The 118,824-nt window shown below is 43.4% G+C and overlaps 4 protein-coding genes across 5 annotated transcripts; all 4 read left to right on the top strand.

Moving 5' to 3' along the window:
• Positions 1 to 6,785: 6,785 nt before the first annotated feature.
• On the top strand, positions 6,786 to 10,665 carry LOC112251748 (tyrosine-protein phosphatase vhp-1). 2 transcript variants are annotated; one of them, XM_024422702.2, is made up of 5 exons: positions 6,786 to 7,469; positions 7,801 to 7,917; positions 8,098 to 8,257; positions 8,800 to 8,923; positions 9,015 to 10,665. In XM_024422702.2, exons 2-5 carry the CDS (start codon positions 7,816 to 7,818, stop codon positions 10,264 to 10,266), a joined length of 1,638 nt encoding a protein of 545 aa, XP_024278470.1. In that variant the 5' UTR covers positions 6,786 to 7,469; positions 7,801 to 7,815; the 3' UTR covers positions 10,267 to 10,665. The 2 variants fall into 2 exon arrangements, with proteins under 2 accessions (XP_024278470.1, XP_042178024.1); XM_042322090.1 differs by having other exon boundaries at positions 6,786 to 7,917.
• Positions 10,666 to 11,867: 1,202 nt separating this feature from the next.
• Positions 11,868 to 28,744, top strand: LOC112261648 (ras-related protein R-Ras). The gene is made up of 6 exons (XM_024437139.2): positions 11,868 to 12,779; positions 12,957 to 13,044; positions 23,216 to 23,318; positions 25,804 to 25,912; positions 26,173 to 26,291; positions 26,542 to 28,744. The coding sequence occupies exons 1-6, from the start codon at positions 12,693 to 12,695 to the stop codon at positions 26,627 to 26,629; spliced, it is 594 nt and encodes a 197-aa protein (XP_024292907.1). The 5' UTR covers positions 11,868 to 12,692; the 3' UTR covers positions 26,630 to 28,744.
• A 5,545-nt stretch (positions 28,745 to 34,289) lies between these two features.
• On the top strand, positions 34,290 to 41,348 carry LOC112261623 (transmembrane gamma-carboxyglutamic acid protein 2). Its single transcript, XM_024437096.2, has 7 exons — positions 34,290 to 34,475; positions 34,941 to 35,045; positions 37,279 to 37,442; positions 37,601 to 37,634; positions 37,819 to 37,945; positions 38,343 to 38,486; positions 40,830 to 41,348. Exons 2-7 carry the CDS (start codon positions 34,961 to 34,963, stop codon positions 40,900 to 40,902), a joined length of 627 nt encoding a protein of 208 aa, XP_024292864.1. The 5' UTR covers positions 34,290 to 34,475; positions 34,941 to 34,960; the 3' UTR covers positions 40,903 to 41,348.
• Positions 41,349 to 48,872: 7,524 nt separating this feature from the next.
• LOC112260614 (proline rich 12b) lies at positions 48,873 to 103,687 on the top strand. Its single transcript, XM_042328068.1, is given in 18 exon segments — positions 48,873 to 49,168; positions 56,907 to 57,061; positions 57,292 to 57,453; positions 57,594 to 58,703; positions 58,706 to 61,938; positions 63,179 to 63,379; positions 70,893 to 70,967; positions 76,118 to 76,907; positions 76,998 to 77,527; positions 81,353 to 81,469; positions 81,680 to 81,813; positions 81,972 to 82,194; positions 82,537 to 82,780; positions 83,038 to 83,157; positions 85,219 to 85,316; positions 85,536 to 85,670; positions 89,129 to 89,224; positions 102,377 to 103,687. Coding segments are annotated over 18 exon segments (7,641 nt in total). The 5' UTR covers positions 48,873 to 49,085; the 3' UTR covers positions 102,512 to 103,687.
• Positions 103,688 to 118,824: the final 15,137 nt, after the last annotated feature.

Genomic DNA, 118,824 nt, shown 5'->3' with positions numbered 1-118,824 from the left:
AGTAGTAGATGTAATGTGATTTTGCTCATTGAATTAAGATTTTTTTGCCATGTAGCAGTGTAACTACTGTAACTAGACACTACTGATTTTGCTAAAATAAAATGTGGGTGAAGTAGGCAATAAGTTCCTTTTTCTGCATCATTCTTGCCTAACTCTCACTTGAAATGGTGTTTAATAGGCTAAATTCCACATTATGTTAACATATGACCCCGAAGTGATTTTTTCTTGAGATTTGTAGTCTGACATATCGGATTTACATATGATGCTTTTTCATGAACTAGTTTGGATGTAGTGAACTACTACTTCAAAGTAACTTTAGTCAAGTGAACTATATTTTCTTGAGGGTAGAATTAGTGTAGCTTAACTTCCAGTGTGAATTAATTGGTAGCTTGGTTAACTATATTTTCAGAGTAGCTTCTCAAACACTGCATGTTACCAACCTGTACCTCTAACCTAATGGCTGAGGATGAAAGGGGTGATAGGATATGGAGTGTCACAGTGGGCCTTTACAGATCATTTAGGCAGTGTTTACACAGGCAGTCCAATTCTGATGTTTTGTCCAATTCTTGGTATTTTGACCAATCTGATCAGATCTTTTGCCCAATTCACAATTGGGCTGCCTGTGTAAATGCAGCTCAAGTGTGCAAAGATAACAGATTCCATCCTCACTGTTATATTGACATAATATAGCCTTTTTAATGGACTAAAAAGCATGATCAATGGAGATGTTTGGGAAACCGACCCTCAATCCACATATAAATTAAATGCATGTCTTCTGGTGTGAGATTAGATTTTTCCTGATTAATCAGAAAGGAACTCCTGATTTGGTATTACATCCTCTATGAACAGGTGAGAGGGGGAGTGAAAGTGACCCAAACCCATTATTCACCCGGTGTCCTTTGTTGTGCTGATCACATCTATTACGAGCTTCCACTGAAGAAAGCGGCACCTGCATGTGTTTTTATCCCTCAATAATCAAAACAACAACAGACAAGTTCTAGAGTCATATTTCTATTTTCCTAATTCAACACCAGGTTAAAATGGCCCTCAAGCACAGGTTTCGGCTCAGCAAATCTTCCCCCAGTCATAAACCTGAACTGTTAACAGGGGTAAACGCAGAACTGGATTGAGATCAGATTAGATTAATTATTTCTTATTCTTAATTTGACCCAATGGGAATATAGGGCTTCAGCAAGAGGAGTAACTCGTCATGATGCACCAATGGGACGAACTAGGCCGTCTCCTAGGCTACAGTGAACATGCAAACGTGTGCCCCGTGCAAAGCAAAGATCAGCCTTGATGCAGAAATAAAACATGAATTTAATATAAATTATCTATGTACTTCTCATGTTAACCCATTTTTATCTTGATTTGTGCAATGTTATGTGAGTTTTCTCCCCCTCTTGCATCTGTGGGTCACTATATATAGGCTATGATTGAATGATTACATTATTTGTATTTATTAGGATCCAATGCAGGTGCTGTTCTTCTGGGGTACAGCAACATTAAGGCAGTTATATACAATTTAAAATATTACATTACATTAAGTGTGTACATTCAGGCAACTACTCTACCACATATCTACAATGCAAAATCTATGTGTTTGTAGAATGTGTGTCTTATTGTGTAAGTTTTTGTCTGTGCATGTGTGTGTGTGTCTCTTCACAATCCCCGCTGTTCCATAAGGTGTATTTGTATCTGTTTTTTAAACTGGAGCTCTGTCAGACTGACCATCACGTTCTTGGTCACCTCCTTGACCAAGGCCCTTCTCCCCCGATTGCTCAGTTTGGCCGTGCGGCCAGCTCTAGGAAGAGTCTTGGTGGTTCAAACTTCTTCCATTTTAGAATGAGCGAGGCCACTGTGTTCTTGGGGACCTTCAATGCTGCAGAAATGTTATGGTACATTTCCCCAGATCTGTGCCTTGACACAATTCTGTCTCTGTTGATATCACAAACATTATCAAGCATTTCAGTTCTGTGACCTTGAGCTTGTGTGGCCTACCACTTCGCAGCTGAGATGTTGTTGCTCCTAGGATGTTTCCACTTCACAATAACAGCGCTTACAGTTGACCAGGGCAGCTCTAGCAGCAGTGGCGATTTTAGCATGTAAATCTTGGTGGGGCAACAAATAAAAATACCAAGTGGGATGCATGCCAGCAAAGCCACGACACAACATTAAACAATACATTAATTGCACTATAACCGTATCAAATGGTGCCTACAAACTGTCAGATAATAAACAGCAAGTAGCAGCAGTGTACAAAACAAAAGGGGGGCTCAATGTAAATAGTCCGGTGGCCATTTGATTCATTGTTCAGCAGTCTTATGGCTTGGGGGTAGAAGCTGTTAAGGAGCCTTTTGGTCTTAGACTTGGAGCTTCAGTACCACTTGCCGTGCGATAGCAGAGAAAATAGTCTATGACTTGAGTGACTGGAATCTCTGACAGTTTTATGGGCTTTCCTCTCACACCGCCTATTATATAGGTTCTGGATGGCAGGAAGCTTGGCCCCAGTGATGTACTGGGATTTACGCAATATACTGGGCAGTACGACCCATGCCAAATCTTTTCAGTCTCCTGAGGGGGAAAGGTTTTGTCGTGCCCTCTTCATGACTGTCTTGGTGTGTTTAGACCATAATAGTTTGTTGGTGATGTGGATACCAAGGAACTTGAAACTCTCGACCCGCTCAACTACAGCCCCGTCAATGGTAATGGGGGCCTGTTTCGCACGCCTTTTCCTGTAGTCCACGATCAGCTGTCCTGGCACCACACTGCCAGTTCTCTGACCTCCACCCTATAGGCTGTCTCGTTGTCGGTGATCAGGCCTACCACTGCTGTGTCGTCAGCAAACTTAATGATGGTGTTGGAGTCGTGTTTGGCTACGCAGTTGTGGGTGAACAGGGAGTACAGGAGGGGACTAAGTACACACCCCTGAGGGGCCCCAGTGTTGAGGATCAGGAAGTCCAGGATCCAGTTGCAGAGGGAGGTGTTTAGTTACAAGGGTCCTTAGCTTAGTGATGAGCTTTGTGGGCACTATGGTGTTGAACACTGAGCTGTAGTCAATGAACAGCATTTTCACATAGATGTTTCTTTTGCCCAGGTTGGAAAGGGCCGTGTGGAGTGCGATTGAGATTGTGTCATCTGTGGATCTGTTGGAGCAGTATGCGAATTGGTCTAGGGTATCTGGGAGGATGCTGTTGATGTGAGCCATGACCAGCCTTTCAAAGCACTTCATGGCTACCGACGTCAGTGCTACGGACGGTAATAATTTAGGCAGATTACCTTTGCTTACTTGGGCACAGGGACTATGGTGGTCTGCTTGACACATGTAGATATTACAGACTCGGTCAGGGAGAGGTTGAAAATGTCAGTGAAGACACTTGCCACTTGCCAGTGAAGACACTTGCCATGCTTTGAGTACATGCCCCGCGGCTTTGTGAATGTTGACCTGTTTAAAGGTCTTGCTCACATCGGCTACTGAGAGCGTTATCACACAGTCATCCAGAACAGCTGGTGCTCTCATGCATGCTTCAGTGTTGTGTTACGTTCCCCAGATTATGTGTTGTAGTTTGTGTGTTTGCATGTGTTTATTTCATGAAATGGCTTCCTGAAATCCCTCAAGCAGCTGATTGGTCGACTCCAGGGCTAATTGGAGAGCTGACCCCGCCCCCTCGTCAAGACACAGCTGTCTCCAATTACCCATTCCTTCTGAAGCTATATAAAAGCCAGTGTTCTGTTCAGGAGGGAGATTTTTTTTTTTTTTTTGAAGGTAGAGATTTTGCTGGAGGTAGGGATTGCTGAGATTGATTGTGATAGAGGTTGATTTTGCTGGGAGTACATTGCTGGAAAGTGGTATGTTCTGTGAGTTTGTTGCTCAGATAGAGCTTATTTGACATCCTTTGTTTCTTAGTTTGTTTGAAATTGTTTAATATTCTGTTTCATTTGTTCCCAGGGGGGAAGGGGAAGGCACCTAGGGAGTGCTTAGGCAAGAGGCCCGCGGGCATACATATACCCGTAGCATATTCGCTGTCTAGACACACTAGGTAAGACCTGGGCGGACCACCCCTTGTATTTTGGTTAGGGCACCAGGTGGTGCTAAATTAGGTAAGTAGTGGGTAGGCAGGTAAGATAGGAGAGGGGGGGGCTTTGAGATTTACTTTCTTTGCTTTGGTTCCGTCCAGCCCCTTTTCCCCATATTACCGTGTAAAGGAATAAAGTCCTTGTAAACGGTACCACATTCTGCCTGTTGTCATTTTTACTTGCACCTACAGTCCATACCTTTTTCGCTTCACGGAGAGTTTAGTTGTAGCAGGGTGTTGCGTTCCCTCTTCATAGAGGCGTGCGTAACAGTTGCTTGCCTTGAAAAAAGCATAAAAGGCATTTAGCTCGTCTGGTAGGCTCGCGTCACTGGGTTTCCATTTGTAGTCCGTTATAGTTTTCAAGCCCTGCCACATCCAATGAGCATCAGAGACGGTGTAGTAGGATTCAGTCTTAATCCTGTATTGACGCTTTGCTTGTTTGATGGTTCATCTGAGGGCATAAGCGGGATTTATTATAAGCATCCGTATTAGTGTCCCGCTCCTTGAAAGCTGCAGCTCTAGCTTTTAGCTCGATACGGATGTTGCCTGTAATCCATGGCTTCTGATTGGGATATGTTCGTACGGTCACTGTGGAGATGAAGTCGTCAATGCACTTATTGATGAAGCTGAGGACTGAGGTCGTATACTCAATGCCATTGGATGAATCCCGGAACATTTTCCAGTCTGTGCAAGCAAAACAGTCCTGTAGCATAGCATCCGTGTCATCTGACCACTTCCTTATTGAGGGAGTCACTGGTACTTCCTGCTTTAGTTTTTGCTTGTAAGCAGGAATCAGAAGGATATAATTATGGTCAGATTTACCAAATGGGGGGTGAGGTAGAGCTTTGTATGCATCTCTGTGTGTGGAATAAAGGTGGTCTAGAGTTTTTTTTTTTCTCCCTCTAGTTTCCTCTGGTGACACATACTGGTAAATATTTGGTTTAACTAATTTAAGTTTGCCTGCAAGTCCCTGGCAACTAGGAGCGTCGCTTCTGCATGAGCATTTTCTTGTTTGCTTATGGCCTTATAGAGTTGTTTGAATGCGGTCTTAGTGCCAGAATCGGTCTGTGGTGGTAAATAGATGGCTACGAATAATATAGATGAGAACTCTCTTGGTAGATAGTGTGGTCTGCAGCTTATCATAAGGTACTCTACCTCAGGAGAGCAATACCTCGAGACTTCTTTAATATTAGACATCGCACACCAGCTGTTATTGACAAATAGACACACACCCCCACCCCTCGTCTTACCAGACGTAGCTTCTTCACTGTTCTGCCAGGGCATGGAAAATCTCGCCAGGTCTATATTATCCGTGTCGTCGTTCAGCCATGACTCGGTGAAACATGAGATATTACAACTTTTAATGTCCTGTTGGTAGGATAATCGTAATCGTAGGTCATCCATTTTATTTTCCAATGATTGCACGTTAGCCAGTAGAACGGATGGCGGTGGGGGTTTACTCACTCGCCTAATGATTCTCAGAAGGCAGCCCCCTTTTCCTCCATCTTTTCTGAGTTAATTTCGGTGATAAGAGACAGTAGCAGCAACATTATGCACAAAATAAGTAAAAAAATAAGTTAACAATGCAAAAAAAATTAACAAAATAGCACAGTTGGGCATGTAAAACGTCAGCCATCCTATTCAGCGCCATCTTTAACATCCCTTTCTGGCATTCCAGTCTTGCATTCTCTGGATTTATCGTGCTTTCAAAACAACTGGGAACTCTGAAAAAAGCAAGGTCGAATCATAATGATGTCGTTGATCTTCAGGTCGTAGCTCTGGAAAGAGGTCGGATTTACAATTTCAAGTTGGATGACGGTTCAAAAGGGTTTTTACCCAGTCGGAGCTCATTTATTCTCGACTTCCCAGTTGTCTTGAACTCACTGAAGTCAAGTTTTCGCAGTTCCGAGTTAACAGTTGTTTTGAGCGCAGCACAAATCATGCATCATTGACAGCAAGGCCAATGTTGAATGTTTATCATTTTAAACTCTGAATTTTTCCATTTTCTCAAGTGGTTGTTTCCTAGTTTTCCCAGTTCTGACCATTCTGCCTGTCCTGACCCCGAGCCTGCCTGCCGTCCTGTATTTGCCTGACTCTGACCTGATTACAAACCTCTGCCTGCCCTGACTCCGAGCCTGCCTGCAGTCCTGTACCTGCCTGACTCTTACCTGATTACGAACCTATGCCTTTCCTCGACCTGCCCAGTGTTATAATAAATGATTGAGAACTGTACTATCCGGGTCCTCTGTCTGCATCTGGGTCATATCCTGAGTCGTTATAAATGTAATCATCAAATATTGTAAGAGCTTTCCTTGTCTGCTTATATGCCTCCTTTATTTATCCTACAGTTCTGACTTGGTGTACAGGGAGAACACTGTAAGAACGGACCATGTTTTGGATTCTGTTGCTGTACATTTAAAAAACACTGAACAAATAGTTATATTGACTGCGTCCATCCTAGCTCGCTCATTAATTTCTTAATCGGAATTACGGATAGCCTCTTATCCGCTTGTCGTCCCCTTATGCCGTAGTTTGTACATCACAATTGTCATCAGAAACCACATTTGTTTAAGGAAGTCAGCCATATCAGTTATGGGTTTTTTAATGGCAGTAAATGAGGCTGAATGAACTGTTTCGCTGCCAGACCAGGCTCCACTGACAGCCAGGTGTAGCAGTGGTAAAGTGTTGGGACTCTGCTGTTGGGACAGGTTTATGTAGGCCCTAACAGTTTATGGGCACCGTTTGTCACCGTTATGGTACAATTAATGTATTGTTTAGCGTTGTATTGTTTAGCGTTGTGTTGTGGCTTTTCTGGCATGCATCCCACTCTTTTTTTTGCCCCGCCAAGATTTACATGCTAAAATCGCCACTGGAAGAGATTATAGGGTTTTTCACAAATACATGCTTTTCGCCACGACGTATTGCAGCTGAATGTTTTTTAAAAACGCCTCTGCAACAATAGCGTCAGAAAAGGTACGATTCGTCACAATAAAAAGCAAAGGGTCTTCAGGCGAATTGATGATGATTAACAAATGAGTCCGGCATGGGCGGCGGATTGGTTGAAAATGACATCACATACAATTATACCATTCTTAGCATGTAGAAACAGCATTACCTCATCCTTTCCCTCTCGCGCAGTTATAGCCATACAACAACAAATAATGTTACAGTCGCAGACAGGACAAGGAACAGGACGAGAGTAGAAGTCAAGAAAGAAAGAAAGAGAGAGCGAGCTCTATACTCTACTTATTATTAATTAAGCATAACATATATTTTTGCATTCTTAATCCATTTTCTTTGAGACCATTCGGGTTGATTAGATCGAGTTATTTGGTGTGCAAGTTGATTTGTGCGATATTTCCAGTATCTTCGTTTGGAGTGAAAATCGTCGCTGTAAGTACAATGTAATATTTCTTGCATTTTGCTTGCATCATTTATGTCTGGTTTTATATTCTCCTATGATCATCTAATGAATGCAAACTTGCAAAATCCATGACGTAATGCAAAGAGAACGTCATTCTCTAGCAGCAATAGAACAAATTAATGTTTTCTTAATTCACATTCATAGCAATAATAATGCTAATATATTTCATGCAACTGTTAAAATGATTGTCAAAGTTCCATGCAGTCTTTTTTCGATGCCTATGTATATTGTAGCCTAATACATAATTGTAATCCCTTGATATTGAAATGAACACCGTTTTCTCTCATGTTTCGGTTCCAGACACAAAGGACAGAGATGGTGTTCTACAGGGAGAGAGAAAACGGGACACGCGAGCGTCCACCGCTGTCTCTCATCCTACCGCATCTTTACCTGGGTGCAGAGACGGACGTTACGCAGGTAATAATGTTTTCATTCAGTAGGTCAGTCTATAGAATGGATAGCCTAGCTCTCCTCACTGGCCAAAGTTTTGTATTTTCACAATGCACCGAAAATGTACCTCTTCCAGAAGACTAGAATGTATTCATATTTCGTGTTCCCTGTCTCGCTTTTCCCCGTGCACTCCCTACTCGGCTGCAGGATTGCCTCGACGCCAGCGGGATCTCATACGTGCTAAGCGTGAGCCGCTTCAGCCCGCAGCCTACTTTCCTTCCCCGTTCCCAGTACCTTCGCATCCCAATCGAGGACTCTCTCCGAGACGACCTGCTGCCCCATATCCCGGAGGCACTGCGTTTTATCGGTGAGAATAATGATGAGATTGGGTTAGTTTGGTGTCAAATGGATGGCAACCCTATTCCCCATATAGTGCAAATGCACTATTTTCGACAAGACACAGCTAGTGCACGATAGAGCTAGTTCAGTATAAGGGGAATATAGGCATCATTGGAGATTTGACGAGCAAATCCTGCAGATTAGGTAATAGGATATTTCTGCATGTCATCATTATGCTATAGTCTGCATCATCATGTATGCATTACACACCTGCGACTGTCTGTCTGGAAGAAACACAGATGACTCAGTTCAAGTGATGAGCAGTTATTGATCAGGGTTTCATGTAGGTCAGTTATGCTCCTATGGTTTCAGAAATATTGAATGTTGTTACATCCCATTCAGTACCACGGACAATTGATACAAGCCTACTGTTGCAGGAAGCCCATTCATGACAGTTGACATAAACTGTGTGCTTTGCACAGTTTGCAGTCTGGCTGAAGTGATGTCATGCAATACAGTATGGATGATTTCAAATAAAAGAAAATGTCTTATCTCTTCTCTCTCTCTCAGATGGGGCTATGTCATCAGGTGGATCTGTGGTAGTTCATTGTGCTGCAGGAATCTCTCGCTCCCCTGCCCTGGCTGTGGCCTACATTATGTACAACCTGGGGATGGACCTTGACCATGCCTACAGGTGTGTTTGTCTGTGCTGTATGTGTATTATAATGTGTGTGCGTGTGTGTGTAAACTATCCACATCTGATCTTATCTGTTCCTCACTTTCAGGTTTGTGAAAGAGCGCAGGCCTTCAATCTCCCCAAACTTCAATTTTCTGGGTCAGCTACAACACTTCCAAGGAACCCTCACTCAGAAAAGCTCTAATGGCAACCCCACTATCCAGCCAATCAGATCACTGGACACATGTCTGCAGCCAAGCAATGAAAACATTAGCGGCGGTTCCTCTTTTCCCCTGTCAGCCAATCAGATCATGAATATTCAGGTCAATGGCTATGTTGCTAAGGACTTTTTAGAGGTTGCTAAAGTGCATAATATGTACAATGAGAATTCCACTTGTAACACAGAGAATATAGAGCAAAGGTCCTCATATTCAGGTGAAACTCAGAGTCTATCAGAGAAGCCACAGCAAGACCAGAGGAGCGTGCCATCACAACTGACGCTGTCTCTCGCCAGAAAACACAAAACGCTCACTCTCAACCTGAACCATAACCGGAACCAGAGGGAGGCCCAGAGCCCATGTGGAGCAATGACTCCAAGCCCCAACGAACCAGCGACACGGACACCAAAGTCCAACACACCACAAATCCCAACAGGCATTGCATCTCACTCTGAGAAGCGCAAGAGCCTCACCCTCTCCCTGTCTCTCGTTGGTGCAATTCCCCCAACTCCCCACCAGAATGAGCCAGAAAGCAGCAACAGGCACAGCATTAGCCACAAGCCAACGCAGTCCAGTGCTTCTAACACCATCCACAAGAGGGAGTCAGAAGGCACCAGTGGTTCAAAAAGGCACGGCAGAAAGCCTTCAACGATGGCCCTTTCCTCCTCACAGACAGATGTACAACATAGAGAGAGGAGCACATCCTGTGTCAAAGCAGCAGGTTGGCCCAATCGCTACTCCTCCCAAACCCAGGCAAAGGTAGAGAGAGAGGGAAGAGGCCAGCCTAAAAGAGAGCCCAGCTGCTGTCAGAGCATGAAGAAGGGGAGGCCTAAATTGACTCCAAAGACAGGGAAGGACCACAGCGAAGGAAGAGCAGAGAGGGAGACACTAACAGGGAGCCTGAGCAGCAGTTCTGTTTTGAGCCAGGACAGTATCGTAGTTCACCAGCAGGTGTCGCCAGCAGCTAAGCTGTCTGCATCTGCAGTGAGGGCTGAGGAAAGAGTGGATGCAGAACAGGGCTTCCTGTTTCCTCTCAACCTGACTGTCAACAAGCTGCTGGGCTGGGGGGAGAAGATGCTGCTGGGGGTACTGTTTGGACCCCGGATCAAAGTGGAACCGGCTATTCTGCCCTATAGGTGCTGATGCAGTAAGAGACCGTTGGCGAGGACAGAGAGAGGGCTGATAAATGCCAGGAGATTGATTTGTGTGTGTGTGTGTGTGTGTGTGTGTGTGTGTGTGTGTGTGTGTGTGTGTGTGTGTGTGTGTGTGTGTGAGAGAACAGAGAACTGAACTCCATGTATAATATTTGTCTGCCCATACCAAGTTCACAGTCCTCTGAGTGAATGCTTTGTCCTATAAATGCTAATTTATTGTTGACTTCCTTCAAAAGCACTATGTATATTACAAATAGGGCAGTTTATGCCTCCAACACAATGCTCATGGATTAAGGCTTGATTATGTTGATTTTTATTTATTGATTGATGTGAATTAAGTGATCAGTTTATTGTTGTTATTTATAAAATGAATATTTTGAGGATGGTATTTTGGCACTGTTGTTTGTAATGGGATCACAGTGTTCATTAGAGATGACATATTTTACTCCTGTTCTCTCCTGGTTCTTCAATTCTGACTCATCTCCCATGTATTTCACCATAAATGTACAATTATTTAGGCCTATGAGGAAAAAATCTGATATGGTTATTCACTTATTTTATAAAATATTACAAGAATACAAAATAAAGTTTGGATAATTTTCACTTTTAGACAAATCCACCCTTAAACATCAACAAATTACTTGGGTTAATAAGGAGGAGTTGAGGGTGAAATCTAGTCAGTTGTTCATCTGAATGCCTTCAACTGAAATGTGTCTCCTGCATTTAACCCAACCCCTCTGAATCAAAGAGGTGTGGGGGCTGCCTTAATCGACATCCACCGCGCCCAGGGAACAGTGGGTTAACTGCCTTGCTCAGGGGCAGAACAACAGATTTTTACCTTGTCAGCTCAGGGATTTGATCCAGCAACCTTGTGGTTACAGGCCCAATGCTCTAACCACTAGGCTGAATGTGGGTGTGGTAAAAAATGAGCAACATGCCCATGTAAATGAGTCACATCCGGTTGAGGGGATGGGCAAATCAGGGAGGGAAAGGAAGACAAGAATGCTTTACTTGGCAAAAACTATTAGTATAAAATACTGTATGCTACGAGTTTTCCCTCCCATATCTCCTCATATTCTCAACAGGTTGGCCTTAGTCGTTTGATGGTAATCATACAATACTCTGAAAAGCATTGGCTAAAGTACTAAACCCAAACAAATAAATAAATAAAGGGGTTATAAAACATTCCATGTGCCAGGGATCAATACACCCCCCCCCATATGTTGCAAAAGCAGCTTTATAGGTATACTCCCCTGCCCTAGATATATGTACACTCTGCTGTAAAATTCCTCATTAAACAAATGAATGACTAGACCTTCATACAACTGAGCTCAACGGCCAAATAAGGTAGTAAACGTAATGTAGTACACATAATGTGTGAATACTATAGTTAACTCATTTAAAATCTGGTTTAACCGTATTGTTTCAGTTTCACGAATAAACGGTCAGTGTTAATTAAATAAACATTTTTAGAATGTATCTCATTCTAATAGAGCCTTTGCTGATTCATGAAAAGAGGGAGAGGCGTGAGAATTTATACAATGATGAGGAAACAATGTCGGTAAGACACGCCTGGTTTTACATATGCATGAGATTTCGAGGAACCCTTCTTGGTTGAGAAACAAAAGTTGCCTTGGAGCGATGAAAAAATAAGTCCGTGAAGACGAGGGAAAAATGAACACATCGCCAAGAAAAACCCTGTAACTTAGACATCACAAACGTTTGTATATAATGCGTCTGCAGAGATATGTAGACGGATCAATCTCGAGATAATGCAAGTTAGGCAAGTGCGTTGAAGTTTGACGGGGTAGTTGATAATCAAGCTCATATTTTTCTTTCTTCTGGAGTCACAAAGTTGGCATCGGTAGCCTAATTTACTTAAGGCGGGTGCGGAAGGCTTTTCACCTGACAAAAATGATGTGAGAGAGGCCGATAAACCGTTAGATTTTAACAATAATACTTGATTTGTTTTTTTTTTACCGGGTTATGTAGCGACCTATGAATTTTAGGAGCAGTAATACGAAACTATTGGGGTTAGAGGCGACTTTTGTGGATCGTTTACAACACTGGGCCAGACTAAAACTAAACTTTTCAATGTTATGAAATAGTATCAGAAAACGAACTATACATTTTATATTTGAGATATTGATAACCTATCGTAGGTAATTCAAGTTAAATATATTGGCCTAATACCGAGGTAAAAACCCAACTCTGCTACCTTCTCGGATTTTTCTATGAGCTAACTTTACCTTGATAAAAGTAGTTCGCTCAATCGTGGGAGAAGTGGACTTTCATTTTTCCCCCTCATCTACCCTGCGGATTACTAAATTACACTTAGTCAATAGATCCTATCAGCTAGTCAGTTTTATCATTTCGTTTTTAGACAATTGTTGAAAGTATTTTACGAAACTAATCATGTCTGCTGAGGAGGAGAGATTCAAGCTGGTCGTCGTGGGCGGGGGCGGTGTGGGGAAAAGTGCCTTGACCATACAATTCATTCAGGTGAGAGAATCCCCCAACTGTTTGGACATTGTCAACTGTGTGTTGTTTTGTTTGTCTTGAATTTGTCACATCTTCTGATGTGACTAGTATGTTGCAGTGGTCATTGAACTTTTGCATATTAACCCATATAGGCCAACCCACACAGTCTTGACCCATGCTCTCCTATCTTTTTCGCAGTCATACTTTGTATCGGATTATGACCCAACCATCGAGGACTCCTACACCAAAATATGCACAGTGGATGGGAAAGAGACACGATTAGACAGTAAGTCATACTGTAAGTTTACTGACGTTCTTTGCTCCAAGAATAGAGGGAAAGCGTAAACTACTTGAGTCGGTGAGTGAGCAAGGCCAAATCTGTCTGTATGATTCACCAACATCTGCTCTGTTATGACTTGCAGTTGGCAGATGTTGATGCTCTAAGCCAAGGTGTAGTCTTTTCACTATGCCATAACAAAAGTGTTTCTGTCTGTCTGTTCATATTCAAGGAAGATAACAATATGGCCTGTTGGCCCCTGTCGAGTCGGTTAACCCTGGGCATTTACATCTAAAAGGACCCATGAGGACCAACGTGAAGTTCATAGGAGCATGTCAATTTGAGTGTCAAATGAAAGCGAAGTCTATATTATTATTTTTTAAATTAAGACATATGTTTTTAACCATTTCCATCCTAAAAATGAGGAATAATCAAAGGCTTCGATTTCTGGTTGTACAGATGGAAAAGGGGTCTTAGACAATCTACCAGATAATTTTTTAAGGTATTATAAATACATCAAAACACAATGTTGAAGTAAAGACCCCTCCCAACTAATATGAACACTTATATTTAGTTACAGATAAATTATTTGCCTTCTGTAAGTTTAAGAAACATTGCCTTGTCTTGTAATTCTGTTACCAGAAACACACACATCTAAAATATTTTCTAAGGAGGATAATGAAAGTTCACATAAGTAACAAGCAAAGGTCGACCTAATAATTCGTTATAGGGGTTTTACTGATATCAAGTTTGTTTATGAATTATTAAGTGATTAAAACTTGTAATTCTGTTACCAAATCCGTAATGGAATTACCGAACAATTAGTAACGGAATTACTGCGATTGAATTGGTTAAAATGGGAAGTCATAGTAGTCACAAACCATTTACATTTGAGTCATTTAGCAGACACTCTTACCCAGATTGACTTACAGTAGTGAGTGAATACAATTTTGTACTTTTTCCCCATACTGGTATATTATATTTTGAAACCCTCAACCCTGGCATTGCAAGTGCCATGCTCTACCAACTGCGCTACACGGAACATTTGGGTCCAATGTGGGTCACCTGCTACTGTCCTTTCAACTGGCATACTGTTATCTTCTGCTCATAACTGTTTTTTCTCTTTCTGTCGTCTGGTGGTCAAAGCAAGACTGTGAAAACGGTCTCGACAACCGCTCTCTTTTTCTCTCGCTCTCTTTTTCTCTCGCTCTCTTTTTCTCGCTCGCTCTTTTTCTCTTTCTCTTTTTTCTCTCTCTCTCTCCTTTCTGCCGCTCTCTTCTTTTAATCTCTCTCCAGTTAATGTCACCTCTCCCAACTCTTACTGATACCTACCATGACACCTAACCACCTACCCGCTTTCCATTTACTATAACAAGCATCCTCAACCACTGAGCATCAACCGACAACGGACCTCCATGGATGTTGAAAAGTAATTGAAATTTGGTCAATCCGCCCAATATCTACTGTACTGAACTGTACTCTACTGTGCTGTATTGTAATGTCCAAACTTGAGAAACACAGACATCTATGATTGGTTCAGATTTGGTCTGGTCCGGACCAACCAAAACTGGTCTTGTTTGGAGGCAGAGCTCATTAGAATAATACCCAAATATGCAAAAGAAGGATATTGCATATTTCTAGCTTTTGTGTACTGGGATCGGTCCAGAGGGGTTCCAATCTATGCGGTAGCGAGGAGTGGTGTAAACAGATGACGAGTTGGCTTTGTAAGTTGCAAAAATCGAAACAATATATTTAATGTTCATCGAATTGCACTCGGCCGGTTCAAGAAGGGGAAACAAAATTCAGTGCGTCGCAGCGGGATAGTGCGTCTGTATTTCCGTGATGGACCCCGGATCTGTGGATGATGAAGTTTTTTATTTATTTTTATTTCACCTTTATTTAACCAGGTAGGCAAGTTGAGAACAAGTTCTCATTTACAATTGCGACCTGGCCAAGATAAAGCAAAGCAGTTCGCCACATACAACAACACAGAGTTACACATGGAGTAAAAAAAAAAACTGTCAATAATACAGTAGAAAAATAAGTCTATATACAATGTGAGCAAGTGAGGTGAGATAAGGGAGGTAAAGGCAAAAAAAAAGCCATGGTGGTGAAGTAAATACAATATAGCAAGTAAAACACTGGAAGTGGAAGAATGTGCAAAGTAGAGAGAAATAATGGGGTGCAAAGGAGCAAAATAAATACAGTATGGAAAGAGGTAGTTGTTTAGGGTAAATTATAGATGGGCTATGTACAGGTGCAGTAATCTGTGAGCTGCTCTGACAGCTGGTGCTTAAAGCTAGTGAGAGAGATCAGTGTTTCCAGTTTGAGATTTTTGTAGTTCGTTCCAGTCATTGGCAGCAGAGAACTGGAAGGAGAGGTGGCCAAAGGAAGAATTGGGTTTGATGATGTATATGTAGCAAGGGACAGCCAACGAGAGCGTACAGGTTGCAGTGGTGGGTAGTATATGGGGCTTTGGTGACAAAATGGATGGCACTGTGATAGACTGCATCCAATTTATTGAGTAGGGTATTGGAGGCTATTTTGGAAATGACATTGCCGAAGTCGAGGATTGGTAGGATAGTACATTTTACAAGGGTGTGTTTGGCAGCATGAGTGAAGGATGCTTTGTTGCGAAATAGGAAGCCAATTCTAGATGTAACTTTGGATTGGAGATGTTTGATGTGAGTCAGGAAGGAGAGTTTACAGTCTAACCAGACACCTAGGTATTTGTAGTTGTCCACGTATTCTAAGTCAGAACCGTCCAGAGTAGTGATGTTGGACAGGCGGGCAGGTGCAGGCAGCAATCGGTTGAAGAGCATGCATTTAGTTTTACTTATATTCAAGAGCAATTGGAGGCCACGGAAGGAGAGTTGTATGGCATTGAAGCTCGCCTGGAGGGTTGTTAAGTGTCCAAAGAAGGGCCAGAAGTATACAGAATGGTATCGTCTGCGTAGAGGTGGATCAGAGACTCACCAGCAGCAAGAGCGACATCATTGATGTATACAGAGAAGAGAGTCGGTCCAAGAATTGAACCCTGTGGCACCCCCATAGAGATTGCCAGAGGCCCGGACAACAGACCCTCCGATTTGACACACTGAACTCTATCAGAGAAGTAGTTGGTGAACCAGGTGAGGCAATCATTTGAGAAACCAAGGCTGTCGAGTCTGCCGATGAGGATGTGGTGATTGACAGAGTCGAAAGCCTTGGCCAGGTCAATGAATACGGCTGCACAGTGTTGTTTCTTGTTGATGGTGGTTAAGATATCGTTTAGGTCCTTGAGCGTGACTGAGGTGCACCCTGAAACCAGATTGCATGGCGGAGATGATATGGTGGGATTCGAAATGGTCGGTAATCTGTTTGTTGACTTGGCTTTCGAAGACCTTAGAAAGGCAGGGTAGGATAGATATACAGTGGGGCAAAAAAGTATTTAGTCAGCCACCAATTGTGCAAGTTCTCCCACTTAAAAAGATGAGAGGCCTGTAATTTTCATCATAGGTACACTTCAACTATGACAGACAAAATGAGGGGGGGAAAAATCCAGAAAATCACATTGTAGGATTTTTAATGAATTTATTTGCAAATTATGGTGGAAAATAAGTATTTGGTCAATAACAAAAGTTTATCTCAATACTTTGTTATATACCCTTTGTTGGCAATGACAAAGGTCAAACGTTTTCTGTAAGTCTTCACAAGGTTTTCACACACTGTTGCTGGTATTTTGGCCCATTCCTCCATGCAGATCTCCTCTAGAGCAGTGACGTTTTGGGGCTGTTGCTGGGCAACATGGACTTTCAACTCCCTCCAAAGATTTTCTATGGGGTTGAGATCTGGAGGCTGGCTAGGCCACTCCAGGACCTTCTTACGAAGCCACTCCTTTGTTGCCCGGGTGGTGTGTTTGGGATCATTGTCATGCTGAAAGACCCAGCCACGTTTCATCTTCAATGCCCTTGCTGATGGTAGGCTTTGTTACTTTGGTCCCAGCTCTCTGCAGGTCATTCACTAGGCCCCCCCTCATTCACTAGGATTTTTGCTCACCGTTCTTGTGATCATTTTGACCCCACGGGGTGAGATCTTGCGTGGAGCCCCAGATCGAGGGAGATTATCAGTGGTCTTGTATGTCTTCCATTTCCTAATAATTGCTCACACAGTTTATTTCTTCAAACCAAGCTGCTTACCTATTGCAGATTCAGTCTTCCCTGCCTGGTGCAGGTCTACAATTTTGTTTCTGGTGTCCTTTGACAGCTCTGTGTCAGTGAGACAGTGTGACTGTTTGAGGTTGTGGACAGGTGTCTTTTATACTGATAACAAGTTCAAACAGGTGCCATTAATACAGGTAATGAGTGGAGGACAGAGGAGCCTCTTAAAGAAGAAGTTACAGGTCTGTGAGAGCCAGAAATCTTGCTTGTTTGTAGGTGACCAAATACTTATTTTCCACCATAATTTGCAAATAAATTCATAAAAAATCCTACAATGTGATTTTTCTGGATTTTTTTTCTCATTTTGTCTGTCATAGTTGAAGTGTACCTATGATGAAAATTACAGGCCTCTCTCATATTTTTAAGTGGAAGAACATGCACAATTGGTGGCTGACTAAATACTTTTTTGCCCCACTGTAGGTCTGTAGCGGTTTGGGTTAAGAGTGTCCCCCCCTTTGAAGAGGGGTTGACCGCAGCTGCTTTCCAATCTTTGGGAATCTCAGACGACACAAGAGATTGAACAGGCTAGTAATAGGGGTGGCAACAATTTCGGCAGATAATTTTAGAAAGGAATGGTCCAGATTGTCTAGCCCGGCTGATTTGTAGGTGTCCAGATTTTGCAGCTCTTTCAAGTTAGAGTTGCAAGCACAATAACCATCTACATACCCTCCTGTTATTCTCTTTTTTTACCAAAATGTGAGCATCTGCATATTGCCTTTCGTGAGATCTAGCGTAGTTATGTAGCTCGCCTTTCCCAATCGCTCTATCAGCTCATCTACACTGGGCATTGGGTTCAAATTTGGAGATGTCGTTCAGGCTTCAGAAGTCATTACAGAATATCACCGTTACGTCTGGCTTCGGAACGAGAACTAACAGACTTGACCATGCACTGAGACGCTTCTAACTCCCCAACCCAGCATCTCTCTGACTATTTCTTTGTCCCGCAGCATGGATTCTGTAAGGCCTTAAGTTCACTCTTTTGCCTGGCTCTGTGTATATATGATGCTGGATGAGATTTATATTCCCTTTGAGGGAAGAGAATACCTCCTGGCGTCGGACCACTAGGGCATGTAGGTCCTGCTCTTGCTGGTGTGTCAGTGACTTCACGACCTGCACCTCAAGTTGGGGTTGATCTTGTTGGACTGCGGGTTGGGAGCAGAACCTAATATCTTAATTTCTCTCATGGTACTCCTTCATAAGGTTGATGTGGTATAGCTGTTCAGGTTTTCTCCTACCTGGCTGCCTAACTCTGTAGTGGGATACTCTTGCCATTACTTCCATTGCGCTAAGATCCAATGTACCTTATCTCCTACATAAGTCCAGGATCCCTCGGCACGGCCTCCCATTTAACAGTTAAAACAGGGAGAAGTCCATTGGCAACTGGGGTATCTCCCTAAGAGCAAACAATAAGTGAGGTAATACCATGTCCCAGTTCCTCCTGTCCCGTTCCACAACCACCTTTTATCATCGACTTTACAGTTTTATTCAAGCGTTCTCATAAACCATCTGAGGATGAAATATGCTTGAGTGTATCTGTTTAACCTGTTACAAGGCACACAGTCTTTCATTATGCGGGACATAAACGGGGTCCCTGGTCGGTCAAAATAGAGGAGGGTATGCCGACTCGGGAGAATATCTGAAACAACTCTTTAGCAATACCTTTTAGTGGACATATTACGCAGTGGTATGGCTTTGGGGTAGCATGTGGAAAAATCAATTACCACCGGTATACAGTGGCTTGCTAAAGTATTCACCCCCCTTGGCATTTTTCCTATTTTGTTGCCTTACAACCTGGAATTAAAATAGATTTTTGGGTGGTTTGCATCATTTTATTTACACAAAATGCCTACCACTTTGAAGATGCAAAATATTTTTTATTGTGTAACAAACAAGACATAAGACCAAAAACAATTTGAAAACTTGAACGTACATAACTATCCCCCCCCCCCCACCTTTTGCAACAATTACAGCTGCAAGTCTCTTGGGGTATGTCTCTATAAGCTTGGCACATCTAGCCACTGGGATTTTTTTGCCCATTCTTCAAGGCAAAACTGCTCCAGCTCCTTCAAGTTGGGTGGGTTCCAATAGTGTACAGCAATCTTTGTCATACCACAGATTCTCAATTGGATTGAGGTCTGGGCTTTGACTAGGCCATTCCAAGACATTTAAATGTTTCCCCTTAAACCACTCGAGTGTTGCTTTAGCGGTATGCTTAGGGTCATTGTCCAGCTGGAAGATGAACCTCCGTCCCAGTCTCAAATCTTTGGAAGACAAACAGGTTCTCTCAATAATTACCCTGTATTTAGCGCCATTCTTCAATTCTGACCAGTTTCCCAGTCCCTGCCGATGGAAAAACATCCCCACAGCATGATGCTGCCACCACCATGCTTCACTGTGGGAATGGTGTTCTCGGGGTGATGAGGTGTTAGGTTTGCGCCAGACTTAGGGTTTTCCTTGATGGCCAGAAAGCTACATTTTAGTCTCATCTGACCAGAGTACCATCTTCCATATGTTTGGGGAGTCTCCCACATGCCTTTTGGCGAACACCAAACGTCTTTGCTTGTTTTTTTCTTTAAGCAATGGCTTTTTTCTGGTCATTTTTGGTCTCTTTGTTGCCTCTGATTAATGGCCTCCTTGCCTGGTCTGTGAGTTTTAGCGGGCGGCCCTCTCTTGGCAGGTTTGTTGTGGTGCCATATTCTTTCAATTTAAAATAATGGATTTAATGGTGCTCCGTGGGATGTTCAACGTTTCTGATATAGTTTTACAACCCAACCCTGATCTGTACTTCTCCAACTTTGTCCCTGACCTGTTTGGAGAGCTCATTGGTCTTCATGGTGCCCCTTGCTTAGTGGTGTTGCAGACTCTGGGGCCTTTCAGAACAGGTGTGTATATATAACTAAGATCATGTGACACTTAGATTGCACACAGGTTCATTTTATTTAACTAATTATGTGACTTCTGAAGGTAATTGGTTGCACCAGATCTTATTTAGGGGCTTCATAGTAAAGGGGGTGAATACATATGCACCCACCACTTAAAACATTTTTTAAATTTTTTTAAACATTTTTAATTCTTGGAAACATGTATTTTTTTTTTCATTTCACTTCAACAATTTGGAATATTTTGTATGTCCATTACATGAAATCTAAATAAATTTAAATTACAGGTTGTAATGCAACAAAATAGGAAAACCACCAAGGGGGGTGGTGGTGCAAGGCACTATATATTCGTGCTCCTGGGCTGATTTGGGAATAGGACCTACCAGATCCATGGCTATCTATTCAAAGTGTGTTTCAATGATGGGGAGGGGGATGAGTTGGTTTCTGTAATTTGCTGCGGAGGCATTATTTTTGTCACTTGTCACTTGACTTGCAGTACTTCTCTACTATCACTTGTAATGTGGGGCCAGTAGAATCTACTCATGATGTGCTCTTTAGTTTTGTCTACTGCCAAGTGGCCTCTCAACACATGCGCCAGGCACCGTACCATGTCTCTATATGCTCTAGGCCCCTTCTCTTAACCACCAGTACTGTAAGCCCTTTATGCAGTAATAAGTGGGGTTTAATAAGGGGAATTTGACGTTCTCCATGTGCTTCCCATCCATCACCTTCACTCTGTGTTGCGCCGAGACCAGGTCTGGGTCCTGCAGCTGTGTGGTGCTAAACTGTCCTGTCAACTCATCAGATAAATTAACATCTTGGCTGTATGTTCTCACCGGGGCCCGTGCGGGCCCTTGGTCTCCTCCGCTCTCCGTTGTGAGACCTGAGCATGTATCCTCCGGTCTTTTCTTGAAACAGCTGCCTATGCCTCAGATCTTGGAATTTCATTTTCTTCCTCCCCTGCTCTTGATCTGGGTGACTTCTCCCTGGAGTGCTAGTGGGGCATATCGGTTGCGTGCCTTTTGGGGATGTGTTTTCTCTGAGTGTGCCAGTGACTGCTTTTGCATTGCTTACACGCACTGGTGCGGTCTTGTGGCTGCTCTGTTTAATCCGCCACAAACTCTCAAACAAATTAGTCTCTCCCTAGCAGTACTGATAATTGGTTCACCACACCCACCTTCATAGTGCACTTGCCTCGTGGAGTAACTAACGTAACCTGCACCACTGTGTCCCCATGGATACAGGAGACTGACATCTGTTCCTGACATAAATCTCCCTCCTGTACTAGGTGTGACCGAACTAGGGTAATCTTACATCGCTTCTGCATCCTCTCCTTGGACTTTTTAATACCGGGGCTCCCTCTGCGGTCCAACACTACGGGGATAGATTACATGGATGTGCACCCCTTGAACCGGAGGAAGGCTCAGTGGGCACCAGAAACACCGTCTCTCTCCAACCCCTGGTCAGCCATATTAGTTGATACATTTGCTGACATCCCTGACTCGTTGCTATCGAAGGTCAACTCGTGGAAACGCTTGGCCTGTGGATTCAGACAGCACCGGGATAAGATTTTGGCTTTTAGTTTCTTAGTTCCCTGCCTCTGCAGGATCCAGGTTGAAATACGCAGCCTGCACACTCCCAGAAAGAAAGGGGGCCAGCATCCCTGCCCACCGCTCTGGGGCCCAAAGTTCTCTTACTGCTGACCTCTTGAATGATAGCAGATAGGCCTCTATTATTTGAATCACTTACGCAAGCAGTAGTGTAATGTACTTCTTATGGGCAGGTGGGACGGTAGCGTCCCACCTGGCCAACATCCGGTGAAATTGCAGAGAGCAAAATTCAAACTACAGTTTTTTATAAATATTTAACTTTCATAAAATCACAAGTGTAATACATCAAAATAAAGCTTAACTTCTTGTTAATCCAGCCGTTGTCAGATTTCAAAAACGCTTTACGGTGAAAGCAAACCATGTGATTATCTGAGGACAGCTCCCTGCATACAAACACATGAAAAACATATTTCAACCAGGCAGGTGTGACACAAAAGACAGAAATAGTGATATAAAAAATGCCTTACCTTTTGATCTTCTTCTGTTGGCACACCAAAAGGTCCCAGTTACATCACAAATGGTCTTTTTGTTCAATAATGTCCTTCTTTATATCCATAAAAACTCAGTTTAGCTGGCGCGCTTCAGTCAATAATCCACCCAGTTTCCCTCCATCAAAATGCATACAAAATTAATCCAAAACGTTACTAATAAACTTTTCCAAACAAATCAACATTTATAATCAAACCTTAGGTACCCTAATACGTAAATAAACAATAAAATTTAAGACAGAGAATCGATATAGTCTTTCCCGGAGAATAATACCAAAGAACGCACTCTCTTCCACGCGCTTGGAAACACTACAGCCAGAATGGGAGCCACTTAGAAAAACTACAATTTCTGGCTCATTCTTCCAAAAACCAGCCTGAAACTTTCTAAAGACTGTTGACATCTAGTGTAAGCCCTTGGAACTGCAATCTGGGAAGACTTGGCCTTATAAAAAAAGTGATAGCCATTGAAAATAGTGTGGGGGGGGGGTGTCCTCTGAGTTTCGCCTGCCATATCAGTTCTGTTACACTCACAGACATAATTTTAACGGTTTTAGAAACTTTAGAGTGTTTTCTAACCAAATCTGGCAGATTCACAAAACATGAATGCCTTGTTTGTAAATTATCTCCAACCCTCAGACATAATTTACAAACGAGGCATTCATGTGGGGGGGGGGGGCAGCAGCATTATGCTGTGGGGATGTTTTTCAGCGGTAGAGACTGGGAGACTAGTCGGGATCGAGGGGAGTATGAATGGAGCAAAGTACAGAGATCCTTGATTGAAACCGACTCAGGACTTCTGACTGGGGTATAATGCTTTGTCATTATGGGGTATTGTTTGTAGATTGATGGGGGGGTTTAATTTTTGAATACAGCTGTACCATAACAAAATGTGGAAAAGGTCAAGGGTCTGAATACTGTCCGAATGCACTGTATGTCACTGTACATATTTATCCCTGTGTATGTACATCTGAATCTCTCTCTGTGTGTGTGTGTGTGTCTGTCAGTCTTGGACACAGCAGGTCAAGAGGAGTTTGGGGCAATGAGGGAGCAGTACATGCGCTCAGGAGAAGGCTTCTTGCTGGTGTTCGCTCTGAATGACACTGGCAGGTAAGAATCGTCTGTCTGGGTGGATGCATTCACCCAATCTCGAGTCATAGGCAAGCTATAGATTCAAAACAGTATTCCCAACTACACAACATACTATGAAGTCCTCAGAGCTAAAGCATTTGTCAGGGATACAGTACTCAAGGTTTCAGGAAGGCAACGTCACTGTATGCAATTAGGGATGCACATTTTGGTAAATTTAGCTGCCAACTAACTGACCCTCATTAACCAGTCCAATGAAGGGTAAAAAAAATTCGGAACATTAAAATGACCAACAGAAAATACTATCAGAGATATGTATATAATGATGAGATGCTTATGTTTCCGCTCTAAAAATGGGAGTCGTCCCAAGGCAGGAAAGCAGGCGACAATCATAGGTCCAAAATAAGCCCATAGAAACACATTGGACAGATTTTGGCGCCTTGCATCTTCCTCTCTGATACTATGCATGCATATGCATACAAGGACCGGACATTTTTCATTAATAGCTTATGGCAAATGGGAGGCTCGCTTTACGAGTTGAGTTTGAGAAATAAAAATAGCTCCTTTTTAGTCATGGCCACAAGGTTTTAACACGCGGTTGCATTTAGAATTGTTGTTTGTTGTGCAATGACTGGGCTTACAAAAGCAGGTTTCACTCCAGTAGCCTACAGGCTTTTTGAGGAGCTACTCTCGCGCTGTCTGGTAGGCTATTCCTCTCCGCAAACTAGGCTCTCTGTATGCTGTGCACATGTGATACATTTTATTTATGACGACTATTGAAAATACACATGCGGCAATTTTAATGTAAAAAAATTATGCAAAGTAACCTATAGACCCAGGTTCCCCAAAACTTGCAAATCTGGCCTGTGGGTGGTTTTATTTGCCCCCTCCCCCACTCCCCCAGTTTTCTGAGCAATAAATACATTTGAATTTTCATTGTTGGACTTAAGACTATATAAACACCAGGAACTCGCCTCCAAGTGAGTTTTTTTATTTTGGAAATATATTCCCATGCATTATAGAGATGTGATCATATTCAAATAATAATCATTACAAATAATTGATTGGATTTATATTGCACTTTTCTACCAGCTGAGGTACTCAAAGCACTTTTATATAGTCAGGGGAAGACTCCCCTCACACACCTCAGAGATGCACAGCGACCACTACACATCAGGTAGAGAGGTGAGGAGTGATGTATGCGATTAGGAATGAAGGGGATTATTAAGTGGCCATGATGGAATGTGGCCAGGTAGAACATTTTGCCATGACAACGGGGTGAACACCCCTACTCTTACAATAAGCGCCAAGGGATTTTGAATAACCACAGAGTCAGGACACGCGTTTAACGTCCCATCCAAAAGACAGCACCCTACGCAGGGCAATGTTCCCAAATGTAATCAAGGTTTGAAATTATTATTTTAGTCAACATTTATATCGGTTTTTGTCGTACAATTTACAGTCTAACTTTTTAAAATTATGTTCTGTCCCCCCGACCGTCTGTTCAAGAAAAATTGGCCAGCGGCTGAATCTAGTTGATGATCCCTGTAGAGACCAATAAGCATGACTGGTCAAATCCATTTTTGGCTGCCAACCGATTTTAACGGTTAACCGTTAACATCCCTATTTGCGACGCAAACGCAGCACACTCATGATAATTTATTAATTCCTTGAGGTGTTGAGGCATTCAAGTCATGGTCAGTATTACACTTAGTCTATACTGTGTTTTCTGGTTTCGGCCGTGCAACACTAATCAAATAATGCTACAGTAACTAGGGGAAGTGAGACTTGTTATAGGCGTTCACCTCTCATAAGTGTCGCATTCATGACATGGTGTCAAATACAGGCAGCGTAATGAGCTGCTGTAGTAGTTCTCTCTGAATTGAAAGGTGGATGGGTGCAATTGCACCTTAACAGAGTTCATGTGTGCCGTTAGTTTAGATTAGTTGTGAAGCTCCTATGAATTGCAACGCACCCTTGCCCTCTTATGGGCTGTAGAATGGGTCTTAAAGGTGCACTGCAGAAGTTCTGTCCCCATGCGGCGACGAGTCTAAGTACAAACACAACATTCTAAGAACATATGTAGAGCTTAGCCTAATATAACAATTGTCTGTATTTATTTATGAACTGTACCTTTCCCCCCAGACTTGACTCCTGCCAGGTCACACAGGATGCCTGGCTTGATTTGTCAGGGTTCGATAGATGTCCTTTGTGTCCTGGTAGGGCACAGGCTACCCCTCCCACTTCTAGTGTTTGTTGTCATGTTTGAATGTTTGTTGTCACTGTGCTGTCATCTTTGTACATTTTTAAATAAGAGTATACAATTCAACAACCAAAAAGGAAGTTGGATTTATGCAAATGAATATGCCTCTGTTTTAGGTGGTATATACACTTGTTGTTTTTTACAGTAAATTGAATGAATGGATTGCACCTTTAAGGACATAAAGCACTTGTGATCAGTTCCTAATGTGTTCTCATTTTGACCACTTTCCTTCCCTTTTTTCAGTTACAATGAGATCCACAAGTTCCACACCCAGATACTGAGAGTGAAGGACCGGGATGACTTCCCCATGGTGCTGGTGGGGAACAAGGCTGACCTGGACCAGTCGAGAGTGGTACTGGTCTTCATTGTTAAAAGAGATCTTCTGCTAGCTTTAATGCCAATTTAGATCCTACTGGTTCAAAATCTCAGGCCTTGAAAATACGTTTGAGTTGCCAACAGGTGGCGAGTGGCTACAAGTGTTTCTTTGGCTAGATCTAATAGCAACTTCCTAATCTTACACAGTTTAATGGAATGAGGAAATGAAACTCGCCTGGCGAGCAGCTCGCTTTTAACCTGAGTGCATGTACCTCTCTCTCTCTGTACTGCCCGTAGATCTCCAGAGAGGAGGCCCAGGGCTTTGCCAGAGAGAACAGGATCCATTACATGGAGGCCTCGGCTAAGAACCGCTACAACGTAGACGAAGCCTTCCTGGAGGTGGTGCGAGCTATAAGGTAATGTCACAACGTTAACAGCTAGCTGCAAGGTAGGCTGTTTTAAATATTTTATTATGTTGCAGAAAGCTGTAAGGTACTTTTTAATAGGTGTTTAATGTTTATAGCTAGATGATTAGAAGAGTTGGTGACTAGAGGCAAAGTTGAGGGACAGATGTGGTGTCCATTATAGCCTGCTCCTGAGTCGAAGCATCCAATGCTCTTTCCCTCACTCTCTCTCTCTTTCATTCTCTTTTTTTTTTAAACACAGAAAGTTTCAGGAGACTGAGAGTCCCCCTCTACCTGCAAACCACACAGGAAAACGGAAGAGCGATGGCTGCCCCTGCACCCTCCTTTAACTGTCCCCTCCCCTGGCATAGCACTGTTGTCACAGAGACCAAAACCTCCTCACCTCACCACTGATGCAAGTCTTATCTGACTTACCTGGAGGGAAATGGGAAAATTGGGCAAGGGGGGGGAGAGATATACACTTGGAAATGCAAAAGAAACTGTTTGGTGAATGGGGCAGGGATGTGTGTGTGTGGGAGAGCTTGCTTACGTCAATGGTGGGCAAAGTGGTGTTACACATTTTTATGGTTTCATTCACATATAGAAATTAGCATCTTCAAACTTTTTTTTCTATACTTTTTGTATTCACGGTTTTGTTATTTCATTATTGAGTAAGGATGTAAAGGGAGGCCTTGAGCTAGATGAGAAGAGAGCAAGAGATGAGTCCACAGCCTGAAGAAAGAGAGAGAGGAGGGATGGTAAGGGGGAGATCTCACCGATACTGTGTTTTAGGTGGCCTCCTACATTGGCTCAACCTGATGTAAGTCACTGGTTTGACATTGCTGGAAGGAATGGGATCATTTAGAAACTAGAGGGTGCTGTTATTAATACCTACAACAGAAAAGGAAGGGAGCCCAGTTAAACTGACTAGACAAATTGGATTTTTGAAAAACCGCATGGAAACGAGTGAGATAAAGAATAAGCAGAATGAGAGGGGAAACAAATGTTTGAAACACTGGTATTTTTTCACGGTGTAGTATCCATGACCACATAATATATATTTTTTGCACAACTTCAATTTACGGACTGGTAGGCAAAAGTAGTTTGACACTAAAGTACTATTGTTTATTTTAAAATGATTGGGTGGAAGTTTAGGCGTGTCCAGGTACTTTTTGTCTGTGCATACAGGTGTAGGCCTGCTTTTTAAGTCATTTTTATTGTAATGCTGTTTGCAATTTTTTTTGTCACACTGCTTACCAGCCATGTACATCAAGGAGTTCGTTTTTGAACTGTATTAAATGAATGAGTCAAAGCTAATGAAGATCCGTTGAAAAGCTGCAGACAAGGCATCATTCCTATCAACCAAAATACTTGTGGGTCCAACAATGACAACAAATGCAGTGTATTTATAATGTTGGTGTTATGTAAAGTTCAATAGTATACAGGGTTAACTGAATTAACAACAGAGACAGAATGTAGTATGGAATTTTCTTAAATTTGCGGTATGGCCTCGTCTCTGGGCAGCTGGCATCGGAAACCAACCCCGCTGCCCGTTATGATAACTGGGGGAGGGGATGGTTGTCGACAACTGTTGATGAGAAAGTGAGAGAACATGGGTAAGTTGACATATAAATACATCGTAAGATTGCCCATTGGTTGCGAGAGAGGACGGTGCTAATTATAAGTGTGAGCTCATAAGCTGAACAGCAGGCATGAGGAATGTGCATTATTGTGCCGTGCTTATAAGGTAAATAATGAATTACATTCCGGACGTGGCTAATAGAAAAGAGAAGGCCGCTATGCTGATGATAATATGTTCGTATTCATTCCCACTATGCCCATATAATTATGTTATGCTTCAAGTTAACCAAGCATTCAGACCAGCCTTCCTGATTGAACTTCCGTAAACTACATTTGTCATGGAGTAACTTGTTTGTTTAGAGAGGATGTGTAGCACTAGTCCTGCAAACCTTCATATAGATGTAATTAACAGTTAGCCTACTTTTCCCCTGGGTGATATTTCACACAAAGCAGGATAGCCATCTACATTTCTGAAAGATTCTGAATATGTTCCATATTTGTGAGTTGATTCAGACTCAATTCTGTGACCCTAAAAATATTTTAGATGTTTTGATGAATAATTTGACTTCTCAAAACTGGCAATCTTATTTTATTTGTGAAATAGAACCCTGTTGATGATGTAGGATCAACGTTTGTCCCCCATTTGTTCTTTACCTAATTCTAGAATAATGCATTGACTCTGTGTTTATTACTGTAGTGTAATAAGCCACAACATATAATTGTACTTAAGTCTGTTCTTTGTAATATTTTTTAACAGCAAAGAGCCGTTTGTATTCGTATACCAATGAATCTCAAACTATATCTAACTTGCACCCTGTAATCTGCCGGTATCTGCCATGTGTATTTTGTACTGAAATAAACCAAATACTTTTTTTTACACATTACACTTTTTATGTTATTACCTAAATCTAGATATTTTGCTCAGAATGTGTCAGAATGAAATAGGGCAGCTGGTTTATCTGGACAACCCCAACTTTTTTTTCTACTTTACTATTTCTCTTCAACTGCAGTGGTGAACACTTAGTGATAGGAAAGAAGTAGCAAATCTCAGTTTGGCCAAGGCCTGTGTGGTTATAGCCGGCATGGGTTCGAATCCGTCTCACTGCCCTTTGATTCGCCCTCCCCATCTTTCCAACAGTGTTCTATCGCTTCAATAAGAGCTCAAAATATATAAAGTTTTAAAAAATACCTTTAACCTAGTGTAGTGTTCAGGTCTGTGGAACCCATTTTCAATGTTTACTAAAAGACAAATTATACAATTAATCATTTTTTCAACCTGAGACTCATTGGACTTGGCTCATTTTCTGTGAAGAACATGTAAAAGATCACATTTTCATTGAGTCTGTCATGCACTGCTGTTTCAACATAGCACCAAGAACCTGTCTCCTGCTGTCTTGCACTCTTTACCCTTTGTAGTGTGTAAAACTACACAATGTCTTGCGGGAACCTGAACAATGTTATGACATTACATTATTTTGATACATTGTAAAACAATTAAGTATTTCCCACACTCTACCCCAGCCAGGTGCAAATTGGAGGGTAGCTCCTTGTCACAATCGATCAGTATGGCAAGAATGATCTCTGCTCAGAGGGCCCTTAAAATTGTTTTCGCAGAGAGAGAAGCTAGTGTGGAAGGAGTTTTCCGAAATATGAGGATCATGTCTCTGTCTATTCGGAGTCTGACAGTGAGTTGGAAGGAGAGGATGAGATTGACCCTCAGCATTCCCCAGGACCAGCCCATCAGCAACCAGCTCATCAGCCTGCAGGAGGAGAAATATGTATGTTAAATAATTGTGAAATTGAATGGTCTTCTTGCCCAAGGAATGAGCCACCCGCATGGCTGCCAATGTGATAATGATGCAACCAGGGCCGACGCGGATGGCGGATACTCATGTGCAGGACATGTTTAACTGTTCATTCCAGACTCCATCCAGAAAATCATTCTGGACTGCACTAATTTGGAGGGAAAAGTGGATTTTTGGAGAGAGATGGAAGGAGAGGGACCATTTACATGCATACTTTGGGGTTCTTATTCTTGCTGGTGTTTTCAGATCCAATGGGGAATCCCCGTGGGATGCAGAAGCTGGCAGGTAACTTTTCCGTGCAACAATGTCTCTTGAAGACTTCCACATTATTTCCAGGATTATCCGCTTCGATAACTGAGACACCAGACCAGCTTGGCGGCAGAGAGACAAGCCAGCTGTAATCAGGTCAGTGTGGGACAAGTGGGTGTACCGCCTTCCCCTGTTTTACAACCCTGTGCCAAACGTTAGGCAGTACATACCGTCTTAACCCTATACGGGGAGGCCAGGTGGAGGAGCCCCTGAGAAGAACCAAGGGTTGCGGGTTGTCCTGGACATGACACAGGCTCTGTGACCACAACATCACATGCAATAACTTTTTTTTTACTTTGCACAATCTGGGACAGGAGCTCCTCAAGAGGAAGCTGACGATGGTAGGAACAGTACGCAAAAACAACCCAGAGCTCCCACCTCAGCTCTTGAATACATGGAACAGGCCTATCAATTCCTCTAAGTTTGTGTTCATGGCCGACACTTCCCTAGTGTCCTACTTGCCAAAGAAAGGCAAAAATGTGGTACTCATGAGTACCCTGCATAGGGATGGGAGAATCTGTAGCTAGAAACATCAGAAATGTTAACTGATTACAATGCCACAAAAGTACGGAGGGACCATTTAGACAAGCTGGTGACTGGCCACAGCTGCAAAAGAAGAACCCTACGCTGGGCACTTCTCATATTCTTCAACATCTCGGCATACGACGCGTTTGTCATCTGGATGGCGTTGAACCCAGATTGGAACAGAGGGAAGCTCCAGAGGAGAAGGGTCTTTCTCGAGGAGCTGGACAAGACCTCAAATCCATAGGAGGCGACATATCCCAAGGACCACAGCTTCTGCAGTCATTGTGAGGAGGATTCAGGAGGATGATGCTGGTGCACCATCTGCCCGACCCACAGAACCAACAACTTCAATACCGGAAGTAAGTGTGAGTGATGTTGTGTGTGTGTGTGTCTGACTCTCCTACCTTGGCCTGCTGTAACTATCTGAGTGAGTGAGTGAGTGAGAACTCTGAAACTTTTAAACTCGGACAAAACAGAGATGCTTGTTCTTAGGTCCCAAGAAACAAAGAGATCTTCTGTTGAATCTGACAATTAATCTTAATGGTTGTACAGTTGTCTCAAATAAAACTGTGAAGGACCTTGGTGTTACTCTGGACCCTGATCTCTCTTTTGAAGAACATATCAAGACCATTTCAAGGACAGCTTTTTACCATCTACGTAACATTGCAAAAATCAGAAACTTTCTGTCCAAAAATGATGCAGAAAAATTAATCCATGCTTTTGTGACTTCTAGGTTAGACTACTGCAATGCTCTACTTTCCGGCTACCCGGATAAAGCACTAAATAAACTTCAGTTAGTGCTAAATACGGCTGTTAGAATCCTGACTAGAACCAAAACATTTGATCATATTACTCCAGTGCTAGCCTCCCTACACTGGCTTCCTGTCAAAGCAAGGGCTGAGTTCAAGGTTTTACTGCTAACCTACAAAGCATTACATGGGCTTGCTCCTACCTATCTCTCTGATTTGGTCCTGCCGTACATACCTACACGTACGCTACAGTCACAAGACGCAGGCCTCCTAATTGTCCCTAGAATTTCGAAGCAAACAGCTGGAGGCAGGGCTTTCTCCTATAGAGCTCCATTTTTATGGAACGGTCTGCCTACCCATGTCAGAGATGCAAACTCGGTCTCAACCTTTAAGTCTTTATTGAAGACTCATCTCTTCAGTGGGTCATATGATTGAGTGTAGTCTGGCCCAGGAGTGGGAAGGTGAACGGAAAGGCTTGCTGTCTCTGCCTGGCCGGTTCCCCTCTTTCCACTGGGATTCTCTGACTCTAACCCTATTACAGGGGCTGAGTCACTGGCTTACTGGGGCTCTCTCATACCGTCCCTGGGAGGGGTGCGTCACCTGAGTGGGTTGAGTCACTGATGTGGTCATCCTGTCTGGGTTGGCGCCCCCCCCCTTGGGTTGTGCCGTGGCGGAGATCTTTGTGGGCTATACTCAGCCTTGTCTCAGGATGGTAAGTTGGTGGTTGAAGATATCCCTCTAGTGGTGTGGGGGCTGTGCTTTGGCAAAGTGGGTGGGGTTATATCCTTCCTGTTTGGCCCTGTCCGGGGTGTCCTCGGATGGGGCCACAGTGTCTCCTGACCCCTCCTGTCTCAGCCTCCAGTATTTATGCTGCAGTAGTTTATGTGTCGGGGGGCTAGGGTCAGTTTGTTATATCTGGAGTACTTCTCCTGTCCTATTCGGTGTCCTGTGTGAATTTAAGTGTGCTCTCTCTAATTCTCTCTTTCTCTCTCTCTCGGAGGACCTGAGCCCTAGGACCATGCCTCAGGACTACCTGACATGATGACTCCTTGCTGTCCCCAGTCCACCTGGCCGTGCTGCTGCTCCAGTTTCAACTGTTTTGCCTTATTATTATTGGACCATGCTGGTCATTTATGAACATTTGAACATCTTGGCCATGTTCTGTTATAATCCCCACCTGGCACAGCTAGAAGAGGACTGGCCACCCCACATAGCCTGGTTCCTCTCTAGGTTTCTTCCTAGGTTTTGGCCTTTCTAGGGAGTTTTTCCTAGTCACTGTGCTTCTACGCCTGCATTGCTTGCTGTTTGGGGTTTTAGGCTGGGTTTCTGTACAGCACTTTGAGATATCAGCTGATGTACGAAGGGCTATTTAAATAGATTTGATTTGAGTGAGTGAGTGATGTTTGTAAAATTCCTGAACTAAGTGATTTCATCATTCTAGATTGCAGCTGGTAGCAACAAGAAAAAGCAATGCGATGTTTGTCCACCCATGTCTTGATTATAAGTGAGTTTTGTTTACAATTACAAGCAATGTGATCTAGCAGAGGTAAATGGCAAATATTAACCATGTATGCTGTCTATATTGTTTGTAATTGATGTGTCAACATCTAAGTATTGTTATGTAAATTGTTATGGCTGTATTGTTTTAAAAACCCAATAATGTTGTGGGTCTATCTGACCCGTGAACATTGGGTGAATACAAAAACATGAACACCACACAAGGATTAAAAAAATATTCTGCATAGAGGTCTACCTGGGGTTGGGGGACCGCCACATGAGGGCAGAACAATACCAAATTCCACTAAGGGTTATCTCTTTTCCCATCATACCTATGAATGGATGATAAGGCTCCTGTTTCATATCCTGGCGGATTTAGTTATAGGCGACATGGGCAACCGCCTGGGGCGGCACGAGGTGCCCGCACCAAAAAAAATGGAATGGTGACATTTGCGCGATCGGTTTTCTATCACTCATTTCCACGTCACGTCAATGATATCATGTCAACGTGTGGGACTGTGGGTCAACTAACCTTGTCGGAGTGGGCGCCCTGATTCTAGTTTGTGAGCTAGGCAGGCTACTGCCTAGGCAGGTCTCCCACTCAGAAGTATGAGATGGGGAGTGGGCAGGTCTCCTCACTGGAAGCCTGAGGTAAGGGGCTATGAAATAGCGCACCTCTAACTTGGTAGAGGACTAATGCAATTAGTAAAATCAGTCACACTACGAAATACTACCAAATAAACCACAATTCATTCATAATACTGTGAATATATTGTTGCATTTTTTTCTGGTTTGTACGAAATGTAACGGATGTGAAACGGCAAGCTTAGTTAGCGGTGGTGCGTGCTAAATAGCGTTTCAATCAACCTCTGCAACGGCCGCGGCTTTTGTGGAGCGATGGGTAACGATGCTTCGTGGGTGACTGTTGGTCCCTGGTTCGCGCCCGGGTATGGGCGAGGGGACGGTCTAAAGTTATACATGAAATCGTTAAGAATAATATAAAACCAGTCTGCACACTAAGTCTTGAGTTTTGGGGGATGGGTAATGTATTGATGCTCGACTGCCAAATCAACACATTTGTTTCTATTTGTCTTTGATACTTCTTTTTTTGTCTTATTTTTGTATATATATTTATATTTATATAGTTTTAAATGTTAGGACTATTTATTTGTGCTGTTCCAAATGACTGAATAAAAATTACAGGTAGTGCAGAATGGTGCTTTTTTTGTTGTTGGGAGGGGGCGCTTAAGGAGGGGTTCGCCCAGGGAGCCACACAAGCTAGAACCGCCACTGACCAAGGTTCACAGATTCCTCACACTTTGGCCCCCCACTCTGTGGCTATAGCATAGTATCGAATGTCGTTACAGTAGTAAACATAACAAATCTCTAACGTTTTAATTTACAGAAAATAAGTAAAGTAAACTTGACAGCAACTGTTTGGATATGGAAATTAATATCCTTGTTGATCTCTCTCTTCCTCTCTTTCACACACAATTTCAGGAAACTCCCCCTTTCTGCCCTCACACCCCCATGACCATAGGGTATGTTGTAAAACGGGTATGTCATGTGACGTTATAGGCAGGGTGTTTGTCTAACAGGTACATTTGTGTAGATATTGTATCTGTCGTAAATTAGCATAGTAATGGTCTAAATTAAGGAAAGCCTGGGTGAGCGAGGTGAAAATAGAGGATTAAATATTAGTTTCGAAGCGAAAACACCGAGGACACAAGGTAAGGATAATATTTTCTCGTTAACGAATTACGATAAATTATTTTCGACCAAAATCATTGGGCAGGAATCACTGGCCAATTGTTTATTATCGATATAACTATAGCTATGATAATTAATTATCGTTAATTGTGCTTTCTCTTTTCTCAATGCAACCGAACAAATCTTTTGTTTAGATAGAAAAATAAAAATGTATTTCTTTATTTTCCTTATTATTTATAAGACAGTAGGCCTACGATACGCTACAATGTAGGTATTTGTTCCTATGTGATTCAATTTTGTTACATGTCGAAACATTCTAAAAGTAGCTTTTGTTTCGTTTTAACCTCCGCCTCAAGAGGGCGACATAGTCAAACAGTCGTTTTTTTATGTGTGGGTGCTTTTTTTACATGAGAAAATCACTGAATAATGTTTTGAGTATGGCGTATTTAATTAGAGAAATAACGAATAAATACATTTTGTTGCAGTTGTGTCTCCTGCTTGAGAAATGCCAGGTTTGGCAGAGATATGTATTGGCATGCTGTCGCTGGTCCCCCTGGCTTGGGCCAGAGTTGTCTACAACCACAATGAAGGTAAACACACATCTGTTGAGTCGTGGTGTGTGGGTAAAATCACTGGGGAAGCCAAGCCAGGGAAGAAAAAGACATATTACTACCTATGTGTTGTGATAATTGTGTTGTTTGCTCTATAACCTGTTAGTTCATATGCTTGCCACTGTAATATATAGGCCTAAGGCCCGAGACAAGGAGACAAACAGTGGCAGAATAAATTCAACCACACCTTTGTTTCATCACAAACCCGGAGAGCAACCTCTGTCTGATGAAGTCCACAAAGCATATTGCATGTAACAAACAGTTACATGACCTACATCATCGTCAAGCAAGTTAATGTTTCAGACATTTTTTTACTACTAAACAGCTATTGATTTAGAACCACGGACAGTTACCGCAAGTTGCAAAGAAAACAGGAGCTGCCTTCACTATTCCAGCACTATTTCAACTTCAACATTTCAACATCATCAATACAGTGAAAACTAAAATATAACAAAAACGATTTAGTTCAATCAACGTATGCTAAATATGATGTGTCTGTCTGTCTTGCTGGCTGTAGAAAAAACATGTTGACTCACCCTGCTTGTTGAGAAATGCTATCCTCCTCTCTTTTGATGCTGACGAAACTGTTTATGACTGTCATACAGTACACACTTTTAGTTTTTGTTGTCCTAGGCTACCTGGCTAAAATGCTTGCTCGCTAACTTCCTTTCATGGGCAACGATGAGCCAGCTAATTAACATTAGCCTACTACATCTAGCTACATATTGAACTTCCATCGTCTCAGGCCAGGGGCACAATGTATGAATTTCTGGTTGGATCAGAATCTTTGTTATAATCATTGGCCAGTACGGAGAATTAAGTGAAACCACAAGTCTAAATCCCAATCTCCATCCATGGGTAATTTAGGAAAGGGGCAATTAGCTAGCAATTAGCTGTCAGTGATTGGTGTGAAGCCAAATCCAAACTGGCTTCCCTTGACACTTTTCTTTTTGTGCGCCAGGACCATTCACAGTAGGGCTCACTCAGTTTAGCTCAACGCTGATCTGCTATTGTTTTATACCTTTTTTTTTTCAAGCGTGGCCAAATGTTCGCTTCCCTTGCATGGCTTTCCATATTCAGTGCTATGAGACGCAACAATGTCTTACTCTTTTTGACCAGACAGCATCAGATAGATACAGAGACAACGGGGTGCTGTCTTGGATGCTTTCTCCGATGACATACATTCAGCCTCTTCTTGCAAATTGAAGGAAAATTATGAAACACAGAGAGACTAAAGATAAACTATTTAATGTTATTTATTTTTTGTCAATTTTGGGGGGGGAAGCCTGGCTTCTCTTGGCATCCATGAATACATGCCACTGCATCTGTTTGTCCTTAACACCCACAAGTGTGCTCACTAGCACTGAGAGGGAGAGAATTCAGTTCAACTTGTTTTGGAGGCAGGTTTACCCCCTCCTCTTTCACCCTACTTCATGTACGGTCATATTGGGGCAGTGGTTCCCAAACTGTGAGGCTTTAAGGAACTCAGTTGGGCTTTTAACTTACTCTTGAAAGTTGTAATAGTAGAATGCACAATGTGTAATTTCATGATTGGATAGTGAATCAGTTTTCCTCTTGTCATTGCAGACCTTTAGAGAGCTATGTATAACTTGTCATAATTTTTTTTTAGCGTGTTGATTTTGTTGTAATGTTTCACTCAATTATCACATGAACACACAAGACATGGCAAACTATGTAGTATTGCAGGAAATCTGCTTTGAAATGGCAAAATGTGTTCTCCACCACATGGCAAAATGTGAAGAATTGCTGTTTTAAAAAAGCACCACCCCATGGGAAAGTTTATAGAATTGCAGGAAGTAAGTTTGAAACTTGCAAAATTCTCTCCTCCAAGAGGGGTGTGACCAGTTTGTGTCATGGACAGTGTAGGGGAGGGGTGTCCCCAAAGATAGAATGTGGACTGAGTGAAAAAGTTTGGGAACCACTGTGTCGGGCAATTGTTCTTTTGCTTCACTTTTTCTATTTATATCTGATTGTGAGGTTATCCATTCAATACTGACTTTTGTCTGTCGAAGTCAGACTTAAGATCAATGATTGCTAGTGTGTGTGCGTGTGTGTGTGTAAGAAAGAGGCTCCGTCTCTATCTCTGATTATATCAACCTCAATCTCATGCCCACCAATATCCTCTCTCTCTCTCTTGGTCTGTCTGTCTTATTCCCTCTCTGTCTCTCTTTTTCTCGTTTTCTGGGTCCAGTGTTCCTGGGACAACAGTCTGCGTCCTCGTACCTGTCTCGCTCGCTGCTCTGGAACAAATGGGACCTGGAGCTGGTGACGCCAGGCAGCCTTGAGAGGGAGTGCATAGAGGAGGTGTGCACCTACGAGGAGGCCAGGGAGGTGTTTGAGGACACAACCAAAACGGTGAGGGAAGGGGGCAGTGAATGTGGTGGTACCTTTCATGAAAGTCTGTTGGAAATTATGGATTATTTACACACATTAAGAATACTGTAAGCTTGTTCAATTAATTGACTAATTGGATACTAGAAATTTACTTGGAATTAATTTTCTATTTTCCCCAGAATGTATTTTGGGACACATATACCAGCAGTCACAGTAAGACCTTTTTTTGGGGGGGGCTTTTAGTAAATCTATACTAAGTCAATATTGACATTTTACTTTCTCACAACTGTCCTCATGTTTCTCTATGGATGATGCTAGTGTTGTGGATTATAATCGCACAGGCTGTAATCTTAATATAATGTACATTGCAAATATATTTATTGTGTTTGTTCTTTAGACACGGCGCCCAGAGTGGATGTGTCGGGTCTAGTGGCAGGGATCTTGGCTATTCTAGTGTCTGCTGTCATAGCCACGGTGCTGGGCTGCTACTGTTACAAGAACAAGGCTGGTAGGACGGCAGGCAGGTAAGATTGAGTGTGTGTGTTGTGTCTATGTATGTTAGTGTGTCGATCTTAGAGTGTAAGTATGTACAGTATAGCCTAAAGCATCTACTGCCTGGTTGCCCTACCTGTCAGCAAATTTAAAATTATAAAGTAGGCCTATGTAATCCCTGGTATCCCTACATAGTAGCAACATATGGTAAAGTACATTGTCTTATTATTTTTTAATTACAGTAGCCTACATGAGGTATTAGCAACATGATAACATAGGGCTATCCGGGATTACATAGACCTAACTAGCAGCAACATTATTTCAGAAATAAGCAATGGACCCTGAGTCTTCCCATATTTTGTCTTGTGTGTGGCCAACATTACTTGTGTGTAGCCTAACCTAGTATTACTTTTATGTCATCTGTTTCAGTGGTCCAGTGAGGATGGTTTTGGATGGCCAGCCTACCCCAGAGACAGTGCCTCTCGCTGGGATCATCGCCCCAGGACTGCCCTCCTATGGCGAAGCCCTGAACCGCAGTGGGCAGCATGACGCACCCCCGCCACCTTACTCTGGGTAGGCGTGTGTGTGTGTGTGTATCACAGGAGGTTGGTGGCACCTTAATTGGGGAGGATGGGCTCGTGGTAATGGATGGAACAGAATGAGTTGAATGGTATCAAACACATGGTTCCTATGTGTTTGATGCCATTCCATTTACTCCGTTCCAGCCATTATTGAGCCATCCTCCCCTCAGCAGCCTCCACTGGTGTGTATGTACAGTTGAAGTCGGAAGTTTACATACACTTAGGTTGGAGTCATTAAAACTCGTTTTTTCAACCACTCCACACATTTCTTGTTAACAAACTATAGTTTTGGCAAGTCGGTTAGGACATCTACTTTGTGCATGACACAAGTAATTGACATAATTTGAGTCAATTGGAGGTGTACCTGTGGATGTATTTCAAGGCCTACCTTCAAACTCAGTGCCTCTTTGCTTGACATCATGGGAAAATCCAAAAAATCAGCCAAGACCTCAGGAAAAACAATTGTAGACCTCCACAAGTCTGGTTCATCCTTGGGAGCAATTTCCAAATGACTGAAGGTACCATGTTCATCTGTACAAACAATAGTACGCAAGTATAAACACCATGGGACCACGCAGCCTACATACTGCTCAAGAAGGAGACGAGTTCTGTCTCCTAGAGATGAACGTACTTTGGTGCGAAAAGTGGAAATCAACCCCAGAAAAACAGCAAAGGACCTTGTGAAGATGCTGGAGGAAACAGGTACAAAAGTATCTATATCCAGTGTAAAACGAGTCCTATATAACCTGAAAGGCCTCTCAGCAAGGAAGAAGCCACTGCTCCAAAACCGCCATAAAAAAGCCAGACTATGGTTTGCAACTGCACATTGGGAAAAACATTGTACTTTTTGGAGAAATGTCCTCTGGTCTGATGAAACAAAATTAGAACTGTTTGGCCATAATGACCATCATTACTTTAGGAGAAAAAGGGGGAGGCTTGCAAGCCGAAGAACACCATTCCAACCGTGAAGCACGGGGGTGGCAGCATCATGTTGTGGGAGTGATTTGCTGCAGGAGGGACTGATGCACTTCACAATGTAGATGGCATCATGAGGAAGGAAAATTATGTGGATATATTGAAGCAACATCTCAAGACATCAGTCAGGAAGTTAAAGCTTGGTTGCAAATGGGTCTTCCAAATGGACAATGACCCCAAGCATACTTCCAAAGTTGTGGCAAAATGGCTTAAGGACAACAAAGTCAAGGTATTGGAGTGGCCATCACAAAGCCCTGACCTCAATCCCATAGAAAATTTGTGGGCAGAACTGAAAAAATGTGTGAGCAAGGAGGTCTACAAACCTGGCTCAGTTACACCAGCTCTGTCAGGAGGAATGGGCCAAAATTCACCCAACTTATTGTGGGAAGCTTGTGGTAGGCAACCCAAAACGTTTGACCCAAGTTAAACAATTTAAAGGCAATGCTACCAAATACTAATTGAGTGTATGTAAACATCTGACCCACTGGGAATGTGATGAAAGAAATAAAAGCTGAAATAAATTAAATTATTATTTATTCTGACACTTAACATTCTTAAAATAAAGTGGTGATCCTAACTGACGTAAGACAGGGAATGTTTACTAGGATTAAAATGTCAGCAATTGTGAAAAATGGAGTTTAAATGTATTTGGCTAAGGTGTATGTAAACTTCCGACTTAAACTATGATGGAACATACAGTTGACGAATGTGTACTGTGCGTAAATGTATTCCAGCTTTCTGTACTAGTTGTAATATGCATGTCCGTCCACTGTGTGTGTCTGTCTGTCTCAGTGGTGGAAAAAGTACTAAAATATCATACTTGAGTAAAAGTAAAGAAAGTCACCCAGTAAAATACTACTTTCATAAAAGTCTAAAAGTATTTGGTGTTGAATATACTAAAGTATCAAGTATATGGAATTGCTAAAATGTACTTAAGTATCAAAAGTGAAAGTATAAATCATTTCAAATTCCTTATATTAAGCAAACCAGACTGCACCATTTACATTTTTTTTATTGACAGATAGCCAGGGACACACTACAACACTGTGTTTAATGAGTCTGCCAGGTCAGAGGCAGTAGGGATGACCTGGGATGTTCTCTTGATAAGTGGACCATTTTCCTATTAAAATGTAATGAGTACAATTTGGATTTCAGGGAAATGTATGGAGTAAAATTACATTATTTTCTTTAGGAATGTAGTGAAGTAAAAGTTGCCAAAAATATAAATAGTAAAGTACAGATACCCCAAAACACTACTTAAGTAGTAATTTAAAGTATTTTTACTTAAGTACTTTACATCACTGGTCTGTCTGTCTATGTTTCATTCATGTCATTATTTTTCTCTCTCTTTTTTACACAGGGGGGTGCCATCAGAACCTCCTGACCCAGTTGACAATACTGGGATTATTGCTAATACTGAAGACACTGAGTGAAAAGGAGGGATGGACATTTTAAAAAGGGGCATTCAGGAAGTGTGTGTGTGTTACAAGCTTCTTCAGTTGGAGATCTGGACAGTTATAAGTGAGCACAGCTGTGAACATTTCCATTTCAATTCCTGTGAGTTGTTGAAATAGACATGGTATATGTCCATATAATAGGATAGCATTTCAATCCCTGTACTGATTGAACTTGGGATGTAATTGACACAGTTCTAGTTTTTAGGACTTTTTTTTATTCAGGGTAAGAGGGGAGTTCATGGGGGCAAGGCTGAAGGATGTTAAGAGAAATTAAGGGAATGGGATGAAGACTTGTTAAGAGGTTACCTGTGAGAAAGAGAAGCAATCCCTTGAAAGTTACATATCTTGAAAGCATGATTGCTGACAGTCACCAAATGTTTTGCTTATGTCAACAATGGACTAATGAAACAAAAAAAAACGTTTTTGGGTGGAATTTCCTTTAATATGTATAACTAGCAGCTGGTACTGTATTTAGGTCAACATGTTGCCTAATGTTTGTCTTATCTCAGTTGTTTCTATCTGTATTGTTTTTTATTTTTTTATTTTATTTAACCTTTATTTAACCAGGTAGGCTAGTTGAGAACAAGTTCTCATTTACAACTGCGACCTGGCCAAGATAAAGCATAGCAGTGTGAGCAGACAACACAGAGTTACACATGGAATAAACAATTAACAAGTCAATAACACAGTAGAAAACAAAGGGGGAGTCTATATACAATGTGTGCAAAAGGCATGAGGAGGTAGACGAATAGTTACAATTTTGCAGATTAACACTGGAGTGATAAATGATCAGATGGTCATGTACAGGTAGAGATATTGGTGTGCAAAAGAGCAGAAAAGTAAATAAATAAAAACAGTATGGGGATGAGGTAGGTGAAAATGGGTGGGCTATTTACCAATAGACTATGTACAGCTGCAGCGATTGGTTAGCTGCTCAGATAGCTGATGTTTGAAGTTGGTGAGGGAGATAAAAGTCTCCAACTTCAGCGATTTTTGCAATTCGTTCCAGTCACAGGCAGCAGAGTACTGGAACGAAAGGCGGCCAAATGAGGTGTTGGCTTTAGGGATGATCAGTGAGATACACCTGCTGGAGCGCGTGCTACGGATGGGTGTTGCCATCGTGACCAGTGAACTGAGATAAGGCGGAGCTTTACCTAGCATGGACTTGTAGATGACCTGGAGCCAGTGGGTCTGGCGACGAATATGTAGCGAGGGCCAGCCGACTAGAGCATACAAGTCGCAGTGGTGGGTGGTATAAGGTGCTTTAGTGACAAAACGGATGGCACTGTGATATACTGCATCCAGTTTGCTGAGTAGAGTGTTGGAAGCCATTTTGTAGATGACATCGCCGAAGTCGAGGATTGGTAGGATAGTCAGTTTTACTAGGGTAAGCTTGGCGGCGTGAGTGAAGGAGGCTTTGTTGCGGAATAGAAAGCCGACTCTTGATTTGATTTTTGATTGGAGATGTTTGATATGAGTCTGGAAGGAGAGTTTGCAGTCTAGCCAGACACCTAGGTACTTATAGATGTCCACATGACAGACCACTCTGAACTTGTTTATATTTATACACATTTCTTATTAAAATCATTTTAATAAAATGTTTTGCACCCCTGGCCCACTGGTCAATCAGACAGTCATCAAGACTCCATAGATGCACGTTTTCAAGAAGGTTTAAAAATATGCCCGGGTGTTAGAAGTGAAAGTCATGCAAAAGTAATCGGATTACTACTTTTGCATAATCCAAAAGTTTCCGTTACTGATTACTTAATTTTTTATATAACTGCAATCAGTAACGGATTACATTTTTTAAGTAATCTGCCCAACCCTGCATATATATGCACTCTTCAAAAATACATTTCTCTTGCATTGCTCCCAAATGTACCCTTTTTCTCCCTGGTTGAGAATTGGCCTGTGCTACACAGTATTCTGTCAGAGAATGGTCTCTATGTATATGACTAAAGGCTTTACATGGTCAATCTGCATCTGAGGTGGCTGTAAAGCATTTACTGCGCAGACATCTTGTTTAGCTGAACTATCGTGAAGGAATTTGTCAAGGAAGTTGAGTTGGTGTTTATACAGGACCTCCCGCCCCCACATACCGTCAACCAATCATGTCAATGCGGAGCTATACAGAGTCATCTGCTTTGTTTCACAATTTGAGGCGCACGGCGATGCGATACAGAGCTTGATTTGGCCTCTGCATTCCTCTTATTGCTCCGCAAATTGCGTCACACTCGCCATACGAAACCTCCGACCACACTCATGATCAAGCATAAATGGTTTTTAAACAAGAGTCGGAGTAGCAGACAGACTACGTGTGTGTGTGTGCGCGCACTGGAGAGGGAGAAAAAGTGAGTGAGTGGGGAGAGGAGGGAGCGTGCTAACGTGCGATCCAACCAGCCGCTCTCAAAAATGGCGTCTTCAGAAGAAAAAGACGTGAAACCCTGACATCAAGATTCTAGTACGGCCGCGAAACCTCTCTTCAATTCTCTCTGGTCTATTTATGATTGGTTTTACAAAAGAACGCGAGCACTACAATATATATTGATGTGCGGTACGAATATTATAGTCGTCGAAGTAAGAAGGCCGGCCTACTTGACCAATCAGATGAGGGAGTGTGATGGACGCGTATGCCGGTTTACTATTCGTGGGAAAATACCAATCAGATTAGGGAGTGTGATGACGCGTATGCTGACCGGTTTGCAGGGGCAGACGAGAGAGATGTATTTATGCCGCGTTCATGTAGTAGTCGGAACTAGGAAACTGACATTTCCGACTTGCTTGCTGGTTGTAGTTATACACGTCCCGCGTTCAACGAATCATCAAGTCGGAAATTTCAGAGTTTCCTAGTTCCGACCAGTAATTGAACGAAGCACCATTTTATCAAGTTATCCATCAATGGTTTCTTTATTTATTAGCTATAATAAAACCAACCGTTCTAAATGCAAAGTGGTAATTGGATGTCTTTTTCAAACTCAGTTACTTGTCTTAAACCAAAATAGGTTTACTCCAATATCTGCATTGTTTTTAAAATGGCATGTTGACAAATTGACACCTTGATTTTACATTTTATTTTCAAAATCGACAATTAAAACGTAATTTCATAGAAATATTCCCAGAATTGTTTTTATTTTAAATGTGTTACTTTATTTGGCATCTATGAACTTACTATAGTTGTTTATTTAACTTAACAGTACACCTATTTGGTATTTTGTACCCGTTTCAATACAAAGGCTCTTCAAGTTATGGAAGGTGGCAAAACATTTAATAATAATTATGATTAATTGGACTTACAGTGGCAAAAAAAAGTATGTGAACCCTTTGGAATTACCTGGATTTCTGCATAAATTTGACTAAATTTAATCTGATCTTCATCTGTCACAACAGTAGACAAACACCGTCAGCTTAACTAAAAACGCACAAATTATTGTCTTTTTTTGTCTATATTGAATACATAATTTAAACATTCACAGTGTAGGTTGGGAAAAGTATGTGAACCCCTACGCTAATGACTTCTCCAAAAGCTAATTTGAGTCAGGAGTCAACTAACCTGGAGTCGAATCAATGAGATGAGGTTGGAGATTTTGAAAATAGCTGCCCTGCCCCATAAAAAACACAAATGGTTTATAAATGGAGAAATTTCAGCACTGTTGCTACTCTCCCTAGGAGTGGCCGTCCTGCAAAGATGACTGCAAGAGCACATCGCAGAATGCTTAATGAGGTTAAGAAGAATCCTAGAGTGTCAGCAAAAGATTACAGAAATCTCTGGAAGATGCTAACATCTCTGTTGATGAGTCTACAATACGTAAAACACTAAACAAGAATGGTGTTCATGGGAGGACACCATGGAAGAAGCTACTGCTGTCCAAAAAACAACAACATTGCTGCCCGTCTAAGGTTCGCAACAGAGCACCTGGATGTTCTACAGCGCTACTGGCAAAATATTCTGTGGACAGATTAAACTAAAGTTGTGTTGTTTGGAAGGAACACACAACACTATGTGTGGAGAAAAAATGGAACAACACACCAACATTAACATCAAAACCTCATCCCAACTATTGTAGTGGGAGCATCATGGTTTGGGGCTGCTTTGCTGTCTCAGGGCCTGGACAGCTTGCTTGCTATCATCGACTGAAAAATGAATTCCCAAGTTTATCAAGACATTTTGCAGGAGAATGTAAGGCTATCTGTCCGCCAATTGAAGCTAAACAGAAGTTAGGTGATGGAACAGGACAACAACCCAAAAGACAGAAGTAAAATCAACAACAAAATGGCTTGAACAGAAGAAAATACGCCTTCTGGAGTGGCCCAGTCAGTTCTGACCTCAACCCGATTGAGATGCCTTGAGAGCGGTTCACACCAGACATCCCAAGAATATTGTGGAACTGAAACAGTTTTGTAAAGAGGGATGGTCCAAAATTCCTCCTGACCGTTGTGCAGGTCTGATCCACAACTACAGAAAACATTTCAAATCAAATTTTATTTGTCACATACACATGGTTAGCAGATGGTAATGCGAGTGTAGCGAAATGCTTGTGCTTCTAGTTCCGACCATGCAGTAATATCTAACAAGTAATCTAACCTAACAATTTCACAACAACTACCTTATACACACAAGTGTAAAGGAATGAATAAGAATATGCACATAAAAATATATGAATGAGTGATGGCCGAACGGCATAGGCAAGATGCAGTAGATGGTATAGAGTACAGTATATACATATGAGATGAGTAATGTAGGGTATGTAAACCTTATATAAAGTGGCATTGTTTAAAGTGGCTTGAGTCAGTATGTTGGCAGCAGCCAGTTAGTGATGGCTGTTTAACAGTCTGATGGCCTTGAGATAGAAGCTGTTTTTCAGCCTCTCGGTCCCCGCTTTGATGCACCTGTACTGACCTCGCCTTCTGGGTGATAGCAGGGTGAACAGGCAGTGGCTCGGGTGGTTGTTGTCCTTGATGATCTTTTTGGCCTTCCTGTGACATCGGGTGGTGTTAGGTGTCCTGGAGGGCAGGTAGTTTGCCCCCGGTGATGCATTGTGCAGACCTCTGGAGAGCCTTACGGTTATGGGCAGAGCAGTTGCCGTACCAGGCGGTGATACAGCCGACAGGATGATCTCGATTGTGCATCTGTAAAAGTTTGAGTATTTTTGGTGACAAGCCGAATTTCTTCAGCCTCCTGAGGTTGAAGAGGCGCTGTTGCGCCTTCTTCACCACGCTGTCTGTGTGGGTGGACCATTTCAGTTTGTCCGTGATGTGTACGCCGAGGAACTTAACTTTCCACCCTCTCCCCTACTGTCCCGTCGATGTGGATAGGGGGCTGCTCCCTCTGCTGTGTCCTGAAGTCCACGATCATCTCCTTTGTTTTGTTGACATTGAGTGTGAGGTTATTTTCCTGTAACCACACTCCGAGGGCCCTCACCTCCTCCCTGTAGGCCGCCTCGTCGTTGTTGGTAATCAAGCCTACCAGATTTGAGGTTATTGCTGCCAAAGGAGGGTCAACCTGTTACTAAATCCAAGGGTTCACATACTTTTTCCAACTTGCACTGTATGTTCAATAAAGACATGAACAATTATAATTGTTTGTGTCTTATTAGTTTTAAGCAGATTGTGTTTGTCTATTGTTATGACCAATTTATGCAGTAATCCAGGTATTTTTTTAATTTAACTAGGCAAGTCAGTTAAGAACAAATTCTTATTTACAATGACAGCCTAGGAATAGTGGGTTAGCTGCCTTGTTCAGGGGCAGAACAACAGATTTGTACCTTGTCAGCTCAGGGATTCGATCTAGCAACCTTTCAGTTACTGGTAACTCGAAAGGGTTCACATATTTTTTCTTCCCACTGTACATGGCACTTTTTTAGACATCCAAAGCTCATTACAGTGTAAGGGGAAACTCACGACCCTAACCCCACTTACATTGCCTTCAGAAAGTATTAATACCCCTTGACTATTATTTTTACCCATCTACTAACAGGTGCCCTTCTTTGCGAAGCTTTGGAAAACATCCCTGGTCTTTGGTTGAATTTGTGTTTGAAATTCACTGCTCGACAGAGTAACCTTACAGATAATTGTATGTGTGTGGTACAGAGATGAGGTAGTCATTAAAAAATGATGCTAAACACTATTATTGCATACAACGTGAGCCCATGCAACTTATTACGTGACTTGTTAGGCACATTTTCACTCCTGACCTTATTTAGGCTTGCCATAATAAAGGGGTTGACTCAAGACATTTCGGCTTTTCATTATTAATTAATTGGTCAAATAAATTGTAAAAAAAATAAATAATTCCACTTTGACATTATGAGGTATTGTGTGTAGGCCAGTGACACAACATCTACATTTAAACCACTTTCAATTCAGTCTGTAACACAACAAAATGTGGAAAAAGTCAAGAGGAGTGAATACTTTCTAAAGGCACTGTACATATTTATTTTATTGGCCCATCCACCCCCCTCTTTGGAGGACAAAAGTAACCTTGTTTTCTTGTTTTAATTGTATATTAATTTGACATATTTTCTTCCATATACTGTACGATAGGAATACAGTTTTATATACATATTACATACTCTTGTAATAAGGGCTATAGGACATGCATTTAAAGCCCCATCTTACATTTTATTGAGGTACATTCCAATGTTGGTTGGTACTTTAACATGATTCAAATTAAATGAATGATGTAAAAGTGTATGGTATAAATTACAGTGATCGGTCTTTGAAATGACTGCTTTCATGTTCATTTCAGCAGCATATTTATCTTTTGCGTTTGTTTGTCTGTCTTTCCTCTGGTAGCATTCATACGTCTTTGTGTTCACAACTTCAAGTTGGGAGACTTTTACTCTCCCAACTGAGTTTTTTTCCCTGCCAATGGCTGTGCATCTGTTGAAGGTCAAGAATATGATATATTACTATTAGAATGAAAGGCTTGTAGGGAAACTAACAACATTGCTCCATCAAATCGGTTGTGATCCAGGCTGTATCACAAACGGCCATGATTGGGAGTCCCATAGGACTGCACACAATTGGCCCAGCGGGTTTGGCCCTGGGTAGGCCTTCACTGTAAATAAAAATTTGCCTAGTTAAATAAAATAAAAATAATAATAATAGAATAACTTATCTGTGCTTGGAATGGAATACTTTATGCTTGCTATCTAGCTCATTTGAGATGAGAATTAAAATACATTTAAAAAGGCCAATTGACCCTTTTGCCCAAAACTTTTGTCCTTTCTCAATGTTATGAATTTGAGTGATGTTGTGCATTTAGATATTTGGTCGTCACACTCCCTCATCTGATTGGTCGGGTAGGCGGGCCTTCTGAGCCGGTTAGAGATTATCCAATCGCTGATTACTTTGTTTTGTCCAACACCCCTGGCAGTCTCCGACTGAAGTATGTAGCGAACATAGAGCAGCCAAGTAATTCAGTTCGATTCGTCAGGCAACCACGCGGGATACGAGTGTATTACCGTCTGGGAACATCAATCATAGACAATAGTGCAGATCTAGCGCCCACTATCGGCTGCCTAGGCTACCAATATTGGGGAGGGGGTGTGTGTAAATGCATTTTGGAGAGGGAACTGGCAAGCCAAAATATAAACAATAGACACTGTTGCTATAATTGAATCGCCCCCTTTTATTTATATATATATAATTATATATATATTCCAAATATTTTAGAAATGCAATACTTCAACAACGTAGGGGACCGGGGATGGTAAGAGAGCGTGCTTCAGTCTAGAGTGATAAATGGGCACCAAATATTTTGATTTGCAGACTGGTTTAGACTACGCGCTAGCATCAGCTGAATCGCTGGTTGTGCCTAGAAGGACAATAGACATTGAAATATATATAGCGGGCTGAAGAGGGGAGGGAAGGAAGAAACCAGATTTTTGTGGTGGTGGTGGTTGGTGTGACCCCCCATCCACCCCTCCTCCCCTCTCCTTTATCCTCCATATCCCCCTCCTCCTTCTCCTCCCCTCCATTCCTCTCCCCCTCCGTGCTGATCGCAGTCTTGAGGACTTGCTAGTGAATCGGGAGAAATAAACAGACACTGAGCAGAGGGGAAAAAGGATACAGGGAGAGATAGCGTGCGAGAATTTAAGACATCTCCTCCCCCCCTACCCCTCACTATCTCTCCATCTTCATCCCCCGTCTTTTCTTTAATGGAAAGAAATTATCCTGGTACAGGGTTCGGTGATTTGGGCGCTGGTACGGGATGGAGTTACGAGAGATCGGCCAAGGCAAGGTAAGCATTTGTACCCGTACATGTGCGCCCTCATACATAGATAGGATGCATACATATGCTTGGCTTGCTGTAACAATGCCCATGCCGATAGAGGCAATGCAATCCGTGCTCCCTCTATCGTTCCGTTCATATATATAGATTACATTGTTTGCAAGCGCCAGGTAGGCTATAGCAAGGCTATCAGTATTGTCATTAGCAAGATGGGTGGGGGGTCTTGAAAATGCAAGGAACGCAATTGAGAGTTAATGCGTGATACGGAAGGTAGACCGAGACATAAAAAACGAGGGGGGAGAGGGGCGAAAAGAGGGGGGATGGGTTGGACTTGGGAGGATATAGCTAGCTTTAGCTGGCTAGTGTATAATCAGAAATGGAACAAACATAATTTAATGGTATTTGCAGAGAGCATTTGCATTTTTCACAATATGCCATAATTATATGAATGCATACTGGGTTGTCTTTACTAATGCATTGATTGCGTAATATGTTTACAAAGCAACGGTTGGTGCTAATTAACTATACAAACCCAATGTATTTGACGATGCAACATGCAATGTTTGTAGCAAGGCTACTGTCGGCAGTTTACTGTAGCTAGCACACTGTCTACAAATGAAATGGCCTTTATGCTAGAAATGGTGGTGCTGCAGGGTTGCTTCCCCGTCTCACATTCTCGGCAATACACTTTAGGATGAGTGAAGGCTAAATCAAATCACGATATGCAGCTATCATCAAACAATTGAATAAACACTTTCCATAACTTAGCTAATATCAGTGATCATCTAGTGACAGCTACTATACCAGTGGATTCTAAGGTATTTTAATTAACTCACTCTGTAAGCACGAGTACATTATATCCCATTATTAAAGCAGCAGCAGTTGCAGCATGGATATTAGTGCAAATCTTTTGCTGTTGGGATAACCCCTAGATAGCTTTGCCTCGCAATTGTATTGATGGAAACTTCGATAAGTTGGTAACGGTACACCGTGTATAATAACTCTATAACTTCACTCTCAAGTTTACGTGATAGGCGTATTATTAACAGGTGCAATGATAGGTGTATTCCTTTTTTTTGGCACCAACTGCATTTTTATTCATGTGAGAAAAACCTACTAGCTAGCCATTTTGGGGTAAAGTTAGCTAGCTTAAAGGTACAGGTAACTGTTGTCTTTGCTAGCTAGCTAACGTTAGTTGTTCATTTCAAGTTAAATGATTCGGCATATTGACTCAATGCTGCAGGTCTTTGGCAACAAAGTAAAAACACAGGAATCGATCATAAACACCAACATACGCCATTAGCTAAAACGATGGCTTGTGTGATGTTTGCTAGAACTCGCTACCCGTCTAGCTAAATCATGTTATACGGTATTGAGAGACAAGTTGCCTAACTCTAACCACCGAACGTTAGCTAGCTAACATTAACGCGTTAGCTAAGCTTACGAGCGTACTGGTAAGATATCTCAATAATCTTTCATTTCCGTTAACCGCATGAATTAAAACGGGAATGACATACAGTAAGAACATTAATAGAACTTAATGTTACAATGTTTCACATTTTGTTTCTTAAAATGCATAGTCTCTGTGTTTTAATGAATTGGGGCCTACTTACATGTCAAAGGCTACCCGGCTACGCACATTACCATTCGTCGCCGGGACAACCAAATCAATCTTGCTACAGAACGTACGTTTCATGTAGCAACAGTGTAGCTCGCAGTAAACACCCGGTTTATTTGGATAATTTATTTTTCAAACGCAGATACTGTGAAATTCCAGGTTGGCGATAAAATGTAATATGAGCACAATACCATTGCATAATGGTAGTAAGGGACATACCTCTCAAGTATTAGTCCCACAGGCAAATGTTGCATTCTGACTGAGCGTGTGCATGGAGTAATTGCTCAATTGCTGGAAGTCATAAAGCCCTAAATCGTGCCCTCTATTACAGTGTCATTCACTGGTAGTGCCATATATTATATTGTCCTTATGAAGTTTTACCATATTTTTTATTTTGGGCCTGAATACTCATTGGTTCCTCACAGATGTAAATTATTAAATCACTGCACAAACAAATTCAAATCTATAGTAATCGCTTATGCAGAATAGACGACTGTATGTAACCTTGGTAACTGACAGTGTTGAGATACATAAAATGCAGTAGGCTACATACAATGTTGTATCTTTGATGAACCAAGGAATATTTAGGCCCCTACATAAAAATCATATATATGATTTATATATGACATGATTATATATATATTTAAAACACTGGTCAGCTGTTCTAGCCTAGCCAGCTGTTTTTTTATGGCTGAATCCCAGAGTCAAGGGCATCTGCAAGCCCACATGCAGATTGATGTAGTCCTGGTGTTCTTATGATGACCTCATGCTCCCTAATGTGGGATTGGCTGGCTGCGTTTTTTGCAAAAAGTTAAGGAACAGAAACTAGTACTACTTTACTGTTCTCTTACTGTTCTAGGGTAATGAACCTAACCAACATTGGATGACAGTTACAAAATATTTTCTCTTCAGCCATATTGATTGAAGTGAATACATTTATAGAAACCTTTATTTTAATGTGCAATACATATTTGAATATGTTAATTACTTGTATGAGTAATTTAATCAGTTAATTGATTGTATGAGACTGGTTGGTTACACCTATTGTGGTATCATACATGTACATGCTTGCAGGTAGCCTTGACAACATTTTGGTAGTCTGAATGATATTGTATTGTAACTACAGCAGAGTTCCAAAACAATGCCCTCTGCTGCAGTCAACTAACCATAGCAATAATACTAGTAGAATACATTTGTTTAGCTCAGAATCTCCATACCAAGCTCTTACCTGCACGTACTAGTACCAGACATGTCTGTAGAAGACAAATATCTAGTGTATTAAACTAGCATATTATCATCATACTACAACCACCCGGACAGAACGGCAGGGTGAAATGAACTGTGGTTGATTGAGAAAGCAGTCTTAATGAAGGATTAATAGCTCCCCCTCCTTTATTTATCCCCTCTTTCACAATCTTGAGGACTGCAGCTCACTCCATCATGGTTATACGGCCTGACAGAGAGTTGGAGAGAAGGGGAGGGTGTGGGAGAAGAGACGTAGTGAGGGTGGAGGAGAGGAGAAAAGAAAGAAGCAATGGTTGAATTTGGAAGAGAGGGGAGGAGATGTAGGGAGGAGTGGAGAGAAGATGACCGGTTGAAGAAGGAGGAGAGGAGATGATGGAGAGAGAAGAAGAGTGATAAGGATAGGAAGGTGAGTTGAGCAGTCGTAAGAGTAGTCTGTAGAAGGGGAGAGAAAAGATTGGGAAGAGTTGGAGAGGTTGTGCGCTCATTTGAAAAATGCATCTGAGCAGTACAAGCACTCAACTAAATACATACTATTGATTCATTTGCTCTGCCCATTGAATTCTCAATTTACATATATTCTAGGAAAGTCGAAGTACTGAGCCTGACTGCATCTGGTTCTAGTATATAGTGTCTAGTTCCAGAACTAGAGGCCGACCGATTAGGATTTTTCAACGCCGATAACGATTAATTGGTCGATTTTTTTTTTTTTTGTAATAATGACAATTACAACAATACCGAATGAACACTTATTTTAACTTTATATAATACATCAATAAAATCAATTTAGCCTCAAATTCAATTTGGTTTAAATAATGCAAAAACAAAGCGTTGGAGAAGAAAGTAAAAGTGCAATATGTGACATGTAAGAAAGCTAACGTTTAAGTTCCTTGCTCAGAACATGAGAACATATGAAAGCTGGTGGTTCCTTTTAACATGAATCTTCAATATTTCCAGGTAACAAGTTGTAGGTTGTAGTTATTATAGGAATTATAGGACTATTTCCCTCTATACCATTTGTATTTCATTAACCTTTGACTATTGGATGTTATTATAGGCACTTTAGTATTGCCAGTGTAACAGTATAGCTTCCGTCCCTCTCTTCGCTCCTCCCTGGGCTCGAACCAGGAACACAACAGCCACCCTCGAAGCAGCGTTGCCCATGCAGAGCAAGGGGAACAACCACTCCAAGGCTCAGAGCGAGTGATGTTTGAAACGCTATTACTAGCTAGCCATTTCACTTCGGTTACACCAGCCTCATCTCGGGAGTTGATAGGCTTGAAGTCATAAACAGCGCAATGCTTGACGCACAACAAAGAGCTGCTGGCAAAACGCACAAAAGTGCTGTTTGAATGAATTCTTAAGCGCCTGCTTCTGCCTACCACCGCTCAGTCAGATACTTAGATACTTGTATGCTTGTATGCTCAGTCAGATTATATGCAACGCAGGACACGCTAGATAATATCTAATAATATCATCAACCATGTGTAGTTAACTAGTGATTATGATTGATTGATTGTTTTTTATATGATAAGTTTAATGCTAGCTAGCAAATTACCTTGGCTTACTGCATTCGCGTAACAGGCAATCTCCTTGTGGAGTGCAACGAGAGGCAGGTCGTTATTGCGTTGGACTAGTTAACGGTAAGGTTGCAAGATTGGATCCCCCGAGCTGACAATGTGAAAATCTGTCGTTCTGCCCCTGAACGAGGCAGTTAACCCACTGTTCCTAGGCCGTCATTGAAAATAAGAATGTGTTCTTAACCGACGTGCCGAGTTGAATAAAGATTAAATAAAGATGTCCAAAAATATTGATTTCCGATTGTTATGAAAACTTGAAATCGACCTCTAATTAATCAGCAAATCCGATTAATCGGTTGACCTCTATCACTCACGCCCTGGCCATAGAGAGGCTTTTTATTCTCTATTTTGGTTAGGCTAGGGTGGGCGTTCTATGTTCTTTTTTCTATGTTTTTGTATTTCTTTGTTTTTTGTCCTTATGGTTCTCAATCAGGGACAGCTGTCTGTCGTTGTCTCTGATTGAGAACAATACTTAGGTAGCTCTTGCCCACATGGGTTTTGTGGGTAGTTGTTTTCTGTTTTGTGTTGCTGCACCTTACAGGACTGTTTCGATTATCATTTCGTTCCTGCACTATGTTCTTTTGGTATTTTCTCGTGTTCTGAGTTATTAAAATAACATGAACACTTACCACGCTGCGCATTGGTCTGATCATTCATACTCCTCGTCAGAAGAGGAGGAGAATCGCTACACTATCCAGAACTATTCATTTCAATGGAACCAGTTACCTAAACATAGAAATCCACATTTAGGGATTAGGGTTCAGTTTGATATTTTAGCATTTAGCCATAATTATTTCAATTTGTTAACATATTATGAAGATTTCAATAGAATATATGGATGTGTCAAACTCAAGAATACTGAACACACTGATGGGTCATATTCAGAGAATGATTAAACACACACACACACACTTTGATTCCTGAGTCAGAGAGTGGCGTACGCTAACCAAGCCGTGGTTAAACTTAGCGAGGAGGAGGAGTCAGCATCCGAAACACTCAGACAGTCATCACACTTTTATCAATAAAACCACTATGGGTCTTGCCTCACCACTTTGTTGTCCAGCCATAACCACTCGCCTCTGCTGCTAGCTGTCTATGCATGTCTGGGGAACAGCATTTCCAATCAGCTAAGGTGGTTAGCCACAGAGTCACACGATTGGTTGATTGGTGGCCAATCAACATCACATTACACTGAAGAGAACCAAAGGGTGATACAGCAGTTTTCTCGTTTGAGCAAAATACCATCCTCCGTCCTCTCTCCTCCGTGACCCGGAAACCGATGAGTGGTCGAGGAGTGTGTAAATTCGCTTGCAGGCAAACAGAAGACAGTCCTCCCCCCATAAGCATTTCGCTATACTCGCAATAACATCTGCTAAGCATATGTATGTGACCAATAAAAATGTATTTGATTTGATGGGCTCATTTTGGCGAGGAAGCATATAGTAATTTGAGAAGTGTATCCTACCTGAATCCTTCACGGAAGAGTTTTGAAATCACACCCCCTTTGAATCAGCTATTGTTTTATCGATGGAGAAAAGCATGCAAACATGTAAAAACAATATGCTACTTATCCTTTTATCTATAAAAGATCTTGCACTGGCTTAATCGTTTTCATCAGTTTATACATTTAATTTGGGATTCCACCCTGTAAACTTAATTTGCCTGATGACACGCGATTGGAGAAGGACAGTCTCATTTCATACAAGCCATTTTCATCCACTTTCCCACTCCTCGCTGCCTCTCCTCAATTACCTTTGACCTTTTTCAAAAGGAGGCGAGAGAGGACAGAGGAGAGAGGACGCAGGAGGCGAGCAAATCTAATTGATAAAAGGCCATGGTTATCGGGCAGTTCAGAAATAGAACCACAGGACTTTAAAAGTTAACAGTTAATAATACTTTCTTTATGCATAATAGTTTTGAGTGAATTCCACATTAATGAATGAAGGAAAGAATATAATTTAAATGTAGAGACTACACTGCACTGTAGTGTGGTGATCTCATGACCATGCCCAACCTTTGATTTCTTGACTCTGTGGAGATTTTCTGTTCTCTGAGACTCTGGTTGCATCCCAAATGGCACCCTATTGCATCCCAAATGGCACCCTATTCCTACATAGCGCCATACTTTTGACCAGGCCATTTAGAACACGGTCTCTATGTTTGGGTGTTGTTTTTCTCCTCTGTGCAAGTAAGTGATTGGAAGTGGGGGTTATTGTTAAAAATCTTTCTTTTCATTCAGACTTTCATTTGAATGTTGCTCCCAGTTCTATTCAGAGGCTGATATTGATGAACAATACCTTATTTTGAGTGTTAGGTTACCCTGTGTAAAGTGCAAGGCTCAGATTTTATATGGTGAAGGCTGGAAAGGGTGATATTGCCTGTATACAGTATGGAGTATACCCAAGTAAACAACTCTACCAGAGAGTATAGGTAGATTAGAAAGGTAATCCATCACCAAAGCCTGGGAGACTGTCAGCCGGGACCAGAATGCATTGTTGTTGTTGAGGCTTTGTGGTTAGAACAGGATTTTATCTAAAGTCGGTGCAGAGAGCCTTGCATTTGCTGTTTCCTTCACACTACTACTAAAGGACACTTTAGACATTTTTCCATTTGCCATGCCATCACCATTTTGTTGGATGTTTACAGTTATTTTGGTTGGGAAATTAACTATTTATTTGTTATTTGATAACAGGAGGTGTTATGGAAAATCCTGTATGCTTTCAAGAAAGTAGCCGTATCTAGGCCTAATTGATGATGATGGGTTATCAGTAATATCCTGTACGCACAATACTTCTCTTGCCTCACTATTTGTATGCAACCCTCAAATTCAGATCTTGACCTCAAAGTCAGTTTTACTGCTTTTTTTTTTGTTCTTCTAGTAATCAGGGACTGAGTTAGACCTGGGACATCAGGTCAGGGGATTCAGGTTGAAAAAAACCCAGCAGTACTCTGGACTTCGTAGAGTAAGATTTGAATACCCCTGGTAAACAACACGAGTATCCCAATTTGGATCTATCAAGCCTGCAGCACTTCTGGTTTTCATGATTGATTGATTGAAGAACTATGAGACAGCATTACATACATTCACCCTATAATCAGAGATTGATTCCGACCTGAGACACTAAGTGAGTGGACTCTCTGGCCAATCAATTAGGCTACATTAATCAATCAATTATCTACCAAAGAGAAAAGAAAAACAGCTGTACTGCAGATCTCGATAGCAGGATTTAGATAACCCCGATATAGAAGAATAATGCATCTTTTCATTATGATTCATTTTTCTCCCCTTTCTCCCTTCTTTCCTCAGCCTGGTGTATGGGAGTTCTAGGTCCTCCCATCCGGACTCAGAACTGCTCCATCGCCAGGCTTATGGCACACCCCACCCTCTGCAGGGCTACGCAACCAATCACCATCCTGGCAGCTCTGGACAGGGCGGGGCATGGGGGGCTGGGCGGAGTCTAGGTAAGGGGCCGGGCTAATATGAACCTTGATTCAAATGTAAAATTGAGGTCTCTGCATGATGCCAAAAGGTTGTCATATAGAATGTTAGTATACCTGTTATTACAGTACAATATTGTCCTATCCTATACACAGTCAGGGAGAATGTACATTTTTCTCTCTATCAAAGTGTTTTTGTTTAAACAGAAAAATGTGGGTGGTTGAGTAAATGCTTTTGTGTCTATGTCCTCTAGGCTTATCTGGGCTGTTTGATACTGGGCTACACCATGCCAGTCCCTCTGGTCCAGACCCATCTGTCATGAACTTGATTTCAGCACTAGAGTCCCAGGGTCGGCAGCCACCCCCCTCAGCCTCCTCTCTCCTCTCCCAGTTCCGAACACCCTCCTGGCAGACTGGTGAGTGCAGGAGCCAGTCATGAGTAATGCTCAAGTACAACTCGAGTCGTGTTCATCATTTTCTAAGTGTTATGAAGGACAGCAGCACATTTCTAATAATCTCTGTTACTTGTCTTTTTCTCTATCTCCATTTCCCATAGCGATGCACACTCAGCCAGAGCTCTTCATCGGGTCTGGCTCCTTCCCCTCCTCCTCCCTCTCGGCCTACCAGCACCCAGCCTCCTTTTCCGGGCGGTCCTTCCCTGGCTCCTCGCTCTCCCTCCAGGACTCCCCCACCTTCAGCCCCACGTCCAACGGCCTCCTGTCCCCCCACGACCCCCTGCTGCACATCAAGACACCCTCCCAGTCCAGCCTGGGCTTCGACCGTCTACTCTCCTCGCAGGGCGCCGCCTACCGAGGGTCGCAGGACCCCACAGGCCCGCCGCAAACCTCCTCCTCGTCAGGCCGCCACCTACCCCCTCCCCAGTTTAACCTGCTGTCCTCCCAGCTCCAGGACCAGTCCTCCCAGTTGTACAACGCCTCTGTGTTCTCATCGGCACCAGCCCCCCCGCCACCCCAGGAAAGGGCCATCCCACGGCAGGACAGCGTGATCAAGCACTACCAGCGCTCCTCTCCGGCTCAGTCGCAGCTCTCCTCCTCAGCCCCCCATCCACTGCAGCACTACCTCAGCTGTGGGGCATCGGGGTACCAGCAGATTTCCCACCACCGGCATGGAGGGGTGTCCTGCAGTCCGCTGGGGGAGCCACGCCCTTCAGCAGACTCCAAACCCTCCCCCCGTTCAGACCAAGTGTACCGCCCCATCATCCAGACCCCGTACACCTCCTCAGCCGCCTCCTCGTCAGGGTCAGGTGGAGGTCTAGGGAAAGGGGCTAAGAACTCCAGCTCCAGTAGTGGCTACTCCTCCTCAGGCTCCTCATCGTCCCGAACTCCCCACACCCCACCCTCAGCCTCCTCCACCTCCTCGTCCTCCTCAAACTCCAACCCTAACCCTTCCTCCAGCTCTTCGTCTGCCCCCTCCAGACAGCAGCCCCCAACTCAGTCGGTGCCCCCTCCCCCCCCAGTCTCATCCTCCCCAGCCCAGCAGCCTCCTCCTAAACCCTGCCTGTCAGCATATGGCTCCCCTGTGGCCCCCGTCAAGCCCACCGCAGGCCTCCCTGGACAGACACCTCCCCAGCAGCAGTCATACTCACCCAGCCAGCCCCCTCCCTCACACCTCCCCTCCCACCAGCCCTATGGGGGCTTCAGCTCCCCCAGGACCTGACCTCTGGCCCTGGGAGTTCTGGGAAAGGGTATGGAGGACTAGGGCCAGGAGGCCGCTCCTTCTCTGCCGAGGTGGTCTACGGGACGGACTCAGGATACGGCTCGCTGCCTACCTCCCTTGGGGGAGCAGGCAGTCCCTCGTTGGGATACGGTGGCCCAAGGCACTCCCCTGCCCTCCTGGGGTCTGGAGGGGGTGGAGTGTCAGCAGGCAGCGGGGCAGGGTCCGGGGCTGGTGGAGATGGATCAGGAGTTGGTGGTGCAGGATCAGGATCAGGTGGTAGCAGCTCATACCACCTCCCTGACTCCAGCCCTTCTCCCTCCAGCATCATTCGACCTGGGCTGCACTCTCCTGCTCCCGCCCCTCCTGCCCAGTCCCCCGGGGGAAACAAATACCTCTCCTCCGTCCTCTCCCCTGCCTTCCTGTCCTCTCCGCAGGGCTACCCCGACACCCGAGGCCCCCAGCCACAGTCCTACCACCCCACGCCCCCCAAGCCCAAGCAAGACACTGACATGCTGGGAGTAGAGCGCTCCCAAGACGAGGAAGATGACGAGGACTTCCTGATCCAGCACTTGCTGCATGCCCAGAGCCCTGCGTCCCACCCGTCCCAGCACCACCCCCAGCAGCAGCCGCCCCAGTCCATCACTCAGGCCAGGGATGGGGGCAAAGGTCTGGCCTACGACCTGAACAAGGCCTCTGAGGAGCGCTACCACCTCCAGAGCGTCATCCGCACCAACAGCGCCACCAACAGCATGGTTCCCGGTACTGCAGGTAACGTCAGCGGAGGTGGCCTGGAGAGCCAGCTGGAGATGTCTCTGAAGAAACAGCAGCAGCAGCAGGCCAAGAACGAACAAGGGCTGTCTGGAGCAGGGGCCAGCGGAGGAAGAGGGGGGGCAGACTCCCTCTCACATCCCAACCCTCACGTCCCCTATCCGCAGCAACACGACTCCCTCGGCTCAGTTGTGCAATACGGCAGGGGCGACCCTTACTCCCAACACCCTCACTCCCAGCACCCCCACCATCCCTCGCAGGTCCCCTCACATCCCCAACACACCCAGCACTCTCAACATGCCCACCCCCACTCCCACATCCACCCTCACATGGAGCTCAAAAAGCCTCCCGACCAGTCCGAGCTGCCATACCTGCGGAAGACACCCGAACTGCAGCAGCAGCCCCGACAGCCCCAATCCTCCCTTTCCCTCATGGACTCCCCCCCAAACCAGCCCCAGCAGCCTCCCTCTGCCCACATGCTCCAGTCTGTTCTGTCCCACACTACCCGCAACAAGATGGACACCCAGCAAGCTGCTTCTCAGCAGCAGCAGCACTCCATGAGTCAGCAGGCCATGATGGGGGCAGGTGGAGAGGCAGAGCCTGGGGGACAAGTGGGGGTGGATCCCCAGCCCCAGGCTCAATCCCAGCTGCAGCTCCAACTCCAGTCACAGGCTATGGAGGCCCACTACTGCCAGAGCCAAGCCAGCCAGAACTCGGTTTCTCCTCTGGACATGCTGGAGCGCACCCTGTCTCGGGCCAACAGCAGAGACAGTGGAGGGGCCGCGGATAGAAGTGGGGTGGGGGGAGGAGATGGGGGCAGTAGTGACGGACACAGACAACAACAGCAGCAGCACAGGCTGCCGTCGCATCACCACTCCCAACAAACTGCCTCCAAGCTTCACAACTTCCTCTCCGAGCCAGACCTGGGCATAACCACACCCTCCCACCTGCACCACCTCAACCCACACCACCCCCACGTCCATCACCAACAGCAGACCCACCCGCACCACCCCCTCCCGCACATCCATGCCCACCACCACTCCCACCACCTGGAGACCAACGCAGGGCCCCAGCAGCAGCCTCCGCCCCATCAGAGGGACGAGGAGCCCCAGCTCTGCCAATCCCAGTTGGACCAGCTCAAAGAGCACCAGTTTGACACTGTGAGCCCCGTGGGGAAAGCGGGCCAGAACCAAGGTCAGCAGCAGCAGCACAGGTTTGTGCCTCTGACCTCCATCTGTTTCCCAGACTCCCTCTTACAGGATGAGGATCGCTCCTTCTTCCCCGGCATGGAGGATATGTTCTGCTCTGATGACTACTCCAAGTCGAGCTGCGCCGGGGGTCCTGGGGCAGGCCAAGGGGTGCAGGAAGGTATGTCTGAGGCACGTGGACAGGGACCAGACAGCATGGAGGACGTCAAGACCAGTGATGGAGGAGGTGTGTATGATGTGATGGGTCACCATGGCGACCATGGTTACGGGTACTGCCACGGCCTCACGGAAACAGAAAACAGCACCATGCATCTGGACCTGGACTCTCTGAAAACCCATGAGCTCCCCTCCACTGTGAACACAGAGCAGCTCGGCCTCATCCAGTCCCAGACTGGCTTGGGGGGTCCAGAGGGAGTTCCTGGGGACAGCTCCGCCAACAAGATGATTGGGGGTACAGGCGTGGGTGGAGGTTCTGGTCTGGCCGGGCTGACGTCGCCTATCTTCTGCTCCTCCCGACCCAAGAAGCTGCTGAAGACCAGCTCCTTCCACCTGCTGAAGCAGCGCCGCGACCCGCAGCCGCAGGCCAAGAAGAACTACGCCCAGGAGTACGAGTTCGAGGGCGACGAGGACAAGGCTGATGTTCCCGCTGACATCCGCCTGAACAGCCGGCGGCTCCCTGACCTCCTCCCCGACCTAGTGTCCAGCTGCAGGAAGGCTGGAGGAGGAGGGGCCTCGGGGATGGGCTCCCTCAGCCCTCTGATGGGTGACCTGGACTTCTGCTACCCCTCCCTTGGCCCCCCTCCACATCTCCTACCCCACGACGGGCCCAAGAAGAGGGGCAGGAAACCAACCAAACCCAAACGTGAAGGGCCACCTCGGCCCAGAGGGCGCCCTCGCATCCGCCCGCTCCCGGAGCCGCCCTACTGTAGGGGGCTGATGGGAAATGTAGGCGGGGAGACCCGCAGGGGGCGTGGGCGGGGTAGGGGGCGTGGCAGGAAGGAGGAAGGGATGATAGAGATGCACCGAGACATGAACAAAGTTCCCGACCTCCAATATCAGCAACAACAACAGCAGTTCCACCAACAACAGCACTTTCAACAACAGCAGCACCAACACCATCACCTCCAACCGCAGCAAAATCTACAACCTCAACATCAACAGCAGCAACAGCAGCAGCACCTACAACACCTTCATCAACAACAACAAGCACAGCATCCACAGCACCATAAAACTTTCAAGCCTATCAAGGTAAGGGAGACATGAGCAGAGTGATATCATGTTTAGATAGTGAGTTGTATGGACTCCGTAAAGCTTACAGTGCCTTCAGAAAGTATTCATACCCCTGACTTATTCCACATTTTGTTGTGTTATAGCCTGAATTCAAAATGGATTAAATAAATAAAAAAATCTCATCCATCTACAGACAACACACTATTATGACAAACTGAAAACGTGTTTTTAGAAATCTTAGCAAATGCATTGTTAATGAAATACAGACATGAATACAGACATAGGTGTTCACACCCCTGAGTTAAATACATGTTAGAAACTTCTTTGTCAACGATTACAGCTGTGAGTCTTTCTGGGAAAGTCTAAGAGCTTTGCACACCCGGATTGTACAATATTTGCACATTATTCTTTTTAAAATTCTTCAAGTTCTGTCAAGTTGGTTGTTGATAATTTCTAGACAGCCATTTTCAAGTCGTGCCAAAGATTTTCAAGCCTATTTAAGTCAAAACTATCTAGGCCACTCAGGAACATTCAATGTCGTCTTGGTAAGGAACTCCAGGGAATATTTGGCCTTGTGTTTTAGGTTTTTGTCCTGCTGAAAGGTGAATTTGTCTCCCAGTGTCTGTTGAAAAGCAGACTGAACCAGGTTTTCCTCTGTGCTTTTTTATCCTCCAAAAAACTCCTAGTCCTTGCCGATGACAAATATACCCATAACATGATGCAACCACCACCATGCTTGAAAATATGCAGACTGGTACTCAGTGATGTGTTGTGTCCATGCAACTTATTATGTGACTTGTGAGACTTGTTAAGCACATTTTTACTCCTGAACTTATTTAGGCTTGCCATAACAATATTTATTGACTCAAGACATTTCAGCTTTTAATTTTGTATTAATATGTAATTAATTAATTAATTCCACTCAGACATTATGGGCTATTGTGTTATTGTGCCAGTGACACAACATCTCAATTTAATCAATTTTAAATTCAGCCTGTAACTCAACAAAATGTTGAAAAAGTCAAGGGGGTTGAATCCTTTCTGAAGGCACTGTAAAAAATAATTTGTGTTATTTCCTCTCTTCCCCCACTAACTCTCTTTCACTCTGCATTGTCTCTTCCTCTATCCCTATACCCCTCACTTCAACTATCCCTTTCTTTTCCCCTCGCCATTCCCCAAATACCCTCATTCCTCCTTCTGTCTCTTTTCCTCTTTTCCCTACACCCATCACTCTTCATCCCTTCTTTACATCTCTCAGATCAAGCTGCCTATTCCCTCTGTGTCTCCCTCTGACTCCTTGCTAAGGACAGACTCCCTGTCCAGCACCGACCCGGTTCTCTCTGACGGATCAGTGGGCTCGGCTCCCTCCCTGGGCCTGAGTCCTGGACCCACTGCTGGGATGGACATGAACATGACCAGGAGCCAGGAGAAGATGAAGCAGAAAGCTCAAGCCCAGGAGGTGAGTGCATCTGCCTTTGTCTTTTTTGGATTCTACCTGCTGTTTAGATGCCTTTTTCCGTTAACCTTTTTTTTTTTTTTTTTTCACCTTTATTTAACCAGGTAGGCTAGTTGAGAACAAGTTCTCATTTACAACTGCGACCTGGCCAAGATAAAGCATAGCAGTGTGAACAGACAACAACACAAAGTTACACATGGAGTAAACAATAAACAAGTCAATAACACAGTAGAAAAAATAAAAAAAGAGTCTATATACATTGTGTGCAAAAGGCATGAGGAGGTAGGGAAATAATTACAATTTAGCAGATTAACACTGGAGTGATAAATGATCAAATGGTCATGTGCAGGTAGAGATACTGGTGTGCAAAAGAGCAGAAAAGTAAATAAATAAAAACAGTATGGGGATGAGGTAGGTAAATTGGGTGGGCTATTTACCGATGGACTATGTACAGCTACAGTGATCGGTTAGCTGCTCAGATAGCAGATGTTTAAAGTTGGTGAGGGAGATAAAAGTCTCCAACTTCAGCGATTTTTGCAATTCGTTCCAGTCACAGGCAGCAGAGAACTGTAACGAAAGGCGGCCAAATGAGGTGTTGGCTTTAGGGATGGTCAGTGAGATACACCTGCTGGAGTGCGTGCTACGGGTGGGTGTTGCCATCGTGACCAGTGAACTGAGATAAGGCAGAGCTTTACCTAGCATGGACTTGTAGATGACCTGGAGCCAGTGGGTCTGGCGACGAATATGTAGCGAGGGCCAGCCAACTAGAGCATACAGGTCGCAGTGGTGGGTGGTATAAGGTGCTTTAGTAACAAAACGGATGGCACTGTGATAAACTGCACCCAGTTTTCTGAGTAGAGTATTGGACGCTATTTTGTAGATGACATTGCCGAAGTCGAGGATCTGTAGGATAGTCAGTTTTACTAGGGTAAGTTTGGCGGCGTGAGTGAAGGAGGCTTTGTTGCGGAATAGAAAGCCGACTCTAGATTTGATTTTAGATTGGAGATGTTTGATATGAGTCTGAAAGGAGAGTTTACAGTCTAGCCAGACACCTAGGTACTTATAGATGTCCACATATTCTAGGTCGGAACCATCCAGGGTGGTGATGCTAGTCGGGCGTGCGGGTGCAGGCAGCGAACGGTTGAAAAGCATGCATTTGGTTTTACTAGCGTTTAAGAGCAGTTGGAGGCCACGGAAGGAGTGTTGTATGGCATTGAAGCTTGTTTGGAGGTTAGATAGCAGAGTGTCCAAGGAAGGGCCGGAAGTATACAGAATGGTGTCGTCTGCGGAGAGGTGGATCAGGGAATTGCCCGCAGCAAGAGCAACATCATTGATATATACAGAGAAAAGAGTCTGCCCGAGAATTGAACCCTGTGGCATCCCCATAGAGACTGCCAGAGGACCGGACAACATGCCCTCCGATTTGACACACTGAACTCTGTCTGCAAAGTAGTTGGTGAACCAGGCAAGGCAGTCCTTAGAAAAACCGAGGCTACTGAGTCTGCCGATAAGAATATGGTGATTGACAGAGTCGAAAGCCTTGGCCAGGTCGATGAAGACGGCTGCACAGTACTGCCTTTTATCGATGGCGGTTATGATATCGTTTAGTACCTTGAGCGTGGTTGAGGTGCACCCGTGACCGGCTCGGAAACCAGATTGCACAGCGGAGAAGGTACGGTGGGATTCGAAATGGTCAGTGATCTGTTTGTTGACTTGGCTTTCGAAGACCTTAGATAGGCAGGGAAGGATGGATATAGGTCTGTAGCATTTGGGTCCAGGGTGTCTCCCTCTTCGTACATCAGGAACTATTTTAAAGGGAAAGGTCAGGGAGTTGCTTGAATACTAGTGATGCACCGATATGACATTTTTGGCCGATACCGAATCCAGGCTGTATCACCTCCGGACGTGATTGGTCCCATAGGGCAGCGCCCATTTGGCCCAGCGTCGTCCGGGTTGGCCGTCATTTAAAATAATAATTTGATATTAACTGACTTGCCTAGTTAAATAAAGGTTACACACACACACACACACACACACACCACACTGATTAAAAAGTAATTTTGTTGGCATTTACGTATGTCCCCATTACCAGTAAAACATAATCAAAACCTATTTCTTTCACTTACTTGCTATGCTGTTTCGTTGTTCATTTAACCCTAATTTATAAGACAGTTCTTATTTGATTACTGGTGGTTGGACCCATCAAATGTGAAGTTATCCACAAAAAGGATTAGCCACAATAGTGGACTTTGCGGTTAGCCTTCAAAATAAAAGTATGTAATTGACAGTGATGCAAATGCTTAAAAATAGTAGAATTATGCCATAATTGAATAGGTGATGCTAAACGAGGTTGGAATGTTGTTATATAAAATCAACAAACATTTGTTAATTTGACAAAAATCTGTTGAAATCACACTGGATGTATTATACTTTAGAATTGCATTGAGGGCATACTTATTTCACTGTACAGCCTTACCTATGGATTGTGGATCAATGACGTGGTATCTGTCTACTCAGTGACACCCAGAGAACATTAGCATCGTAGCTCTTGTTGCGGGACTCTGAAACAACTGTGAATTGAGCCACATTTATTGTCAACCTATGTGTATTGAACACTATTCCAGAGAAAAAGCAATACTGCGTGGATGTTTTGGAGTCTGATAACTCTGAGGAGGATGTTGGGAAAAAATATCTTGGGTATTGAGTAGACTGTTACCCCATTTCATTGATCCCCAATACTTAGGTAAAGCTGTACAGTGCAATATGAATGTCAATACACACAATAGGCTGAATGTAGAGGTGATTTCACACAGTCACAGTCCCGCGATAAGAGCTACAACGCTAATAGTTGTGTAAACTCTTCACAGTTGTGTTCTGTGGGTGTCACCGAGTAGACTGATACCCCATTACATTGGTTCACATTCCAACCTTGTTTACCATTATCTAGTCTAAACATGGCATGATTCCACCAATTGTAACCTTCTGCATCGCTTTCAAAGAGGTACTTTTATTTCGAGGGCAAAACTTAAATTCTACTATTGTGTGCTAATCCTTATTGTGGCTAGCTAATACTTACTTACAAGGATTCCTAAATCATTGCTAAGAATACTGAAAATGACTGCAGTTTCTCCTGGTCATTGTTTTCAGGCAGGTTGTATTGGTGCTAGCTAGGTACCAAGCTAAAGCTAGCTAGCTACCCCAGAAGTTGCGGTCGAACAAATAATGCTTTATTACCAACACGGTATTGTAAACACATTGTTTGTGGCCAGTGTTTGCTTGTTTGCAGACTTTTTTGTACAGCTTTGACAGTGCTACTGATAGTAGTGGTGGCGCTTGGCTTGCACGTGCAAATTCAGAACACACAACATTCTCTAATAGAATGTTATGACATGTCAAATGAAGCATTTATTTAACGTGTCAAATAGTGTTATTGTCAAATTGTGTCTTTTTTGACACGCAAAGACCCAAACGCGTTCCATAGTATGTCGTGAAGCTAATTGCAGTGATGCTAATACTATGTATCTCCGGTAGGGCAACATCTGAACAATAGCGCACTTGGTAACAGTAGTGTGTACTGGTGCTCGATCAGTTGCAAAAGCCAACATCACCCCCGACAGAGAAGGGTTGATTGTCAAGGGCAATGAATTCCATTATCTTGGCGTTAATGGATTTCGCCTTTGAGTTGTCTCGCTGAAATGTTCTTACTCTTTCAAATGACTGCTTGACTTGTTGACTGCTCGATCCACACAGCAGACATTGTGGGCTGGGTTAGGAATGCTGTGTTGCAGGTGCAGCGCAAAATTTCCCGTGGCGTCATTACGTCATGTACGTACATAATATAGATATGCACGTCAGCTTTGACATTGGTTTTTCACATCGGCCTTAAACTAGAAATCGGGCCGATACCGATGTTGGCATTTTTAGCTAATTTCTGCCGATTCCGATATGTTCACCGATATATCGTGCATTGCTAGTGAATACTGTTTATTCACCTTTTTATTTTGTAAATAGTACCTATTACGTTATTATTGTTTGCGTTAATGTTTACTTCACTCACCATCTGTCATTTTGACCAGTGTTCAGCTTTATCCCAACTTATTTACCACTACATGTACATCCTTGGGCAAGGGTGATAGGGAGGCCTCTCTCTATTGGACACTAAGGGATAGTTTCAGAGAATCAGTAGTGATGCATTGCTATGCTAAATTTTTTTTTTTAAAGATATCATTTTTTAATATTTCATCAGCAATGATGTTTATTTTTCTATTTTTCTACTGAACTCGCTGGTCAGTACTTCACTGTTGATTTGTTGTTATGCACTGTAGCTACAGTATCTGAGGTTTTGAAAGAGATTTCTTCTCATTAGTGGGTGTACCTGATATATGTTTCTAATTATTCATGTTCGGCAGAGCTTCTCATTACAAAGTGAGAACGACAAAGTTATTTGAAGTGTAAATCTGTCTGTCATGCACATAGTGTAGGAATTTACATTTTTTACTTATGAAAAGGGTTGGGGGTTTGGATCACGTCAAATCAGTAATCATTTTACGATACATATTTTTTGGGATTTGACGCTCTGTGGTGTGTGACCAAACCTGAGAGTTTTCTCCTCTTTCTTGTCACATTATACACACCAGCTTGGGAGGGAGGAATCACTTTATTTAAACTTACATTTAAACTGACAAACCTTTTGCATAGAAAACTGAAATATTTCTGATATGAACAACTAGTCCAAAAAAATAACTTGGACATCTACTAGATGTGATAACGAGTATGTGTTTAATCTACATCTGACTTTATATATTTAAATTCAGCATATATAGTATACAATATTTACACTGCTTTCAGAAAGTATTCATGCCCCTTGACTTATTCCACATTTTGTTGTGTTACAGCCTGAAATCAGAATGGATTAAGTTTTTTTTTTATATCTCACCCATCTACACATAATGCCCCATAATGACAAAGTGAAAACATGTTTTTAGAAATGTTTGCAAATGTATTGAAAATGAAATACAGAAATATCAAATTTACATAAGTATTCACACCCCTGAGTCAATACATGTTAGTGCCACGCCTGCTCCCGCTCTTCCTGCCCATCGTTACGCACCCCTGTCACCATCATTACGGGAATCAGCACAATATTGGACTCAACTGGACTCCTTCACTTTGTTGATTGCCCCTTCTATATCTGTCTGTTCCTCAGTTTGTTCCCCGTGTAAGCATTATGGTCGTTTTGTTTTTCCACGTCCAGACGCTGTCCGTGTTCTGTTTCATGTCCGTGTTTATTAAATGTTCACTCCCTGTACTTGCTTCTTGTCTCCCAGCATCTGTCCTTACAGAATGCTGACACCACAAATTGAAGCATCAGGGAGTTTTGTTTTTTGTTTTGGTTGATGACGTCAGGTCTCTGGGGCCATTGCCAAAGGATCCAGGGGTGCCACAGCTGGCTCTTCGGGCTTCCACACCTTAGCTGTGGCTCGAGAGGTTTCCTAGCCTTGGTTGGCTCGGCAGGCTCCCACCCCACGTCATGCCTCAGCCGGTTCGCTAGGCGCCCACGCCTCGGCCGGCTCATCAGGCTCCCACCCCTCAGCCGGCTCGTCCGACTCCCCTGTCTTGGCCCGGCCCGTCAGGCTCACCCAGGTTTTTTGGGGGGGGTACTGTCATGCCTGCTCCCGTACCCCCCCCTGGCGCTCGAGGGCTCCAAGCTGCCCATCTTTACGCACACCTGTCACCTTCATTACACGCATCGGCACAATATTGGACTCACCTGGACTCCTTCACTTTGTTGATTGCCCCTTCTATATCTGTCTGTTCCTCCGCTTGTTCCCTGTGTCAGCATTATTGTCGTTTTGTTTTCCCTGTCCAGACGCTGTCCGTGTTCTGTTTCATGTCCGTGTTTATTAAATGTTCACTCCCTGTACCCAGCGTCTGTCCTTACAGTTAGAATCACCTTTGGCAATAATTACAGCTGTGAGTCGTTCTGGGAAAGTCTCTAAGAGCTTTGAACACCTGGATTGTACAATATTTGCACATTATTATTTTTTTAATTCTTCAAACTCTGTCAAGTTGCTCAAGCCGATTTAAGTCAAAACTGTAACTAGGCCACTCAGTGTCATCTTGGTAAGTAACTCCAGTGTAGATAGCCAAGTCACTTAAGAACAAATTCTTATTTTCAATGACGGCCTAGGAACAGTGGGTTAACTGCCTTGTTATAGGGGCAGAACGACAGATTTTTTACCTTGTCAGCTTAGGGATTCAATCTTGCAACCTTTCTGTTACTAGTCCAACGCTCTAACCACTAGGCTACCTGCCGCTCTGTGTGGGGTACAGAGATGAGGTAGTCATTCCAAATCATGTTCAACACTATTATTTCAGTGAGTAAATGCAACTTTTTATGTGACTTTTTAAACACATTTGTAGTCGTGAACTTGCAGTATTTAGGCTTGCCATAACAAAGAGATTAAATACTTATTGACTGAAGACATTTCAGCTTTTAATTTTGAATACATTTCTAAAAACACAATGCCACTTCGACATTATGGGTTATTGTCTGTAAGCCAGTGACACAAAATCTCGATTGAGTCAATTTTAAATTCAGAATGTAACGCAACAAAATGTGGAAAAAGTCAAGGGGTGTGAATGCTTCCTGAAGGCACTGTATATTTATATTCGGTATTTGTATAATAATGGTCGGAATCTCATAGGAAGTCATTAAGATGGTACATATAATACCACATTTTCCTAACATTTACATGGCCCTTTTCCAGGTGCATTGCATTACAGTGTAGCAGCAGCCAGCCATGTATGATAATGGGGGGGCTTTTGAATGTATTTCTTATTTTGGGGTGGAGATCGATAAGATGGATTCTTTTTGTGTGAGTTTGATGTTCTGGATTCCATCTGTTGACTGCGGGTTGGTCATGGTAAAAGTAAAATGGCGGCTGTTGCCTCAGCAACAGGGAGAGTGTGGACTCAGGAAAGTGGCCAATGAAATGAACAGTGTACATTTCTGTGCGATTTGCAGGGATAGGGGAGAGAGGAGTGAAGTCGAGTGGAATTGCGGTTGCAATTATAAAAATATACTGGTGTCAATTGACTGTAATGCCTTTTTAACATAATGCAGTAAGTTTAATTAATTGAAGAGATGATACAACATTTTCACAGTGGTGCAACAAAGACTGTTGTTGAGTCTTATTCAAGTGTGCTCAGATGTCCATATTATATGATTTGAAGCGGGTTGAACAGTCAAAACAGTGACGACCGGTTTCCTGACGTCACTCTATAGAAAATGGAATATAACCTCAACTAGACAACAATGCAAAGTCAATCAGTCAATTCACCAATCATCAATTGAATCATTAATTAAACCTCTCTTGTAGCACACAGCAGTGCCGATATGCCAACAATGTAAATGTTACCCCATGAAACAAGCTGGCCGGACACTGCCTTTAATTGAATATGGGATTAGTTTTTTGAACATATGATTAATGTCTTTTCTTTGTGGCCTCCACAGATGACGTGGGAGAGGGACATGGATGAGCAGCTGACCCCAGAGGCTTGGGCTGCCATGCAGAAGCTCTCCAACATGGTGAGAAACCTCAATCAGTCCCTAGCTACACCTAATATCTCACAGTATTAAACATTTAAGGTGCAATTTTCACAAGTATGTGGGTCATTTTCACAACTCTATTTTCGATTGACTAAGTACATACAACAAAGAACTTCACCAAAATACTCTTTCAATTTGGACACATATTCAATCTAAGTATCTGGTTTTCAAAATGCAATATTCACTTGCCTTTAGATATTATGTTCTTGTCATTTTTTAACAACACAACTATCTCTTAATTAATCAAAGTGCTCCAAACTGATAACTACTGAACTAAAAGTATGCTCATGCCCCCGTTACTGTAGCTTACATAGTTTGATAACTTCTGAAAACTACATTTCTATATTTTTCCCTCATAAATGTATCAAATTGGCATAAATTTAGGTTGGAGGGTAAAACCAAATCATATAGAGTGGGGCAAAAAAGTATTTAGTCAGCCACCAATTGTGCAAGTTCTCCCACTTAAAAAGATGAGAAAGGCCTGTACTTTTCATCATAGGTAAACGTCAACTATGACAGACAAAATGAGGGGGGAAAAAATCCAGAAAATGACATTGTAGGATTTTTAATGAATTTATTTGCAAATTATAGTGTAAAATAACCTTGCAAACCTGGTCAAGAACTACAGGAAACATATGATCTCTGTAATTGCAAACAAAGGTTAAGTTCTGCTTTTCTGGTGTATCAAATGCTTATGTCATGCAATAAAATACAAATTAATTACTTAAAAATCATGCAATGTTTTTTTCTGGATTTTTTGTTTTCCGTCTCTCACAGTTGACGTGTACCTATGATAAAAAAATTACAGACCTCTACATGCTTTGTAAGTAGGAAACACTGCCGATTTTGCAGGTTATCAAATACTTGTTCTCCCCACTGTATGTGTCTTAAAGTAGTCAAAATATTAGTATTTGGTCCCATATTCCTAGCATGCAATGTTTACATCAATCTTGTGACTCTACAAACTTGTTGGATGCGTTTGCTGTTTGTTTTGGTTGTGTGTCAAATTGTTTTGTGCCGAATAGAAATTAATGGTAAATAAAGCATTGTGTAATTTTTATTGTAAATACAGTAAGAATATAATATGTTTATAAACAATTCTACATTAATATGGATGCTACCATGATTACAGATAGTGCTGAATGAATTGTGAGTAATGGTAAGTGAGAACAGACGCACAAATATTATATCCCCAAGACATGCTAACCTCTCACCATTACAATAACAGGGGAGGTTATCATTTTTAGGGGGTATGATATTTGTGTGTCTAACTTTCTCACTAATCATTATTCACAATTAATTCAGGACTATCCGTAACCATGGTAGCAACAAACATTAATGTAGAAGTGTTGAGAAACATTTTCAATTCTTATTTACAATAAAAGTGACTCCAAAATTACAGAATACATTATTTTACATTTATTTCTATTGGGCACAAAATACCCTCAAATTTAAGCTGACAGTCATTGTATCACTTACAATCCAAAGTGCTTTAGTACAGAGCCAAAACATATGTACTGTATAAGGATAATGAAACTAAGGCTGACATACACTACATGACCAAAAGTATGTGGACACTCGTCTACTGCTCGTCAAACATCTCATTCAAAAATCATGGGCATTAATATGGAGTATCCATTTTGCTGCCGTAACAGTCTCCACTCTTCTGGGAAGGCTTTCCACTAAATGTTGAAACATTGCTTCGGGGACTTTCTACCATTCAGCCACGAGCATTCGTGAGGTCGGGCACTGATGTTGGCCGATTAGTCTGACTTGCAGTCTGCGTTCCAATTCATCCCAAATGTGTTTGATGGAGTTGAGGTCAGGGTTCTGTGCAGGCCAGTGAAGTTCTTCCACACTTTTTACACGCTTCAGCGGTCCCGTTCTGTGAGCTTGTGTGGCCTACACCTTTGCCGATGAGCCTTTGTTGCTCATAGACGTTTCCACTCCACAATAAGAACACTTGCAGTTGACCGTGGTAGCTCTAGCAGGGCAGAAAATTTATGAACTGCCTTGTTGGAAAGGTGGCACCCTATGACGGTACCATGTTGAAAGTCACTGAGCTCTTTAGTAAGGCCAGTCTACTGGCAGTGTTTGTCTATGGAGATTGCATGGCGGTGTGCTCGATTTTATACACCTGTCAGCAACGTGTATGCCTGAAATAGCTGAATCCACTCATTTTAAAGGGAGTATATATTTTTGTATATGTAGTGTATATCTCAACGTGCTCAAAACCTGTCAATTGATACAAATCAGAAAGAAAATCTGTGCATGTCAAGCTATAGCCAAATACTGTATGGAAAATGATATTTACCATCTACTATTCTTTCTATTCAGCACTTCAAAAATAACCGTGTTAAAATGTGTATGTTGAATTTTTTGCTATTGGATTGAATAGTAGTTAACTTGACTAAATGCTGAGCCTATTGTCATTATCTGATGTATTGGTGACTAAATAAAATATTCTCCTGGTATTTCACAAAATAATTGGATTTTGTATGAATGACTCAGGGAAATATGAAATATGTGTGAAACCCCAATGCATGAACAATCAAATGTTCTGAGCATAAGATACAAGTGTTATCAGTTTAGTTTTGTACTTAAGAGTTTTGAAAATATCCCACTGGGTACAAACTGGTTGAATCAACGTTGTTTCAGCGTAATTTGTCAACGTATTGTGATGTAGAATCTACATGGAAAATACATTAGATTTGAAAAAAGTTATCTGCTATTGTTTTGAGGTTATCAACATCAGGATTATGTCATCAAGGTAACCAAATTTCAACATAGACAAACCTTATGTTGAAATATGTTGAATTATGTTGAATTTGTACCAATAGGCTGGGCAGCACCTCCTACTGGAGAATTGATCTAGCTACAGCTACCCTCCCATCCAAAGTTTTAACAAAGCCCAGGTATCATATTTGTCACTGACTATTAGCAATGTGCTATTGTGAGAATGATTGTTGAGAGAGCTCCACTTAAAAACTAAGTACAGTCATTGTTGCTATCATTCCAAAGGGTAGGTTTAACAGAGCAAATACTTTATCTATCATCTGTGACGCTATTTTCAAAGTCATCAACAGCAATTGTTTAAATTCAACCCAGAATTTAAAAAAAAAAAAAAAATAGACAATACAATAGGCCTAAGGTTTCAAACTCTGATTGATTTCAAATGTAATGATATTTAGTGATATTGAATTTACTGTTTGGTTGTCAACGCAACCAAATATCAACATTTGAAGGAGTTGTATCTTCTGCTTGAAATGTTCTATCTGTGCCACTGACTTAGTCTGGCTTTAATTCCAGTCTGTCTGCAAATTGAAAATGAATATGTTGGATTCACGTCTCCATCTCAACCAAAATCTAAGTTAAAGAATAGGACTAAATTATATCAAACTGTATTGAAAGTTCATTTCAAGTTTGATTTGATTTAGTCCTATTCTATAACTTAGAATTTTGGTTGAGATGGAGACGTGAATCCAACATATCAATTATTAATTTGAAGAAAAACAGGAATTAAAGGCAGACTAAGTCAGTTGCACAGATGGAACTATTCAAGTAGAAGATCAAAATCTTTTTCAAATGTGGATATTTGGTTGCATTGACATCTAAACACATCAATATCACTTTTGAAATACAATAATATGAGTAACACATCCATGGCCAAATTCTTCTTATGTAATCATATAAAGCGTGCATCTTCAAGATAGCATGCATAGGTCATTGCAAGTCTGGAGATTGCTGTAGTAATTTGCATAGAATCTCAAACGGCATTGACACATCCAATCGCCACATTTTGAGGTTACCGTAGCTATACATTTCTTCTTACGTAATCATATAAACCGTGCGCGTAAGATAGCATGCATAGGTCATCGCAGGTCTGTGGAGATTGCAGTAATAATCTCTGCAGAATCTCGAACGGCATTGATCACTTGCACCATGTACTTTTAATGTCATCTCAACTGCAATCCAGGTCATTTGGTTCTGCTATTAGATGAAGCACAGTGACATCACAATCTATTGTATAAAATAACTAAATATCTGACTTTGTATTCCAATTTCAACTTGGCTGTGAGTTTATATGGTTGAAAGTGTAGTGATGAGAAAAAGGTGTGAATGGGGAAGAGAAAAAAAAGAGTATATAGGAGGGAGATTTTTACATGTCATTATAATAAAGTTTGGACTGAAACAAATGGTAAGAAATCCCTAAATGCTATATAACTGTATTTTCCCCAAAAATCAGACATTGTTTTATCAGACATTGTTTTTATTTTAGAATTTGGTTGTGCTTTTAAATGGTTGAAAGCATAGTGATACACACTGGAAATTCAACTAACTTTTGCCTGTTTTTTTGAGTGGGTGAATATAGGTTGTAATCTCATTGATCAACGTCTCAACCAAATATTAGCCAATTATCCACGTTGAAATGACGCAGTGTGCCCAGAGGGATACCACTTACATCTGAAAGTGTCAGGACAGCCGAAACAAATGACCTCACCATTTGGCTGTGCTTTGAAGATGCATCAGAGGTGTGTGTATGTAAGGCTGTGTGTATGTGAGGCTGTGTGTGTGCGTGTGTGTGTATCTACATAGAGCTGTGTGTGTGAGGCTGTGTGTAAAGGCTGTGTGTGTGTGCGCATATCGGCAGCCTATAGAGGGCGAAGCGGAGACAAGAGCCTGAGGTGATTGACAGCCAGCCTCTGACTGACAATAAAACAGAGAGAGAGGAGAGAGAAGGCTGTTGCCAGGGTAGCTGTTGCCACGGTTACCCAATTATATTTTCTTACCACCCCCCCTTGCTGTTGGTAAGGTGAACTACCTCTATTCAGAGGAAGAGAAAGGTTTGTCAAGGTACACCCCAACACGAAGCATGGAAAAATACGGTTATATGGCATTTAGGGATTTATTACCATTTGTTTCTGTCCAAGTTTTATTATAATAATACATAAAAATCTCCCTCCTATATACTATTTTTTTTATTTTCCCATTCACACCTTTTTCTCATTTTCTCCTGCCATTATATTTCTTATTTCTTTCCTCCCCTGTCTTGTCTGCACCCCACCTTCCCTCTTCCCTCTCTTTTCTCCTCTCCTCATCTCCTCTCTTCCCCCCCTCCTCCCTCTTAGACAGAGGACAAGCCCCCGGAGCTGAAGTCTAATTTCATGGCCTCCTTCCTGGACTTCCTCAAAACGGGGAAGAAGCAGCCTGAATCTGGACCTGGTGGACCACAAGACCTAGGAGGGCCAGTGGAAGGAGCTGAAACCACAGACTCTTCCTCCCTGAAGGGTAGGATCCTGTCCCCGTCTCCCCCTCCACCGCCCCCTCCTCCATCCCCTCCGTTTGGGGACAGTAGCGAGGGCGAGGATGGGCTGAGTCCCTGTAAGCGTCTGGACGACGAGCTGAAGAGGAACCTGGAGACACTGCCGTCCTTCTCCTCCGACGAGGAGGAGGACTCTGTCAGTAAGAACCAGGACCTGCAGAAGAGCATCTCCTCGGCCATATCTGCCCTTTACGACACGCCCCATTCACTGGCTGCAGCCGTGGCTCTGCCCCCACCCAGCCCATCTCCGCCCCAGAGCCCATCGCTGCCACCAACGCCGCCGCCCGTGGTCCAAATGCAGGAGGACGTAGCCGATCTGGAGGAGCAGGACAATGAAGTAGAGACAAACATGCAACTTCACAACACACAGGCCAACACACAGCCAAATACACCATCCCCAGAACAGGAAGGACTGAGTGGGATGGACAGAGTGGATGAACGACAAGAGGAGATGGAGAAAGAGAAGGAGATGGAGAAGAAGAGGGTAAAGGAAGAACTGAATTTAGAGTCTAGGGGTGTGGAGGAAGAAGTAGAGGAGAGAGAAGAGGAGGAGAGAGAGCCTGAGTTTGAGATGCTGGATGCTCCTAAAGTGGATGGTGAGTAGCCAACTATCTCAGATATTCTGGAATGGTCTGACAAACAGTTGTTCATTTCCAAAGATGTAATATACTCTGAACCCCCCACAGATTCTCCATCCGGGCCGCCCCTACCCCCTTTCTCCCATCCCTCTCCCCGTCCACTCTCACTTCTTCCTCCCCCCCTACCTCCCCCACCACTCTCCCCACCCTACCCTCTGCCCTTCCAGCATGAGGATGATGAAGAGGAGCAGCAGCCGTCCCCCCCAACAAACCCACCACCCCTCCACAACCCCTCCACCTCTCCTCCCCCAGCTCCTCGCCCCTGGCCCTGCCCTCTCCACCCTCCCCTTCCCCTGCAATGCCCCCTCCACTACCCCCCTCCCTCCTCCTCCCCTCCCCTTTCGGATGCTACAGAGCTGGCCCAGCCTTCCTCCTCACCCTCCTCTTCCCCACCCTCACCCCCCACCCCTGAGGATGCTCCAGCCTCCAAGATCACCTCTCTGCACCTGGCCAAAAAGCAGGACAATGCGGCCATTGCTGGAGAGAGCGAGGAGGAGGACAGCGAGAGTGGCGGCGAGGGCATCTTCCGGGAGAGGGACGAGTTTGTGGTGCGGACTGAGGACATTGGCACGCTCAAGGTGAGGGCTTCTGGCATTCACTATGGGAGGTGGTATGTCTTGTCTTCTCACTCATACACACACACACACACACTTCCTGGCCTACACACAATACCCCATAATATCAAAGTGGGATCATGTTTTTACAAATTAATAAAAAATGAAAAGCTGAAATGTCTTGAGTCAATAAGTATTCAACCCCTTAGTTATGGCAAGCCTAAATAAGTTCAAGTCGCACCATGAGTTGCATGGGCTCCCTCTGTGTGCAATAATAGTGTTTAACATGATTTTAAAGGACTACCTCATCTCTATACCACGCACATATTATCTGTAAGGTCCCTCAGTCGAGCAGTACATTTCAAACGCAGATTCAACCACAAAGACCAGGGAGGTTTTCCAATGCCTCACAAATAAGTGCACCTATTGGTAAATGGGTAAAAAAAAACATTGAATATCCCTTTGAGCATGGGGAAGTTATTAATCCTTAATAAGAGACACGCCCGTGCGTCAGTCTAAGTAACATAATTAAAAAATCCCCATCATAATCCGTCAGTTTAAACTACAGGTATCAATCCACTGCATCCGCCTATGTCAGCATCCGCCTATGTCGGCCTTCCGCATCTGCGGTGGAAGGTGGCCGACCTACAGCTGTGTTTGTCAGACCATGAGACACCCCGAAAATCGGTCTTCTCACGAAAACGTCTGTAGCATCTGAACAGCTCTACGAGCCCCACAAGTGTTACGGGAGTTGTCTGAAATCGGTAACGTGCCAATTGCTGACTATAGCGCCAATTGCTGAACCTTTTGGGCTACAAACTAATATCCGTTTTGCTCTGACCCCCACTCGTCTGAAGGTAACCTGTACAAATGTATGGCGGTGGTTATGTTACAACAAAATTAAGGGGTTAAATATGTGTAAAAAAAATGTATAACGAAAATATTTCCTGAGCTTTCTTATATCTCCTAGATATAGGACAGACTTCAAAACCTTATTCTTTATGATCTATTTGTTGACGTGATTTTCAATGCATTTCGGTAGGCTATAGTAGTAAAGGCCAAATTAAATATTTGATCAAATAATGAAAAATACGACATTTGGGATACCTAAAGGGGTCTTAAAATTCCAAATCAAATAGCTAAATGATCCCCCGTGGGTGTTCTTCCTCAATCAGTTGCCGGAGAGGAAGGAAACCACTCAGGCATTTCACCATGAGGCCAATGGTGACTTTAAAACAGTTGCATAGTTTAATGGTTGTAAATAGGAGAAAACTGAGGATGGATCAAAAACATTGTAGTTAAGGATCGAACCTTTTTTTCAATTTTCACCTAAAATTACATACCCAAAAATAACTGCATGTAGCTCAGGACCTGAACCAAGGATATGCGTATTCTTGATACCATTTGAAAGGAAATACTTTGAAGTTTGTGGAAATGTGAAATTAATATAGGAGAATATAACACATTAGATCTGGTAAAAGATAATACAAAGAAAAAACATGCATTTATTTTAAATGTTTTTGTTCCATCTTTGAAATTCAAGAGAAAGGTCACAATGTATTATTACAGGTAACTCGCAATTTCGATTTTGTTCACTAGACAGTGTATGTGCAACGTTTTAGACTGATCCAATGAACAATTGCATTTTTGTTCAAAATGGTGTCCAAATGTCTGCCCAAATGTGCCTAAATGGTTTATTGATCCATTTTCAAGTTCATAACTGCACAGTCTCCTCAAACAATAGAATGGTATTCTTTCACTGTAGTGTCTACTGTAAATTGCATAGTGCAGTTAGATTAACAAGAATTTAAGCTTTCTGCCCATAGACATATCTGCCCGTCAGATATGTCTATGTCCCGGGAAATTTTCTTGTTACTTGCATCCTCATGCTAATCACATTAACCTTCGTTAGCTCAACCATCCCGCGGGGGGAGGCACCGATTCTGTAGAGGTTAACAATACTAACCTAAGTGAGTGAAAAGAAAGAAGCCTGTACAGAATACAAATATTCCAAAACATGCATCCTGTTTGTAATAAGGCACTAAAGTAAAACTGCAAAAAAAAAAATGGCAAAGAAATTAACTTACTGTCCTGAATACAAAGCATTATGTTTGGGGCAAACACAACACATCACTGAGTACCACTCTTTATATTTTCAAGCAAAGCATGGTGGTGGCGACTGCATCATGTTATGGGTATGCTTGTCATTGGCAAGGTCTGGGGAGTTTTTTGGGGGATAAAAATAAACACAATATAGTGCTAAGCACAGGGGAAACATGGTTCAGTCTTCTTTCCAACAGACACTGGGAGACAAATTCACCTTTCAGCTGGACAATAACCTAAAACACAAGGCCAAATATACACTGGAGTTGCTTACCAAGACGACATTGAATGTTCTTGAGAGGCCCAGTTACAGCTTTGACTTAAATCGTCTTGAAAATCTATGGCAAAACGTAAAAATGGCTGTCTAGCAATGAGCAACAACCAACTTGACAGAGCTTGAAGACTTTTAAAAAGAATAATGTGCAAATATTGTACAATCCAGGTGTGCAAAGCTCTTAGAGATTTACCCTGAAAAACTCACAGCTGTAATCGCTGCCAGAGGTGATTCTAGCAGGGGTGTAAATGTTTTTTTTCACCTTTATTTAACCAGATAGGCAAGTTGAGAACAAGTTCTCATTTACAATTGCGACCTGGCCAAGATAAAGCAAAGCAGTTCGACACATACAACGACACAGAGTTACACATGGAATAAACAAAACTTACAGTCAATAATACAGTAGAAACAAGTCTATATACGATCTGAGCAAATGAGGTGAGATAAGGGAGGTAGAGGCAAAAAAAAGGCCATGGTGGCAAAGTAAGTACAATATAGCAAGTAAAACACTAGAATGGTAGATTTGCAGTAGAAGAATGTGCAAAGTAGAAATAAAAATAATGGGGTGCAAAGGAGCAAAATAAATCAAATAAAATAAATACAGTAGGGAAAGAGGTAGTTGTTTGGGCTAAATTATAGGTGGACTATGTACAGGTGCAGTAATCTGTGAGCTGCTCTGACAGCTGGTGCTTAAAGCTAGTGAGGGAGGTAAGTGTTTCCAGTTTCAGAGATTTTTGTAGTTCGTTCCAGTCATTGGCAGCAGAGAACTGGAAGGAGAGGCGGCCAAAGAAATAAATGGTTTTGGGGGTGACCAGAGAGATATACCTGCTGGAGCGCGTGCTACAGGTGGGTGATGCTATGGTGACCAGCGAACTGAGATAAGGGGGGACTTTACCTAGCAGGGTCTTGTGGATGACATGGAGCCAGTGAGTTTGGCGACGAGTATGAAGCGAGGGCCAGCCAACGAGAGCGTACAGGTCGCAATGGTGGGTAGTATATGGGGCTTTGGTGACAAAACGGATGGCACTGTGATAGATTGCATCCAATTTGTTGAGTAGGGTATTGGAGGCTATTTTGTAAATGACATCGCCAAAGTCGAGGATTGGTAGGCTGGTCAGTTTTACAAGGGTATGTTTGGCAGCATGAGTGAAGGATGCTTTGTTGCGAAATAGGAAGCCAATTCTAGATTTAACTTTGGATTGGAGATGTTTAATGTGGGTCTGGAAGGAGAGTTTACAGTTTAACCAGACATGTAAATGGGATATTTCTGTATTTCATTTTCAGTACATTTGCAAACATTTCTAAAATCATATTTTCACTTTGTCATTATTGGATGTTGTGTGTAGATGGGTGAGAAGAATAATATATATAAGCTATTTTGAATTCAGTCTGTAACACAACAAAATGTGGAGTAAGTCAAGGGTTATGAATACTTTCTGAAGGCACTGTACATACTCTCTTTGTCTCTCAAGATGGCCCTGCAGACCGGCCGTGAGCCACCACCCATCTGGAGAGTGCAGAAAGCCCTGCTGCAGAAGTTCAGCCCTGAGATCAAAGACGGACAGAGGCAGTTCTGTGCCACCAGTAACGTGAGTTACTCACATCCCATTTCAGACAGGAGATTCTCTCATTCTCTTTAATCTTAAAGTACAATCCAGCGATGGATGCAAGGATTTACAATCCAGCATGAGATCGTCATGATAGTTGTACAAATATTTTGAAGCTACACATAGTTTGTTTATAATAACTAAAATGATTATCTCTCTATACATATTTCCCTCCCATTCTCTCACTCTCAGTATCTGGGCTACTTTGGCGATGCCAAGATGCGGTACCAACGCCTCTATGTCAAGTTCCTGGAGAATTTCAATAAAAAGGATTATGTCCGTGTGTGCTCACGTAAACCCTGGCACAGACCTAGACTCATGTTGAGGTAGGTTTGCGCTGTTTGTCCCTGCGTGTTTGCCGTACTCCTCTGGGTCTTGATTCATATGTGCCCAACCCCATGTAGAACCGTAGCCCCTACCTCCATGCATGTGTAACTGTAAGCAATATCCTGCAAAAATACTCATTTTTTTTGTACCTTGACAGGCGTCAATCACTCCCATCGCTCCCCAAGCCACCTCCCCCTGCCATCGGTCAAACTCCACCCCGATTGGAGCGAGATGAGAGGGAGCGGAAGGAGAAAGAGCAGAAAGAGAAGGAGCAGAAAGAGAGGGAGCAGAAAGAGAGGGAGCAGAAAGAGAGGGAGCAAAAAGAGAGGGAGCAAAAAGAGAGGAAGCAAAAGGGAAAAGAGAAGGAGCAGAAAGAGAGAGCGCAAAAGGAAAAGGAGCAGAAAGAGAAAGAGAGGGAACAAAAGGAGAAAGCGAGAGATCAAAAGGAGAAAGATAGAGAGAAAGAGAGAAAACAAAAGGAAAAAGCGAAAGAGCAGAAAGAGAAAGAGAGGGAGCAAAATGAGAAAGCGAGAGAGCAAAAGGACAAAGAGAAGGAGCAAAAGGAGAAAGCAAGAGCGCAGAAAGAGAAGGAGCAAAACGACAAAGCAAGAGAGCAGAAAGAGAAGGAGAGGGAGCAGAAGGAGCGAGAGAGGAGGGAAAAAGAAAAGGAGCGAGAGAGGGAGAGGGAAAAAGATAAACAGCGAGAGAGGGAGCGAGAGAAGGAGGAGAGAGAAGAAAAAGAGAAGAGGCATTCACCACCTGAGGAGAAGGTGGAGAGAAGAAGCAGTGAAGTGGACCGAAAGAGAGTGGGGGAGGAGAAGAGAGGAGGAGCAGAGAAGAAGACAGAGCGCCCATCGAGGGCCAGGCTAGTGAAGGTGGAGCCTCCACCCAAGAAGAGGAAGAAGTGGCTGAAGGAAGTCCCCTCTGACTCAGACTCCTCCCTCGATGGGCCCAGCGAAGACCAAGGTGAGGGATAATTTTTTGTTTGTGTGTGTGTGTGTGTGTGTTAATGCAATTTTGGTATGTATATTTATGTGTAATGGCTTGGCAAAAACTCAGAGTTAAGTCTTGTAACACACTGGAGCCCCAGGTTCAAACACACTCAGTGACATATTTTCTTCTCTCTCTCTCTCTCTCTCTCTCTCTCTCTCTCTCTCTCTCTCTCTCTCTCTCTCTCTCTCTCTCACTCTATGTCTCTCTCTCTCTGTGTCTCTCCCCTGTAGCCCCAGTGAGAGGGGGGATGAACAGTCGAGCCATGAGGGAGATGTTCAGGAGTTACATAGAGATGCTGGTCAGTACAGCACTTGACCCCGACATGATTCAAGCCCTGGAGGACACAGACGGTGAGAGGGATGGGGTGATGATGTGATCAGGTTTGGGGTAAATTCAATGTTCATTCTAGAGGTCAGCCGATTTCAAGTTTTCATAACAATCAGAAATCTGTATTTTTGGACACCGATTTGGCCGATTAAAAAAAATATTTTGTATTTATTTTTGTTACACCTTTATTGAACTTTTATTTAACTAGGCAAGTCAGTTAAGAACACATTCTTATTTTCAATGACGGCCTAGGAATGGTGGGTTAACTGCCTTGTTCAGGGGCAGAACAACATATTTTTACCTTGTCAGCTCGGGGATTCAATCTTGCAACGGTACAGTTAACTAGTCCAACGCTCTAACCACCTGCCTCTCATTGCACTCCACGAGGATACTGCCTGTTACGCAAATACAGTAAGCCAAGGTAAGTTGCTAGCTAGCATTAAACTTATCTTGTAAAAAACAATCAATCAATCAATCATAATCACTAGTTAACTACACATGGTTGATGATATTACTAGTTTATCTAGCGTGTCCTGCTTTGCATATATATAATCGATGCGGTGCGTATTCGCGAAAAAGGACTGTCCTTGCTCCAATGTGTACCTAACCATAAACATCAATGCCTTTCTTAAAATCAAGACACAGAAGTATATATTTTTAAACCTGCATATTTAGCTAAAAGAAATCCAGGTTAGCAGCCAATATTAATTAACCAGGTGAAATTGTGGCACTTCTCTTGCGTTCATTGCACGCAGAGTCAGGGTATATGCAACAGTTTGGGCCGCCTAATTTGCCAGAATTTTACATAATTATGACATAACATTGAAGGTTGTGCGATGTAACAGGAATATTTAGACTTATGGATGCCACCCGTTAGATAAAATATACAACGGTTCCATATTTCACTGAAAGAATAAACGTCTTGTTTTCAAGATGATAGTTTCCGGATTCGACCATATTAATGACCTATGGCTCGTATTTCTGTGTGTTATTATGTTATAATTAAGTCTATGATTTGATAGAGCAGTCTGACTGAGCGATGGTAGGCACCAACAGGCTCGTAAGCATTCATTCAAACAGCACTTTCGCGCGTTTTGCCAGCAGCTCTTTGCTGTGCTTCAAGCATTGCGCTGTTTATGACTTCAAGCCCATCAACTCCCGAGATTAGGCTGGTGTAACCGATGTGAAATGGCTATCTAGTTAGCGGGGTGCGCGCTAACAGCGTTTCAAACGTCACTCGCTCTGAGACTTGGAGTAGTTATTCCTCTTGCTCTGCATGGGTAACGCTGCTTCGAGGGTGGCTGTTGTCGATGTGTTCCTGTTTTGAGCCCAGGTAGGGGCGAGGAGAGGGATGGAAGCTATACTGTTACACTGGCAATACTAAAGTGCCTATAATAGCCAAAGGTATATGAAATACAAATGGTATAGAGAGAAATAGTCCTAAAATTCATATAATAACTACAACCTAAAACTTCTTACCTGGGAATATTGAAGACTCATGTTAAAAGGAACCACCAGCTTTCATATGTTCTCATGTTCTGAGCAAGGAACTTAAACGTTAGCTTTCTTACATGGCACATATTGCACTTTTACTTTCTTCTCCAACACTTTGTTTTTGCATTATTTAATCCAAATGGAACATGTTTCATTATTTATTTGAGGCTAAATTGATTTTATTGATGTATGCATGTTCCAAAATTAAGTTAAAAATAAGTGTTCATTCAGTATTGTTGTAATTGTCAGTATTACAAATAAATAAAAGAAATCATCCGATTAATCGGTATCAGCTTTTTTTTGGGGTCCTCCAATACTCGGTATCAGCGTTGAAAAATCATAATCGGTCGACCTCTAGTCCATTCAGTCAATAAACTGAAATTACATTATTCGCAATGCTCCTCTATGATAATTTGGAATTCGATTTTCAGTTTAATTCCTGAATTGACTGAATTCAAAGGGAATTTACCCCAGCCCTGGGAGTGAGTAAAGAGAGTATTGATCAAAAGTAAGTGAGAGTAGGATTTAGGAAGAAAGATGTCATGAGATAAGTCATACAGACTCTATGTCCCTCCCACTCTGGCCCCCAGACGAGTTGTACCTCCCGCCCATGAGGAAGATTGACAGCCTACTCAATGAACAAAAGAGGAGACTGTTAAGGAGAGTCAACATGAGTGGCCAACACCAGGTACGTCTGTCTGTTTAGTTGTAAAAATGCTGATGCCAGATGTGATACCTACCTATGAAAAGTACCTGTTGTGTCTGGAGTTTTACCATATCTCCTTCCAATCTCCATCCAACTTTCTCACTATCATAAAGAAAAGTGAAAGCTTTAAAACAGTTGAAATGACCTCTTCTCCCTCTCCCCCTCCCTCGCTCCCTCCATCTTTATATTTTTCTTCTTTAGGAGACTCTGCATATGTTCCCCAAAATGACGGCGGACCCCCTGGACTCTGGAGCGGTCAAAGTGCACTTCGGCGGCGAGTGCTACAGCCGTAAAACACTCAACCGCGTCAAGAAGAGCACCACGCCCAAACAGCAGGTGAGTGACCCACATCCAGTCATGAACTCCTCGACTTTAGTATCCAACCACTGACACGAATGTATCCAATCCGCTGCACTGTGGCTAACCCTGGCCTTGAAAATTGTGTCTAGGTGTTGTAGAAGCCGAGCAGAAGAGACAATTCTGTCTCACAAGAACTGAAGTAATAAAGTCCGGACCTGTTTGTCACTTTGCTTTGTACATAAACTTGTATCTCAGTGGTTTTAACTCGGTCCGGAAGGTGTTTACCCATGTGCTAACAAAGCAAAACCATGACACTGTCCTTATTTACACTTGCGTTGTCTTGTTTCTTCTAGTCTCACGTAGCCATACCTCCAAAACGTTGTTGTCACGTCCTTTGGAAACGGTTTGAATGGTCCACTGGCATCCAGCGGCTACATTTTTAGGTATTTTACATTTCAAGAACCCTCCCCCCACATGTCCGTTGAAGGAGTGCTGCGTGTTAAGCGATGCCCAAGCAAAGCATTTGATTGATTTGATGTGTTTGATTGTGTTTGATTGGCGCTGCTTGTTAAGCTCCGCCCAAGCAATGCATTTGATCGGTTTGACGTGTTGCAAGGCGTCACTGATTTACACCGGCTCTCCACCCCTTTTTAGCCACTTCCGGCCATAGACTTCACCAGGCTTTCCAATCAGGGAAACCTGGTTCTCGACGAGGCTATGTTTCTTCTTTTAGCGTTGATCAAGTGTATTTGTATTTTTAGTGGTCCTCTGAAAGTATGTGAAGATGGCACCGGAGAAGAAGGCTGATGTTTTATGTGTCCCCTAACCAATTGTGTTTTTTTGTTTGTAACTTTTTTTGAAACTTATTTTGTACATAATGTTGCTGCTACCGTCTCTTATAACTGAAAAGATCTTCTGGACATCAGAACTGCAATTACTCACCACCAACTGGCAGAATAATTTTTTTCCTTTAATGAGTCCGACGAGCCCGATGTGAATGACATACTGCTTTCCCGGGAACAGGCCCAGATCCCCGTCATTTGCGTGAAGAGAAGGTGTAGAAAAAGGGGCCGGAGGGCTGGCTGCCTTCTGAGAATTTGTAGGCAATCGAATAAACCCCCACTGCCTTCCATTCTGCTAGCAAACGTGCAATCCTTGGAAAATAAAATCGATGACCTAAACGGAATTAAACTACCAACTGGACATTCAAAACGGTAATATCTTATGCTTCACGGAGTCATGGCTAAACGACGACATTATCAACATACAGCTGGTTGATTATACGCTGTATAGGCAGGATAGAACAGCGGCGTCTGGTAAGACAAGGGGCGGCAGACTATGTATAAGTCTTGAGGTTTTGCTCGCCTGAGGTAGAGTATCTCATGATAAGCTGTAGACCACACTATCTTCCTAGAGAGTTTTCATCTGTATTTTTCGTAGCTGTCTACATACCACCACAGGCTGAAGCTGGCACTAAGACCGCACTCAATGAGCTGTATTCCGCCATAAGCAAACAGGAAAACGCTCACCCAGAGGCGGTGTTCCTAGTGGCCCGGGGACCTTAATGCAGGGAAACTTAAATCCGTTTCAACAAATTTCTGTCAGCATGTTAAATGTGCAACCAGAGGGGAAAAAACTCTAGCCGACCTTTAATCCACACACAGAGATGCATACAAAGCTCTCCCTCGCCTTCCATTTGGCAAATCTGCCCATAATTCTATCATCCTGATTCCTGCTTACAAGCAAAAATTAAAGCAGGAAGCACCAGTGACTCGATCAATAAAAAGGTGGTCAGATGAAGCAGATGCTAAACTACAAGACTGTTTTGCTAGCACAGACTGGAATATGTTCTGGGATTCCTCCGATGGCTTTGAGGAGTACCACACATCAGTCATTGGCTTCATCAATAAGTGCATCGATGACGTCATCCCCACAGTGACCGTACGCACATAACCTAACCAGAAGACATGGATTACAGGCAACATCCACGCTGAGATAAAGGCTAGAGCTGCCACAAGGAGCGGGACTCTAACCCGGAAGCTTATAAGAAATCCTGCTATGCCCGCCGACAAACCATCAAACAGGCAAAGCGTCAATACAGGACTTAGATTGAATTGTACTACACCGGCTCTGATGCTCGTGAGATGTGGCAGGGCTTGTAAACCATTACAGACTACAAAGGGAAGCACAACCGAGTGACAGTGACACGAGCCTACCAGATGAGCTATACTACTTCTAAGCTCGCTTTGAGGCAAATAACACTGAAACATCCATGAGAGCACCAGCTGTTCCAGAAGCTCACTGCAGCAGATGTGAGTAAGACCTTTAAACAGTCACCTCCGTACTCCCTGTTCACTCATGACTGCACAGCCAGGCACGACTCCAACACCATCATTAAGTTTGCCGATGACACAACAGTGGTAGGCCTGATCACCGACAACAACGATACAGCCTCTAGGGAGGAGGTCAGAGACCTGGCCGTGTGGTGCCAGGACAACAACCTCTCCCTCAACGTGATCAAGACAAAGGAGATGATTGTGGACTACAGGAAAAAGAGGACCAAGCATACGCCCATTCTCATCGACGGAGCTGTAGTGAAGCGGGTTGAGAGCTTCAAGTTCCTTGGTGTCCACATCACCAACAAACTAACATGGTTCAAGCACACCAAGACAGTTGTTAAGAGGGCATGACAAAACATATTCCCCTCAGGAGACTGAATAGATTTGGCACGGGTCCTCAGATCCTCGAAAGGTTTTACAGCTGCACCATCGAGAGCATCCTGACTAGTTGCATCACTTCCTGGTATGGCAACTGCTCAGCCTCTGACCGCAAGGCGCTACAGAGGGTAGTGCTTACAGCCCAGTACATCACTGGCGCCAAGCTTCCTGCCATCCAGGACCTCTGTACCAGGCGGTATCAGAGGAAGGCCCTAAAAGTTGTCAAAGACTCCAACCACCCTAGTCATAGACTGTCCTATCGGTTACCTCACAGCAAGCAGTAACGGAGCGCCAAGTCTAGGTCCAAGAGGTTTCTAAACAGCTTCTAACCCCAAGCCATAAGACTCCTGAACATCTACTCAAATGGCTACCCAGACTACTTTAATAACTCTACCTACATGTACATATTACCTCAACTAACCGGTGTCCCCGCGCATTTTCTCTTTACCGGTACCTTCCTGTATATAGTCTCGCTATTGTTTTTTTACTGCTGCTCTTTAATTACTTGTTACTTTTTATTTCTTGTTCTTATTTGTATTTTGATTTAGTTTTTTAGCAGCATTGTTGGTTAGGGGCTCGTAAGTAAGCTTTTCACTGTTGTATTTGGCCCATGTGACTAATACAATTTGATGTGATTTGAAGTTGTGAATACATAGTAGACTAGGCCTTTCCCTATTCCCTATTCCTCAGTCCAAGAGAACTGGAGAGATTCCCTAATAAATTATTTCCTCTCTCCTTTCCCTCCTTCTCTTTTTCCTCTCTCTCTGTGACTCTCAGGACCTCAAGCTGTCCACAGAGACGTGTCGTGTCTATAGCCTTTATCATTCTCTCCATCACTACAAGTATCACACCTTTCTGGACTGCAAGAAGGAGGTAAGACTCAGCATCACAATCGCTTTTCACAACACTGACCTTCCAACACCCCTCTCTTTCCTCTATGGCATTGTTGTTCTTCTCTACTTTCTTCCTGATTCTCTCTCTTTACCCTCCTCTCTCTCTCTGTTTCCATTGTGGTAAGAATAATTCAAATGGAGCACTGTGTAGTTAGTCCTTTTGTTGTGAAAGGTTGGCTGTCATTTGTGGGTGGTTGTGTTGTGCTTACATAATAATCACTTTATTTATTATCCATCCTAGAGTGGATATTTGAATTGCATAATATCAATTCATGTTAGATCTATATGCAACATGTCTATACTCATGGGCATTAATATGGAGTTGGTCCCTCCTTTGCTTCTATAAAAGCATACACTTTTCTGGGAAGGCTTTTCACTAGATGTTGGAATATAACTGCGGGAATTTGCTTCCATTCGAGAGCTTCCGTGAGGTCGGGCACTGATGTTGGGCGATTAGGCCTGACTTGCAGTCGGCGTTCCAATTCACCCCAAAGTTGTTCGATGGGGTTGAGGTCAGGGCTCTGTGCAAGCCAGTCAAGTTCTTCCCCACCCATCTTGACAAACCATTTCTGTATGGATCTCACAGTGCTATTGTCATGCTGAAACAGGATAGAGCCTTCCCCATACTGTTGCCACAAAGTTGGAAGCACAGAATCGTCTAGAATGTCATTGTATGCTGTAGCATTAAGATTTCTCTTCACTGGAACTAAGGGGCCTAGCCCGAACCATGAAAAACAGCCCCTGGTTATTATTCCTCCTCCACCAAACTTTACAGTTGACCCTATGCATTGGGGAAGGGAGCGTTCTCCTGGCATCTGCCACACCCAGATTTGTCCGTCGGATTGCCAAATGGTGAAACGTGATTCATCACTCCAGAGAACGCATTTCTCAGTGACACAATGAATGGTCATTTTGTTCGATAAATTCCTTCTTTATATCACCAAAATGTCAATTTCTTTGGCGCGTTTGATTCAGAAATACACCGGTTCCAACTTGCCCAACATAACTACAAAGTATCTAATAAGTTCAAATCAAATTTATTTGTCAAATACACATGGTTAGCAGATGTTAATGCGAGTGTAGCGAAATGCTTGTGCTTCTAGTTCCGACAATGCAGTAATAACCAACGAGTAATCTAACTAACAATTCCAAAACTACTACCTTATACACACAAGTGTAAAGGGATAAAGAATATCTACATAAAGATATATGAATGAGTGATGGTACAGAGCGGCATAGGCAAGATGCAGTAGATGGTATCGAGTACAGTATATACATATGAGATGAGTATGTAAACAAAGTGGCATAGTTAAAGTGGCTAGTGATACATGTATTACATAAAGATGCAGTAGATGATATAGAGTACAGTATATACGTATACATATGAGATGAATAATGTAGGGTATGTAAACATTATATTAAGTAGCATTGTTTAAAGTGGCTAGTGATATATTTTACATCAATTCCCATTATTAAAGTGGCTGGAGTTGAGTCAGTGTGTTGGCAGCAGCCACTCAATGTTAGTGGTGGCTGTTTAACAGCCTTGAGATAGAAGCTGTTTTTCAGTCTCTCGGTCCCAGCTTTGATGCACCTGTACTGACCTCGCCTTCTGGATGATAGTGGGGTGAACAGGCAGTGGCTCGGGTGGTTGTTGTCCTTGATGATCTTTATGGCCTTCCTGTGACATCGGGTGGTGTAGGTGTCCTGGAGGGCAGGTAGTTTGCCCCCGGTGATACGTTGTGCAGACCTCACTACCCTCTGGAGAGCCTTACGGTTGTGGGCGGAGCAGTTGCCGTACCAGGCGGTGATACAGCCCGACAGGATGCTCTCGATTGTGCATCTGTAGAAGTTTGTGAGTGCTTTTGGTGACAAGCCGAATTTCTTCAGCCTCCTGAGGTTGAAGAGGCGCTGCTGCGCCTTCTTCACGATGCTGTCTGTGTGGGTGGACCAATTCAGTTTGTCTGTGATGTGTACGCCGAGGAACTTAAAACTTGCTACCCTCTCCACTACTGTCCCATCGATGTGGATAGGGGGGTGTTCCCTCTACTGTTTCCTGAAGTCCACAATCATCTCCTTAGTTTTGTTGACGTTGAGTGTGAGGTTATTTTCCCGACACCACACTCCGAGGGCCCTCACCTCCTCCCTGTAGGCCGTCTCGTCGTTGTTGGTAATCAAGCCTACCACTGTTGTGTCGTCCGCAAACTTGATGATTGAGTTGGAGGCGTGCGTGGCCACGCAGTCGTGGGTGAACAGGGAGTACAGGAGAGGGCTCAGAACGCACCCTTGTGAGGCCCCAGTGTTGAGGATCAGTGGGGTGGAGATGTTGTTACCTACCCTCACCACCTGGGGGCGGCCCGTCAGGAAGTCCAGTACCCAGTTGCACAGGGCGGGGTCGAGACCCAGGTTCTCGAGCTTGATGACGAGTTTGGAGGGTACTATGGTGTTAAATGCTGAGCTGTAGTCGATGAACAGCATTCTCACATGGGTATTCCTCTTGTCCAGATGGGTTAGGGCAGTGTGCAGTGTGGTTGAGATTGCATCGTCTATGGACCTATTTGGGCGGTAAACAAATTGGAGTGGGTCTAGGGTGTCAGGTAGGGTGGAGGTGATATGGTCCTTGACTAGTCTCTCAAAGCACTTCATGATGACGTGAGGTGAGGGCCCTCGGTAGTCGTTTAGCTCAGTTACCTTAGCTTTCTTGGGAACAGGAAAATTGGTGGCCCTCTTGAAGCATGTGGGAACAGCAGACTGGGATAAGGATTGATTGAATATGTCTGTAAACACACCAGCCAGCTGGTCTGCGCATGCTCTGAGGGCGTGGCTAGGGATGCCATCTGGGCCTGCAGCCTTGCGAGGGTTAACACGTTTAAATGTTTTACTCACCTCGGCTGCAGTGAAGGAGAGTCCGCATGTTTTGGTTGCGGGCCGTGTCAGTGGCACTGTATTGTCCTCAAAGCGGGCAAAAAAGTTATTTAGTCTGCCTGGGAGCAAGACATCCTGGTTCGTGACTGGGCTGGTTTTCTTTTTGTAATCCGTGATTGACTGTAGACCCTGTCACATACCTCTTGTGTATGTGTGGACCAAGTTTACCTGTAAACTTGGTCCAAACATGTCAGAAAACGTTTCTAATCCAACCTCAGGTACCCTAAAATGTAAATAATCGATCAAATTTGAGACTGAATAAACTGTTTCCAATACCGGAGAAAAACAACGAGGGGCGCGCTCCTGTTCACGCGCACCAAAAGTCTAGACTCAACCTAAGTGACACTTTTCAAAAGAACAACACCGATCTATTTCTAAAGACTGTTGACTTCTACTGGAAGCCATAGGAACTGCAATCTGGGCTGGGCCCCCAAAAAAATCAGGTTTCCCAAGGAAAAACATTGGAAAGCACAATGATCTCAAAAAATTGTTTCCCTGGATGGATTGTGCTCTGGGTTTCGCTTGCAAAATCAGTTGTGTTATACTCACAGACATTATTTTAACAGTTTTAGCAACTTTAGAGTGTTTTCTATCCAATACTTCCACATGCATATCTTAGCTTCTGGGCCTGCGTAACAGGCAGTTTACTTTGGGCACGCTTTTCATCCGGACGTGATAATACTGCCCCCTAGCCCAAAGAGGTTAACTGACTTGCCTAGTTAAATAAAGGTTACACTGAGAGCATAACATTTCTACAACCTAATTTTCTAATTCTAGTCTAACCAATACCCAAACGGAGATTCAGTGAAAATAAAAATCTCAATATCAAGAACAGTCCCCATGCTTGTCTCAGAGCGGCGCGAAATTATGCTAAAATAGAAGCAATTGGATTTGAAGCAATAGCCCACAACTAACTTTAATATGCTCTTTAAATAAATAAGACCTACACCACTTTTAAAAGCACATTACTCAACTCTATTGAGACTCATGTCGCCTACGGTAGGCCTACAGTATATCGACAAATATGACGTGACTCTCCGCCAATAATTACATATAGAGGATTCTAAATTAAAACCAAAAGCCATCTCATGGGTCTCCCGGTGGCGGCCGGCACGGGTGTCTGTAGCAACGCATTTTACAATGCGATGCGGTGACTGCCACCTGGCTCTGGACCAATGCATCAGCTGTCGCCCATATCTCTGCCCTCCAATAATGTTTCTCTTCTGCAGATCTGCCTTCAATGACTTGATCTAGGTCTTCAAAGTTTGAATCTGATCCACGTGCACCTTCATCAGATGAGCAGAATGGTACCGCACTGAGCCCCCATCAATTACAGTGACCTATGATAGAAACGGTAGATCAATTAAGAATTCAAAGTGACTCCAACACACAAATGCTGGCAAAACTAACCGCTTTCTTGGCAACAATGCGTTTTTTTTGGTGCGGCCCGTTGTCCCGCCCTTTGTCCACTGATCTCCACGGATGGTTGTCGGCATGTTTGTATGCGCTGCAAAAACACATTCATGTTTTTAGCACACAATCATTTCTATATATATATATATATATATATATATCAGTGCCTTGCGAAAGTATTCGGCCCCATTGAACTTTGCGACCTTTTGCCACATTTCAGGCATCAAACATAAAGATATAAAACTGTATTTTTTTGTGAAGAATCAACAACAAGTGGGACACAATCATGAAGTGGAACGACATTTATTGGATATTTCAAACTTTTTTAACAAATCAAAAACTGAAAAATTGGGCGTGCAAAATTATTCAGCCCCTTTACTTTCAGTGCAGCAAACTCTCTCCAGAAGTTCAGTGAGGATCTCTGAATGAGCCAATGTTGACCTAAATGACTAATGATGATAAATACAATCCACCTGTGTGTAATCAAGTCTCCGTATAAATGCACCTGCACTGTGATAGTCTCAGAGGTCCGTTAAAAGCGCAGAGAGCATCATGAAGAACAAGGAACACACCAGGCAGGTCCGAGATACTGTTGTGAATAAGTTTAAAGCCGGATTTGGATACAAAAAGATTTCCCAAGCTTTAAACATCCCAAGGAGCACTGTGCAAGCGATTATATTGAAATGGAAGGAGTATCAGACCACTGCAAATCTACCAAGACCTGGCCGTCCCTCTAAACTTTCAGCTCATACAAGGAGAAGACAGCCAAGAGGCCAATGATCACTCTGGATGAACTGCAGAGATCTACAGCTGAGGTGGGAGACTCTGTCCATAGGACAACAATCAGTTGTATATTGCACAAATCTGGCCTTTATGGAAGAGTGGCAAGAAGAAAGCCATTTCTTAAAGATATCCATAAAAAGTGTCATTTAAAGTTTGCCACAAGCCACCTGGGAGGACATACCAAACATGTGGAAGAAGGTGCTCTGGTCAGATGAAACCAAAATTGAACTTTTTGGCAACAATGCAAAACGTTATGTTTGGCTTAAAAGCAACACAGCTCATCACCCTGAACACACCATCCCCACTGTCAAACATGGTGGTGGCAGCATCATGGTTTGGGCCTGCTTTTCTTCAGCAGGGACAGGGAAGATGGTTAAAATTGATGGGAAGATGGATGGAGCCAAATACAGGACCATTCTGGAAGAAAACCTGATGGAGTCTGCAAAAGACCTGAGACTGGGACGGAGATTTGTCTTCCAACAAGACAATGATCCAAAACATAAAGCAAAATCTACAATGGAATGGTTCAAAAATAAACATATCCAGGTGTTAGAATGGCCAAGTCAAAGTCCAGACCTGAATCCAATCGAGAATCTGTGGAAAGAACTGAAAACTGCTGTTCACAAATGCTCTCCATCCAACCTCACTGAGCTCAAGCTGTTTTGCAAGGAGGAATGGGAAAAAATTCTCTCGATGTGCAAAACTGATAGAGACATACCCCAAGCGACTTACAGCTGTAATCGCAGCAAAAGGTGGTGCTACAAAGTATTAACTTAAGGGGTCTGAATAATTTTGCACGCCCAATTTTACAGCTTTTGTTTTGTTAAAAAAGTTTGAAATATCCAATAAATGTCGTTCCACTTCATGATTGTGTCCCACTTGTTGTTGATTCTTCACAAAAAAATACAGTTTTATATCTTTGTTTGAAGGCTGAAATGTGGCAAAAGGTCGCAAAGTTCAAGGGGGCCGAATACTTTCGCAAGGCACTGTATATATATATATATATTTATTTATTTAATTGAACCTTTATTTCATTACCAATTTAATTACATAGTATGCCTTCACATTGATAGGCTATAAACATTTTTTTTAAAGACTGAATACACTGAAACCAAAATAACTTTAGTTTTAGTGATCCTTTCAGCTCCGGCTCATTTTCAAGTCCTCGTGGTAGTTCAAACCCTGGAACAGGTAGCACCATAGAAAGAAGCTGGCTTGATGAAAATGATGTCCATTTCATCTGTTCTATTTGGTCGCAATGTCATTTCTTTTTAGATAAACAGCTCGTTTTTGAATGGGAACTTTCTAGTTATTTTATTAACGAAAGCATAAAGATGTTGATGAAGAAATACTGTACTGTTTTGAATTAGCAATGTAACACTTCAGAGTACTTATCTTCTTGACGCTACCAATCCCTGTAGCGGGATAATTTCCGTCTGCAACCACTGAATAGCATAGCGCAACAGTCAAATAATATTACCAGAAAATATTCATATTCATGAAATCACAAGTGCAATATTTTGAAACATAGCTTAGCCTTTAGTTAATCACCCTGTCGTCTCAGATTTTGAAATTATGCTTTACAACGAAAGCAATCCAAGCATTTGTGTAAGTTTATCGATAGCATAGCATTATGTACACTTAGCATCAGGAAGCTTGGTCACGAAAATCAGAAAAGCAATCAAATTAACCGTTTACCTTTGATGATCTTCGGATGTTTTCACTCACGAGACTCCCAGTTACACAGCAAATGTTCCTTTTGTTCCATAAAGATTATTTTTATACCCAAAATACAGACGTTTGTTTGTCGCGTTATGTTCAGAAATCCACAGGAAAGAGCAGTCACGACAACGCAGACGGAAATTCCAAATAGTTGTCATAATGTCCAAAGAAACATGTCAAACGTTTTTTATAATCATTCCTCAGGTAGTTTAAAAAAAAATATATTCGATAATATATCAACCGAGTGTGTAGCTATTTCCATAACAGCGGGAGGAACAATGGCCGGTTTACTCAATTGCGCACCAACTCACTCTGAGAGCCCTCACCTCTCCACTTAAGCAATGTGATCCTTCACGCTCATTTTTCAAAATAAAAGCCTGAAACTATGTCTAAAGACTGTTGACACCTTTGGGAAGCCACAGAAAAAGGAATCTGGTTGATATCCCTTTAAATGGAGGACAGGCACGCATAGGAACACAGACGTTTCAAAATAAGAGGCTCTTCCTGATTGGATTATCCTCAGGCTTTCGCCTGCAATATCAGTTCTGTTATACCCACAGACAATATTTTTACAGTTTTGGAAACTTTAGAGTGTTTTCTATCCTATATGCATATTCTAGCATCTGGTCATGAGAAATAGGCCATTTACTTTGGGAACGTTATTTTTCCAAACATAAAAATAGTGCCCCCTAGCTTCAAGAGGTTAAGCATCGAATAAATTGCAGGTAGGGGGATGTTCACACCTATAGTAGCCGGGCTACAAAGAGTCTTTTGTCCTGCTAATCGGCACCAAGTGTTTGAAAACCTGTTTTCAAAATGCCACCAGTTGTCCATCACTACTGTAAATAAAAACACAGTATCTTGTTTACATCTTGTTTGTATTCTTTATTGTAACCACGTTACAAATAATTTGTGTCTACCTTTCCAATTACTTTTAGAGTTTGGGATTAATATTATGGCGTTTCTATTCTAAGAAAAACCCTCTGGGTTTCCGTTAGGACGGAACGGAAAATATGGCACTGTACAACGTGATGGTCGGGAGTACAGTACTGGGCTATTTAGCTAAATAATCCATGTGTCGTGATGGCACGCTGGAGACCAGGGTTTAATTCCCCAACTGGGAGGAAGGAGTAGGCTGTCCTTTTAAATAAGAATTTGTTCTTAACTGACTTGCCGTTATTAGTTGCATTGTATTAGTTTGAACATGCAGACTGGCACTAAGAACAGAACAGAGGGAACGTTTCGCTAGTCAGCGTCATTATTCGTGCAATGCCCCTTAAAGTGTTGCCAGTGTGGCGGGGTAGTGGTCCATCCACCTTCCTCCTCCTCATCCCTTCCCCATGGTCTAGGTCTGACTTTTGTGCGCGGCTCTGCGGCCCATCCCGTGCCCCATGCCCTCGTGCCTTGAACCTCACGCGCTTTCAGTGGATACAGCTGGAGAACTGCTAGGCAATCGCATTGTGCACCACTTGGGAGCCATGACCAATATATATTGTTCTGCTAATAACAGGGTTAATAATATATCCGTGAGAATATCCAACAGGCTTTTATATCATTTTAAATTAATAATAATAATCTCTTTGTTTAAAAAAAATAAGAATATTTTGTTTTCAAATAACGTAAAATGAGTGAGGAAAAAGGCCATTCTTGAACATGGGGTGAGACATTGTTACTAATTTGTAAATAAAGCCAGTTTGTTATTTTTTTAAATTCTGTTTTTAGAGGGAGAGATACTGTAAGGGTTTTCCTGTGGTGAAAGAGAGGCGGACCAAAATGCAGCGTGGTGGTTATTCATGTGGGGCGGCAGGGTAGCCTAGTGGTTAGAGCGTTGGACTAGTAACCGAAAGGTTGCAAGTTCGAATCCCCGAGCTGACAAGGTACAAATCTGTCGTTTTGCCCCTGAACAGGCAGTTAACCCACTGTTCCTAGGCCGTCACTGAAAATAAGAATTTGTTCTTAACGGACTTGCCTAGTAAAATAAAAGGTAAAAAAATAAATAATAATAAAACAGTTTCATTTAGAAAGACGACTATACATGAACAGACTAAACAAAACAAGTGAAAACCTAAACAGTCCTATCTGGTGAAGACACAGAGACAGGAACAATCACCCACAAAACCCAACACAAAAATATGGTTCCCAATCAGAGACAATGACTAACACCTGCCTCTGATTGAGAACCATATCAGGCCAAACATAGAAATAGACAAACCAGACACACAACATAGAATGCCCACCCAGCTCACATCCTGACCAACACTAAAACAAGGAAAACACATACGAACGATGGTCAGAACGTGACAGTACCCCCCCCAAGGTGCGGACTCCGAATGCACAACCTAAACCTATAGGGGAGGGTCTGGGTGGGCATCTGTCCGCGGTGGCGGCTCTGGCGCTGGACGTGGACCCCACTCCATAATTGTCTTAGTCCACCTCCTTAGCGTCCCTTGAGTGGCGACCCTCGCCGCTAACCTTGGCCTAGGAAACCTAACAACGGGCCCCACTGGACTGAGGGGCAGCTCCGGACTGAGGTAGCTCAGGACTGAGGGGTAGCTCGGGACTGAGGGGTAGCTCGGGACTGAGGGGTAGCTCGGGACTGAGGGGAAGCTCAAGAGGAAGCTCAGGACTGGGAGGAAACTCAGGACTGAGAGGAAGCTCCGGCAGGTTGATGGATCTAGCAGATCCTGGCTGGCTGACGGCTCTGGCAGACCCTGGCTGACTGGCAGATCCTGGCAGACTGGTGGATCCTGGCAGACTGGCGGATCCTGGCTGACTGGCGGATCTAACTGATCCTGGCAGACTGGCGGCGCTGGACAGACTGGCGGCACTGGCGGCGCTGGCGGCGCTGGGCAGACTGACGGCACTGGCGGCGCTGGGCAGACTGGCGGCACTGGGCAGACTGGCGGCACTGGCGGTGCTGGGCAGACTGGCGGCACTGGAAGAGTCACTGGCTGATCTGGAAGAGTCCGGCTGACTGGCGGATCTGGAAGAGTCCGGCTGACTGGCGGATCTGGAAGAGTCCGGCTGACTGGCGGATCTGGAAGAGTCCGGTTGACTGGCGGATCTGGAAGAGTCCGGCTGACTGGCGGATCTGGAAGAGTCCGGCTGACTGGCGGATCCTGGAAGAGTCCGGCTGACTGGCGGATCCTGGAAGACTGACGGATCTGGCTGCTCCATGCTGACTGGCGGCTCTGGCTGCTCCACGCTGACTGGCGGCTCTTGCTGCTCCATGTAGGCTGACAGCTCTGGCGGCTTCTTACAGACTGGCAGCTCTGGCGGCTCCGTGCAGACTGGCAGCTCCTTGCAGACTGGCAGCTCCTTGCAGACTGGCAGCTCCTTACAAACTGGCAGCTCCTTACAAACTGGCAGCTCTGGCTGCTCCATGCAGACTGGCAGCTCTGGCTGCTCCATGCAGACTGACTGCTCTGGCTGCTCCATGCAGACTGACTGCTCTGGCTGCTCCATGCTGACTGGCGGCTCTGGCTGCTCCACGCTGACTGGCGGCTCTTGCTGCTCCATGTAGGCTGACAGCTCTGGCGGCTTCTTACAGACTGGCAGGTCTGGCGGCTCCGTGCAGACTGGCAGCTCCTTGCAGACTGGCAGCTCCTTGCAGACTGGCAGCTCCTTACAAACTGGCAGCTCCTTACAAACTGGCAGCTCTGGCTGCTCCATGCAGACTGGCAGCTCTGGCTGCTCCATGCAGACTGACTGCTCTGGCTGCTCCATGCAGACTGACTTCTCTGGCTGCTCCATGCAGACTGACTTCTCTGGCTGCTCCATGCAGACTGACATCTCTGGCTGCTCCATGCAGACTGGCCTCTCCGGCTGCTTCATGCAGACTGGCATCTCTGGCTGCTCCATGCAGGCTGGCAGCTCCTTGCAGACTGACAGCTCTGGCTGCTCCATGCAGACTGGCGGCTCTATGCAGACTGACAGCTCTGGCTGCTCCATGCAGGCTGGCAGCTCTGGCTGCTCCATGCAGGCTGGCAGCTCTGGCTGCTCCATGCAGGCTGGCAGCTCTGGCTGCGCTGAACAGGCGGGAGACTCCAACAGCGCTGTAGAGGAGGAAGGCTCTGGCAGCGCTGAACAGGCGGGAGACTCCAACAGCGCAGGAGAGGAGAAAGGCTCCGACAGCGCTGGAGAGGCGAGGCGCACTGTAGACCTGATGCGTGGTGCTGGCACTGGTGGTACTGGGCCGAGGACACGCACAGGAAGCCTGGTGCGGGAAACTGCCACCGGAGGGCTGGTGTGTGGAGGTGGCACAGGATGGACCGGACCGTGAAGGCGTACTGGAGATCTTGAGAGCAGGGCTGGCACCAACCGCCCTGGCTGGATCTTCAATCTAGCCCAGCAGATGTGAGGAGCTGAGATGTAGCATACCGGGCTAAGCACGCGTACCGGGGACACCGTGCGTTCCACCGCATAGCACGGTTCCTGACCAGTACCACGCCCGCCACGGTTAGCACTGCTAGGCGCACTGTTGCGCTGAGCTGGCACAGGACGTGCAAGGCTAGGGAGGTGCACAGGAGGCCTGGGGCGTGAGGCTGGCACCATCTTCACCAGCACGCACCTCAGGACGAGTATGGAGAGCTGACCCAGGTGTCATCAAATCCTCGACACGCTTCGTCGGGCGAATTCCGTGTCTCATGCACCAACACAGCAACTCCCTCATATCTCTCTCCTCCAATCTCCCCATTAACTCCTTCACCGTCTCTGCTTCGCTCACCTCCAACACCGGTTCTGGTTTCCTCCTTGGCTCCTTACGATAAACAGGGGGAGTTGGCTCAGGTCTGACGCCTGACTCTGCCACACTCTCCCTGTGCCCCTCCCCCCAATACATTTTTGGGGCTGACTCTCTGGCTTCCATCCTCTCTGCCGTGCTAGCTCCTCGTAATGCCGCCTCTCTGCTTTTGCTGCCTCCAGCTCGGCTTTGGGGCGGCAATATTCCCCTGGCTCTGCCCAGGGTCCTTTCCCGTCTAGAATCTCCTCCCAAGTCCATTTCTCCAAATAGTGCAGCCTCTCCCACTGCTGCTGCTGCTGCTTTTGCTGTTGCCCGTCACCACGCCGCTTGGTCCTGTTGTGGTGGGTGATTCTGTAAGGGTTTACCTGTGGTGAAAGAGAGGCGGACCAAAATGCAGCGTGGTGGTTATTCATGTTAAATTTAGAAAGACGACTATACATGAACAGACTAAACAAAACAAGAAAAGTGAAAACCTAAACAGTCCTATCTGGTGCAAACACAGAGACAGGAACAATCACCCACAAAACCCAACACAAAACAGGCTACCTAAATATGGTTCCCAATCAGAGACAATGACTAACACCTGCCTCTGATTAAGAACCATATCAGGCCAAACATAGAAATAGACAAACCAGACACACAACATAGAATGCCCACCCAGCTCACGTCCTGACCAACACTAAAACAAGGAAAACACATACGAACGATGGTCAGAACGTGACAGATACCAAAAACCTACAACCACCTCATGGGTCTCCCAGTCGAGGGTGGCACAGGTATTTAACCAGCATCTGTGTAGCAACACAGCTTGCACTGAAATGCAGTGTCTTAGACTGTTGTGCCACTTAGGTACTGTATAATGTGACCGATCGGGAGTGGCCTACAGTACTACAGTAAGACCAAAATAATCCTAACAAAAAATATATACATAAACCTTAGTGTATCAACAGTTTTAGTAAGTACTACTGAAGTTGTGGACAATTATCAGTTTCTATTTAGGTTTATGTCGCCCATTCATTGTCTGTTAGTGACACAGTAGAACCCAAAAGCATAATTAGTTAACTACCCCTTACACGGGTCTGGTGCAATGAAGTGGTGACGCAGGGTACCGTACTAAACCACAAATTACCTCTAAGTCCCGCAGCCTAATCGCAAAACGTTTAGTGGAGCAACCACTGTACCGCTGAGCAGTTGTTGCTCCTTTCCACTTCACAATAACAGCACTTAGAGTTGACCGGGGCAGCTCTAGCAGGGCAGACTTTTAACAAACTGACTTGTTGGAAAGGTGGCATCCTATGACGGTGCCACATTGAAAGTCACTGAGCTCTTCAGTAAAGCCATGTTTGTCTATGGAGATTGCCTGACTGTGTGCACGATTTTATACACCCATCGGCAACGGGTGTGGCTGAAATAGCCAAATCCACTAATTTGAAGATCCACATACTGTTTGTATATATTACTGTAAATAAGCAAGTGAATTTCAATAGCAACATAATCGAATGTCTTCCTTGGAGAAAAATAAACTATTCTATTCTCTTTCCCCCCCCCCAGACGGACAGTATAGAGCAGGCAGCGGAAGACCCTGGTCAGGAGGAGGTGGTGCAGCAGTGTATGGCTAACCAGGGCTGGCTGGAGACCCTCTTCAACTCCTTCCTCGACCTTCTAACCCTCAGCACCAAAGCCTGATGAGGGAGGAGGGGACACAGTCTGAAATAGTGCACTACAATTGGCCAGGGCCATAGGGCCTATATGGAGAATAGGGTGCCATTTGGAAAGCAGAATGTGGGTTGGAGAAGGGAGGGGAGGGGGAGGTATACAGTATTTGGGAGACAAAGCAAGAGAGTTGGAGTGGAGAACACTGGACCGTACCAAGATGGAGAGAGAGGGGGGTTTCAGACCCTACCATTCTAGTTCTTTCCCAGCGAGAAAGAACGAACAGTCAATGTTCGGTCTGTGAGTACGGTTGAGTTTTAACTTAAAATGGATGCTACAATGAACTGTTTTTAGCGCTTTTGTTTAGTTTTTCTATCACAAAATATCTCTTGACTGAAGAAAAAAGAAGGACGGAGGAGAGCAGAGGAGGCGGGTTGAAAATAGTGAATGTGTGAAAGGGTATGACTTCTGCCACTTGACCTGAACAGGAAAAGCAGGGGACCACGGTGAATCTACATCCAAACATGCACGGGCACACACACCAACATATATATATATATATATATATATATATATATATGTATTAATAGTTATGATTTGTATTATTTATACAAGGAAATTACCCTCCCTAGCTGGGATTGTTTGCTGTTGTTATTTTAAATAATCATGTTTTATTAGGGTAACATGAAATGGCCTACGCAAAATCCTTTGCTCAGTCCCCCCTTTTACTGCTGAAGGGGAAAAAAGAGTGGAGGGGAGCAAAACTAAGGTGAAGGGAGGGAAGGGGAGAGGTTAGGGGAGTGTGTGATGTTCCCTTTTTTCTGTCTGCCTAAATAAATTGTGAGGGGGAAAGATGCATTTAAAAACTAAGCAAACTGTGTTCTTTATGTTTGTTCTTCAAAAGACAATGAGAGCAGAGTTTACACCTGAAGTTAATACATTAAAATAAATGTCTGTTCGCTTTCTAAAAGAAAGCTCTGGTTTTAGGGAGGTGTAAACTGTTAAAAAGCGTATCAAATCTGTGTTGACTGTTTTTATTTGATCTGTTTGTTGTTTATGATAATTATTATTTTGGAGGTTTACCTATTTGTTCAAGCTCTCTTATCTGTAAATATTGTACAGTTACTTGAGTCTCTAAAGCCCAGTTCCTCTTCTGTACATGCTATTCCTGTATTTGACAAAAGCAAATAAAAAATTTAAATTGATGAACATGACAGGGAAAAACAACTTTAGCTGTAATTTTGTTTTTCCTCCTGAAACGTTATAAGATAATGCATGAAGTGTGTGGTTGACCACATATCAGGGTTGGGGTCAAATCCATTTAAATTCCAGCAATTAAAATTGTACACAAAAATTGCAATTCCAATGACGAACAGTTTGGAATTGGAATTTGGTGTCCTTTTGATTAGGCTGGAAATAGGATTTTCCCAACCCTGAACCACATGTACTATTGTTAGTAAAGTACACTATGTATACAAAAGTATGTGAACACCCCTTCAAATGAGTGGATTTGGCTATTTCAGCCCTACTCGTTGCTAACAGGCTGTTATTGTGAAGTGGAAACGTCTAGGAGCAACAACGGCTCAGCCACGCAGTGGTAGGCCACATAACCTCAAAGAACGGAACCGCCGAGTGCTGAAGCGCATAGCTCATTAAAAATGATCTGTCCTCGTTTGCAACACTCACTACCGAGCTCCAAACTGCCTCTGGAAGCAAAGTCAGCACAATAACTATTAGTCGGGAGCTTCATGAAATGGCTTTCCATGGCCAAGCAGCCGCACACAATCCTAAGATCACCATGCCCAATGCGCATGGTGGAGGAGGAATAATGGTCTGGGGCTGTTTTTCATAGTTCAGGCTAAGCCCCTTGGTTCCAGTGAAGGGAAATCTTAACTCTACAGCATACAACGACATTCTAGATGATTCTGTGCTTCCAACTTTGTGGCAAAAGTTTGGGGAAGCCCCTTTCCTGTTTCAGCATGACAATGCAGACGTGCACAAAGTGAGGTCCATACAGAAATGGTTTGTTGAGATCGGTATGGAATAACTTGACTGGTCTGCACAGAGCCCTGAGCCCCCAGCAAACCAAAGTTGGTTCTTTGAAAGTTCACAGAACATTCGTTAGATTGAGGCACATCTCATCAGAAACAGTCCAGTTGTGTGGATGATTATACAATGTTTGTAGAAAACATTCCCCTGATGTTCAAGTACGTTCCCTTTCACATTTAGTTGTGGCAGTATGTTCTAAAAATATAACTGGTACATTGTGTTATTACATTAACTGGAATTGTTGTGCACAACATTTTAGTGAATGAGAACATTCCAAGGATATTTAATTTAAAACATTTTCTGGAAGACAAAAATCATTTGTTATCAAAAACATTCTTTGAATGCTTTTGGGATGTTATCATCCTAATGTTAGATAAAACCTTAACTAGAACTTAATTGGAATCTTAGCTAATGTTCTGGGAATGTTCCTGGTTTGCTAGGTCATCTGTTACGTCAGTTAAAAGTCTGGGTTTGTGAAGTTTCTGATCCAGTCAAGTTAATCATTTCATGTGTGTGAAAATGCTGACAAAACATGGTTTCTCTGACAGCCCCAGAAGAGTTTCAGAGGATTTTACCCCTATTGATTATTTTCCTATCCAAGGCAGACACTGTGACAGTACAGTACAGCAGGAATTGTTTATTTATATTTCCACCTGAGAAACCATATGCACTTTACACTACAGCAAATGTTGGAGGGGAAAGGAAGTATATACGCAGAGGAATGAATGACAACATGTTGGATAAGGAAAAAGCATGTTACTCAAAAGTAATGATACCCTTTCACCACCACATGACAGGGACAGGCACCTGCACAATAACTGCTCCCACATCATTGATTACAATCATCATGGACCTGTTATTCCCCCTCCAGTCCAATTGTGATATCTGTTCCACATTGGGATAATGTCCTCAAAGTGGATTGGCTCCTTGGCTGGGTGGAGTGTACAAGTACAGGAACACACTCAACCAGATCTATCCCCTGTTACAAGCGAATGGCATTGCACCCTTGAATATAAGTGGGGGTATCTCCAGGAGAGGAACCAGAGTGGAAAGTAAAGGATATGGAAGCATAACAGCACTAATCTGAGGACAAATCTGAGGACTCTATTCTCTGCTCCTGGTCCTTTCTCTTGCAATGTTTTTCTCTCTCGATGAATGTACCTGGCTACAGTGATTCTAAGAGTGGTGTTTTGGTGGGTGATGCTACCGTATGCAGTACATTCAAACTAGTGCTACACATAGTGACAGATGAGGTGGGGTACAGACACACGCTGAAAAGTAAAGTTCTTTCAGGTAAATGGATGAAAGTAAAAATAGTTTGATGTACTACTTAAGTATTTGGGGGGGGGGGGGATCTTTACTTTATTATTTATATTTTGTACAACTTTTACTCCGCTACATTCCTAAATAAAATATGTAGGTTTTTTTCCTCTGACACCCAAAAGTACTTGTTACATGTTGAATGCTTAATAGGACAGGAAATGTGTTTAATTCACAAACTTATCAAGAAAACACGTGGTCATCCCTACAGCTTCTGATCTGGCGGACTCACTAAACACAAATGCTTTGTTTGTGAATGATGTTGGAGTGTGCCCCTGGCTATCCATAAATAAATAAAAATCTAATAAATTGTTCTGAATGGTTTTCTTAAAATAAGGAATTTGAAAGGATTTATAGCATTTACTTTTAATTTTGATACTTCAGTACACTGCTCAAAAAAATTTAATAAAAATAAAGGGAACACTAAAATAACACATCCTAGATGAATGAAATATTCTTATTAAATACTTTTTTCTTTACATAGTTGAATGTGCTGACAACAAAATCACACAAAAATTATCAATGGAAATCAAATGTATCAACCCATGGAGGTCTGGATTTGGAGTGACACTCAAAATTAAAGTGGAAAACCACACTACAGGCTGATCCAACTTTGATGTAATGTCCTTAAAACAAGTCAAAATTAGGCTCAGTAGTGTGTATGACCTCCCTACAACGCCTGGGCATGCTCCTGATGAGGTGGTTGATGGTCTCCTGAGGGATCTCCTCCCAGACCTGGACTAAAGCATCCGCCATCTCCTGGACAGTCTGTGGTGCAACGTGGCGTTGGTGGATGGAGCGAGACATGATGTCCCAGATGTGCTCAATTGGATTCAGGTCTGGGGAACGGGCGGGCCAGTCCATAGCATCTATGCCTTCCTCTTACAGGAACTGCTGACACACTCCAGCCACATGAGGTCTAGCATTGTCTTGCATTAGGAGGAACCCAGGGCCAACCGCACCAGCATATGGTCTCACAAGGGGTCTGAGGATCTCATCTCGGTACCTAATGGCAGTCAGGCTACCTTTGGCGAGCACATGGAGGGCTGTGCGGCCCCCCAAAGAAATGCCACCCCACACCAAGACTGACCCACCGCCAAACCAGTCATGCTGGAGGATGTTGCAGGCAGCAGAACGTCCCCCACCTGTGGACGTCGGACCCTCATACCACCCTCATGGAGTCTGTTTCTGACCATTTGAGCAGACACATGCACATTTGTGGCCTGTTGGAGGTCATTATGCAGGGCTCTGGCAGTGCTCCTCCTGCTCCTCCTTGCACAAAGGCGGAGGTAGCGGTCCTGCTGCTGGGTTGTTGTCCTCCTACGGCCTCCTCCACATCTCCTGTACATGTACTGGCCTGTCTCCTGGTAGCGCCTCCATGATCTGGAACTACGCTGACAGACACAGCAAACCTTCTTGCCACAGCTCGCATTGATGTTCCATCCTGGATGAGCTGCACTACCTGAGCCACTTGTGTGGGTTGTAGACTCCGTCTCATGCTACCACTAGAGTGAAAGCACCGCCAGCATTCAAAAGTGACCAAAACATCAGCCAGGAAGCATAGGAACTGAGAAGTGGTCTGTGGTTGCCACCTGCAGAACCACTCCTTTATTGGGGGTGTCTTGCTAATTGCCTATAATTTCCACCTGTTGTCAATTCCATTTGCACAACAGCATGTGAAATTTATTGTCAATCAGTGTGTCTTCCTAAGTGGACAGTTTGATTTCACAGAAACATAATAAAAACATATCCTGTAACTCCTAACTGCCACGATATGTCACAATAGGAATTATTTTCCTCGTAAAGGTGAAAACAGACAAATGCTAAACTACCGGCAACCTACTGTTGCCCAGCCCGGCGGTGATACAATCTTCGGCAAAATCATTCGCAAGGAGATTCCTGCAAAAATATTATTTGAAGATGCGTTGTTTAAGTGTTCCCTTTATTTTTTTGAGCAGTGTATATTTTTTGCATTGTCTTTTACTTTTAATACTTAAGTATATTTAAAACCAAATAGGTTTTACTAGGTTACTTTCACATTTACTTGCAGCATTTTCTATTATGGTATTGTCACTTTTACTCAAGTATGACAATTGGATACTTTTTCCACCACTGTGCTATATAAATACAAACCAACCTCTTATCTCTCTTACTCTCTCTCTCTCTCTCTCTCTCTTCACCATCATATGCTGTAACTTCATACTATGCAGTAACTCTTGTAATCTTCTTACTCCACCCTCCTATATCTCATTTTTCTTTTCTCTCCTCCCTACTTTTCCCTCTCTTCCTCTCTCTCCCTCTGATTCCACCTCTTCCACAGTACTGCCCCTCATCTGACCACACAGGGACTCCAGTCTCTCCCCTATTGTCACTCCCACTGGTTGGATGATCATGTCCCTGAGAGAAGCAGGGAGAAAGAGAGAAAGAGAGAAAATGGCAACATCCATCTATTTCACGCACTTGTATAGTCACTAACTGAAACATATATGTACTCACACACACACACCACATGCACATACACGCTCACAAATACACACACTGTGAGAGCCTGTTAAACAGGCTGATGAGTCTTAGTGCCTCCTGCTCTTTCTCCTGCTCCGTGATTCCCTCCATGGGGTCTGTCTGCTCCTCCTCCACCCTCCCCGTCACTGGGTTGATGCGCCCCTTAGCTTCCCTGTGGAACACAGTTACAAACACCTCCCTTGTAAATACTGTCCACTCCTAACCATCAAAAATTGTTTCTGTTGCATGCTCCGATTTATGCTATCAGTCATGTATCACAAGCCTAGTCATGTATCACAAGCCTAACGATTAATTGTGTCCCTATACAGTATTACAAAGTGTTGTGTTTGTGACATTATCAATGGTTGTTTTACACACCTGTATTCCTCTGTGTCAGAGTCTGAGTCGCTAGATTACTAGGCGTGGGTCACCTGACCTCCACTCAGCGAACCCTGCGCTTACCATAGCCTGAGTACTTCACAAAACAACTCACTGAGAGATAGAGAGAGAAAAGAGAAAATGGCAACATTCCTCTATTTCGATCTATCCATCTATTTCACACACTTGGATAGTCACTAAGTGAAGCAGATATGAAGGGGGATGAAAGAGAGAGAGAGATGAGTTACTACATGTGCTATGAGGGGTTAATAAGTGGGTTCTTCTAACTAAGAGTTACTTTGAAATGAGCTAGTAAGAGTGACAGGAGTGTGATATGATGTGGGCACCGTTCTCTTTGCAGAGCACAAAGAGGAGCTCGGCAGCACAGTGCTTGATGTCCGTGTCCACGTCCCCTCACTGTGACCCCCTGCTCCGGCCTCAGTGCCATGTCCCTCAGAGGGGGAAGGATCTGTAGCGGTGGACAGGCAGAGGCAAATGTTAGTGCTGGGTGGGAACAAAGACCTGCTCAACCAGTTAGCTGCTATCCAGAACTCATGTAGGGAGGGGACAGACAGAGGCCCCAATATCACAAGTCGAAGCAGGCTTCTCCAACAATGTAAACTGAACATCAGACTAACATTCATTCTGTATTAAAGCCACAATAATCAGTTGGAGTTTCAGCCCAATGGGAGAGAACAGTACCTGTTGTCTGAGGTAGTGGTGTGTCTCGCGGTGCGAGTGGCAGCTCTCAGTCAACAGATTCAGGATTGGAGTCCGTTTCTCCTTCAATTTCTGACCCTTCATAATAAATTCATAGGGGATTTTGTCAGCTTATGACCCTTTATACACACCCAGTATGCTTCCATAGCTATTCTCTATTGAGACGCAACCCTCCACTGCACACCAAGGGTGAAATGGCACCCATTTTGAAATGGTTCAGAACATATCTTTTCCACTTTGCCACGAAATAGGAAACATTTAGACAACACCTAGAATGGCCACCATTACTTTCAAAAGAAATATGCAAATACAAATACATGGATAGACAACAGAAGTGAAGACAGCAGAAGCCCTTGTACATACCCCTGTAACTCCTCAGTGAGTTCTTCTCTATCACTGGTCAGCAGCAGGCAGTGTCGTAGCACTGCAGCCAGGCGGCGATAGAGAGCTGGATCCTCCTGAGAGGGACATAAAGAGAAGAGGAGATGTTAAAAAGGCCTCCTGACCACAGATCTAGGATCAGTTTAAACTAACCCCCATTCTTAACTTTAAAAATACTGGCGACAGCTCCTAGCTACCTACTCCTGCCTACTTACAAACTAAAAGCCAGTGATGCCCCATAGAAGACGGACAAGGTACAGATTCAATAATTCAATGGAACTCTCCTCCACACACCTCATCTGGCTCCTGTCTGTGGAAGCTGTATGCGATGTTGAACAGGGTCTTGAGGATCTCCACAGCCCTCTGTGACACCTCCTTAGAGACAGTTGGCGCACTGTGGTCGCTCAGCATCTTGTACTCTTCCCCCCACTGCACAGACAGACACAGCATTGACACCCTTCGCTCCTGACAGCGGGAGACAGGGGGATATGGAGAGAAAATAAATAGAAATGGCAGGAGAGAGGGGCATACAGTAGGCCTACCCATCCCAAATCATACGCCTAACCATTATCAGGGAAACCACAACTCCATCGTCCTCGAGGCTGTTACCTGCTGCAGTTGCACCCTGAGCTCTGTCTGGCCTCAGGGCCGTCAGCAGGAAGAGCAGCCATAGTTCATAAAACTGCCCACTTGGAAGAGCTTTGGCACTGATCCCCTGCTTCAGCCTTCCTGAGAGAGAGAGAGAGAGAGAGAGAGATGAGGGAAGTGATGCCATACTATAAATAGTTTTTGCTGTACTCTAACAGTTGCTCTCTCTCACCTCAGAGTGCTGACCCTCTCTTGCGCCCTCTGACTGTTGTAGATTATATTACAAAGGGCTTTCAGGGCCTCCCTCCTCCCCACCTGGTCATCTTCCTCTTTCTCTTCTTTGTCCTCCTCTTCATCCCTCTCTTCCCAGACATCCCTCTTTCCGTGCACCAGCGCTCCATGACCCAGAGAGCAGTGGTGCTTGGCATTGCAGGTTTCCGTGGAGACAGAGCACAGGTTGCCATGGCAGGTCTCCGTGTTGAGGGTACCGCAGGGGTCCCTGGTCACCGATGGCAATGTCGTTGCTCCACCTTGGCTGTTGTTGGCCGTAACCAGAGATGTACAGCTCTGAGTGGAAGCCTGGGACAAGGGGTGCTGGGTTGGGCTATCACCGACAACGTTAGCATCCACGTTGCTAACCACTAACGAGCTAGCATTAGCGCCCCTACAGCACCCACTGACCTCCGTGTCGCTCTGTTTACAGGCTATAGAACTGACATCATCGAGGACACAATTAGCTTTGGAGTACACACACACACACACTTACGTAGGCCACACACACACGCACACACATGGGCACGCACTTACACACACACGCACACACCCACTAATGAAACACTGCTCTGAATGGAGATTGGTGTAATGTAGTGCAAGGACCTGTCAGCTCAACTCTCACCCTCCCCCTCCCTCTCCTTCCCTCTCTGTCTCTCTCTCTCTCTCTTCCTTTTTCTCTCTATTCCTTTCTCTCTGTATCTCTCTCACCTATATTCCAATCTCTCTCTCTCTCTGTATCTCTCTCTCTTTCTCCTTCTCTTTCTGATGGTGTAATGGGTTCGTCATTTTACCTCATCCAGCTCTTTTTGCTGCAGTCATTTGCACAGCCATTATAGGTGGAAGAAAGAAGACAGAAATTATGAATAATGACGTCATTAACATTATGAAGAGATACGACAGAGAGAGAAGAGAGGAAGTGAAGGGGATGACAGACGAGAGGGAGAAGAGGGGATGAGAGGGAGGTGGAATGTAGGGGTGGGAGGTGGAAAAGAACCATCCCACTGGACATTGTTCCTACGTCATTTCAACAAAAAAAGTATATGCGATAACGTTGAATCAACTTGGAAAACTGATTGGGTTCTGCAAGAAGTCATCAACATAAGGGAATTTTGTATTTTCTTTTACCCAACTTTTAACCTAAATTCAATGACATGGTGACCTTTTTTGTTGATGTCACATTCAATTAATGTTATTTGAGGGAGGAAGAAGTAGAAAATAAGGGATGACAGAAGAATGAAAGAGAGAGGCAACGGCGAAACGATGCAAAGGAATGACAGAAATAAAGAATTGTTCAAATCTTTTCTTCGTCCTCACCTTTCTTCTTTCCCTCTCCTCAATATTGAAGAAGCAGCATACTGTGGAGAAGATGGGGGGATATGTGGGAGGGAGGGATAAAGATCATTGTAAAGAGAAGGAGAGGGTATAACAATACAGTCAAGGATACATGGTGCAGTCATGGAGTATTGTAGTTATGGAAACAGACAGCCCCATGGTATGGTAGTCATTGTTACAGACAGTTGTTTACAGTAGTGTGGTAGTCATAGTAACACAGGCAGTGTAGTACTTGAGTGTTGTAGTGGTCCAGGTGTGTCTGGACACTGTCCTGGTCTCCTTGTTTGATGCACTGAATGATCCTCTCCAAATCCATATGCATGATTTCACCCCCCCCCATTACAATGCTAAACCAGAGCAGTGTGATCAATCATTACTTTCTTTTTATCCTAGCATACAAGATTCAATACTATCACCTTAAGTCATGCAATAGCAGCACACATTCTACCTACATCTACAATAGGGTGACCAGACGTCCCCGTTTTCCTAGGACAGTCCCCGTTTTTGGTGGCCTGTCCCCGGCTGTAGCTGTCCTCGGAAATGTCCCGTTGTTAACGGTGCGTTAAAAATAGACCGCAAAGTGAAATATTTTACTTGGCAAGAAAGACCAGGCAGCAGAGTCTAAATCGCGTTGTGCTTGTTTTGGCCAGCAGAGGGGGCTGCTCACTATTGCAGCTTCATTCACTCTTCTTCTACTAACTACTTGCTCACACTAGTTTTAGAGAAAACTGCTGTGGAAAACTCAGCCAGAAGCTATCAAGGGTCAAGTGAATCCACAACATCACCACAAATGTCTTTTCAAGCCAGGTCGTTTGAGATACTAGCAAGTGATGTTATAATGTCACAATTTATTATATAGATAGATGATCTGCTCAATTAGGTTTAGAAGAGGTTATGCTAGTAAACGTTAGTCTACATTTTGAACATATTATTATATTAGATTAGTGCACAATTCATTCTGAGAATATTTTTGTAGATTACAATTTGAATGGCATTATAATAAGTAGTGTGAAAATATATTTAGAAATGTTCATGGATAACATTATCAGTGGAGAGGAAGGAGAGGAGGAAGACTGGTTAGGAAGGAGACAGAGGAGGAAAGGTAATGATATGGTTACAGAGCCTGCCAATTTATTATTCCAAACAATGTTTTTGAGATAAAGTACAAAACTGAGGCAAGCAATGGGAATCTGTTAACCAAAGTATTTGATCTAATAGTATGCTATTTATTAATACAGATTGGAGAGAAAGGAGAAGGAAAAATTAAGGGAGTAAAAAAGAGTGAAGCAAGGAGAGTGTAGAAGAGTGAGGTGGAAAGGTGAAGAGAAGGAAATGAAGACGAGTGAAAAAAAGAGGAGAAAGATTGGAGGAGAAGAAAAAGTTAAGAGAGTAAGAAGAGTTACACAAGGAGAGTGAAGAAGAACAGACAGAGGAGATACAATAACTCTTTCCAAGAAACGGCAATGCACTTTCTATGAAAAACATAATGAGAGAATTTCCATTTATACGCTCAGGTCAAGACGATAGAATGGTTCACTGTATAACCCTTTGTAATTCCTCTCTTTCAATTGGCCTCTGGAGAAGAACGGCAGCGGTAGAACATCAGCAGACGAAAAAGCATAAAGCCTCTCTGATTTCCCGTGTTGGTATGCCCTCTGTCACCACATTTTTCAAGAAGGTAGAGCCTTCCCAAGAAGAATATGGTTTAGCTGTGCAGGAGGGTGTCTTTGCATACCCACACTATGCAACACAATCATATTTACAGATCAATGGACTGCACAGCACAACTGATACGGAAGCTTTATGAGCCAAATTTGACATGTGCTAGGACAAAATGTGACGCCATAGTGAGTAACGTGTTAGCACCATGGGCAACTACTTAGGTAACACAGGACCTAGACCAGGTTGAATTTGTGTCCCTGTCCATTGATGCGTCCACTCATGGACAGGTAAAGCTGCTGCCAATAGTCAGATATGTAATATATATGATGGCAGCACATCTGTGGAAACAAAACTGCTTGATTTTATTGAATTGAATGGAGAAACAGTAGAGGTAATTGGTCCTGGTGGTCATCCAAAAATGTAACCTGGAAAACATTCTCTGCCGACAACAAATACCAACTTTGGAGGATTGAATAGACTGGGGAGGGTCAATGTCCATACCAAAGTTAAAAATGCTCTGCAGCGGGAGGTGATTGGCTTAGGTTGTCCTGCCCACATCATTCATAACACAGCCAGAACAGCTTTGGATATGATGTTGAGTACCTGCTCACAAAGATATTTGGATATGTTCATATTTTCACCGTCAGAGTAGAAAGACTGAAGGGCTTTTGTGAGTTTGTTGGCCAGGAGTACCATAACATTTTAGGACACAGCAATGTTCGCTGGATGTCCATGCTCCCTGTTCTAGAAAGAGTGCTGAAAATGTACCATTCAAATCCTTTTTTATTTCTGAAGACAAATGCCCTGTTGTCCTGTGAACAATGTTTGAAGATCCACTGACTGAACTTTGGCTGGCCTTTGTCCATGGAAACTTGACCATATTCAGTGACACGATCAAGATGCTTGGAGGCCAGGACCACTGTGCTGTGGAGTCCGCTGCAATTCTGAGAAACCTTGAGGCAAAATTCACTGCAAGACGTGATGACAACTTCATTCCAGTTTTGGTCAGAGGACTTCTGAGAGAGCTGGAGCCATGTCTAAAGAGAGCTTTCTCAAAACATCCCAATCATTCTTCACTACGGCTGTGAACTACTTGCAAGCATGGGGAAAGCACACAGATAATCTAAAGGATTTACATGGTCTCCTTTTAAAAAGGCAACCTCTGCGTGAAGAGATCCAGAAGGCAGCAGGCACACTGCAGGGAAAATGCCCCAATGTGACCATCAATGAGGATGCATTGTGTGACGAGGTTACTGGCCTGCAAGAGTTTCTAAAGGGGGGATCACTTGAAGAATGGAAAACATCTGAGACACCGCTTAGTCAGAGATGGAGCACGGTGGTTACCCACTTCAAAGAGAATGACATCCCACACACTAACCTGGCTAGATTAGCGTCTGTTGTCATGTGCTTACCTGGAAGTAATGCACCAGTCGAGAGAGTGTTCTCCCAAATGAATGATCTATGGACAGCAGCAAGAAATAGGTTCACTGTTCCTACCATCAAGGCCATGCTTATTGTGAAGACAAACTTCAACCTCCCCTGCCAGGAGTTCATGAAGCTGGCCAAAGACAGAGCAATCCTGAAGGAAATACATTCTTCTGAGAAATATACAGATTAGGTTGGTATAAGTATATTATGTAGTTACCAATCTCATCAGCATCTTATTTCTTTATTATGCTGTTAAGTATTTCACATATACTATTTCTGTTTTGTCAATTTTGCTCATGTTCTCTTCTGCTCTTATTGTAGCAGGACCACTGAATGGCTGTTCAGATCGGACAGTTCTGTCTTGTCTGTAGTGTTTCTGTAATATAGTTGTTTTCTCTGTCTATCAGAATGTGCCTGTTAGACTAAATACATGAAACCGGAATTGTCCCCCTTTTTTATTTCATAGATAAAATAACATTGGATATTTGAATTATACCGCCGAACTGGAAATGTCCCTGGTTTTCATTTCAGAAATCTGGTCACCTTAATCTACAACCAACAAACCAGGTGTTCCTTCAATGGCAGGATACAGATAGCAACCTTGGTCTTGTCTCTTCGTCTCTCTGTGTTTCTCTGTGCAGTTTCTCTCTCCTAAACCCTGTATGTAATCTAATCTAGTCTCCCTCATTGTCACGTTCTGACCATAGTTCTTTTGTGTTTTCTTTGTTTTAGTGTTGGTCAGGACGTGAGCTGAGTGGGCATTCTATGTTGTGTGTCTAGTTTTCCCATTTCTATGTTTGGCCTGATGTGGTTCTCAATCAGAGGCAGGTGTTAGTCATTGTCTCTGATTGGGAACCATATTTAGGTAGCCTGTTTTGTGTCGGGTTTTGTGGGTGGTTGTTTCCTGTCTTCTGTCTTTGTGGCTATGCACCAGATAGGACTGTTTTGGTATTTCACATTTGTTGTTTTGGTATTTTGTAGTGTTCATGTTTATGGTCTTTATTAAACATGTTGAACTCTAACCACGCTGCGCTTTGGTCCGATCCTTCATCCACAGAAGAAAGCTGTTAAACCTCTTTCTCTCTCTCTCCCTCTTTTCACAGTACAATAGGCCATGGATTATATTGTGAACTTTGACTAGTAAATGGACAGAGACAGACAGCAAAATAAGGAACGCTTCACAGATTAGAAATTGGATGCAGGCAAAGTTGGCTGAATCTCGGTAGACGGAAACATACGTTCTGATGTACTTGGGCCGATTGTGGGCAGTCATTCATTTGAATCAATTCATTGCGAAAGAGAGAGCAGGGGCTCATGGAAGTGGAACCTGTTTCTTCTAACCAATCAGATTAGGTTTTTATAGACCAGCATAGGCTACTCTACACTGGTTGGTTGGTTACAGCTCACATGGGCATGCTGGCGCAACCACCTGTCAGCGTAGTGTGTAACCAGGTTACCACTTGCGCTGTTAATTGTCATGAAAGAAAGACATTTAAACTTGCTCAGCTGTTACTTGTCATGGTGGGTAAATTTACATTTCTTTGTCTTATAGCTTGTAGGCAAGCTTTTTTTCCCCTTAGTAATACTTTTTGGGAAGCTATTGTCCAAGTCTCTCTCTCTCTCCTTGCTTGCAAATCTCTGTTTGCACATATTCAACAGTTTTAGAACACCTACTCAATAGGTCAATATGGAAAATGTCAAGAACTTTGAAAGCTTCTTCAAGTTAAGTCACAAAAACCATCAAGCGCTATAATGAGACTCGGTCTCATGAGGACTGCCACAGGAATGGAAGACCCAGAGTTACCTCTGCTGCAGAGGATAAGTTCATTAGAGTTAGCAGCCTCGGAAATTGCAGCCCAAATAAATGCTTCACAGAGTTCAAGTAACAGACACATCTCAACATCAACTGTTCAGAGGAGACTGTGTGAATCAGGCCTTCATGGTTGAATTGCTGCAAAGAAACCACTACTAAAGGATACTTATAATAACAAGTGACTTGCTTGGGCCAAGAAACATGAGCAATAGACATTAGACCGGTGGAAATTTGTCCTTTGGTCCAAATGGGAGATTTTTGGTTCCAACCGCAGTGTCTTTGTGAGATGTGGTGTGGGTAAATGGATTATCTCTGCATGTGTATTTCCCACCTTAAAGCATGGAGGAGGAGGTGTTGCTTTGTTGGTGACACTGTGATTTAGTTAGAATTCAAGCCACACTTAACCAGCATGGCTACCCAGCATTGTGCAGCGATACGCCACCCCATCTTGTTTTGCCTTGGTGGGACTATCATTTGTTTTTCAACAGGACAATGACCCAACACACCTTCAGGCTGTGTAAGGGCTATTTGACCAAGAAGGAGAGTGATGGAGTGCTGCATCAGATGACGTGGCCTCCACAATCCCCCGACCTCAACCAAATTGAAATGGTTTTGGATGAGTCGAACCGCAGAGTGAAGGAAAAGCAGCCAACAAGTGCTCAGCATATGTGTGAACTCCATCAGGACTGTTGGAAAAGCATTCCAGGTTAAGCTGGTTGAGAGAAGACCAAGAGTGTGCAAAGCTGTCATCAAGGTGGCTATTTGAAGAATCTCAAATCTCATATATTTTGATTCGTTTAACACTTTTTTTGTGTTATTTCATAGTTTTGATATCTACACTATTATTCTACAATACAGAAAATAGTCAAAATAAAGAAAACCCCTTGAATGAGTAGGTGTTCTAAAACTTTTGACAGGTGGGGAGAGAACTTTTTCTCATGGTAGAGCGCAAAAGCACTGCATTGCTCACAAATATTTGCCTTGTTTGAGAGGATCAAAACCGCATAATAAACTGGGTGGTTCCAGCCCTGAATGCTGAATGGCTGACAGCTGTGGTATATCAGACCGTATACCACGGGTATGACAAAACATTTATTTGTACTGCTCTAATTTCCTTGGTAACCAGTTTATAATAGCAATAAGGCTTGTGATGTATGACCAATATACCACGGCTAAGGGCTATATCCAGGCACTCTGTGTTGTGTTGTGAACAGCCCTTAGCCGTGGTATGTTGGCGATATACCACACCCCCTCGTGCATTATTGCTTAATTATACAATGGGTGGTTCTAATCCAGAATGCTGATTGGTTAGAACTGCATGCCAGCCGGTGTCTATTCCACAGGCTAAATCTATTCCACAGGCTAAATCTATGAAGCTAAAATGCCTGTTCCATCTGACCGCGCAATCCACTGCCTCATCAGCCCAGCCAGGCAATTTATGAACTTGATCTCCACTATAAAAATCATCTAGACATTATCTCACATTTCTTTTAGACTAAAGTTTTGTTTTCAACGGCAGATATTTGTATAAATCTTGCTGTCTGTCTCTCCGACATTTGCAACATTGTTTCAATACTGAAATTCGGTCATCAGCTGTCCCTTAGTAATGAATGTGTCGGGATTCGGGACGAGACAGACAGGCAGCATTTCTCAGGAGGAAAAAGAAAAGCACACCTGTTTAGCCAAGGTGCTAGCTAGCGGAGTAGAACACTTGAAAAAGAAAAGGAGAGCTGCACACTCCAGGAGATCAGATGCAATAATTGAATAACCTAATATCCAACGTTTTGACAGACATGCTGTCTTCATCAGGACAGCGTTTCTCAGACAGTTGAAATCATGAATCAGCTGGCATAATCTTTTATGGATACAGTACATTAGAAAAGTATTCAGACCCCTTGAC

This window comes from Oncorhynchus tshawytscha, linkage group LG01 (genome assembly GCF_018296145.1).
Source record: "Oncorhynchus tshawytscha isolate Ot180627B linkage group LG01, Otsh_v2.0, whole genome shotgun sequence".
Lineage (NCBI taxonomy): Eukaryota > Metazoa > Chordata > Actinopteri > Salmoniformes > Salmonidae > Oncorhynchus > Oncorhynchus tshawytscha.
The sequence above is the reverse complement of the archived record's forward strand: the minus strand, read 5'-3'. Positions and strand labels throughout refer to the sequence as shown.

Coding starts and splice junctions, on each gene's coding strand:
- LOC112261648 (XM_024437139.2), top strand. CDS start 12,693: ATGTCTGCTGAGGAGGAGAGATTCAAGCTGGTCGTCGTGGGCGGGGGC. Junction 23,319..25,803: donor GCTCTGAATGACACTGGCAG/GTAAGAATCGTC, acceptor CCCTTTTTTCAG/TTACAATGAGATCCACAAGT. Junction 26,292..26,541: donor GAGGTGGTGCGAGCTATAAG/GTAATGTCACAA, acceptor TTTTAAACACAG/AAAGTTTCAGGAGACTGAGA.
- LOC112251748 (XM_042322090.1), top strand. CDS start 7,786: ATGTTTCGGTTCCAGACACAAAGGACAGAGATGGTGTTCTACAGGGAG. Junction 7,918..8,097: donor CAGAGACGGACGTTACGCAG/GTAATAATGTTT, acceptor ACTCGGCTGCAG/GATTGCCTCGACGCCAGCGG. Junction 8,924..9,014: donor GACCTTGACCATGCCTACAG/GTGTGTTTGTCT, acceptor CCTCACTTTCAG/GTTTGTGAAAGAGCGCAGGC.
- LOC112261623 (XM_024437096.2), top strand. CDS start 34,961: ATGCCAGGTTTGGCAGAGATATGTATTGGCATGCTGTCGCTGGTCCCC. Junction 37,946..38,342: donor GCTGGTAGGACGGCAGGCAG/GTAAGATTGAGT, acceptor CATCTGTTTCAG/TGGTCCAGTGAGGATGGTTT. Junction 38,487..40,829: donor CCCCCGCCACCTTACTCTGG/GTAGGCGTGTGT, acceptor TTTTTTACACAG/GGGGGTGCCATCAGAACCTC.